The sequence below is a fragment of the Nomascus leucogenys genome, chromosome 10 (genome assembly GCF_006542625.1).
Source record: "Nomascus leucogenys isolate Asia chromosome 10, Asia_NLE_v1, whole genome shotgun sequence".
NCBI classification, from domain to species: Eukaryota; Metazoa; Chordata; class Mammalia; order Primates; family Hylobatidae; genus Nomascus; species Nomascus leucogenys.
In genome coordinates this window covers 33,550,253-33,672,148 of record NC_044390.1, presented here as the reverse complement: position 1 = coordinate 33,672,148, position 121,896 = coordinate 33,550,253, and the positions used below count along the sequence as shown (strand labels likewise).

Here is a 121,896-nt window from a genome sequence, read left to right as displayed (position 1 = left end):
ATGGATCAACACCACAGGAAAGGTTAAAAAAAAGTAATGGAAAACCATGTAGACTGGAATTGAAATAGTGCTCTGCAAGTTGTAGATAATAAATGTTGAAAGTAACATTTTATTCATGCATTACCCAAGAAGTTAGAGAAAGAGAGAGAAAAAAGTGAAAGCTAGCAGCAGCAGCTGCAATTACAATCAGACTTTGGATATCAAGGCTGTTTAAACTGGGTCTTCTAATAGGATTACTCCTAGTCAGTCATGCTCATGTGGATTTTGAAGTACAGGGTGCCCCCAAAGGCACTGTCTTCTAAACAGTTAGGCTGCTATGGAGTTTTACGTATCTGTTACCATGTTTAATGAATTTTCAGTCATGAATGAATTTGGAAAGTTAAAGCTTTTCAGAACGTTTTTTAAAAATGCACAGGTTTCCAAATGTACAGATAGAAGCGACACAATTTTTGAAAGTATTATTGATCTCAACTTTTCTTCCATTTTATCCCTTAGCCCAATGATTCACTTCCATTCAGGAAGCCTTTCCCAACTTCTAACTCAAGTTAGGATAGAGATACCCTTAGGAGATGCTTCCTTGGCATACATTCCTCTTCTGTTAGAATGTAAAAGGGGATCCCTTTACTCTTCTCTGTATTGAGATTGCCTAGCACAGAGCTCAAATGGATTCTGAAATGAAAAAATGCCTGATTCTCTTCATGAGGCCTCTGAAAAACATGTTGTGGGGTCCCTCTTGTGAAGGTCACCAAATGAGAAGTGGAGACAAACTTTATATCCATTTTACCATTTGTGGAAGACAGAGGCAAGTTTCCATTATCTACCTCAAAGATGTCAGAAAAAATTGAAAAATCTTTTCATATTTATCATAATCGAAATCAAGTAGTACTGAAAAAGTAGTGAGGAAGGTTATGTGAATGATGGTGGAAGATGGGAATGAGGACAGGATGGAACAGCATGTAGAAAGATGGAACACCTGTAGAAAGGCAGCATTCTGGTGGCATATGGAATAAACCCCTCTACCCCCCAAAAAGATGAAAGAAAGAAAAAGCTCTTTTTCAGCTTGACTCTACCACCTGCATTAAGAAGCATCACAGCTTGGAAAGATACAGTCCTAATTTTGAACAAAGAAGAAACAATATCAGAAATGTTCATCAGAAGCTTGCCTTTTCTTGACCAGCTCTTGTTCAAAATGTTCTGTATAATAATTACTGTTAATATGCACTGAAGGACAATGATACACCTGCAGGCATAATCCTCAAACCTGAAAGGTCACTAAAATTGTATTTCCCCATTCTTCCCTCATATTAATGTTAACATACAGACATGAAAGCAGACTTGAGGAAATTAGGACTTATCTGTGAACACATGACAGCTTTAACCAAGAATATTGGCCCTGCCTTGTATTCTAGCCACGTTTCTACTTTTTCAACAACCTTGAAAAATAAATATTTGAACTACAATCTTCAATAAAGTCCCTCTACATTTGTTGTCAGTCTTAATCACTTTTTTCTTGTCTGCTTAGTGCCTTTAGCTCTTAGATGTTGCACCTGGAGATTCTTGCTTACTTTATGATGTAGGTTTATACACCCTTTAATTGAAAGCAAACCGCCTTAGATAATCGAGTGAAAAACAATGTTACAAGGTCCACTTTCCGTTAAAAGGCAAATAGAAATATTAGGCTGTTCTCTAAAATGAACAAAAACACATAAAAATACATCATAATCTACCATTCCATTTCCTTTATCAGAGATAAAATCCCACAGCCTAAAAAGGCCTCTTTTGTGTGCATGTTTTGTCCCCCAGCAGGGGTGGCGGATACAAGGTACTGCAGTTCTCAGTGACTAGTCTTTTCTCTGTCCAAAAGAAAGACTTTAGTCACACAGTATGTGAAATCTTTTTATATTCATGTTTCTACAATAATCATAAAAACTTTAACCCAAATTTGTTTAATACTTTAATTATCATGTACTGAAAGCACTTCATTAAAAAAAAAAAGTAGAACTGATAATGGAAGGATGACAGGAACATATATCTCACCTTTAAGCAGTGTGTATGATTTTTTTTTAATGTGAAGGTTAAAGTTGAGTTTATAAACTGACAGGAAAAGATATGAGAATTTATCTTTAAGGCAATATCATTTGTATAAGATACCTTTAAATAGCAATATGACAATGGATCAAAGAGGAAACAGAGCCTATTCCTACATGACTGTGCGGAACATGTGAATGGCCATCCCTAGAGTTGTTAGCGTACAGCCTCCATGGATGGACCCTGTGACTGCATGCACTAAGTGGAGTTCTACATACACCAATGCAAAGAACTCACTAAAAAAAAGAGAGACAAAATAGTTACTGCTGATGGAACTGTTAATGCAACAAAAGTTCAAGCTTAGCACTGTCTCCTAAAAACTACTGAGACATTTCAGTTAACATAAAAACTGTTACACTATGTATGGAGGCACACATTGGAAATATTTTACTAAGTACCTAACAACTGTTTTCAAAAAATCAGAGGAGGAAAAGCTTTCAGTTATATAAAGTTAAATGCATACAGTCGGTAGATATCTATTCCTCTGGGATTACTATCTTCCACCCACATTTTTTTGGTTTTAGGGAAAAACCAGTAAGCCTGCAGCTTTCTTTTTGATTAAATGAAAGACACTAGACAAATGGATTCCATTCTTGACCCCACCAAACAGCACTTACAGCCAAATCGCCCTGTCTGGTAGGCACAGAATAGGGACTCAAAATATGGTTCTATTTTTAGTGAGCATTATACAAATGTAAACATGTACAAGTTTCCTAGTATTTTATGAGGTTGCTGCTCTGCCTCTAACAGTTCAAGCACATGTAGTTGTAAGACCAGATTTGTGGCAGTGTGCGTGTGTCATTAACATTTTTCCTGCCAAGGTTAAAACAACCAAATATAAACTGAAAACAAAATAAAAAGCAAGGTCTCCTTTGCATTCAATCACACTGATATTCAACATAAGATGGCATGTCACTAGGCAAATCATTCAAACTACAGTTGGGAGGCACTTTCTAAACACTGAGAATTTGAGAACAAGGAATTTAATGGTAGTGCAAAACTCTCTGTTCACTGTCCTCACAACAATATCCATCTTCTCCTGAATTAAAAAGTCATTAAATTTTTTTTTTTAATGGGAAAGCAGTTTTAAGATAAAAAAGTATTGCTATAAGTTACGGTGAATATCTGTATCTCCGACTTCAACCCTTTCCCACCAGTGTGAAAAGTGAATAAAGACAGCAAGAGTTTTTAGAAAGTTAACTTATATTAAAAAAGTATATAAACAATTTTAATACTACAAAGTAGTATTTCAGTACAAAGCAGTTCAAATATTAACTGTTCTTTAAACTGTTAAACTTTATTATAAATTAAAATTTCTTTACAAAAAAATTGCACATAATATTTGACCACTCTTAGGTTCTGATGCACTGGCATTTGCAATAGTTTCTTTAATCTTCAAGTTAAACAGTCTCGGCAAGGAGTCCAGAACGTAGAAAGGGTAATAAACAACCCTGATAGAGCATTCAAGTGCAACTAGCAGACTTGTGGCCATGGCAGTTACACTTTCCTTAAGATGGACTGCTATAGTTTTAAATCCTGAAATGAAGAATCTCAAAAAAATTTAAAAAGGAAAAACTAAAAGGGACTGCCTGCTTTTTTACTGTAAACACAGCCCTGGATATTAAATCCCAAACAGGAATCTCTCAGGCATCAGAGAGTGTCAAGTGAATCAGGAATAACACAAAATAAAAGAATGGGGGAGGAAATAAAAAAAAACAAAGCAAAATTAAAATAAATGTCAGTCACTTTGAGGAACTATACTTACGTATATGATGTTATGAGAATCTGGCAGGGCCTAGAAGCAGGCCAAACAGGAAGTTCATTTATCCAACCGAAGAGGATCATGTTCATTGCTTCCGGTTTTGAGGACAGGATATTGTAGGGAACTTGATATAATCAATAATGCTTGTCTGCCTTACACAGACCTTAGCCAGGGATCAGCCTAATCTTGAAGAATCATTCAAATAATTTTGGCAATTATTATAAGGACTTAGAACTGACTGCACCCAGTGTTCAGTGATTCTTGCTTTCTGTTTTGTTACTGTTTAAATTTAAGAGCTCATTTAGGCTGACTCCAATCTCTTGGCACTTGGAAACTAGTTTTCTCAGGTTATCAGTTTTACCTCCTTCTGATGCTTCAAACAAGAGTTGCTGTAAAAGACAGGGAAGCATAGAAGTAAGACTTAGCTAGAGTTTGAGCATTACCACATCAATGGATATGGCACATGCAGAAAATTTACAGGAAAACATCGAGATAAAATAAAAGATAAAAAGCATTACATCTTTCCACAGTGATGCACAAAGAGGTAACTTCTGTAAGGCTCTCTGATATAAACGGTGGACCTGTAAGATAGATATACACACAATTCCATCAGAAAATATAATGAAAAACACCTTCATAATTCCATCTGTTTAAAGAATGGTAATTCACAATAACATGAGACAAAATGGTTATGCTGAGTTTTGGAGTTTCCGAATATTTGGTGCTCTTAAAATGTTAACTACTTTTGTTTCCCCACCTGGTTCTTAGTGTGCATGAAATGTTAACTTCTGTGCTTTAATTCTTTTAAATTGAGAAGTCAACAAAAGGGGCAGAAAAACTTTTTAAAAGTGACCCATCTGAGATTCAACCATGGCTTACCTCTCTTTGTCCCTTTAGAACAATCTCAGCAGCAATGGCTCTAAGAGAAAAAAAAAAAAAAAAGGAATATAGAAAAAAGAAAAGAAAAATTTATATATCTTTGAACAAAATGAAACACCACCACTGGCAGAACACTGACTGTGGGAACCTGAGTACAAAACTTCCTGAAAGTTAACAGGCTAAACTTCCAAGGAAAACCTATAGTGAAAAGAAAAATTCAACAATTTTTATCAACTTTACAAGAAAAAAGCAGACCAGTGTTTTGAACATAAATAACGTTCACGGGAGAAAACAACAACAACAACAACAACAAAAAAAACACCTCATAATTACTAGTCAAAAATACCTAGCACTAACACCTTTAAAAGAAAGAAGAAATCAGACTACAACAGGGTAGACACACCACCATTTCAAAAGAGGCGGTCTTAAAATGTCTGTAGCAGATTTGTTTGATAACAGTACTGTTACCTAAATGTTCTCCTTCAAAGAAAATTAAAAGTCTACGCTTTTTGCTTTTAGAGGCAATTCTTAATGAGTACTCACTCTCATTAAACCTCAGTAAATGCTAAAAACAAATCTAAATTAAGAGTAGCAATCTGTCCAGGAAAAAAAGAAAAAAAAAAAAATATATATATATATAGATGTCATTTCAGATTTACCTGTCTGGAGCAAACCTTATAAATAAAAGCAATGGCTATAAAAACATGTACATGATTGTTGCATTACATTTTCCAGGTGGCCAGGCATGTTGGGATATTATATGTAAACATCTTGGCTTGAAGTTTCAGAATCTGAACATTGCTTTCTTCCCATTCATGTTGAAGTAACCTGTAAAGTACATTCAGGAAAATGAACAAAGCATTGCAAGGGTAGCGAACCCCAAATGTGCTCTATGAGCACAATGATGAAGTATAAATTTTGATTAGTTAAATTCCATCAAGACTACCCAGCAAATATTTTAGAATGCCTCTTACAAAAATTACCCTGGGACAGGAATGTGCAAACTACGAAGAGGTCAAGTCAAGATCTATGCTCATCTTACCAAACTACACTAAGGTCCATGTGTTTCTATAGGACATGAAAGCATTCCCTCCAAATAACGGCCCCTGTTTCCCACCCCAATTTTTTTTTAAAGTAATGGCTTGATACTAATGCAATTTCCTGGTATTTTTCTTTCTTAGAGTATGATCAATCTTGAATGTTTCTTGAACTAAAATGCATGTATAGTAACTATTAAAGTTCTCTATTCTCCTGGAAAAAAAGAACAGGGATGACCAGAGGAAATAAGTATCAAAACACAGAGGTAGGGATTTACCAACAAAATAAACAAGTAAACTACCTATATTCTAAAATGCCTATCACAATAGAAAATTATGTCAAAATATGACCACATTTTCTATTTCACGTTTTATCAAAGGTGTTTCATAATTAACATTTCTGCAATGAGCTTCTACAGATTGGCAGGCTTGCTAAGAAAACTGTAAAATACTACCATTATGTTTGTCTCAACTTTAGTTTTTAAACTTTTATACGATTTTCCCCACATACATGCTAAATGAAATGTAAATCCTTTAAAACATAAAGGAACATTTCATAAATATTTTAGGCATCTTATGATCCATAAAACGTTAAGATACAACTGATGCAGTGGGAATGACTGCACAAGTGGAAGCCAATGCATTAGCATGCAGGGTACCTTTTTGAATTAAAAAGCATAATTCTTGTGGATGAAAGTGGGTTTGCTGTATCAGAGCAGAGAAACTACAAAGAAAGGCTGAGAAATCTCGTTCTGATTGAATATATGAAATCCCTAATCAGTGCTTCAAATATGTGGTGTGAGGGCTCAAGGTCAGGAATCTACATTTTAAATGAGCATCCCAGGAGATTCTAATGTTTGCCAATATTTGAGAGCAACTGACCTAGATGAAAATATGAAAACCGGCGGGGCGCGGTGGCTCACGCTGTAATCCCAGCACTTTGGGAGGCCGAGGCGGGTGGATCACGAGGTCAGGAGATCGAGACACGGTGAACCCGTCTCTACTAAAAATACAAAAATTAGCCGGGCGTGGTGGCGGGCGCCTGTAGTCCAGCTACTCGGAGAGGCTGAGGCAGGAGAATGGCGTGAACCGGGAGGCGGAGCTTGCAGTGAGCCGAGATCGCGCCACTGCACTCCAGCCTGGTGAGAGAGCGAGACTCTGTCTCAAAAAAAAAAAAAAAAAAAAAAAGATATGAAAACCTCTTAAATAATATTCCCTTCCCACGGAAAACAACCTTATTGCTTATAATGCACATGCTAAGGACAGATGGTGTGTATTTAGGGAACACAGATGAACTTTACCTGAATGGAATTATTTGCCCCTTTGTAACCTGAAGTTTTTTGAAGCAACCAGAATTTTTACACTGACTTTTGAATGAATAGCTAAATATTGGCTTAACAACTCTGAAATTAAGTAGTATATATTCATGAGACATAGTGGAACAAGAGACTATTTTTATCAAGTTTTCAAGAATAATCTTATATAAAGAGCCTATTCCATTAGGTAGAGGACCAAAACAATGTTACTTTTTCTTACCTCAATGCAAGTCCAGAATTAGCTGGCATAATTGAACAAAACCGTTCCAAGGTTTTGGAATGCTGGGTCTTTGGAACACAGCTCAAATAAAAGAAAATAACCTGTAAAGGTTGAGGGGGGTGAAAAATGAATGCAACCAAAACGTGAAATCCAATTACCTATGTGTTTTAACATGAAAACCAAAATGGTCTTTAAGATATGAATGTATAAATTATAATAATGTATGATGTTGTGAGTTACAGTTCCTACCATTAATTTTATTAGTGACTTTCCAAATATGAATTAGGAAATATGGTCTAGTGATGAGAGCCATGGGCAGAACACTGACAAGAAGCCAGGAGTCCGGGTTTTCATTCCTGAGTCTACCTTTACTTGCTGTATAGCTCGGCAAGTCATAGGGCTAATAATACCTGCCACATCTTGCTCATGGAATGCCCGTGTGTAAATGACTTAATGTCCATAAAGTGGTTTGAGATCCTGGGATAAAGAATGGCATAGAAGTACAAAGCATAATAATTGGTTATCCTGATTAGCAACAAAACCACCCCACCAAAAATAAATAAAACATATATATGTTTTAGTCTACAATGAGCTTTAGCAAGGAGCTTTTTAGCCTATAATGCACTGAATAAAAGTGGTGTCTGAAATAAATTTTTTAAAATGATAATCACATATCATTAGATTCTTTTAGAATTAGAAGCAGCTCCTAATTTTAAGCTTTCTTATGCCTTGTGTATAGCTATATTTGCTTGACAAAATATTAACGAAAAGAGCAGCTACAATGTATAAGTCCATTCTTATTTATTTTGAAGTTACTAAATTTTTCATTCAGTAGAATTTTCAACTACTCAAGCAAAACATTACAGGTATTACAATAGAATCTTTCATTTGATGTGTTTTTTCATTAATATGTATTATACGTTAATATCCCTTCAATTTTGCTTCAAATGTTAAATTTTCATAACCATAACATAATAATTAATGCACATTTTAGTTGAGCCTTAAAGGGCTCTATTGCTAGACTCTGAATAGATAAATAAGAAACATAGTCAAGAATAATAGTGAATGTTAAGAAAGTAGTCCTAGGAAAAGCTCTCTTGATATAAAACAGGAGTTTTGCTATCATTATTAAAGTCTCTTTGTTTTACACAAACAACTGAAGAAAAAAGTTTTGAGTTCTTACCCTATTATGAAATTCATAGTTGGACCAGTAATCAGCACTGCTAAAAGGAATGGGGTATCGGGCAGGGACTGTAACCAAACATCTATTCACTAAATCAGTAAAAAATTTGAATTCTTGAACTTTGTTTCTGGATCCAGCAGCTCTATTATTCGCAAAGACAAGATAACTGCCAAAAGACAAATATTATAATTTAGAATAACTAAGACAGTAGTTCTCTCACCAAGAAAGCTGGCCACCCCTTTCCCAATCATACCCCTTTATCCCCAAATCCCATTCTTATCAAGAAAAACTAAACTTACTCCATCCATATCTTCTGTACTATATCACATCTCATGGCCACCCCTAATGCTGCCTCATATGCCTCCACTGTCTCTTTAATACTTGATTGAAGAGGATGACAAAGGCTGTTTAAAAAATGAAGGAAAACATATGTCTATCATTCAATTCCATCAGGTCAAGGAACAACAAAGTATTTTAAACATTACGGATGTTATTACAACAGAATCCTTTCTTCTCTAGTATATATCAAATCTTAGCATCTCTTCAATTGTGCTTCAATGACTTTAACATCAAGTTAATTATAACAAACACAGTGTAATTCAGTAATAAATAGCAAATGCAGGCCTAGTATGCAATATCTTTCCACAGTGGATGTCTCACCAGTAAATCAGCCACAAATAAGGAACTTGGTGGTTAAACACATCATCATCAAAATTTCCTTTACATAAACGAGATGGAATGTCAATTGGTCCTGGAATATTTAAGAGATACCTGAAAAAAAAAAAATTCAAATATTGGTTTAAATTATACTTACTACACACACATGAATTACACACATTTTTTAAAATCGTTAGTTTCACTTAAATTTCATGGAAATATTTTTTAGAAAGCAATGAGACTTTCTTTTTATATGCATACCACACCTCTTTGGTCACATCTCTAGGATTACACATTACTCAAAACGCTTTGTTTGTTTTTGAGACAGAGTCTCGCTCTGTCATCCAGGATGGAGTGCAGTGGCATGATCTCAGCTCATTGCAACCTCCACCTCCCAGGTTCAAGTGATTCTCATGTCTCAGCTTCCCGAGTAGCTGGAACTACAGGCATGCACCACCACGCCCAGCTAATTTTTGTATTTGTAATAGAGATGGTGTTTCACCATGTTGGCCAGGCTGGTCTTGAACTCCTGGACTCAAGTAATTCTCCTTCCTCAACCTCCCAAAGTGCTGGGATTACAGGCATGAGCCGCTGCGCCTGGCCACAATTTTATTATTTTATACCTATGTGAAAAACTCTCCTCCTAAAATGAATTTTTTATTCTATCCCCAAGATTAAACAAAACACCATAATCCTCTAATTAAACCCAGTTTAAAAAGAACAAATGAGTCTACCAAGTATCTGAAATTTTCCAATGAAATCTGTACTTTCTTGTTAAAAAAAGATTTACAAGGCCTGGGGCTGTGGCTCACACCTGTAATCCCAGCACTTTGGGAGGCTGAGGCAGGTGGTTCACTTAAGGTCAGGAGTTCAAGATCAGCCTGGCTAACAACTTGGGTGAAACCCCACGATCTCTACAAAAAAATACAAAAATTAGTCAGGCATGGTGATGCACACCTGTAGTCCCAGCTACTCCTGGGCTGAGGTGGGAGAATAGCTTGAACTCAGGAGGCAGAGGTTGCAGTGAGCTGATATCACACTACTGTGCTCCAGCCCATGTTATAAAGTGAGATCCTTTCTTAAAAAAAAGATTTACTAAACCTTATATCTGAAAGTAATCTCTCTCACATACAGCCATACACACATACAGCCCATTTAAGTTTAATTTTAGACATGATATCAAAGTGTATTCTATAACACATTAGCCCGTAAGGTACCTGTCAAAAGATCTATGATCAAATAAGGTTGGGAAATACTACAAATTATAGCCCCTTCTTGAAAAGCCACAATACTTACTAGGATTGTAAGTCAATCCCAGTGACTCTAAGAAGTCAATCAGTAAAGAATTCTACTTGACTAAGTCCATTTTCCTTCTAATGTATTTTAATCTGTATGATACTTACCACCATCTTTAAGAACAATGTTTTTAAAGGAAATACATTGATCGCAAAAATGACAATCTAGTATAACTATTTGTCTTAAATTTTTAAATAATTGCAAGGGAACAAGTCTTAATGAATTAGATGGGCTGTATGGGGGGCAAACACAAGAAAAAGAAATAGAACATCTAGAAGTTAAGTTATCATCCTGACTTTGCCAAGACAAGCTACAATGCCATGAGTTAATCCCTTAACTTCCTCACTGAAAACTGAGATGGTCAGAAGAGATGACTTCATATCTAATCTACTTAAGACTATAATCCCTAGTTTAACTTTAGTAAAGTAAATGAAATCCCCAAATTAATTTTTCTGGCTATCTACTTAATCTTCAAATTCACTTGAAACATATGAAAATTATCCTATCTAGTTCTTTCTGCCTGCCATCTTTATACTAAATGTCACATACAGAGTTGACAGAATTCAACTCCAGGTAAAAATTATAGTGCTAAGTATTTTGCTTAACAATTTCTACTCATGAAATTTTAAAAGTATTTTGAACCAATTAAGAGCAGATTTCTCCTATTAATAAACATTGACAATTTATGAATTTAAAAAACTTATTATCAATATACAATAAGTATGGCAATGCCAAAAATTGTCTCATCTATCGTCATTCTCCTAATATCTGATGAAAAAGACTTTCTAAATTAACAGAAATGCACAATCTTTGTGTAACCAAGGGTTTCACTATAGTCTAAATAAGCTATAAACAGGATACCTTTTTCTCTTAATTCTCAGTGAATTATGACTATTTCCACAAAAGAATTTAATAAAGATGACTTAGTAATAAGAATATATTTGGAGACAACTCATTTTCAAATTTTTACTGATGCTTATTTATTCTGCCTAATTAAGCTGGCATCAAGAAGATCTGAAGATCTTTGATTAGTTACCAAGGCAGAAATTGGTAGCATTTTCTTTTAAACTAAACCAATTATCTCTGTGCCCAAGGGAAGACCAGAACCAGAAGTCTCTAAAGAGTTTGGTTCAGTCTTGAATTAGTCTTTTGCCTGAGCTTGAGATGTTAAAGCAAACTAATTTAAATGAGGAAGAAACTGAGTATGGAGAAGCTGAAAAATCTCTAAATCCCTTATGGAAGTTTAATTATTTTCTATTAATTTGCATTTAAAATTATTTCATTTGTAATTATTTGCAAATATTAATCTGGATGTAACAGAGCAGAAAGAAGGGCCCTTTGGGAAGGGCACTAAAATTGCTATGGCAATAAACTGGCTACCATAAGAGGACATATATAAAGACTCAAGTCTGGGAGGGAATAGTGTCCCCAGATCTTAAATAAAACTGCCACGTTCACAACAAGTTCTAGGGTGGGCCGGGCGCAGTGGCTCACATCTGTAATCCTAGCACTTTGGGAGGCCAAGGCAGGCAGATTGCCTGAGCTCAGGAGTTTGAGACCATCCTGGGTAACACGGTGAAACCTGTCTCTACTAAAATATAAAAAATTAGCCGGGCGTGGGGGTGTGCGCCTGTAATCCCAGCTACTCGGGAGGCTGAGGCAGGAGAATTGCTTGAACCTGGGAGACAGAGGTTGCAATGAGGCAAGACCGCACCACCGCACTCCAGCCTGGGAGACAGAGCGAGATTCCGTCTCTTAAAATAAAATTTAAAAAAACAAAACAAAACAAAAAACAAATTCTAGGTTGGATAGATCACTTACTTAACAAAATTTGGGCTTTAAGATTCTATTTTCACTCTGTATTTTCTACAAGAAATTTTTTGGGGAGATATTCAGCTTAGGTCTTTCTTCTCTTGTTCTTCCTAATACAAAATAATAGAGTATGTCATGATAAAATATTTTCTTTTTGATGCTGTTTTACTTAGGATCGGCAAACCATGCCTATTTTTGTAAACAGTTGTACTGGAACACAGTCATAACCATTCATTTACATTTCATCTATGGCTGGTTTCTCAATAAAGCAACATAGTAGAGTAGTGGTAATAGACTACATGGCCTGCTAACCTAAAATATTTACTTTCTGGCTCTTAAGAAAAAAGTTTGCTAACCCCATAAAGAGATGAGGAGGACAAAGGAAAGATAATTTTAAGAGCCTCCCCCCAGAAAATCATTATTCAAAATCTGCCATGAACTCTTATTGTTGGAACAGGAACTCTCAGGAAAGACAGTAACCACAGCTCTATATGAGCTATTAAGAAATTAATGGTTGAGAAAAGAATCCTCTGAAACTTCTTACTCCATAACATTTCAGAGGCTAGAGCAGTTCTCTTCAGAATTAAAAAAAGAAAAAGGCGTATTATTTATATTCACTTTGATGACCTATCAAATAAATGAAAATATATTTTGTAAAAAATCACTGAGATTGCCTTGGGATAATTAAGTGCTATAATATTAAGTACTAAAATTAACAACAATAACGATAAAGTAAAAGAATGAGTTACTATGGTGTTAATATATGCCTTACTTTGTATAGTGTGTTTAATCCAAAGAGTGTTAAAGAATTTTCCATTTTGCCTCCATTTTTATTGTTCTATTTATTCTGTTTCGAGTATTCTGTTAAGTGGGTATTCAAGTACTAAAAAGTCAGTCTAAAATGTAATCATATAAGGAAAAAACTGTAATCTTTCTACTGAACTGTGCTATCTTTCATTCCTCTACAAACTTAAGAATTCTACAACTTACCGAAACAGATCCAAGTTATTATACTTCTCAAACCCCGGTTTAAAGAAGGATGCAATAAATTTCCGCAAAAATGGAAGAAGATTATCGCCTCGATTCTATTTTAAAAAGAGGGAGGGGGATATACATCAGGCTTACAATGTTTAATTAAAATGCCACAAGGGAGAAAAAAAAGCCTTAAAAAAGTACTCATTAGATTAAGTTTCTTGGGTGGGTAAGGGGCGGAGGGGATAAGTCTGAGACATACTCAGAAAACTTTTATTATATTTTACTCTCTGAATTAAGTTCAACTAACGATTAAACAGCTTAACATCTAGTATTACCACAGGCTCACATTTCATCCACCAATTATGTATTAGCCATCTAGCACTGTGGTAGGCGTTGGGCTGCAAATATGAGTAAACATGTTCCTTGACTTCAAGAAGTTTAGTATAGTATATATTAAAGCAGCTAGGAATAAAATTACAAAGCACTGTAGTAAGTGCTATGGCAGAGAGAGAAGGAACACCTAACACAGCTTGCAAAGGGTAAAAGGACCAGAAACACTTCCTGGTGAGGCCAATAGCGAAATTTGAAACATAAAAGCATCATATTTAAGAATTATGCATCATTTTTTTACCTGTAAGATGAAGAATTTGCACATATGATAAAAAACCTCTGCATTCTGAGGATTTTTTTCAAATGCAGTAAGCCACACTGCTTTGGCTTTGTCATGCTGATTTGTTTGCAAATATAATGCAACGAGGGCTTCCAGCAACTGGCAGTTAATGGGACATGACTCCAATAAAGATTTACAAAGCTCCATTGCAGCCTCATACCTTAACAAAAAAGAAAAAAAAAAGGCTAAAGACATGAAAAGATCACTTTTTAATATAAGGTTAGCTGCTTGGCAATTAAGTTGTACCTCTCCAGGAGTTGGTGCAGAGCAATCATGTTTGTGTAAAGTGGAAGGCAGGCCTCTATTCTTTCCTCAACAGTAAGGCTCTCATCTGTGCAAGCTTTCACCGCATCTACCCAAAAACATCACAACAACACGAATCACGTCAATCAAAAAATGAAATATTTGACTGCGTTACTTGAATTCTGAGAGACCAATGGGAAAAGACGACCCCTCCCTTTGATTACCCATCCATCATCTTATTCACCTTTACTGAGCTTCTGGCTTTTACTCAAAGGAAGTAATTCAAGTAATCTCCAAAATCCTAAAATTCAATTCCTTACCCTCAACTTTCCTGGTAAGAACAAAGCCATCCCATATGAGCTTTTGCATCTATCAGTGTTTTCATTTAAACAAGTATCTCTGCAATTATCCTAAATTCTTTAAAACCCATCTCAAAAAAAAAAAAAAATTACAGAATAAATTATCTTTTCATCTTTCCCTGACCACTGCAAAGGAGGTCTTGCTCTGCTGCCCCACAGCCATTTGAATGTCTCTCCAAATTAGATCCTTTCCTTACTCCATCAAAACACACTTTTACCCTTGTAAAGAGTTCTTTCTTGATCTTCTTGCTACTTATTTTTTTTTTTTTGAGACGGAGTCTCGCTCTTTCACCCAGGCTGGAGTGCAGTGGCGCGATCTCGGCTCACTGCAGGCTCTGCCCCCCGGGGTTCACGCTGTTCTCCTGCCTCAGCCTCCTGCGTAGCTGGGACTACAGGCGCCCGCCACCTCGCCCGGCTAATTTTTTTTGTGTGTGTTTTTAGTAGAGACGGGGTTTCACCGTGTTAGCCAGGATGGTCTCGATCTCCTGACCTCGTGATCCGTCCGCCTCGGCCTCCCAAAGTGCTGGGATTACAGGCGTGAGCCACCGCGCCCGGCTTGTTGCTACTTATTAAATGGTACAATGTTTTACTTTGCACAGCTGTGACCATTTCCTCCTTACCCAATGGTACCACAACTTCCCAGATCTGTGGAGTTTAAAAGTGAATGCAATCACTTTGAAACTGTGCTCTTGAAGTTCACTCATAAGGACTCAAATCTTACCAAACATAAAAGCTCATCTCTACCTTCATTTTAACATTTGACAGTGTTCTTCCCCTTCTTTTTAATTTCTTCTTGCCTCTGCTTCCAATAGATTGTTTAAATTTCCTCTTAGTCCCATTTTAATGACTCTACTCTCCCTTTTACTCCTTACTGTTATGCTCTTAAATCTCATTTCCTCAGAAAAAATATCTCATAGCCTCAACTACTGCATAATTTACTTCAAAAACACATTAGAAAAACTGTAAAGCACCCTGTAACACAGTAACTTCTATGTGAATAACTGAATAACACTCAAATCCACTTATGTATTGATTGATAATTGTCCAATTAAGGTCCACTTCCTTTTTTTTTTTTTTGAAACGGAGTCTTGCTCTGTTGCCCAGGCTGGAGTACGGTGGCACGATCTCGGCTCACTGCAAACCTCTACCTCCTGGGTTCAGGCAATTATCCTGCCTCAGCCTCCTGACTAGTTGGGATTACAGGCACACACCACCATGCCCAACTAGTTTTTGTATTTTTAGTAGGGACGGGGTTTCACCATGTTGGCCAGGCTGGTCTCAAACTCCTGACCTCAAGTGATCCACCTGCCTCAGCAGATTATCGAGTGCTGGGATTACAGATGTGAGGCACCGTGCACGGCCAAGGTCCACTTTCTTATTTCCTACCGCCAACAATCATTTCCACTTGAATGACCAATTACAATCACAAATACTACTCCTACCATCGAAATCAGTCTTCCCAACTTACCAGTTTTCTATTAATGACACTTTCCTTTTCCCAGTCTCAAAACCCTGAAATCTTTGTTTACTCCTTCTCCTCTTCCCTGACATTTAATCTGCAACCCCCCGCCTCACCCCCACGTATTTCTATGTGATAACTTAAAATATCTCTAATACCCTGCTTCTCAGAATACTTTTCTTGTACTTCAGTTACTGCCATCAGCTTCTGGTTGGTTTTCCTACCATTGGTATAACTTCTCTTCAAGCACATTCTCTTTCTTAAAGAACCTCTACTGCCATCAAGTCTACCACATTTTCAAGATTCTTGAAAATCAAGTATCATTCTACTTATCAAGCTTAATCACTACTATTGTCCAGCACAGAATTCTCAGTCTGGTAAGACCTAACCCTTTTCCCAATCACTTCAAATCCATTGCATAAATTCCCTTCTACCTGTTGCTTTTTGTTTATTCAACTCCCCTAACAGTAATGTCCTTTCTTTTCTTTCCTTCCTTCACTGGATATATAATAAGCACTTAATAATTTGCCAGACATCCTTACAGGCCCTTAGGAGTAAAATGATAAATAAGACAAGGGTCCACCCCCATCTCTGACGAGACCCACTTTGTCATATTGACAGCCATGCTTCAACATCTAGCTCCAGGTCCCCATTCTTCTATGAAGACTTCCTTGATCATGCCAATCTATAATAATCTCTTCCCTTTGGGTTCATGGCCTGTATCAAGTAATTCTATAAATCACAGATCCCAGTCTCTTTTTTTCTTTTTTTGAGACTGAGTCTCACTCTGTTATCCAGGCTGGAGTACAATGGCGTGATCTCAGCTCACTGCAACCTTCGCCTCCCGGGTTCAAGCGATTCTCAAGCCTCAGCCTCCCGAGTAGCTGGGAATACAGGCGTGAATCACCACGCCCGGCTAAATTTTGTATTTTTAGTAGAGATGGGGATTCATCATGTTGGCCAGACTGGTCTTGAACTCCTGACCTCAGGTGATACGCCCACCTTGGCCTCCTTGGCTGGGATTACAGGGGTGAGCCACTGTGCCCGGCCCTAGTCTCTTTTACGTAGCATACAATTTAGACTATATACTAACACACAGTTATATGGCCTTGTATGTTTAATAATTATGACAAAGGTATAGATTTTACCTTCTGACTAGGCTATATACTTCTTTTAGGAAGAGGCTTTATATCTTGTAATGTGTTCCACAATAGTCGTATCATTTAATATAGAGAAGCAACCAAACTCATTGACTGATGGAGAAAATATTAATTGGTTGAAAAGATATAAATCTTTAAATTTCCACCTTAATGGATGCTAAAAAGAAAAAGTACCTAGTTCTCTGATTTAATCAATTCATCAAACTTACATAATTTATTTTCTCTACGCATTTAACAGATATCCTTTGCCACAATCAGAAAGATAAACAATGTAATATCGTGCAGCTATTGGTTTTCAAAGATGTCAGTGTCCATCTTCTCTGATTCAATACTTAATTTGCCTAATAAATTGTGAAACTAAAACTTGCAATATAGAGATATAAATTTGTTCCACTTAATTATGGAGAATCACAATAATGGGCAGTTAATGTTCTAAACACTGATGTTATAACAGTTGATATTACAATTTATAAACTTTATACTTACCTTCAAAAACTGCTAACAACATGTCAGGATTAGTCTTTACATCTTGAACTGCTTGCCATGGCATTACAAATGATTCAGTGTTAACAATTCTTGAAGGATTATCATTAGATGGATCATAAAATTTTGAAGGGAGAATGTTGAATTCAATAAGATGTATGTAGGCCAACCATGCCAAACATCGATCACTGGTTTTAAGGTATTCAGCTACTATTCCATCATTAGCAGACTTCAATGCATTCTAGGTAAAATTTAAAATTTTTTGATAAAAAAATTATCCAGAGATGTCAATACCAGATTAACATAATTTTTACTATGCTAAAGTTTATGAAATAATAAAAAGGTCACATTTATTTGTACATTTTAAGTGTCCTGATACTTAAAATCTAATAAGACAAAGACGAAACAGTAAAAAGAAAAAATTTTTTAAACCACACCCATATAGATTATTTTCATCAGACTATTTTCCCTTATGGCTTCAATCTTGAAGTTTATCTGTGGATACTTAACATAAAATATTTTCATTGAAACCTTATAAAAACTCTAAAGATGTTACACCCATCAGGCAAATGAGGAAATAAAGTCATAAACTTACCCAATGTCACATGACTTACTAGTAAGTGTAAAAACAAGGATTCAAATCCAAATCTTGTGCTTTCAACCATTAAATAATGCTATGGATAACGGTGTAGACCTTTTAAACTCTTTCTACAAAATGCAATTAAATGCTGTAATAAGTGCTTACCTGTAAAATTGCCAGTGCACTTTGGCATCTTCCAGTAAATATGTGCAGCTGAACTCTAAACAAAAGAGCCTCTAAAAGCTGAAAGGACAAAATATTGGATGTTTCCTGCTTGGCTGCTCCCATCAGGAACTCCAACATTCTCCCACATACGTAATCCTTTTCTTCAAAGGTGCTTTCTAGGTGTAGAAACTGCCCAAAGGGCCTTTATATTATTAATCTTGCCTTTCAGGAATAAACCAAAACTACAGACTTTTCACATTTCATTAAGAAACCATCTCATAGTAAATCTTCAACTTCTGCAAAAAGGATAATTGTAAAAATGTATAAATCCATCTTCTAGTACTACAACCTAGACTCCCTCTTTTATCACATATCGAAAAGTGGAATCAGATGAAAACTAAAACAATACAGATATACTCTTAGAGACATCACTGAAGCAATTATATTTCTCTTTTCCCTGATTTAAAAGGTAAATCGCAGCCAGATCATGATAAATATCCAAAAGTACACATTTATTATTACACACAATTTGTGTTGCTTAGGTGTGTGACTGTATAAAAGTTTTGAGAATAGATTTATATTAGAAATGTGCTGGACGCGGTGGCTCATGCCTGTAATCCCAGCACTTAGGGAGGCCAAGGTGGGTGGATCACGTGAGTTTGAGACCAGCCTGGCCAATATGGTGAAACCCCATCTGTACTAAAAATACAAAACTTAGCCGGGCACAGTGGTGCATGCCTATAGTCCCAGCTACTTGGGAGGCTGAGGCAGTAGGACCACTTCAACCCGGGAGACGGAGGTTGCAGTGAGCCAACATCGCACCATTGCACTCCAGCCTGGGTGACAGAGCGAGACTCCGTCTCAAAAAAGATTAAAAAAAAAAAAGAAAGGAAATGCATGACAAAACACATTAAAGACCAAACAACTTCAAAGAAAAATATTACATCTTTTGAATATTCCACACCCTATAAAATCTTGTAGTGATAACTGCATTCACTTTGGTACAATGCTCTAGGTTAAAAAAAAAAAAAAATCAAGCATCCTTTACTATGCAAATCTGTTCAACTACCTGAGTTCAAATATTAAGAAATAGAGTAGCAAGTTTATCAAGGGGTATCATGTTATCCAAATCTATTTGGTTCACAAATAGATTCACAACTCCAGTTGGTAAGTAAATGACAGATCCGACAGCAATAGATTTATATAAAAATGTATCTGAAACTAATGGCTCCCAAGTTCAGGTGATAAAAGTTTAGGTGAATATTTATTTTATTTCTCAAGTGGATCAATTGTAATTTTAAGTCTGGGTAAAAAACATCCCATTCTTGGCTGGGCATGGTGGCTCACATCTACAGTTTCAGCACTTTGGGAGGCCCAGGCAGGAGGATTGCATGAGCCCAAGAGTTCAAGACCAGCCTGGGCAACAGAGCAAAAACCCATCTCTATAAAAAATCTAAAAACTATCCAGGCATGGTAGCACACATGTGTGGCCCCAGCTATTCAGGAGGCTGAGTCCAGGAGGACTTGGGTCCAGGAGGTGGAGGCTGCAGTGAGTCATGACTGCACTACTGCACTCCAGCCTGGGTGACATAGTGAGATCCTGTCTCAAAAACTGACAGCCAAAAAAACCATCTCATTCTCTTGGAGAAAGAGGAAGAGGCCATTTTTTCTCAAACAAATGTTTTTAGCTTAGCAAGTTTAGATATTAGTGTGAATTACAGATTGGGATTATTTATATAAGCAATGGAAACAGATAATAAAAAGACAAAAATTTTCCTGGCAGTCATTATAATTTTATAGAGGCAATTTAAGATAAATTTAAAAGAAACAATTTTTTCAGGTGTTTTGCAAAAGCTACACTTAACTTTGCCCAAACTAAAACTGTGTAGAAACAGGTTAAGTGTGAAATGTTTAACAATTTTACATTTTTTCTTTACCAATAAAGTTAACAACAACAACAACAACAACAAAATCACCTCCTCACTAAATATTTTCTTCTTGCTTAGTCTAAATTCTGATCCAGAAGTGGCCTTGTGGTTACTAGAAACTGAAAGTAAGGTTATTATGTCTATATTCAGATAAGGCATATGCTCTATTAAGCTACATATCAATATTTAAGATGATCCAAATGATTATACACACACACACACACACACACACACGTACGTTATCTTTTCTACTCACAGTCCAAAAGCTTTGATAATCTGGAGCATATTCAACAGCTGTTTCACACATTTCCTGCACTTCGTCCTTGGTTCCTCTTTTTGAGAACAATCTCAGGTAATGGCACCAAATTTCTGGATTGTCTTTGTTATTTTCCAATGCTCGCGCCAGAACATTTAAAGCAGAATCCAAGGATTCTGAGCACTCCCTGTGTATATAAAAGAAAAGGTGGAAGTGCTTTTTAGAACCTGCTTGAAAATTTAAACAGGGCTAATCCAATGAGTCAATTTTAAAATTCCATTTTCTATTAGAATTTACCAAGAAGTCAGGATCACTTATGAAAAGGGGTACTAGATTAAGATTTTAAATCACATACCTAAAAGTTTCTGATTTTCCACAGACCCAACAATTTTTTTAAGTGAAATGTTCAGTAAGCATTTACCACAGATAAAAGTACAGTGTTATAAAACCACTAAGATTATCAACTTCAAATGTGCTTTATGTCCATATTCAACAATACCTTTTATGATTTACACTGTTCGGGAATGCGAAAAGTTAAACAACTCTCTCTCAAGGCCAGCTACTGCAAGTACAAAATATCAAAGCTTTCAGTATAATAGTTCTTTTCAACGGTCAAGGGCTTGCTATCTCTTGGAGAAGATAATTCTTTCTCATGATCCTATTCATAAAATAATGTACGGTTCTTTTGGCCTTCACTCAGTAAATGAGTCAGAAAAGAAAACACTGTAACTTATCCCATTAACATGGAAATGACACACAGGAAAGTTAAATAAGCAACACATCCAGGCATGTGTGGGTTTATTAGCACTCTGCAGCACTGCCTTATTTAAAAGCTTTTAAGATAGTCAAATATTTCAAAGAAATGTGTAAAAAAAAAAAAAAAAAAACCCTTGAATTATTGTAACTATAAAGTTATAATTATGAAAAGATTATTCTTGGCTTATTTCTACTACCAAGAAGTTAGAAGATGCCATTTGCAATACAAACTATTGGTTGTATAAGTTATTACTATTTACCTTATTTAAATACATATAATTTAATATGACACAGAGACAAAAAGAAAATTCACCATTAATTTGGAGGTTCTCAGATAAGCTTTAAATATCCATTACAAATTAACAAAATTTAACCTATTCCACCATTATTTTATTATAATTTTATTAACAAACTATGACTACTATGATTTTTTAAAAAAACAATAATTAGTCATTCCACTAGCCAGAATTTACTGTTTTAACTAATCCTACTTTGAAATAAGAGCCTGCTGGAGTAAAAAACTTTAGTATAATTTATTACCCATACACTGAGCCATGCACACAAACTCAAGAGCTAATCTTAAACTTGTCTAATAGCTTTTAAACAATAAAATGCTTTTGGCTTTGTCAAAAAACAAAGACTCCATTGATACTAGGAAAGAAACCTGACTGATTACCATAGGTAAAAAAAACCTCAAACATAAAAACATAAATGTGCAACTGTTTACACAAAGATTTGAAGCTGACCTACCCCTCATTTTGATTCAAGTACTTGTATGCAAGCTTGAGCCAAAGTTGTACATGAGAAGGATTTTCAAGCACACTTGCTTCTAAATTAGCGATGTCATCAGTCTCATTTGTAAAGTATCTGACATCATCTGGAGTGACAACTGTATCCAGAGCTGGAACATTTATTTGGTTCTCTGGCTGGAAAGCTATTTGAAAAAAAGTATTATTAGCTTCACATTTTCTTTAGTCCACAGATGCAAGAAAAAGAAAACAATTGGTCTCATCTTTAAAATAACTTAAAAACCTAAAGATTCTAATGATATGTACTAGCTCATAGCTTTAAGGTAGAGCTATGACATAATTTATCACCCAAACCAGGACCCTTCTGAGTGGAAAGAGGTGCTACTAAAAATTACACCAGAAGACAAGGAGTAATTAGGACTCTGCTATTTTAAGGCTAAGTGACATTACCTTTTCAGTCCACTTATCAGTAACTATGATTCAACTGCTTTTTCATTATTATCAAATGAATTCACATTTGTTAAACTGCAATTTATAATTAAGAAATTAAAAGTCATAATTTATAAAAATTATTCTACTATATCTAAACTAGAAAAACAGTGTTACATTGGTGTAAATAAGTACATAATAGTATACATCTCTTGGATACTTGCTAATTCACAAATAATGCAAACTTGAAATTAGAAAGTAAACTGTGCCTTACAGGCACTCATTCATACATTATTTTGTTCATTAGTTCATTCATCATTTGTTCATTCTCATTTTTTGAGCCTTCTGCATGTCAGAAAACATATTCAAAGATGAAGTAAAACAGAACACCTGCCCTTAAGGAGGACACAGGCTAGGCAGTGGTTCTCAAACGGGAACTACCTTCCCCGCCAACTAACGTATGTTTGGAAATATCTGAAGCAGTCATAATTATTAACTAAGCAGTGCTCCTTGCATTTACTGGAGGGGAGCCATGAACACAAATATCCCGCAATTTCAGAGGCAATCCTGCACAGTGAATTAACTGTATTGTCTAAAAACCCAATGGCATAGGTTTAAAAAAAAAATTTTTTTTTAACCAGGCAGGCTGATACACCAAAGGATTAGCAAAGTGTTAAATAAAGATGGAACACCATTCTGGATCTTAAATTACATAACTTCTTACCATACTTAATTGGTCCTGTAGACTGTTCCTCATCACTACTGAAGCTATTATCTGAAATAGGTTTTCTCCAAAACTTTGGCTTCCACTTTCTTTTATCTTTGTAGGTTGTAAATGGAGGAGCTAAAGTAGATAGGAGAAGATTGTTAATTGATATAATCAGTGTTTTTTTTTTAACATTTTGAAGGATACTCAAACAATATTTGAAAAGAACTACATTCACTCCATCTTAGAAATGATATGTATTTTTTTTTTTTTTTTTGAGACGGAAGTCTCACTCTGTCACCCAGGCTGGAGTGCAGTGGCACGATCTCAGCTCACTGCAACCTCCGCCTCTCGGGTTCAAGTGATTCTCCTGCCTCAGCCTCCGAGTAGCTGAGGCTGCAGGCACACGCCACCACCACCTGGCTAATTTTTGTATTTTTAGTAGAGACGGGGTTTCGCCATGCTGGCCAGGCTGGTCTCGACCTCCCAACCTCAAGTGATCAGCCCACCTCAGCCTCCCAAAGTGCTGGGATTACAGGTGTGAGCCACCACACCCAGCCTGAAATGATATGTATTTTATATTAAGAACATAATACCAACAAAATTTCTGTCATACAGAAACTAAAAAGTCCTTTTCAGAAAGAGATACAGTACATGTACATACACACACACACACACACACACACACACACATATATGTACTTACTATGACCTTTACTTTCATTGACATTGCTAACAAGGAGAACAGCCATCTGGTCCATTGACATTCGATCTTTGTTTACTCCAAAAAGTTTCTCAACATATTTTTCTGAAATAAGAGCAATGCAATCTTCATGATAAATATCAATTACAGAGACTAGGATAATTAAAATGTATGACGCGAACTAGTTTAAGAATTAAAGGCGATTATATGGTACTAGTCAATAACACCTATGGCATTTGAAAGGGCAAAGCCTGTATTATCTTAACTACTATGGCAAATCCTACCACATCATATACCCGATTTGGGATTAAAAAAAAAAAAAAAAAAAAGTAGTTCCTAAAATGAACTAAGTAATTAAGTTAAAGTCCCAAATTGGGAGCGATAAAATAGATTCAGTGACATTACGGTCACTCTGGGCTGTGATAACACCAAATTTAGTAATTATTATTTTCTTTACTTCCAAAAGATTTGTAGCTTAAGGTTTATCACTTGGCACCAAATCTAAGAAAAAGCTTAATAATATTTGCTCACAAGTGTATGAAGTCTTATTTCATTATAGAATTGGAAACAACAGCCATCGTAATTTCCAGCCTTCCTCTATTTTTTGAAAACAATAAGTAACAATAGAGTCCTATGTTAAAAGCAATAGTAAAGTTTCTATACAAATAGCTTAATATTTTCTTTTAAATAAATGGAACTATATATTTAAATGAGCTCTGTCCAAAGAACTTTCTGAAATGTTGGAAATGTCTTAAATCTGTGCTGTCCTACTGGCACGCACTTGCCATATGTGGCCATTGGGTACTTGAAATGTGGCTAGTGTAACAGAGGAAGTAAATTTTTACCTTAATTATACTGGATACAGCAAATCTAGATAAAGTATTATGGGTAAATATACTGAATTATAGTAAGTATTTTACAATGTCAACAACTAATATAGAATTTTTAAGTTGCCTAAATTCAATTTTCATTTTGGAGAGAATGAGAAGTCTTTAAAAACCTGCTGAAGCAGTAATTTCTTCATTAGTACTTGTCTCTGCACAACCAATCAAAGACAGATTATATGACAGAATGTCCTGGAATAATTGTTTTCGGCTAAGCGTATAGTCTTGTATATGCTGCCTAAGATAAAAAAAAAAAACACAGAAAAGATAAGCATGTGCATATCAAAGTTAAGCAAACAAGACCATTTTTCAAATTACAAAATGTTCACAAAAACTACTCACCATTGACAATCATCATCATTACATGTTCCTGTTAAATCAAAACGGCAGAAACACTGATCCGGTTCAATCATATTACTGTATGATACTGAGCTCAGGGGAAGTTTTTCCTTGGTTCGATAGTATGGACTAAATCTAAGGCGAAAGAGTGAACAGGCATATTATGCCCAACAAACATCCCTCAGAAAACTAAGAAAACTTTAGTTTTTCTTTCTCAAGTTAAAATTTCCATACTTACTATTTATGAGCTATTTATCTAATTAAATTAATGCCAAAATTAATTTGAGAAAACACCCAGAATATCAAGTGATAGAAACAAGCCACTTTTATACCAAGAACATAAAATAGTTGAAATTAGAAAAAAAACCTTGTATTCTAAAAGTAGTTTCTCACCACGTGATAAAATACTATATAATACTGTTATTTCTTACACACATTACCAGCCAAGACAAGAAAATCTGGAAAAAAGTCTATACTACCTGGAAGGCGCTTTACAATTTTAAGAGAAAAACATGCAACCCTTTAACATTCTCACAACTTTTAAAAGTCTAAAAACTTTGGGGGACCCACAAAGTTAATCATATGAAAATGTCTAAATAAATTTTATGAAGGCTGGCCAATGCACTTCTTAGACTGAATAATAGTAAAAACCAAAAATTAAAAAAAACCTCTAAGATTCCAATTATTTTTCCTAAAATCCCTAACAAACAGAAATCCAAAATTCTCCACATTTCTACCAATAGCCAGAAACTAGAATTTGATATGAACTGATAAATCCAAGAGTGTGGTTTGAGCCCAATGGCAGGACACTTAATTTTTATGTTCTTTAAAAGGGTAAGTCTAGTTATCGATAGCAATGATTCAATTGCTTTTTCATTATCATCAAATATTCAAGATAAAATATTAAAAACCAAACAGAAATCCTGAAATTCAAGCTTATTGAATCTTTCTTTTATACCTGTAGGACTTAAAAACTAGAAGAGGACTATGGTAGGGTCTAAAAGGACATGGCTTCACTTCCATTGTTTTACTTTGTGCTGTGACAAAATCCACATCTACAGAAATCTCCTGCAAAAGAAAATAATAATTCTGTAAGGCAAATAAGGCTGGGGTGAATTCCAGATTTTAGAGAAAATATGAAATGTTCAACTACCTGACCATGCAAAACCTTCTCTGAAATGCCTGTGGTGGTTTTTAAAATCAGCTGTTTTAGGCTGTCAGCTTTTGAATATAATTTTTGCAATTCACCAATTTTTAACCCTAGAAAAAGTTCTGGTTTTTCTACAGCATTTTTATTAAGTTTGTTTATGCATTCTTTGTTAGCGGTATCAGTGTGCTTAAGGTTAGGTTTAGTAAAATAATTGGATTCTAAAAAAGATCTTCTTCGCTCTCTGCTTGAACCAGACAAAATTTCATCATCAACATCATTTTCTTCAGTGTCCAGGGTTAATTTATCTTGTGTCAGATCATGAAGTGAGGGTTGAGGTAAAGAAAATTCGGGTTCCTCTTCCACAACTGGAGAGATATTTTGTTGTTCCTTTGCTTTAAGGGCACGGGCTTCTTTTAATTTTTGAATTTTCAGGGCATATTCATATTCCAGCTTTTGTAACCGTCTTTTCTCCATAGCAATTAGTTCTGCTGAATGCTTTCTTGGACTTGATACTGGAGAACTGTCCAGTCTCATCATTTTGTTTGGCTAAGGGAGAAAAACAATACACATATTTTACATTACTGTGATTTTATAAACAATTTTTGGTAAGATAATTGTGCTATCCCCACCATACAATGCCAACATTATAAAACTAAATCAATATGGAGAATAAAACAGAGTTCAATGTAAGTAGCCAAAAGTTTTGCTAGTTAATCTATGACTTACGAAAAGAACAAAGTCAAGACAAAATAATAAGTAGGCATCCAAAAATGTGGATGTCATTTAAAAACAAAGCTTTAATCTTAATCTCTTGGAATTTACAGCAAAGAGTTACTTTATATATACATCTTACCCTTAAAACTATCATAAAAACTTTCTGCTTTCCAAAAGTAAAATATTTCTATAAAAACCTCACCCCAAAGCGATCTTGTTCCAGTTTACGTTTTCCTATTTCTTTACTAGCCACTGCCTTTGCCCGAGCAAGCTCTTCTCCATATTTTAGAGTCAAAGCTTTCTTAATTGTAACACGCTGTTGAACTCTGTGAATCTGAAAAATATAGAATAATCCTGAAAATGTAAATGAAAACCTTAAAACAGGAAATTTCTTCTTCTCAAACACTGAAGCTTTAGAGCATTCAACTGAAAATAAAAATATTCCAATATTATTTCTCAACGAGAAACTATAGGTTACGCATATTTTGCTGGCTTTAGTATACGGTGGTTTGTCTTACAGAAAATTTGGCCTATAAAAATGTGTAGGAACGGGAGACTACAGTATTTCAAAATAATTACTTGTTCCTGAAGCTTCTTCAAAAACATTCTGTTAACATTAAGAATTTTTTCAGTTGCTTGAAGCTGTTCTGTAAGTTTTGTAACCTTTGCTTCAGCATTTCTAACAGATTCTTTCTTCTTAGCTTCTTGCTGCACTAAATTCTTTAAAACAGATTCATCTTTCATCAAGAGAATCCTAAATGAGAAATAACAAAATTCTTGTTAATGTTTCCCTACGAGAGCAGACTGCCAGAATAAAAAAATTTTCAAAGTAGTAACACAATTTTTAAAAATGCATCTACGAGACACAGATAAAAATTTAAACGGATGAATATTTTTATATTCATCACACAGGTATTTAAATTAACAATGCTACACTGATAATAGTAACTATGAGACTGATCTTTAAAAAAAAAAAATTTAAGCCTGAGGTAATGTGAATTACTGTTGAAAACTTATAGTAAATATTCAATGTTGGGCCAGGCGCAGTGGGAATGCATTTCCTCAGTTCAAGCAATTCTCCCGCCTCAGCCTCCCAAGTAGCTGGGATTACAGGCATGCACCACCATGCCCAGCTAATATTTTTGTATTTTTAGTAGAGACAGGGTTTCACCATGTTGGCCAGGCTGGTCTCAAACTCCTGATCTCAAGTGATCCACCCGCCTCGGCCTCCCAAAGTGCTATGATTATAGGCGTGAGCCACCGCACCTGTGCGGTATTTTTATTTAAACATTAATTTCATTACTTTATGTAAATGTAGTATCATTCAACAAAATGATAGACTTCTACATTCTACAAAGTTTAAGTGAGAAAATGTATAATCCTACAGTATGCTTATTAATAACATACACCACAAAAATGTATTTCTCTACCACAGGAACAATTACATATATGAAGGTAACAAGGCTCACCTATGTTTTTTCAGTTTTGATTCTGCATCTGTAACCTGCTTAGTAACCATTGCTATCCTGCCAATACCATCAATTTCCACATCAGAGTTTGCTGGGGATGATGAACTTGTCTTCAGCTGATCTGATTTAATCAAACGCTGTTTCTCACGGCTAAAATTATCAAAAAGGATATATGCATTACACCCAAGAATAAACTTAAACTATTTTTAAAATGTATTCTATTTCATGCAGTAACAATATTAATCACACCGACTAACAATAAAGATGATGACCAATATGCATGACCCAAGTTAGCATTCAAAGTTGATAGTGGAGTCCTTCTCTTTGAGTGTTTTCATCTTTTTTCTAAGCTGGTTATGTCTTAGCACATCACTCTATTCAAGTGTATGTATGACCATCCAGCACCCTCTTCTGTGTGAGTTATAAAACATTAACTCTGTATCTTGAATAAAACTATCATCACTCATTTCCCAGTGCCAATAAACTCTGTAAGAGAAGTTTTGAAAACATCATATACTTTTAATGTTAATTACATAAAATTATACTTACTTGGCAATCTCTTCCTTTAACAATCTATATTCAATCTTCTTTTCTTCAGGCAAAGCCTCCGGTGTTCGCAAAGGATCATTTTCTTTTTCAGATTTTGGAGGTACTTTCGGTTTTGAAGCTTGCTAAAAAAAAAAAAAATTTGAAGTCAACTAGATCATCAGCTTTCCAAAATTCCATACTAAGATTTATATTTTACATTGCAACCCAGTGTACACTGAATTTATTTAGAAATACCTGAATGTCTTCACCATTTTCTATTTTTTTTCTAAAACAATGTTGGTTGACAACTACTAAATTGTATACGCCACCAAGTAGTGAAGATCTACAGTCTGAAAATCACTGAATTAAATCACAGCTAAACAACTACTGAAATAGGGAAAAAAGGATAAAAGTTGTACTTAAAGAATACATTTTAATAAAAACTGTTTTCTGGTAACACAACACAACTCTAAAACAACAGTCTCCTTACTACACAGAACAATTATCCAACCAATTTTACTATTTTGAAAAAGGAAATACTTAATAGGAAACACAAATAATGGAAACTTTTAATAGTAAAATCAATCTACATTGATACATGCTTCATTATATAAAGTCCTAATAGCACAAATACTTAAAATATTTACACAAATCAATGTTATTAAAAATCTATAACTTTATGGTTTAATTTTCAGGAAAAAATAAACTTTACTGATTGTCAAAAGGTCATCTTTCTTTCCACCTTTAATTATTGCACTTACCTCAGCAGTTCGTCTTGCTTCTTTAATCATGGACTCTAATCCACCAAAAACACTATTTGTTGACTTGGAAGCTTCTCCATCAGATTCACTATCATCTGAATCATTTAGTGTTACAACCACTGATTTATGCTTTGGAAGCTGCAAAGACAATATATTTATTACTCGTGATAACAAAAGGATGTCATTTAACCTCGTTCAATTTCAATCCACAAAAATAATGGGCTCCAAGTAGACAGTCTATGGCTGCTTCCAGGGTTGTATTACATAATCCACTGTGTCAACCAATACTGGTTATATGCCTGAGACATAAAATGCTGTATATTCTTTAAGTCTTTCTATACTATAATTACTCTCATTAAAATTTTATTTTTGCTAACTTTCTATTATAAAGAACCACAATGCAATTTAAATTAACTCTTTTAAAACCAAAGAAAAATTATTTTGTTAATTTTACATAATAATTATCAAAATTCTGTACTTTGTGGTTACATATAGACACTTACCTAACAGAGGCAAGATTTCAACCTGTCTTTGTTCTATTTATTTTACTTTGAAGCCATTAGAAAACAAGGTAGAAACAAACTATCATTTCAACCTCCTTAATAAACATCATAAATAATTTCTTCCATCATAGTGTAGTCATTGGTTGGAAAACATACGCAAAGTATACAAAGAGATGGGAGAAATAAAAAACATGCAATTTGTTAAAATTTAGACTCCAAAAAGATAGAAAATCTGAACGAGCCAATTTCTATAGACAAAAAGCTGAAGAAACGACAGAGGAAAGTACACCACTCTGATGAAAACAATACCTCCCCCAACACACTATCACCAAGCTCTACCAGTTTTCAAGCGAAGGTGTTGCTCTCATTTTATCACTAATAAATTAAAAATAAATTTTAAAAATTTGTATTTATATGTGAATATATGTGTGTATATAAATAAACCAAGGGGCAGAAAACAGGATAGCTAAACTTCATAGAAATTTCTCACAACTGTTTGAATAAAAGTAGCATTAAATTTTTGTTTTTACCGAGATCACAGTTCGTGGAAGACGGGGTCCTCTGTGAAACTTTGGATTCTGTATCCTAGGCTGAGACACTGTGTTAATACTGACTATTGATAGATTGCTTCTTGGCACAGGATGTGAATTGTTCAGAACTGGAGGTGAAGGTGGGTCACTATTACTGGATGTTTCCTATATAAGGAAGAGAAAAATATGAGACATTCCTAAATAAAAATAAATTTCTGCCACCTTTAAAAATCTTGAGCATGTTAGAATTATCCCCACTTTGCTGAAAAGCCCAATGAAGCCCAAGTAACCAGAAAAAAGTAGGACTACCGTAAAGCTAAGCTCAAGAGCACCACCTAGAGGTTCAGGTACCTAAATTACCTCTGTCTTAAAAGCTCTTTTATTTGCTAGAGATTTAAGTAGTTCTTCTCGAAGCAGCATTTCTTCCTCCTCTTCCTCATCTGCAAAAGGTGGTTTTGGAGGCTGTTCTGGATCTTCAGGTGGGAGAGGTGGTAATGGTGGTAGAGGAGGTAGAGGTTCAAGAGAAACACACAAGCCTTCCACATAAGGCTGGCTCAAAGGTGGCAGAGACTATTTTTTAAAAAAAGAAAGAATTACAATGCAAATTTTATCAACTCAAATGCTTATCTCTGCAGCAATATTAAACTAGAAAAAAATAAACTTTATATTATTATTTTAGCTGTAAATATAGTAAGCTAAGTATATGTTAACCTCAAAACAAACCCAGAAATCAATAGCCAACCACGAAAGAGTTATTTTTACAATTTTAAAAAAAATCAACAATATTTGAAACATTTATTAACTTCAAGGAAAATTATAGAAACTTCTCTGTTCCCATTCTTATATCCATTTAGCATTCTAGAAGATATAGATATCAAACTATACAGGTTCCTTTCTTCTAGATGACTACCTGAAAGCAAGTAGAGATACTGAAACCCAAGACATAATATTTCAGTAAAAAATAAAAATTAGAAACCAAGGGATTCTGTGAATAATAGTCCAGAGTACTTTAATCATTAATTATCAAGAATCACCACTACTCTCTTAAAATGGCTTCTTAGAGAATATCTATAAAGGAAACTAATTTTACACAAATCCCTGAATTTGGGTATGTATTTGCATCAAAGATCTCCCAGTATTTCTCTCGGCATTTAGTTCATTTATTCATTCCCAAAAAGAAAACATTACAACGAAGAAACTGCTGTTTTCTCTCTCACTATTGGCTCTAATATTCCCCTCACCATATATCTTCTAGAAAGACACTAGATGTCTTTCCTGAAACGGAAAGGTTCCCTCTTACACCTACTGAGAGATACTCAATTTGATCTCTAGGCCCTCTCAATCTAAAAATAATGTCAAAACTTTTAATGTGTGATTCCTCTAATTCCTTTTTTTCCTTTTCCTTTTATTGTTTTAGTTTTTTTATTTTTAGTGGGAGGACTGGAGATGGGGGGAAAAGAAATTAACTTCACAGAAAATGCTTTTCTTTTGCTGGATTTTCAAGTTAAAAATAACCATTTTTATGAAAAGAGGAGAAAGGAGAGAATTTTTAGAAGCATCCTAATGCACTAAATTCCAATTCCCTAAAAAAGAGACAGTCCAAAACAGTAGATAACTTCTGTTTTTGAATAAATTTTCTGAGTAGCTACTATCTGAGAGTTAAGAGAAGAAGGAAATATGATAGGTACCGAAAAGTCAACATGAAATTAAAAATTAGCTATGAAAAAAATCTACCAAATGGATAGCTTGCTGGTATAATCAACTGTTTATTCTACATATTTCATTGCTATTAATTCTGGTAAGCATGATTTTTTAAGCCCTTTTCAAACCTAACCATTCATTTGTTTTTAAAAACAAATTAGAAAAGACAAGACAAAATAATTTTCTTAGAAATCAATTCTGACTTACAGAAACCTGAGGTGGTGGAGGCAAAGAAAGAGATGGTGCTGGAGAAAAATACCCCAATGAACATTCAGAGAAAAATGGCGGTTGCACTGGTGAAGGAGCTGTAAAAAAATTTTTTGTTAAGAGTTTAGTAACAGAAATACTTCATCAGGAATATATTAAGTTTATGTTATGTTTGAAGAAATACATCTAGGTGGAGTGTAAATTAGATTTTATCAACATCTGATAAAATCTTTAACCCCCTCATGAGTCCATCTCCAGCCATTTAAAATTGTCATATCATCATAAAGTCAGCCATTCTCTTCAAACTAATAATTAGTCCCTCAAAACTCTCACTTTGTTCCACTTTTAACCTAATGAGAGCAGGGAATAGAGCAGGAAAGGATAGAAACATACTTTAAAAAAACAAATAAACAAAAAAAACACAAGCATACCTTTTAAGAAATAATGAAACAAAAAATTCCCTTGAATCCTGCCAAAGTGCCCTAGCCAAAGGAAAACAATGATGTGGTGACTTCATTATTCCCTTCTTGTGGAACAAAAGAAAGTTGAGGACATGGACTATATAAGCTGTGCTGAAAGCAAATAAAACTAGGAATGAGAAGAATTACTTAGTGTATTTAGTCAATAAGGTGCACATTTTTTCACATTTTAATTTTGAAATAATTACAATTGATGCATCTCAGCATTTTTCTTCCTTGGTAGCAGATAAAAATAATTGTGTATTTTATCTTCAATGATTTGTTAGGCTCACTGAAATATAGCAGTTTCAAAGACTACTACTCTTACTATCCTACCCACTAACTATATAATCAGAGAAAATCTAACATTTCTTCTTTATCCCAGTTGTCTCACAAGTCAATATATTATTATCCACATGCCTTATATGGGGTTGACTTGAGTCCCAAATGAGATAATCTGAACATACACTAATCTTTGGAACATATTACATAGCACTGCAGATGTGGCTGCTGTGTCACATTTGTGTTACTAGGTGGCAGAGAGAAGAAAGGCTATGTCTATGCTCAGTGTTCTGCCCCATGAACATTTGAATGTTTAATAGTCTGACACTTGATGGTGCTCGTTTTATGGACTTGGCACGTTTTCCCTTCCTAGTATCTGGGAGAGAGGGTGGACCTAGTGAATGCAGTCATCTCCGAGGAAAGCCCTCCAGGCTGCACTGTCCTCATCCAGATTTAACCAGCCCTGACTCACTGCCAGGTGCCAGGAGAGGCTTCTGAGGACTTTCTGACCTTTGTATTGGGCCGGCCACTAGGGGGTCTGAAAGGACAGTGGGAAGGTAGAGGGTGCCCTCAGCAAGGGTAGCCTTCATTCATGAATTTTAGAAACTAGTGGTAGGAAAGATGAAGTCCATTATGTGCTGGTTCATGCTACCCACCATGTCAGGATCATCCAGGACGACAAAGAACTAGGAAAGTGTTTGCTGGTGTTTGATTCAGTTAATAGTATTAACAGTAGCCACTTTTACTACGCTCTTGATTCTGTGTCAAGCTTTCTTGTTATTTGAGACAGAGTCTTACTCAGTGCCCAGGCTAGAGTGCAGTTTTATTGTGCTCTTGATTCTGTGTCGAGCTTTCTTGTTATTTACATATTTATTTTTGAGACAGAGTATCGCTCAGTGCCCAGGCTAGAGTGCAGTGGCACGATCTCAGCTCACTACAACCTCCACCTCCCAGGTTCCAGTGACTCTCCTGCCTCAGGCTCCTGAGCAGCTGGGACTACAGGGGCAAGCCACCACTACTGGCTAATTTTTGTATTTTTAGTAGAGGCGAGGTTTCACCATGTTGGCCAGGCTGGTTTCGAACTGTTGACCTCAGGTGATCCTCCCGCCTCGGCCTCCCAAAAGTTCTGGGATTACAGGTGTGAGCCACTGTGCCCAGCCATTCTTGTTTTTTAACACAGGAAAGAAGTTGACATAACTTGTGATTGGCTTACAGTGTGAGCACTGGCCAGAAAGACCAGGTGGACCAGCCCCAGCCCGGATCAAGATGCAGAGGCCAGGATGTGGGCCTTGCCCTGTGCCAGGAGGCTGGTTGGAACACAGGTGCAGATACAGGCTCCACCTGCTCTGGGACCACCAGTGTTGCTCAAGGTATTTGCAGCCTCAGAGCTTGGCTGTCCACAAGTCCACCCACCCCCAAGGCCATGCAGCTGCAGTTCCTGCTCCACTTTCATTACAGGGAATGGACAGGCTGGCATTGGGATGCCCACTGCCTCTGGCCCTGGCCTCTCTACCTTGGTGGCACTGTGTGCTCCAGCTGGCCAGGGGCAGCTGCCAGGACCACCCCATCATTTTGGTATTCTGATTTCTAAGTTGTTCTGCCATTGTGGTATCCTAGTAAAAAAATAATAATAATAATAACCTTCTGGCAATTTTTGAACTGCCTGAAACCTCAGATCCTAAACTAGTTTTTTACTGTATTTGAATTATCTTGGTTTTTTTCCCCCCGCCAAGGGAAAAACTCTATATGGAAAACATTCTTTTTTAATACAAGATAAAGTGAATCAAAAGATGTTTTTAATGCACATTTCTTCAAATATACTATGTCTGTGTTGGCAAAATTTGAGAAAAAATTTGATCTTGAATGGAAGAAAATACATATATATAAATATCCGCAGTTAATGTGGCAAAAAATTAAAATTTGACAAAGCTGCGTAGAGAGTATGTTCTGTATATGTTTCACAAAATCATTTAAAAAGCATAGATCATAAAGTTATTTTATAGAAATAAAGTATTAATAATATTGTCAATACTTGGGAATTATAATGAATCATCTCCAAGAATCTGAAAATAAGAAAATTAAAGATTGACCAAAGCAAGTTAAATTATGTTATCAAAACATAATATAATGTAAGACTATCAAACACCAGCTTAAAATAACAACCTGAAAAATGAGCATTTTGGTAAACACTAGCCAAATAATACATATTTTGTTTTGTCTCTAGTCTAGATACACCAAAGTAGGATTCCAGTTTTGATTTGGTCTCACCATGTGACTACAGGGAGAAATACACTGATCGTGTGTTCTTCCAAATTCTCCAGTTCCTGGAATGCCAACTGCATTCTGTTATCTGCCTCAGTCTTATGTGTTTTAAATTATTTGTGAAGGAATAGGTCTCTCACAGCCAATCACCCCTGAACATCAACCAAATCAAGTCTCTGGCCCTCAAAGATAAGTCAGATTCTAGACTATGCAACCTAAAGGAGAGTCACAGCCCTGACCAGTTCTAACCAGCCTTTCCTGAGATGCCACTAGTATCACTTTCCGTCTCAAAATTTCTACAAATTATCATACTAGAAAGAGACAGGAAGCCAAATAGCAAAAAAGGAATTTTGTTCTTTAACTAAAGCAGAAAGAATCTTGGATATAAAGATCAAGAGTTTGTTTTTTTAAAGAGTAGTGTTCTCATCTTTCCCATTCTTCACTTTTTATTTTTTGAGACAGAATCTTGCTCTGTCACTCAGGCGGGAGTGCAGTTGTATGACGTCAGCTCACCGCAACCTCCACCTTCCAGGTTCAAGCAATTCTCATGCCTTAGCCTCCCAAGAAGCTGGGATTAAAGGCACATGCCACCACACCCAGCAAATTTTTGTATTTTTAGTAGAGATGGGGTTTCGCCACGTCAGCCAGGCTGGTCTCCAACTCCTGGCCTCAAGCAATCTGCCCGCCTCGTTACCCAAAGTACTGGGATTACAGGCGTGAGCCACTGCACCCGGACCAATCTTCACTTTCTAGAGCAAACAGTTAACAGAGTTTAAACAATGCCTTATTTATTTATTTTTTAATTTAAAGGCTATCCAGAAACACTCGGAAATAAAGGTTAATATTACTTATTTGAGGTTTGCTCTCTAAGTATTTACAACAACAAATAATGTCTATCGTCATACAGTTCATCAGCAAATCTCACTTTCATTACACATTTCTTTCAAGGTTTTGAGTACCATAATGACTATTCTCTATTTAACACATGTAAATACACAAAGGTTTCAAGTTTTGGCTCATACCTGGAGAACTGGTTTCACTATCTGTATCCATAGCAACTTCTTCATAGTTATCATACTGATAAATGCCTCCTCCACTATCGGTAGGTTGCTTATCTAAGGATCGCCTCAGGTCAGGATCTGAAGACTAAGTATACAACACTTTTTTTAGTTTCAAAGCATTTTGTCTTGGGTTACAAATCACAAAAGAACTGATAGTTATCTTCTAGGGAAGAGTATCAAAAATCATGGTGATTCAGTTAGATGTGCCTATCACATCTTTCGGAAATTCAATTTAAATGATAGCTACACTGGTTGACATTTTATAACTGTATAATCAGATAGCAAATGGAATTTCCAAAGTACTAGCCATACAGACAAAATCCCCCATTGTTAGCTGAGCCACTAAATAATTAGCTCTTCCTGTATAAAATGACACCGAACTCTTGTACACTTATGACTTCTGTATGATTAAGAAACTAGAGGAATACAAGCAAGTTTTATGTCATCATGACTACATAGAGAATATTTCCCCAAAAATTCAAAAACATTTTAATTATGAATAAATTAATGATACCTAAAAGCTATAAATTCTGGGTAAATGTGTTTATCTATTGTATGTTGTTTTCTTGTCTACTTCTTACAATGTTTCACTCAGAGACAGTTTATAATAAACTAAAAACTCGCAAAACCTCTCGAGAAGGAGGTAAAGAATAATGTGCAAATAATACCATATTTATCTCTAGAAAAAGATTCTATTGGCCTGGCGCAGTGGCTCATGCGGTTGGGAGTTCAAGACCAGCCTGGCCAACATGGTGAAACCCTGTCTCTACTAAAAATACAAAAAAATTAGCCAGGCATGGTGGCGGGCGCCTGTAATCCCAGCTACTTGGGAGGCTGGGGCAGGAGAATTGCTTGAACCTGGGAGGTGGAGGTTGCAGTGAGCCGAAACATGCCATTGCACTCCAGCCTGGGCAACAAGAGTAAGACTCGGTCTCAAAAAAAAAAAAAAAAAAAAGTTCAAAGTATAAATATTTACAATATTCCTTGCTTAAGCAAACCTAACTCCAATAAATGAATTTACTCTTTAATATCCCTCTACTCATCATTAATACATTCTCAAGTGTACTCTTTTTGGGCTTTTTTCTTCTTTTTGGGTGGAGAGGGTAAAAGAAGGGAAGGAGAGAGAAAAAGAGAACACGACAAGTATATTCATATACATAGTAAATGTTCAACAAATGTTTGACCACTAAATACAAAATAGCCACATGCACTAAGATTATTACTATATCATGATTTAACATTTATTAAAATAGTCCATACTAGTCATGACACACTTTTCAAACTACATTACTACACAATGAAAAACTAATGAAATTCTACCCCTGTACTTAAGAAACAGCCATTTGCAGAATAAGTTTTCACCACAATTTAGTAATCCTACTTTCATCTAAACAGAAAATCGTAAAAAACCTAAAAGCAGTCTCTGCTAATAATAATTTTAGCCTTCATTTCTTCTTCCCATACCTACAACTATAAAAGATGCTTTCCCAATTATAACCTACCTTCTTTTTTCCAGGAGTTATTTATAAAATAAATTTTTTTATTTGACAGAATCTATGAAATAAGACTTTAAGGAAACTTAGAGTAACGTTTTGATTTTATATTTTTGCATTTCTTACTTTACTTCTCGATCTCCTCTTGCCACCAACCAATTTCATGAATCGATTGTACTGTTCTTCCTGATTTGAGAGATCTCGAATTTTTCTGATTTCTTCCTCTCTTTTCCTTCTCTCTTCTTCTTCAGCTTGTTTCCGCTGATCCTCTTCTTTCTGTCTTTCCTGTTCTTTTTGTTGTTGTAGTTTCTTCCATGCCTTTGTTTGCTGCTTCCTCAATGCTTGTTTAGCTTTAAATAAAAAATACATAAACATTAGCATCTGTTAGGAGATAAAAGAAAAATAAGAGTCTTAAAAAATATTTTCATTATTGATTAATCAATGATGATGCTCCTCTTAAGTTGTTTATATAAGATTGTCTTCCATTTTAGGGCCCTATAATTCCCCAAACTCAAAACTCTGAATTAAAATCTCAAAACTATACTTATACATGAATTCAACTAAAAGAATTTAACAGGCAGTGGCTCACGCCTGCAATCCCAGCATTTTGGGAGGCTGAGGCGAGTGGATCACCTGAGGTCAGGAGTTTGAGACCAGCTTGCCCAACATGGCGAAACCCCATTTCTACTAAAAACACAAAAAATTAGCCGGGTGTGGTGGTGGGCACCTGTAATCCCAGCTACTTGGGAGGCTGAGGCAGGAGAATCGCCTGAACCTGGGAGGTGGAGGTTGCAGTGAGCAGAGATCATGCCACTGTACTCCAGTGGCGTGACAAGAGCAAAATTCCATCTCAAAAAACAAAAGAAAAGAAAACAAAACAAAAACACAAGAATTTAATAAAAATGATCACCTGTAGTGCTAACTTTTTTGGCCGAATGTGTTTTTGTACTTGTTTTAACTTTTTGCTGTACAGTTTTCGTCTTAGTCAACTTTTCTTTGCTTTCTTTCATCACCTGTTGTTCTTTTTGTTGCCATTTTTTACTGGCTGACTGAAGAGCCAAAAGGCGAAGCTGTAATTCAGATAGTTCCTCTTCATCTTCACCAAGTTTCTTTAAAGCAAAAAAAAAGAGCTGAAATTTTTTAATTCTATTATTTAGCTTCTACATTTCATCAAGTCAAATCCTTTATAAGATAAAAATTTAAAGTTTGAAGGCAAATATGACAAGGCAAATACAGATAAAATAAGTAAACTAATTTACTTCCCACAGCCTGAGACTCTAATGTAATTCCTAAAATACGAATAGAAGATGAGTCTGCAGAAGGTATGTGTATATATGTAATGTAGGGTTGGTGAGGCGGTACAACTGATAGAACAGGATAATGCAAAAAAGAAAAGAGTTAGTAGCTAACATTTAAAAGGGCTTCCCAAACTGGAAAGAGTAAAAGTCTGATGGCAGCAAATGCAATGAAGAAATCAAGACTCAGGAGAGGTAAGGAAAGAAGAAGGAAGTGGTTCCCTGATCACATGATTTGCTGGCCTCACCAGTAATAGAGAACAACAGACACACTGAATGTCAAGATTCAAACTTAGAAATTTTCTTTTATGTGTATACTTTTTAATTCTTTAAATTACTATTGAAGGGAAAAATCTATAGAGATTTGCTTACAGCTGACTGTTATGTGTTCTAAGGCTGAACACATAACACATAACGAAACATTATCTGAATATTTTATATATTTTGAACCCACAAGACTTTTCTTCAGGAAAGCTAAAACAGGACAATAATGTTCAAAGCAGATGTCTGAGAACTTTTTTCCAATTGAAATAACTTTTGCATTTCACTTTCGAAATAGTTTAAAAAATTAATCTACTCTCCCCATTATAGCAAAAATAGAACTGAAAAATGTCAGGCTCCCTAGAGGTTCTTAATTAGAGTCCATGGATTTTAATAAGGGGTGGGAGGATAGGTTTGGCTTCCCCACCCCTGAAGTTAAACACAAACTCTGTTTTATTATGTATGTGCATGGAAGGGAAAGGAAGAGTCAAAAAAGATTCCATAATATTAAGGCCCACTTATCTAATAACTTTTTCTTATAGGTAAATTGTAATTATATTTTCTCCTAAAATCCAATTAAATTCTTTCTATTGTTAAAGAAAATAGTGGATACTAACTAATGATTTCACCTGAATATGAACTACTATAAGTCCTAAACTACTGTCATATACTTCAGTACTTCAGTTTAACCAAACCAGGACAGTTACCCTTTCCACTGTTGGTAAGTACATGTAAGCAATAATTTTTAAATTATTATGGTTCTTTTTTAAATTCTACGTCACTTAAATGTGTCAAATTCTGTTGCCTAGTACTGAAATTCTAGAGCTGTGCTGTTCAATATGGTAGCAATGAGCCACATGTGGCTGACTTTAAATCAACCAAAACTGAATTTAAAAATTTGTACCTAAGCCACACTAATCACTTTTCAAGTTCTTCATAGCCACATGTAGCTAACAGCTACCATATTGGAGAATTCAGCTATAAAACATTTCCATTATTGTAGAAAATTCTATTAAAGAGTACTCATGTAGAAAGTTTAATTAAAATAAAGCTATCCTCACTGTTCCATTGAGACAAAGTCTTTTTGTTTTCTTCTGTTTTAAATTATTTAATTTTTTTCAAGTTGGGATCTCACTATGTTGCCCAGGCTGGTCTCAAACTCCTGAGCTAAAGTGATCAATCCACCACCTCAGCCTTCCAGAGTGCTGGGATTACAGGCATAAGCCACCATGCCCAGTGAGACTTTTGATTACTTTTTGCAACTACTCTCTTTGGAATTAAAGAAACCACTGATTCTGTCACCCACCTATATGCTACATGAGGTAGCTACTTGAACAGCAAGAGCACAGAGCTAAGCTCGTTAGTTCCCATTAGTCAGACAAGCTCATTAAATTACTTGCTCTGACACTTAATTCCTATGTAACTTTAGGCAAGTCACTTAATCTACTCAAATGACTCTTACTTCATCTACGAAATGTATATAATGTCAACTTGATTCATAGGGTTACTGTGAGGGTATTAAAAAATGTGTATGTGTACGTTATATTATCATTTCTAAATTCAGGGCCATCTTTTTCCTAAAGCTCCTAGACTATTTAAATCATTTTAATTTATGCAAAAAAACAAACTGAAATCTCAAAAGAAAAAAACTACAGATATTTCAGATCTCTAATTCAACAAATTGAAAAGTCTTGGGTTATTGAGTGCCTGTTATACATCAAACACAGTGCTTGATGCTTCTGTATTTCATTCTACTGAAGCCTCACAACAATCCAGATAACAGAATACATTAAGTTCAGTTTGTAGAAAAGAATATAGAAGCAAGCAAGGGCTAAATAGTTTATACAAAGTCACTCAGCTAACAAGAAGTGGAGGTAGAATTTGATACCAGGTGAAGGTCTACCCTACTCCAAAAGCTTACCCACACAAGATAACCCACAAAAAATGGGGAAAATATCTGGATCAAAATTAAAGGTTTCAAAAAACAAATGATTAAAAAAAGATTCTGTAAGAATATATATAACACTTTAATTAAACATAATTTGCAGAACCCAGGGAAAAGAGACTGCAAGATGTTGTTCCAGAATTTCTTTAAGGCTTATGTCCAAATGGAGTTATAGGAATGATGAAAGAAAATGAGTGAAAGTAAGACAGAATTTCCCTTACAAAAGAACAAAATAAAGCAATGCAAAAATGGGTCTTACAGAGATGATACAGTCTCACAAAGCAGTATCTTACCTTTTCAGACAGAATATCTGAGGTACTAATTCTTCTTGTTAAATTTTGTTCTTTATCTTGTAATCCTTTAAAATAAAATAATATCTTTTGAATAATCCAAAAGATAGCCACAATCTAAAATAAAATAATCCTATATAATATCTGGTAATTATTTTAAAAGATATCATTAAAGGGTCTCATTTTCTCAATCTCTCAACCAAAAGGAAATATCATTAAAGAGAATGAAAATCTGAACAAACTCTTATCAGCCTCATTCCCGAAAGTTATAAGGCAAAATGATTCAAAATATTAAAATAAAACCACACTTTTAATAAAATGACTTCTGAACTAGAAATAGTCATTTCAAATAAGAACAGAATTTATAAAGCATAGAAACAAGCAGCAACACTTAATTACCAAGTGGATTATCTACACTGATAGAATATAATGATGACTAAATCCAGTCCTCTAAATTGGAATGAATGCAATGTTTACAGACTGTATTGGATTTGTGCATTAGAGAATTGGTCTTTTATTTACCTAGAAAAGCATCAGTAGAGGCAGCTTAAGTATCAATAAAATTAAGTCCATCCATACATTTTTTCCAGATATCTAGCCTTGGGCCCAGACGACTGATGAAACAATGTATAAAATCTTACATTTATATATTACCTAATCTGCAACAGCTTTAAACATTACATAATAAAGTTACAGAATATCTACAATCCTGTTGAGATACTTTTGTAGCTAAAACAGATTATGTTAAAAATTCAGAAATCTTTCCTTAAGATGACAAAACTGAAGTTGCAAAGCTAGGATTTAAACTAGATCTTAATTTTAGGCCTAGTGTTTTCACCATAACACCACACCTGTCAATGTTCCAAACATCCTAATTTGACTGCTCAAGTGAACCAAAGAATGTGCGACTTATTCAATAAATAAAGAAATGACTAATCTAGCACCTCAATCAATGTAAATAGAAGGCAATGACCAAATTTCAAGACAAATGAGTTCTGTTGAAAGGCTTAGTCTATAAATGTGAATTTGTTGCAACATGACTGATACATTTGAAAATAATTTGAGCAGCCAGGCACAGTGGCTTATGCCTGTAATCCCAGTGCTTTGGGACGCAGAGGCGGGTGGATCACCTGAGGTCAGGAGTTCAACACCACCCTGGGCAACACGGCAAAACTCCGTCTCTACTGAAAATAGAAAAAATTAGCCAGGCATGGTGGTGCACGCCTGTAGTCCCAGCTACTCGGAAGGCTGAGGCAGGAGAATCGCTTGGACCCGGGAGGTGGAGGTTGCAGTGAGCCGAGATAGTACCACTGTACTCCATCCTGGGCAACAGAGCAAGACTCTGTCTCAAAAAAAAAAAGAAAAGAAAAGAAAAGAAAAGAAAAGAAAAGAAAAAGAATTTGAGCATAACACAAATTTATATTTACTTATGTGTGATTTGTCTCAGAGAAACACTAAGAATGCAGAAAACTGCACCCAAGTGATCTGAGCCATGTAGGAATACACAAACAACATATACTTCAAACATCTATCAAATACCCAAGTTCATTGCGTGTGTTATAAGCCACATCCATCCACATCTGGTGTTACAATTTACTGTCTGATTTCAGGTAACACTCCTTGTTTTACTTCATAATAACTCATAAGTAGCAAATATTCCACTTCCACAGGTGTACTTCAGGTCTATTTTATGGAATGCTGACATGTTTACTTTAATATTTCACACTTTTTTTCTCCATTTCACATGCAAAGCTGTACTATCATTTTTCATTTATTGCTATTTTTTTTTTATATGCCACGGACAGTTTTTGAGTGTTGTTCCTCTAACCCCATTTTCTCCACACACTCTATTGTTTTTATTGCATAATTTTGCAGTGTGGTAATTTAGTAATAACTATTAGACAAAAATAAACAGGGAAACATTAAACGCTAAATTATTCTCCTACATGAGAAACTTATGAGTTTCATTAGGTCATGAGAAATCTACTGGTTGATTAGGATCTCACTTGTCTATACAAAATGGCAGCACCTCCCTTTAATGGAGCATAGAGGCAAGTATCTATTAACATAGCAGGTACCTTATGACTACATTGCTACCTTAAAAATAAATACAATAGGCTAGGTGTGGTGGTTCATGCCTGTAATCCTAGCACTTTGGGAGGCCAAGGCGGGCAGATCACGAGGTCAGGAGATCAAAGACCATCCTGGCTAACATGGTGAAATCCCATCTCTACTAAAAATACAAAAAATTAGCTGGGCGTGGTGGCAGGCACCTGTAGTCCCAGCTACTCGGGAGGCTGAGGCAGGAGAATGGTGTGAACCTGGGAGGTGGAGCCTGCCATGAGCCGAGATCAGGCCACTGCACTCCAGCCTGGGCAACAGAGCGAGAGTCAGGAGAATGGTGTGAACCTGGGAGGTGGAGCTTGCAGTGAGCTGAGATCACACCACTGCACTCCAGCCTGGGCAACAGAGCGAGTCTGTCTCAAAAAAAAAAATTAATAAATACAATAAATTCAATAAATACAAATTTTAGACAATAAATATAACTTTACACAAAGATTATAAATGCAGGTTTAAACTGATCAAATCAGTAGCTAGACATTGTTCTACCACTGTCATAGGTCTGTACAATAAAATTATCTCAAGTTTTACTCAAAACCTCTAAAATGGACACTGTTCTTGTCACACAGTATTTAAAATATTACCAACTGAAAGTCTAATGTGAGCTAAAGTCACCAGCACATAGGCAGTAGTTAAAACCATAATAATGAGAATATCCCTAGAAAATGGGACACTGAGGACATGACAAATTAAGAAATTACACAGGAAAAGTAATTATTTAAAACAAACAAAAGACAGAAAATGAAAATCAGAAAGTTATTTTTAAAATCCATTGCAGAAATCCCAAAATTTCAAGGGAAGAAAAATATCACTGAATATAGTAGAGATGTCTACCCCCAATAGAATATTCTCAGCAATGCAGCCAGAGTGATACCTTAAAAATATAAAACAGATTATGTAAGTCCTTTGCTCAAAACCCTGTAAGAGCTCCCCATTTCATTAGGAATAAAAAAACAAAGTTCTTACAAGGCTCTATGAGATCTGCCCCCTCCTGCCATCTCCAATCCCTTCTCTCCCATTATGCATTCCCCTCACTCTCTCTTCTGTATTAGCACAGGACTCCTTGTTCTTCCCCAAACATGTCAGGCATCCTTCTGTATTATGGTCATTTCTCTAGTTCAGCGATGCCCAAACTTCAGCATGTAGCAGAATCAACAGAAGGGCTGGTTAAATACAGATTGCTAGGCCCCATCTGCAGAGCTCCCAGTTCAATAGATCTAAGGTAGAGACTGAGAATTTGTGTTCTATCAAGCTCCCAGATAATGCAGTCCCCAGGAACCACACTTTGAAAATCACTGCTCTAGTTATTCCTTTTGCATAGAAGCCTCTTCCACCAGATATCCATTTGGCTATTCCTTTACTGTCTTCAAAGTCTTTCTTTAAATCTCACCTTCAAATAGACACCATGCTGACCACTCTATTAGTGCTGCAACCTGTGTCCTCAATATCCCTTTCCTACTTACCCTGATATACTTTTTCTCTTTCACAACAGTTAATTTACTCATCATGTTTACTGTTTCACCTTCTAAAATGCAAGCCCATGAAAACATAAGTGACTATTTTGTTCACCAATTTATTTCCAAGAGCCTGGAATAAAGTGCTCAACTAATTTTTGAATGAATGGAAGAATGAAATAAAAAACATCCACTAAAATTTACAATTAGGTCACAGAAAACTACCATGAGTAGTTTCAGTATTGTGATGGGGGTAGAAAAGCAAACTGTATTGGGCTAATAAGGAAATGAGAAGTAAAGTGAAAAGCTGGTACAGACTAGACGTCTCAGAAGTCTTATTGAAAAGAGGAAGAATACTTGACATAATTTAAGAGAGAATGTAGGATGAGATGGAAGAGGATTTCCATTTTTGGATGGAAAAGTCAAATATATTAAGAACACCCTAAGGAGACAATGGTTCAAGATAAAGCAGAATAAAGCAAGGTCCCAGAGAAGGCAGAAGAAGTTAGAGCCAGGAAAACAAGTTAAAACAAAATGGCCATGAACAAGACAGTCATTACTCTCAGGGTGAAAGAACTGAAGCGAAAATTGATATGGATTACAAACAAGTTTATGGTCAGGAAGTGAAAAGCTGGAATTGAGTGTGATCACCTCCAATAAGAGGCAAGCTTGTATACTGACAATAACAAAGGTTGAGTAAAAGGCCTGAAAAAATTATGAAGGTATAGAAGAGTTGTCAAGAGATATGGAAAAAAGGCTCACCGATAAGGTAAGTTTGATAGTAGAGTCTTGCTGAGGATTGGTGGGGAAATATACATATAGAAATATATATATCATTTACTGATTCAGATGACATTTTAGCTTCTTTGATTTTCCTCCAATCACTCTTCCATACTGATGCCAGTTATTTTTCTAAAACACACATCTGATCACATCATTTTCTTGCTTAAAAATATTTAACAGCCCCCCCTCAATGTTTAAAGGACAAAATTCAAATTCTTTAGCAAAATATTAAAGGCCTTCCCAATCCAACACTAACCTGTCCTTTTATAATTTTATGTCCAACCACTCACCAAAAAAATACCGTTATCTCTCACACTGCATACATATTTGATTAATCTCAATGCCCTTAAAAAGCCCTCTGTGCCTGTCTACTCATTTGGTTCCTTCTGACTTCCCCAGTGGAAAAGATTCATTTTTCCAGATGTATATCAAACATTTACATCTCTATGAAACCTTTCTAAATCCAGGTGAGGATATTTAATCCTTCCTGTGTTACTCCAGGCTTTCACACATAACTCATATTATACTCCATGATAGAAATTTGTGTCTTTTCTATCCCTCTGTGTTATACTTCTCAAAACTGCTTGTGTAGAATCATAGTACTAAATTGAAGAGGGGAAAGAAAGGCATCTCCCTGAGAATGTGCAACCCAAAATAATCGTCACTTAGGTTTGCAACCAAATTCACACCATATGGACAGCCAGTGAGGGTTGAACTGATTCCAAGGCTGAAGTCTAGCAAATTCTCTCTGGGGAATGCATCTTTGTCCCAGGTCTCAAAAACTTCCCACAACTAAAATTCAAAAAAAAATGACCACCTCATATTAAAACACAACAAAACAAAACAAAATGACTAAATGTTCAAGAAAAGAAAGTACCAAAAATGAGTAATAACAAAACAAACATCAGAAATCAAACCCCCAAAGACCTGAGATACTGAAAATTAGCAGGGATAGGAGATAAAACAAAACAGACCTATGGTTAATTTGTTTAAAGAAACAAAGATAAAGCTGAAAACATAAGCAGGGAGAAGAAAAGTGGAAAGAATGATCAAAGTGATTTGAAAACAAAACAAAAATGAAATAGTAAAATAAAAACTGTAATTGAAATTTAGAACTCAGTAAGTGGGCTTAAGGCAAATCGAATACAGCTGAAGAGAGAATCAGTAAAATGAAAGATGTAGCAGAGGAAATTTTCCAGAATTTGTCAATTATAAAGTGACAGAAACATGAGAGACATGAAAGATAAAGTATGATGACTTAACATAACATACATCTATACAGAGTTCCAAAAAAGAGAGGGAATGGGATAATATTCTAAGAGATAATGATCATTTTTTCAGAACCAATGCAAGATCCAATCCAGATTCAAGAAACAACAAATTCCAAGCTGGATACATAAAAAGAAATCTACAATCAGCACATCACGCAGTTCAACTACAGAATATCAAAGACAAAAAGGATCTTTAAAACAACCAAAGAAAAAAGATTATCTTCAAATTGGAAACCATTAAGACGGATAGATGAGTTTTGAAAATCAACAATGGAAGCCAGAAAATATTGTCAGTAAGAATATAATTAGGGGCTGGGCGTGGTGGCTCATGCCTGTAATCCCAGCACTTTGGAAGGCCAAGGCCGGCGGATCACTTCAGGCCAGGAGTTTGAGACCAGACCGGCCAACATGGCAAAACCCCATCTCTACTAAATACAAAAATTAGCCAGGCACAATGGCATGTACCATAGTCCCAGCTACTCAGGAAGCTGAGGCATGAGAATCACTTGAACCCAGGAGGCGGAGGTTGCAGTGAGCCAAGATAGTGCTACTGCACTCCAGCCTGGATGATAGGGCAAGACTTTGTCTCAAAAACAAACAAACAAACAAACAAAAAGCATATAATTAAACAACCTAGAATTCTAAACCCGGGAAAATATCTTTTAAAAAGAATAAACAGAAATCGTTTTCCACCCAGCAAAAACACATTAAAAAAAAAAAAAGTCTAAAGAATGTATTTAAGCACAGACCATGGTGGCTCACACCTGTAATCCCAGCATTTTAGGAGGCCAAGGCAAGAGGATCACTTGAGCCCAGGAGTTTGAGACCAGCCTAGACAACATACTGAGACCCCGTCTCTACAGAAATTTTTAAAACATAGCCAAGCATGGTAGTACATGCCTGTGGTCCCAGCAACTCAGGAGGCTGAGGTGGGAGGATCACCTGAGCCCAGGAGGTCAAGGCTGCACTGAGTCATGATCACACTCCTGCACTCCAGCCTGGGCAACACAGTGAGATCTTATCTAAAACACACACACACAGAGAACATAGTTATACATAAATAATTCCAGACATGATACAAAGAGTGAGCCAAGAAAGTGCTAAATATATAGGCAAGGCTAAGCAAACATCATTCTTTGTATTTCGGGGAAAGAGTAAGGTTCTTGATTAACTTTAAACACTGGTAGGAATATAAGACCAGAAATTTAGTATTCAACTTCCAAACTAGCAAATAAAAAAAAATTGTGTGAAGAAAAATAAGAGCCTGAAAAGAAACAAAAAAAGAAGAAATAAAACCAAATGTCAATAATCATAAAAAATGTGAGTAGACTATATGTTCAAGCTAAAGGACAAATATTGTCATAGTGAATTATAAATTAAAACCAGCTCTATACTATGTACAAGTAATATCTGAGACATGAGGATACAGAAAGACTGAAAGAGTGGGAAATTATATAAAGAGAAAGGTGATGTGGCTATTAATATAAGACAAAATCGTCTTTTAGGCAAAAACATCAGAGATAAAGTCGCTACATAATGACTCAATTACTCAGCTTCAAAGTATTTAAAGCACAAATTAAAAATCACAAATCCATCATCATACTGGCAAATTTTAACAAACTCCTCTTAGTAACTGATCAAGCATATCAAAAACCAAAAAAGTAAACAACACAAAAAGCTCAAGTAATCTATAAATTCATTTCAAACATACGTAGAACTCTTACAAAAAATTGATTACATACTAGACAATAAAGAAGTCTCCAAGTATTTCAAAAGATTGGTTATCATAGCAATCTTATTTTCTGACAGTATGATTGACTTAGATATCAATAAAAAATACTGCTAGACAACCTACATGTTTAGAAGAAACATACTTCCAAGCAGCCTACAAGTCAATGAAAAATAAAAATTAGAAAATATTCAGAATGAATGAAAAAAGTTAAATAACCCAACTTGAGACAGAACTGAAGTCAAATTTTATGGCCTAAAATGATCTTAATAGGAGAGAGGCTGAAAACTGAGTTTAAAAACCTATGTACTTATTTCAGGGGAAATTAAAGAAGAGAGCAGGGAAAAAAAAGATACAACTTATAAATACTACAGATAAAAAAGTAAAGGATTCTTAAGAACAATTTTTATAACTTCTATAACTTATAAGAAATAGACACATTATGAAAAATATATGGTTTACATAAACTGCCTTAACAGAAATAGAAAACACAAAGTCAGATTAAAACTTTCTCAGAAAAAAACTCCACTCAGGCCCAGACACTTTTATCAGCAAGATCTACCAAGTATCTCAGAATGTTTCCAATCTTAAACTATTACAGAGAATAAAGATGAAAACAGCCCCAACTAATTTGAGTATCATAACGTTACACTAAAAACTGTCAAGGAAAAACAGAGGGGGAAAATTACAGGCTCTGAACACATTAAAAATTCTAAACAAAACACTAGCAAACCTTCATTTGTAATTGCCGAAAGTTGGAAAAACCCAAACATAATTGGGAAATGGATAAACTACAGTATGATGGGATACAAACAACTGACATATACAATTACATAAATGAATTTCAAACATATTATGCTCAATGAAAGAAGCTATAATCAAAGGCAATATACTATATGATTCCATTAGTGTGACATTCTGGAAAAGGCAAAACTATAGGGACAGATCAGTGGTTACCAAGTGAATTAAGGGCTGAGGGAGGGGATAACTACAAAGACACTTAGAGAAACTGAGGTTGATGAAAGAATTCTGTATCTTAATGGTGGCTGGTGATGGTTACCCACTGTCTACATTTGTCAAAACCTGAAGAACTACACACTTATACATTTATAATGCTAAAAGGTAAATTTTACTGTATATAAATTATATCTTAAAGAGGAAAAGAAAAAACAAGCCAAATCCATGATTTAAAAATGGTATATCATAAACTGTATTAAACGCAAGCATACAAGTGGTTTAATACTAGAAATAAATTATATAATTCATTACACTAACAAATTAAAATAAATTAGATGCTCATCCCAATAATGAAGAAAAAAGATTTTGTAAACTTCAACATCCATTCACGCTGAAAATTTCAAACCAGGAATAGGAGTAAAACCCTCCTTTACTCAATAAGGGATACCTACAAAAAAATTAACATCATATTTAATGGTAAATGTCAAAACCATTTTCTTTAAATTAGGAAACAAAGGTGTCAACTATTATCACTTATGTATAACATTCTATTATAGAGGCCAGCATGTCAGGCAAAAAAAAAAAAAAAAAAAATCAAGAAATAAAGACTAAAAGTAAACAAAATTAATAATTATTCAATGATATGAATGTCTACATACAAAATACAAAAGAATTTACAGATAATTACAATCATTTCAATGAAGTACACTGCCAAAACATGTAGTTACTCCTTTAGAGGAAGAAGAGTCATTACTAACTGAAATATTTAATTCCATTACCTTGACTAGAATCAGTAGTGTCGGATTTCAGGGAAAGTGGTTTTGCTCCATCTTTAACTTTTTTCAAACGGTTCTTATCTCCTGGTAAAGTCAATTTTTGCCTGAGTGGTTTTAATTCAAACGCCTGAAAAGTTTTGACTTGTGTTTTCTCCTCAGGAGCTACTTCTTTACTTGAATCCTTTGTAATACTGACATTATCAGTGCTAGTTTGGTCCTCAAAGTTCAATGTTTTAGGATCTTCCTGCACATTCTCTTCTTTGCTACTCAATGCTAGTTTTTCATCCTTATTGATGCATTCTAGTTCCAACTGTATTTGCTTATACTTTAAAAGCAAATCTTCAAAAGTTTCTTCCACACAGTTTTCATTTTTTGATGAATAATTTTGTTTTCTTGATGGAGACCTTCCAAAACTTTTGGCTGAACAGCATATTAAGGAAACTAGTTTCCAAAAATTTTCCACAGTTAAATTTAACAAAAAAACATAGATTATAGATGAATTTTCTCCCTTTTTAATTTTTCAAGAAAATGAATTGATATTTTTAAATTACTAAATTCCATTTAATGTATGTGCAGCTAATGCCCACTTTCATTATGTGCCCATATTTGAATTTAATAAGTACCATATAAATAGTCCACTTAAAAATCACTAGTGTCATAATTACCAGTAGTATCCACAGACAGTCCACCTAGTTAGGTTATAGCATCCTTCCTTCTGTAAGTGCCAGGAAAGTCCATAATTAGCTTCACGTTAGAGATTATTTTCTGAAGGAAGAGGGGAGTAACTGAATGCTTTGTCACAGATGTGGATAATTTACATTTCAGGGGGCCAGGCGCGGTGGCTCACACCTGTAATCCCAGCACTTTGGGAGGCTGAGGCAGGAGCATCACTTGAGGTCAGAAGTTCAAGACGAGCCTGGCCAACATGGTGAAACCCCATCTCTACTAAAAATAAAAAAATTAGCCAGGCATGGTGGTGCAGGCCTGTAGTCCCAGGTACTTGAGACGCTGAGGCAAGAGAATTGCTTGAACTCAGGAGGCGGAGGTCGCAGGGAGCCGAGATCACACCACTGCACTCCAGCCTGGGCAACAGAGGGAGACTTCATCTCAAAAAAAAAGAAAAAAAAAACACACTTTAAAATAGTACTCAAAATATATCTATTTTTGTCCTACAGACAAGGAAAAATGTTATGAAAATAATCTGAAGCAACTGTTCTTACTTTCTTCTCTAAAACAGTGATACACGAAAGGTAACTTCTTCCTTAGAAACAGCTACAAAATTTCAAACTACAATTTTTATTCTAAACAATTCATACACGAGAATTGTTATACCTCATTTTTCCAGACCAGATATTAGCAAGAGAAAAGATAGTACCTACTGTGGTTTTAATATATCATTTATAAATTTTTTTTTTTTTTTTTGAGACAGAGTCTCGCTCTGTCAGCCAGGCTGGAGTGCAGTGGTGCGATCTCGGCTCACTGCAACCTCCGTCTCCCAGGCTCAAGCAATTCGCCTGTCTCAGCCTCCTGAGTAGCTTGGATTACAGGTGCGTGCCACCATGCCTGGCTAATTTTTGTATTTTTAGTAGAGACGGAGTTTCACCATGTCGGCAAGGCTGGTCTCAAACTCCTGACCTCAGGTGATCCGCCCACCTTGGCCTCCCAAAGTGCCGGGATTACAGGTGTGAGCCACTGCACCCAGCCTATAGGTTATTTTCAGTTGGCTAGGATGTAAAATACAGTACCCCAAATATGGTTCTTCTGTTTAAATTCCTCACAGGACAAGCAGCAGAAAAGGTTTTTAAACTCTCCTGATGACCAGTTCTAAAAATGAGAATTACCATCATCTGAGGAACAAAAATAAGCAATAAGTACATCTGATAATCTTAACAGTTCTACAGCAAAACTGTTCTAGTAAATCTCTGGTTCTCTGATCTCTTCAAAGCCAAGTTTCTTGAAAGAAAACTAGTTTCTCTGTACCCTTCTTACCAAATGGAATCTGGTTTCTCTCCCATTAATCTAGAGAGACTGCTGTGGCTAAGTTTCCCTATCAATGTTTTCAAACCTTATTTTTTTTTACCTGACCCCTCTGAGAATCCGACACCATAAACCACTTCTCTCTTGGCTTCCATAACTCCGCATCTCCCTGTTTCCCTATTTGTGTTTTTCTTTTAAGTCTCCATTGAGTCTTTTCTCTCCAACTTGTGAAATAATGGTGCTCTTCAGGGAGCACTACTTAGCCTCTTTCTCTTTTTATTTTGAGCATTCTAATGCACCTCCACAGTTTTACCTACCACAGGAGAGTTTACCCTGGTGATAAGATATTTCTCTATCTCCTACAAGCCATCCTTCATACTGCTGCTGCCACAGTAATCTTTCTAGAATACAAATATAAGATCATTCCCCTTGTTTAAATTTCCTTAATAAAAAAGTCCAAAATCCTGAGAATAAATATAATCTGACCTGTGCTTTCCTTTCCAAACTTACTTTTTCCTTGTTCATCACAATTTTTGCATAGCTTTGTGTCTAAGTTTGTCTGTTCTTCAACTTAACCCCAATTCAAGTGTCACCTCTGTGAAGCCCGAGTTTCTCACTCCCTCTTCCCCTCTTATGCACTCTTTGTATGTAAGTTCTGTAATTATCTGCATTTACATCTTACTTTTCACTGAAGCCATTTAAAGGCACAACTGCAGTTAAAAAAAAAAAAAGAGGGAAATGATTAAATATACTAACAAAAATGCTAAATAGAAAAATAAGGAAAAGCAATTGAGTTACAACTATAACTGACTAATCTCCTTTGAGGCTGAAGAAAATCTATCCCTATCTATACAGAATAGCTAAGATCAAACCAACACATATCACACTTAATTTTAAGCTTGTCAAGATACAATTTCTAACTGAACCTTGGTTTAAACAAAAAGAAGTGCTATTCAACCTTCTCAGCTGCAGCTGAAAATGGAATGACTTTTTAATGATGAGAGACACTGGCCTAATTATGTTAGCTCTCCTCAGATTTGAAAGTTTAAAAGAGTAGTCATTCAAGGGAGACATGCTAAGATGTACTGACAAAATGTCTATCATTAAGAAAAATTAAGGGTGAAAATAAGAACTGCGATTGAATCTAGTTTATTCTATTTCTTTAAAGTTGCAACTAGCATACCTTAGTTATTACAGTGAAAGGAGTTACAGCAAAAATAGAAATAAATAAACCCTATACTCAGGCTACTTTACTTCTAAATTGCAGAAATATGCCGCAGAGTAACCTGCATTCTTTCTTTATACAGTATTTGTAAAGTAAAAAAGGTATTATAATCACACAGTGGAAATATGAATTAAACTGAGTACAACCTTGATGTTAAATAAATATGAATGACGTGTTGTAACAAATATTTTGTTTGCTCACATTATATAAAAGTAGCTGGGAACTACGTTTTCCTTCTCAAATTCTTAAAAAGAACACCACCTCTAGGATGGATTACTGATACTTCATGAGGAAAACAATGAGCAGAGGATCAAAACAAGCATCCTTTTAAGTGCAGCATCTGTGAAAACAAAAACAGCAAGATAACTTATTTATGACAAGTTACTACGGAAATCAAAGTCACACAAGCAGACTGGATATTTTCTGGTACTTTTTTTTTTGCAACATCATATGCCAGTTTACTAATAAAAACATACAAGCTTACCAATTAATAAAGGTCTATGGTAGAGGCCCAAAAGAGTATTGAATAAACATGCAGAAAGAGGACAAAAGCAGAAAGCCCACTCACCTCCCCCTTTTCTAATACAGAATACAAAGGTTTTCTAATACAAAGTTTTTAAGAAAAACCTTTGAGCTCCCATAGTACTTTTTTATATACATACTTCAGTTTCAACTTTTTATACTAAACTGCAACTACTTATTTTCATTTGTTTCCCTAATACAAACTACAGGTTTCATCTTTGTACCTTTAAAAAACACATATAAACTGGTGGCTCTCGCCTATAAATCCCAGCACTTTGGGAGTCTAAGGAAGGAGGATCTCTTGAAGCTACAAGTTCAAGATCAGCCTGGGCAACATAGCAAGACCTCGTCTCTCCAGAAAAAAAAATTTTAAAATAAATTTAATAAAAATTTTATTTAATTAAAAAAATTTAAAAACCATCCACATTGGCCGGGCACGGTGACTCATGCCTGTAATCCCAGCACTTTGGGAGGCCGAGGCGGGTGGATCACAGAGTCAGGAGATCCAGACCATTGTGGCTAACATGATGAAACCCTGTCTCTACTAAAAATACAAAAAATTAGCCGGGCATGGTGGCGGGCGCCTGTAGTCCCAGCTACTCAGGAGGCTGAGGCAGGAGAATGGCGTGAACCCAGGAGGCGGAGCTTGCAGTGAGCCGAGATCAACCCAAGAGGCAGAGCTTGCAGTGAGCCGATATCACACCACTGCACTCCAGCCTGGGCGACACAGCGAGACTCCGACTCAAAAATAAATAAATAAATAAATAAATAAATAAATACCATACATATATGTATGCTTAAATAGCCTTTCTGGCTTTTGGATTCAAAATAGACCACAAATCCATGGATTAAGAAACACCGTGGGCAGAGGTTTTCTAACCTTCTTGGAAGAACCATTTGCTGGCTTTTAAAAAGTTAAATATCTATATAATTTTCCTTTTTTTTTTTTTTGAAATGGAGTCTCGCTTTACCGCCCAGGATGGAGTGCAGTGGTGCAATCTCTGCTCACTACAACTCTGCCTCCCGAGCTCAAGCGATTCTCCTGCCTCAGCCTCCCGGGTAGCTGGAAATACAGGCACCCAACACCACGCCTGGCTAACTTTTTTATTTTTAGTAGAGACAAAGGTTTCACCATGTTGGCCAGGCTGGTCTGGAACTCCTGATCTCAAGTGATCCGCCGCCTCGGCCTCTCAAAGTGTTGGGATTACAGGCGTGAGCCACCACGCCCAGCGCCTACATGATTTTCTCCGAAACAATCCTGAAATGCTCCTAACCCAACTTTTGGTTGCAGAAGTTTTTTCAGGGGATTAGCATCAGAAGCTGCTGTTTCTCACCTACATATACATTCCTTGCCCCTTTTACATCATGACGTTTGAGAAAGACCTATTCTAGACCTAAGTGTTCTATAAAAGTAATTGATTGTCTTCCAAATAACTGTCATTACTTTTAAGTTTCATATATAATGACGAAATTAAAAATCATCACACTATGGGAATTACAACCAGTAATGAAAGTCTTCAAACAATTTTTGCAATGATCACAGAATAAGTCAAGATAGTGTTTTACAAACCCATTATAAAACAGGAAACCTTCGGATGATTGATTCCTCTGTATAAATGCTGAGTAAACTCAGTAATGTTTAAAACTGAGAATAAGGTTAGAAGTAGCAAAAATCTGGAATGTTACTATTTCCTTTCTCAATTTATCCGTAATCTCCACCCTCGCATACACATTCCTCCACTTTAACGTATTAAAATAAAAATGCTGATAAGTTTATCTTTCTCTCTCTGGCCCTCATTTAGTCAGCACGAAGTTACACAATGTGCAAAAGTGAACACAGAAACGTAAAAGAGGTAAAGTGTTCCAAAAAGATCAAATGAATCAAAAAGCTCTGAAACAGACTTGGTAAAGACACCAGAGGTTTTTTTTACCCACCCACCCCCCCACTTTAAAAGGCAGCAACCGGAATAAATCAAGATAAAAACAGAATCACAAAAATAGTGCAGGACTGTGCAGACTGAAACTTTACAATTTCAATGTCAAACTGCAATATGATAAAGCAACAGTATTACCTAAACTGTTTATGAATATTTTTTCTCTAACAATCTAAGTCAACTTCACATAAAATACAAAGTTTCTGTACCAGCAAAAATACAAATGCTAATGAAACTTGGGCTTCTAAGGTATTATTACAAATCAGACTTAACTGTCTTAGATTTCATAAGTTTAACCCAATCCATAGCACGTTAATATACCCAATAAAGCAGTCTTAAGAATAACGCTATATTGTGACACATGGGGAATTACTAAAGAACAACTTACTTTAAGTATACTGACACAGGGAGAAATAAGCGGTTCTGATGGTTCAAAGTTACACACGTCTCACAGACCTAGTAATGACGCTAAATGGAACTTTAGTGACACACCCAGCGCCGACTGCCACGTTAAGGATACAGCTCTTCCGAGGTGGAGAGGGCTCTCGCCAGCTCTGACTGCTGCTGAACCCGGATCCTGCTCCTCCTCCCAGAGGAGGTCTGCACCCCGGCTTGCCTCCTCGCTCACCCACTCCTCGCCCCCGACTCCAGCGACTCCCACCCCGGTAAGGCCTGCCCCGAAAGCGGAAACGGTCCAAGGCGAGGTGGCTCCGCTCCCAGAAAGACGGCCGGGGACTGCTTTCTGACAGTGAGCTCGAAGGCATCCGTACAGAGGGCGGATGAGACCGGAACGGTTCTTTAGGTCGGTAGCTGCTGGGTCCCCTGAGGTGGCCCCTTTCAGACGCGTGCCGCGAGCGTGAGAAATTCCTCAGCTGCTGCTGTGAAGAGGAAGATGACGAGGAAGAGCCACCGCCTCCGCCAGATCCACCGCCCCGGGCCGAGTGAGGAGGCCGTCGCCGCGGATAGGGTAACAGCCCGCCGCCGCTGCTGCTGCTGCTGCTCCGGCTCCGTATCTGGCTGTTATTATCGTCGTCACTGATTTCCCCATCTTCAAGCTCCCCTTCTTCCTTCGGCGAGAGGCCACTGGAGGCCGGGGCCGGAGTATCTGCGGTCGCCATCCGGGGAGCAGCGCCTTCCACACAACCTTAGCCCTCCGTCCGGGGATCCGCCCGACAATTGCCTCGTTTCCCTTCTTTCCTAACGGACCGGGTCGGTGCGGTCTTACCCTACTCGGACACCTAGCGGCCTCTGCTCCCCAACTTCCCCGCACCCCAGCTCTCTCTCGCCGGACCGTCGCAACCCAGTTCCCTTTCCTAGCGCCCCCTTGCTCCTCAGCGATCGGGGTTCTTCCGCCTCGCGAGAAAGGGACTCTGGTAGCGGCTGTACCTGAGACGTCACTTCCTGCGACACGCAGGAAACAAAGGCTCCTAGTTCACGCGATAATAAGACCAACTCGATACTCACTAGGATTTGTAGTCTTTCGTCTTTCTTCGGGTTTACTCTTCCGGTCTAGGGTCACACCCACCGCAGGATCTGGCTTGGCACAGCTGGGTGCATGCAAAAGTAGGCGGAGCTGCTGTTAGTTGCAGCTTTGAGAGAGTTTTATTGTAAAACTCTTGTAATTTACAGTAATCGGAGGGAAAACACCTCTTCCTTTTAATTGCTCTGAGGACTGCTGCCAAAGAAACGCAGTAGATCCGCTCCCTCTTGGGGGCGGGGAGAAAGAACGGGTTGTGTCCGCCATGTTGGTGAAGTCAAGCGAAGGCGACTAGAGCTCCAGGAGGGCCAGTTCTGTGGGCTCTAGTCGGCCATATTAATAAAGAGAAAGGGAAGGCTGACCGTCCCTCGCCTCCGCCCCCACATACACACCCCTTCTTCCCACTCCGCTCTCACGACTAAGCTCTCACGATTAAGGCACGCCTGCCTCGATTGTCCAGCCTCTGCCAGAAGAAAGCTTAGCAGCCAGCGCCTCAGTAGAGACCTAAGGGCGCTGAATGAGTGGGAAAGGGAAATGCCGACCAATTGCGCCGCTGCGGGCTGTGCCACTACCTACAACAAGCACATTAACATCAGCTTCCACAGGTAACCTGGGCAGGGAGTGGGGGTGACGGAAACTGGAGTTCCTATTCTGGCTATCGCTTGTGTGGAAGGAACAGGAGGATTCTGCTAATTCTAATAACTTTCCCAGCTGGTAGCAGGGAAGCATCATATGTCCATTGTGTTTCTCAAATCTGCCCAATTTTACCCTGCTTTCGGGGAAGCTTTACTCATTTTCTAAAAGAAATCCAAGTACTGTTTGGTCATTACCCTTTAGTAAAAAAAGTAACAGGAGGATATCTTAATTTTCTACTGTTTTATTCCTCTGTTAGACCGGGTCTTGACATGAATGACGCCGTAAGGGAGAAAGAGATCTTCCCATTCAATCAGCAATCACCGTAAAAGCCTGCTGTGTTCCCGTTAAAATTAGGAAATTCTCACTAGATGAATTGACATGGGAGGCATTTAGATTTCTAATAGTCACATAGTAATTCTGCGGAGGAATTGAGTCATCTTTGATAGCCATGGAATTAAGCGATGTTAATTAAAGTGCAAAAGATAACCTTTCTGTTCTTACTAGAATAGAGTAATAAAAAGAACCTAGGTTTTCTTTTGTTTGCTGGAAGAAAAATCAAAATTCTTTAGTTCTGTCAAACCAGAACTCTTGAAAGCACTTTGAACAATGCCTGGAAAATAACAGGTACTCTGTAAATGTTTACCTTCTCTGCAAGTGCCTGCCACGTGCCCGAAGAAAAGACACATTAAAAAGTTAAGTGACACCAGTCCTGATTTTATATATTTTACATACCTAACAACGTATGTGATGTTAGTATGTGGAAATTATATCCTTGACCTTTCTCCCTACCTCACTATTATGAACTGTACTTTTATTAAAAGCTGCCACTTAAAAAAAATCTTGTGATGTTTCTGTTTTTAAACTAGTTCATGCATATGTAGTGCTTTGTTCATTCATCCATCAAATATGTACGGAGTTCCTAATTACCTGATATTGCGCTAAGGATCCAGAAAGTTCTAACCCTCCTGGAGTTTAGAATTTAATGGTGGAGAAAGACATAAATAATTAAGTGCCACAGAAGAAACATTCAGAGACCTAACTTAGTCTTGGAAAGTCAAAGAACACTTTTTCAAAGGATGTGACATTTCCAATGAGACCAAAGGATGACAGATTGGGTCCTGTATGCTACTTAAGTATTTTCTATTTTATCCTAAGAGTACTTGAGAAGCCATGGAGGGTTTAAAAAAGATTGGCACGATTAGATTTGCATATTAAAAAGTCCTCTGGCTGCAGTGTAGAGAATCGTAGTGTTACTGAAAGTGCTGGTCAAGCATCATCGGGAATGAACTTGATGAGAAAGGAACTTATTACAGAATATTAATTTACCTATTTTTTTCCTTCACAGGGAAATCTTGCTACAATGTCAACTAAACTAAACCCTTTACTCAGTTGCTGGCACAATCAGCACTGGATTAGGGAATGTGTGAGCTGACAGAGAAAAACTAGTTAGGAAGCTGTAGTAAATAAAACAAGGAAAGTCCACCCAATTTTCTAGACTAGGGTGATATTAGAGTAGAAATGAGAGGAGGGGACAGATTTGAGAAATGTTCAAGGAGAAACTACTGAATTTAGTAATTTGATTGGATAGATGAGAGAGGGGAGTCCAGACACCAATAACAATGTTTAACCCAGTGTGGTGGCTCACACCTGTAATCCCAGCACTTCAAGAGGCCAGGGCAGGCTGATCACTTGAGCCCTGGAGTTTGAGACCAGCCTAGGCAACATGGTGAAACCTCGTCTCTACAAAAAAATACAAAAAATTAGCTGGCCGTGGTGATGCATGCCTGTAGTCCCAGCTACTCCGGAGGCTGAGGTGGGAGGACTACCTGAACTGGGAAAGTTAAGGCTGCACTGAGCCGTGATCATGCCACTGTACTCCAGCCTGGGCAATACAGTGAGACCCTGTCTCAAGAAAAAACAAAACAAAACAAAAGAGATAGATGGTGGTACAATAACATGCATAAAATTTGCCTACTGTGAATTTAACATTTTCATGTGTAACCTCAGAAATTTAGGTCTTAAAATAGTATTCATTATAATAAAAATACATTCCTATTTTGTAAATACAAACCAGGTTTGTAAGTACAAATCAATTAAGCCAGGTTTAATTGATTCACTCCTTTTCTACTGGGACATTAGTAGACTTTTTTTTTCTTTTTCTTTTTCTTTTTGAGACAGAGTCTCATTCTGTCACCCAGGCTGGAGTGCAATGGTGCGATCTTGGCTCACTGCAACCTCCACCTCGCGGGTTCCAGCAATTCTCCTGCCTCAGCCTCCCAATAGCTGGGACTACAGGCATGCCCACATGCCTGGCTAATTTTTATATTTTTTAGAAGAGATGGGGTTTCACCATATTGGCCAGGCTGGTCTTGAACTCCTGACCTTGTGATCCACCTGCCTCGGCCTCCCAAAGTGTTGGGATTACAGGCGTAAGCCACCGCGCCTGGCCATTAGTAGATTTCTGTATCTCTGTGTGCAAGTTATTTTGCCTAAATTTACTGTCTCTTTCTTACCTCTTAGCCAACTCTAGTCTTAAGTCTCCCCAGTAATCTTCTGAAATTGCTCTTGCTAACATGACCTTTATGTCCGTCTACATTCATTTTTCATGGTGTGTGATCATTTCCTCCTTGAAATACTACTTTTGAATTGACACTAATTTTATGATTATCTTCTGACTTTTTTGGCCTGTCTTCAATCTGTTGCTACTTTTCTCTCTACTCCTTAAGCCAGGTCTTCACATTCATATCAGAATAATTTCAGCTGTTCTGTGGTCTCAGCATCTACTTGTTGATGCCTCCCAAATCAGTATCTCCAGTCCATCTCTGTCTAATGAGTTCCAGACCTATAGGCCAAGTGTCTACTCAGTATTTCTCTGGTCTCCTTTTAGTTACCCAGATTCATTATCTATATTGACAAACTGCCCTTCCCCAAACTTACCCCCACTTCTTGTACTCTGTTTCTCAGTAAATGAAGATACTACCCATCTGGAAACTTGGAAGTCTTCCTCCCTTGACTTCTCACTATTACCCCTTGATTAGATTATTACAGTAGGCTCTTAACTGGCTCACTGCTTCCATCCATGCACTCCTAGCCACTCTTCTATAATCAATAGTATGTTGCTAAATATTTAATAAATGTTCTCTAGGGAGGGGGAAAAGCCCTGATTTGTAGTGTTTCCCCATCTTCTATGATGTAAATAATACTACCAAGTCTAGTTTCAAGCTATCAATATGACATCACTGATCATGGAGGTGGGAAGAGATGTGCAGTCTCACACTATTCTATAGTATTTCCACAATACAGACACAACAGACAACCTTAAAAGTAAAGGTAACAGTAAAATCAGGAAATTTGGGGGTTTTGGTATTTATTACCTTTCATTTTAATTTATTGCAACTTTATATTAATTTAATTTTAATAATGGCTGTGTTTAACTACTAGCTCACAGATTTTCTGTTAACAATCAGCTCTCACAATTCAGCCTTTTAATGGCTTACCATTGCCATTTTGGATAAGGTGGATAAGGTTCAAAATTACTCTTTGACTTAGAAGGCCCTCCAGCATTGTTTCATAGCACTATTCTCTGTCCCCAAGATATTCTTAACACTCTACTGTCCCACCCTAACTTCTCTAGCTGATTCCTGTAATTTTTAAGGCCTCCTGACTAGACTAGCTCTTCCTGTTTTATGATTCCATACAACCCTATACTTACCCTTTTATAAGATTCATCGACACTTGTAGTTACTTTTATTATAATAATAAATAGCATTTATGTAGTATTTAGCATGTACTGTGCACTGGGCTAAGCATTTACTGACATTTTTTCATTTAATCCTTATGACCACACTAGGTGCCATTCTTATCCCCACTTTATATATGATAAAAAGGAGACCGAAAAAGGTTAACTTGCCTAAAGTCACCCAGATATTATGCAAAGGAGCCAGGATTGGTGCCCTGGTTTGAGTCCAGAGACAGTGGCCACTCTATTCTATTGCATCCAGCTATTTGATTCCCTACATTCCCCATTACAGTATACACTCATGGAGGAGAAGTCCTATGTCTATTTTGTTTCCTACTGTGTCTTCAGTGCCTAGGACAGTGCTTGGAATGTATGAGGCATTCAACTAATTATTGAAGATGCACACAGAATAGCACTGTTTAAACTACTGAGTGATTTTCCAAAACATCAAATATTTATAACAGCCTGGTTCTATTACTGTCTAGATAAGAATATATCCTGTTACCATCGTATTAATTTTATTGTATTTATGTGAAGATTTATTATTAAATTAAGGTGAACTTAAATTTAGCTTATGGGCTATATCTCCCACCCTTTGTGCTGAGAAAAATCCAAACAACACATCCAAAATATGATCAAGGTTAGTGCTGTACAAAAACATTACACCAAAATTAAATATAAAATCATTGATTATTCATATTCTGTTTCAGCACAGAAAATCTAAAGACTAGTAGTGCCAAATTAACCCCATTAGTTCATTCATTCATTGATTCAGAAAAGTTCATTGAGTGCTTAACAGGTACTATGCTAGATACTATGCCAGACCCGGGGACAAAGCAGTGAAAAATATAGCTCCTACCCTACAGAAACTTACAGTCCAGTGGGAAAGATAGAAAAGTAAACAAAAAACTGTGATATCAGTGCTATAGCAACATCTAACCCAGTCCTCTGATCATGGAAAACTTCCTTAATAAGATAGGATTCCTAAACAGTCTTAAGTAGAATTTGGTCAACTTAAGATTTGATTCAAGACATTGATTTCCTAATTAAGGAGCTAGTTTTAAAAAGAGCTTTAAAAGAGAATTAAGGAACTGAAAAATAATATCTGAAAGACAGTCTTATAGTGGAAGAGTCTTATACAAATAATAATACAATGATAGTACTTATTTATTCTGAGTCTATTATCGAGGCCCTGACAAGAAGAAATGTGTTTAAAGCCTGATTTTTAGCTTAGCCTTTAGTAAATATTTCCAAACCGTCAAATACTGGGACAGAGATCTTTGAAATGAGACTAGATTGTCATTAAGAGGTGAGGCTAGGCAGAGTAAATAAGTTATCAGAAAATTATTCAGCCAGGTGCAGTGGCTCATGCCTGTAATCCTAGCACTTCGGGAGGCCGAGGCAGGTGGATCACCTGAGGTCAAGAGTTCGAGACCAGCCTGGCCAACATGGGAAACACCATCTCTACTAAAAATACAGAAAAAAAATTAGTTAGGTGTGGCGGGTGCCTGTAATCCTAGCTACTTGGGAGGCTGAGGCAGGAGAATCGCTTGAACCTGGGAGGCAGAGGTCGCAGTGAGCCGAGATCCTGCCACTGCACTCCAGCCTCAGCAACAAGAGCAAAACTCCATCTCAAAAAACAAAAACAAACAAAAAAACCCACAAAACTCTATTTTCTTGTAAAATAGAAAAAATGCATATGTGAATTGTGGAGTGATATACAGATGTTAGTATCTTCAGATCAGGGTACGTATAGGGTTGAGGGGGATGGGGACAGACAAAAGATGGGAGAGTGTTGACTGTAAATCCAGACATTCATTTCTTTGTGCCCCTCATTGCTGGTAGTGTTAGCAAACCTAGTATATGCGACATACCCAAAGCTGTTACCTAATGAGGCTGCATTTGGGGCTTCTGAACCACATGATCTTCTAACTTGGATTTCCTGGTTCTTTTTAAACACTAGTCATTTCATAATTAATATTTAAAGGATAATGTAGTCAAAGAGTTTTACACATACTTACTACATGTGAATGTTGATTCTTACATTTCCAAGTTACCAGTAGAATTTTTAGAGACAGCTCCTTATATTTGTCTTTTCCTTAATAGGTACACACTGGATGCATATCAGTCTACAGTTGACCCTTGAACAAGGCAGGGTTTAGGGGTGCAGAAGCTCCCTCACCACACAGTCGAAAATCGGTGTATGACTTTTGATTCCCCAAAAATTGAACTAATAGCCTTAACCAATAACATAAACAATCAACACATATTTTTTATGTTGTATGTGTTCTATACAGTATTCTTACAATAAAGTAAGCCAGAGAAAATAAAATGTTATTAAGAAAATCCTGCCGGGCATGGTGGCTCATCCCTGTAATCCCAACATTTTGGGAGGCCGAAGCAGGTGGGTCACCTGAGGTCAGGAGTTCAAGACCAGCCTGGCCAACATGGTGAAACCCCATCTCTATTAAAAATACAAAAATTAAGCGGGCATGGTGGCAGGCGCCTGTAATCCCAGCTACTCAAGAGGCCGAGGCAGGAGAATCACTTGAACCTGGGAGGTGGAGGTTGCAGGGAGCCGAGATGGCACCATTCACTCCAGCCTGGGCAACAGGAGCAAAACTGTCTCAAAAAAAAAAAAAATTAAGAGAAAATATATATATTATTGATTAAGTGGATCACTATAAAAGTCTTCATCCTTGTCATCTTCACATTGAGTAGGCTGAGGAGGAGGAAGAAGGGGGTTGGTTTTGCTGCCTCAGGCATGGCAAAGGCGAAAGAGGTGGAAGGGGAGGCAGGAAAGGCAGGCACGTTCGGTCTAACTTTATGGAAACACATCATAATTTCTGTCTTACCCTTTTTCATTTCTCTAAAAATGGTTCTATATTGTACCAATCCTTCCTCCCTGTTTGCTTTAGTTTCAGTGACCCTATTATAGAAGGGTCCATGTCATAAAAGAAGTCAAAAGCAGTCTTGAATAATCAGAACCCTTCTGCCAGATTTTCTAATGTCAATTTTTCTGGCATTGCTGCTTCTACAACTTCCTCATCATCTGGCAGTGGTTCAGAAGCACTCAACTCCATCAAGCTGTCTTCTGTTAATTCCTCTGGTGTGGTGTCTTAAATCAGCTCTTGAATTTCTTTAAGATCCGTATCTTGAAACCTGTCACTGCCCACCTTTTTTGCCATATCAACAATCTCTTTCATGATTTCCCTTATCAGCTCTGTCATAAAGACTGTGAGGTCAAGCACAACATACACACACACTTTTCTTTAGAAGGAATTTATTGTTTTGGGCTTGGTGTCTTTCACCACTTTTTCTGTAACAATTTTCAATGATGCAGTCCTTGTATACTTTCATGATGTTTTCTATCTTTGTTGGGGTTTTCTTCCATAGCATTGGCAATCCTTTCTATAGAGTACCATGTGTAATGATCCTTAAAACTTGTGACCCTCTGATCTAGAAGTTGAATTAAAGACATTGAGGACAAATAGACCACTTTGACACCTTCTGTGTTGGACTGGATCTAGGTGGCCAGGGGCATTGTCCAAAATGGAAAGAACTTTGAAAGGCAGTACCTTACTGGCAGCGTACTTCCTAAATTCAATGGAACCAATCCAGAAAAAGGGTTCTCATTGTCCCAGCCTTCTCATTTTACAACAAAAAGACTGGCAGCTGGTGTTTATCTTTCCTTTTCAATGTTCAGGGTTTAGCAGGTTTGTAGATAAGGGCAGAACTGATAGAAACCCAACTGCATTTGTACAAAACAGTGTTAGCCTATCCCTTCTTGCCTTAAGTCCTGATGTTTGCTTCTCTTCCTTACTAATACATATCCTTTGTGGCATTTTTTTCAAGAAAGGGCACTTTTGCCTGCATCAAAAACCTATTCAGACAGATAGCCTTTCTCTTGAATGATCTTAATGGCATCTGGGAACATCTGCAGCCTCTTGGTCAGCAGAAGCTGTTTCTCTGTTATCTTGACATTTTTTAAGCCAAACCTCTTTCTAAAATTATCAAACATCCTCTGATGGCATTAAATTTGCAGCTTCAGATCATTCACCTTCCTTTTGTTTTATCATATAACAACCTCACTTTTTCTCCAGAGTTTTATATAAACTCTAATATGATTTTTCTAAAAAAAATTTCTTTCTAAAAAAAAACTACCTCTAGTCCTGGAATATAGGTATGGCTTTCTTACAGCAATTGTGTACTCACATAAAAGCTGCATTTCCAATACAGAATAGAAAGGTATTTCACAAAAAGTGCAAGGTTTTTGTACCTGCTGGCACAGCTGTAGCAACAGCTTGATGATTTTTTTTGTTTTTTTTTTTACAATGGTCCTGGATTTATTTATTTTGAAATGGCAGGCAACAACAGCTGCAGACCTAAATCTATGGGGCATATATATATATATCTCAAACAATTCAACTTTTTCTTGTATTGTCATGACTGCTTCTTAGAGCACATCCATCATCACTAATGGCACTTCATATGGGTATCATGGTATTATTTAAGGTTTATGGTATTGCACTAAATACAATGAAAAATATGCAAGAACTGCAAGAGATCACTTTCTGCCATGATACACAACTTACTGGAGAGACAAATTGCTTAGACAGAGATAATTAGCATCACATGGCACTGTAGGTGGGTACTCACAGCACTTACTGAGCTCACCACAATAGAAGATGGCTATGAAATCATTACAGTAGTACAGTATGTACTATAGTTGGTTTTATGCAGTTATTATTTTATACTGCATCTTTGCATTTGTTTACATTTTTCTGGACTGAATGATGCCATGTACAGTCTCTGTAAATTTTGATAATTTTAACTTTTAAAAATCTGTGTAAATTTCACAGTAGTAAATGACAAAATAGACTAGTATGTGTATATTTCATGGTAGTACCTACATATATTTTATGTATTAATGACATACCTTTTTCTTAATTTTTTCAATGTTTCCAGGCTACATGGTTTGTCTGCAAGTTTTTTCCAATTGTTTCAAATTCAAATATATTTATTGAAAAAAAATACACATATAATTGGACCTGTGTAGTTCAAACCTATGTTGTTAAAGAGTCAACTGTATTTTATATTTGAAATATGAAAGGAAAAACATTGCTACAAAGCATTTTACCTTTTTGTAAGTTTACTTTCTGCTGCACTACCTAATTAAAGAGTTGACTTTTTAAAAATATTTGCTGTTTAACTACATACAGTATATTATTACTCTGTATTTGTATTAATTTAGCAAATTTTGTTGAATCTCTACTGTTTGCAAAGCATTGTGCTAAGTGTCAAAGATAAATACATCACAAGATATAATGATCCCTGTCCTCAAGAAATTTATAACCTTTATGTCACTGGAAATTAAAATGGAAAAATTACAAAACAATGTGGTAAGTGTCATAATGATGGGACATAGAGGAAGGAGTACCAGAATCTGCCTAGGCTTTCCTTGACAAAATTTAATCTTTAGATATCTGATTTTTCTTGACTACATATATCAGCAGCAGATTAAAAGCGTGGTGAAATTACTCTCGCTTATAATGCTTCTACTTAAACTTGATCTAAATCAGTTTAGTCATGTTTTATTTATGCCCAGATTAAGGGCTAATTGGGAAGAAATGTCTCTTTCTAAAAGCCTTGAAAAATAAAACGACTCAAGTCAGTTTTTTACTAAGTTTTTCAAACTTATAAAACATTACCATGAATTGGTTGCTGTTCCAGTGTCTGGATATTGTGAGTTTAAAATTTTTTATGTAAATGGGACACACTTTTAATCATCTTCGAAATTTCTTTTAATCATTTAGGTGCAGCCAGAATTATGATAGTTGGAATTTGAGTTGCATTTTTTTTTTTTTTAAGGTTTCCTTTGGATCCTAAAAGAAGAAAAGAATGGGTTCGCCTGGTTAGGCGCAAAAATTTTGTGCCAGGAAAACACACTTTTCTTTGTTCAAAGCACTTTGAAGCCTCCTGTTTTGACCTAACAGGACAAACTCGACGACTTAAAATGGATGCTGTTCCAACCATTTTTGATTTTTGTACCCATATAAAGTCTGTGGTAGGTAATGTTACTCTCTTTTTGTTAAAACCATTTTTAGAACCCATTCCTTTTTGTTTATGCAGTTATTAACTGAAATTCATTTATAGTGATATGCCTCAAAAAAGTTGCATACCTTTCTCTTGTACAGTAAAGGTACACGCTAGAATCAGAGTTTGGGTCTCCTGACTCCAATATTCTTTCCCCAATCCAAACTGTTTTACTATATTGGAATTTTACATTATTACCAATTATTATTAATAATTGCACCATTAGTAAAACTGAAAAATCATATGAGTAATGAAACCTCCAGCATCACTGTGCTCTGATTTTAAAATGACATACAAATAACATGTGCAAAGTACTTTAAGAGCACACAGCCAGAATTACACCAAAGAATGTAAGTTCAGAGGGAGGCAGGCATGACAGAAATCTTCAGAGAGCTTGGGCATTCAGGGTGGGCTTTTGAAGCCTTGGGAGTTTAAAATAGAGGAAAGGGATCTTGGCTTTGCACAGAATAATTACAGTTGCATAATGAGAACAAAAACAAGTGGGTTGAGGGGTGAGTAGGAAATGTTAGCAAGTGATATTTGAAAGGAAAGAATGAAGAAAAAATGAAGCAAAAAAAGTAAAATAAAAAAAAAAACGAAAGAAGTAAGGTATAACATGAATGATTTAAAACAATGTTTTATCTAGTTAGGGAAGATCTGACCAGAGAGGAAAACCTAGCTGGGAAAGACAGGGTCACCAAGAGTAAGAAAGGGCAAAATGAACACAAATAGTTTAGCTTTGAAAGGGAGGACAAACATGTTTTCCTCTGAGGAAAAACTGTTTCCCTTGTTTGTAACAGTTAACCTTTTAAATGTATATGAGTTATTATCTGAATGGGAGACAAGGTTGTGGTAAGCTAATTACCACTGATGTTAGGAAAGCTCCAGGAGGACAAGAAGGTAGTCTTTTTCACATGTGAATCCTCAGCACCTCAAACAGTGCCTGGGACACAGTATATACTCAAATAGTTACAGAATTTGAAATGTAACTTATTTTTGACATTTTGATAATTTATTTATTTATTTAATAAATACAACTAAACTTTCCATTATGCCAGAATCTAAGCTCAGTGCTAGAGATACAAAGATCAAAAAAGAGTGCCTGTCAATTCCCTAGGCAGAGGGACTAACTGTAGGTTTCGTGAGGATAGGAACCATATTGTCTTATTTGTTCAGTGTTGTGTCCCCAGGAATGCACAGTATGTGTTTCAATAAATGTTTAATGAATTAAGGACACAGACTTATGAGGATATTGTATAATCTGGAAATTCTCAGTGGCTTAGTATCGCTGGAGTATAAATCAAGGTGGTAAACTGCAGAATGGGATGAGATCCTAAATTGTATAGTATGCCATGTAAAGGTTTATTTTTCCTTTAGATAATAGATAGGCAAAGAATAATTTGGCCAGAATAGAAAAGTCAAATATTCTAGAAAAATTATTCTCATGGCAGAATGTGGATTAATGAGGATCAAAATGAAGTGGAGAGATCAATAAAGAATAATATAGTCAGAACAGATATGATACGGGCCCAGTGTAAGTAGTGACATTAAGAATGACAGTGTTCAGCCTTATTGTGGAACAGAGAAAGGAAAAAAAAAGAAATGATGGAGAGGAGAGGATTCATGGTAGGAATATTTAGTGGGTAGAATTAATAGGACTTGATGACCATTTGAATGAAAGAGATAAAAGCAAAAAAAGTCTCCTGATTTTGACAAATGTTCCTAGCCAGATTTTAAATCCTTGAAGATGTAACCATCAAAAATTAATACGTAAATCTGTTTAGAAGCTTGGTACTTAAGAATATATTTCTACAGATCCTTCAGTTTTCATTTAGTAGGACCCTGGGTCTAAAATATTCATCAAATTGAGAAAAGGGTATTTAATTAAAAGGGGATCAAATTAATATCATAAATAATATCTACATATATTCTAAATTGACCTTAGTAAATTGCAAAGGATCTTTAAAGTCTCTATAGAATGATAGTCAATAATTTGGAAGAAACCTTGGACATCCATTGTCTATTTCCAAATCAGTGTTTGAATCTCTCTGGGTATGGGACAAAAAGAAATAGATGACTAGAGTTAATTCAACCAGTTAAAAAACTTAATCTTGGATTACATGAGATGGCTGCTGCTGTTTCCTATTAAAGTTTTAAAATTGACTTTTAAAAGAGCAGTTTAAATACTCTGTTATCCAAAACTGGACACCATGTGCTTATTTGTGATATTTCATAATTTATGTTCAACCCTCTAATTTTATTTGGCTCAGAAACTCAAGTCAAGGAATCTTTTGAAGAAAAACAACAGTTGTTCCCCAGCTGGACCATCTAATTTAAAATCAAACATTAGTAGTCAGCAAGTACTACTTGAACACAGCTATGCCTTTAGGAATCCTATGGAGGCAAAAAAGAGGATCATTAAACTGGAAAAAGAAATAGCAAGCTTAAGAAGAAAAATGAAAACTTGCCTACAAAAGGAACGCAGAGCAACTCGAAGATGGATCAAAGCCACGTGTTTGGTAAAGAATTTAGAAGCGAATAGTGTGTTACCTAAAGGTACATCAGAACACATGTTACCAACTGCCTTAAGCAGTCTTCCTTTGGAAGATTTTAAGATCCTTGAACAAGATCAACAAGATAAAACAATGCCAAGTCTAAATCTAAAACAGACCAACAGTACCTTCATTTAAATTTAGCTTGCGCAGAGCTTGATGCCTATCCTTCATTCTTTTCAGAAGTAAAGATAATTATGGCACTTATGCCAAAATTCATTATTTAATAAAGTTTTACTTGAAGTAACATTACTGCATAACTTGTGAAGACTTGATTACAAAAGAATAAAAAACTTTCTATGGAAATTTTATTTGAAAATGAGGAAGTGCCTTACATTAGAATTATGGACTTAAAAATTTTGCTAATAAATTGTATGTTTGAAAGGTGTTTTTTGTTTTTGTCTTTTTAAACTACTGTTAAAAGAACAGCTTATGATAAGTAATATGTTTAACTTACATTAGAGAAGAATTTTTTCCTGTACCAAAGTTGGCATATTGCATTCTAAATAAGATGCTAAATAAGAGTTAACCAACATTTAACATGACCTTAAAACTGCTGGGTTTTGTATTAATTAGATTATAATTGGCACTGTGATTTGAAAAATTTATAGAAAAAAAGGTACAGGGCAAGTTTTTAAATTAAAACTTTCTATATTTTGTTTTACCAGTAAAAGTGAGCTTATCATGGCCTCTCTCATAAGAATATTAGATTTTAAAATAGGTTGTAAAATATTTTGAAAATATTTGAATGTGAAGTACCATTGAGTCATCCAAACTAGGTAAGGCCTCAAGTACTTTAAACTAGTAAAATCTAGTAGCTGATAATATTCACCTAAGTAAGTGTTGCAAAATAATTCAGAGTTCAGGACCTAGCTTAGATAAATGTATACTACTCTTTTTCTCATAATAAAAATCTTACATTTCCAACTTCAAAATTGGTGCTTCCATATTTGTTGATAACCAAAACTCCTAAGGTTTTTTGTTTTCTTTTTAACTACTTTCCAAATGCATGCTATACCTCAGAAATAGTCTATCAATATAGTGGGCTTTTTTTTTTCCTCTTCATAAACCCACAGTACAATTTAATCACAGGAAACTACTTATATCTTCACACTTTGTATTAATAACTTAAAATGGCATCAGTTTATCTTAGACATCAGCTTGCTTTTTATCTCCTTTTTTAGTGAGTGAAATAGAGCAACCAGCATGCCTGTGTTCCCAGCTACTTGGGAGGCTAAGGTGGGAAGATCAATTGAACTTAGGAGGTTGAGGCTACAGTGAGCTGTGATTGCACCACTGCACTCCAGCCTGGGCGATGGAGTGAGACTCCTGTCTCTAAAACAGCAACAACAAGAACAAATAAAGCAACCATAGTGCATAAGGGAAATTAAATGTTCCCTATAGAAATATGTGTATGTCTGTGATAGTGGTATGCAAATGCTAATTATTTTACAAAATAAAAGTTCAGAACTATTCTTATCATTGCCACTTGAACAATTAAAGGGTTTGCTTTATTTCACTAATGTTTAATAGGAACCCTTTGCTTCAAACAGCTTTGTTGAAATCATGTAAAAATTTGTTAAGAGAATCAAGTTATTTAACTCAACTTATTTAATTCAAGCTTGTGATACTAACATACAAAGGTAGCATAAACCAAATCATAAATTGCTGTAAATCTTTCCTGTAAAGTAATAGCTACTTTATGATTTTTTTAAAAATTCCATTTTTTTGCTAGCTATTTAGGATTGCATTTGCTTGGCTCCCAGTAACAATTCTTTTACAGTATTAGCACTCTCTTTACTAAAGAATGCCTCCCAAGGAAATGCAAAGGTAGGAAAAGTCTCTTCGAATGCCCATGAGGTATTTAAAACAGGTATTTATGAAAATCTTTTTGTGAATGTTATAAATCTTGCTAGTTATTTTATCTTTATCTTAAGTATTAGATGTAGTTCCTTGGAATTGTCATTACATATTTATTTTTTTCTAGTATGGTTTCAAATAACTTTTCGCCAACATATAATCATCATCAAACATTCACTGACCATATCTACTTTATAACTCAAAATAAGTTGGACAAATAATCATTTTAATAAAAACTATTTTTTCCAAGTATAACCACTCTCATGTGGTTCACCCTTCACCCCAGATACAAAACACTTATTTATGTAGCCCAGTTCCCATCTACAATAATACCTTGAAACCTTAATAAATTTTAAAAATCATAAAAATAAAATATTGTAAAATACAACAACTTTTTGACAAGGTTACTTCATCTTCATTCATTATTACTTGACAGTATTAAACTACTACTCAATAATTTTAGAGTAAACTTTTCTGTGTTTTCTCTGTCATTTTCATTTTACTGTCCTGACAACATGCTCCAAACTCTTTGCATCAAATTGTTTTATTAACATACATTTGTCTACCTTAAAACTAGCTTTATTCACAGAGAAAAACCTAAAAGGAGTCTATTAAAATGCTGCGTTCAGTTTGATAGGTTTTTTTTTTTATCACTCTGACCATAAAACTAACTGAAATTATAATAGTTTTTTTTTTCCTCTCCTGGTCCAACACAGATCTTCTGTTCATTTGTTCTCTGTCTACTGGGCACCAACCTCTACAAAGAACCAGCCCAAAGGCTAGGTACTTGATATAAAAAGGAATATGATTATTTTCTGCCCTCAAGTTGCTCTATCTCCTGAGAGAAACAAGTAATATTTATAATATAACATGATAAATGCTACAAAAGAAATAGCTGTAAAGTCCTTTGGTAAATGCGGTTGAATTGGAATTCAGTAAGAACTATAAACTGTAGACCTTTTTATAATCAAATGCTTTTGTTTTGAAACAAAACAGATTCCTCCTTATACTGACTTAGCAAAGGAGGTACAAGGACATTGGCATTTGACCTGAATTATGGTGTTTTATTGAATGAGCTATAAGACAACATTTTTACCCTTTAAAATGAACACTGAACAAATGTGTTGTTAATGGTATCTTTGTTAAAAGGAAAACATAGCTATAAATAAAATACTACATTGAAATCCAGTACTGGAGTTCATTTGAAATTTGATATTTTGTGTAAAATAACAAACCTATTAACACAGATTTTTAACTCAGAATCGTATAAAGCACTTTGGTACTTATTTGTTCTCTTTTCCCTTACATTCTGTGTGGTAGGTGGTGTTATGTCTGATTTACACATGAAGACATCTTTGTTAATGCAATTTATTTATTCATTTGGGCATTTACTATGTGCCAACCTGCACAAGGAATAGAAATGTCTGTGATCTAGATAATTCTAGATTGAACATACATCTTCCGCCAACAAATCCTCTCTGCTGTTCACATTATCCTTTGTTTAACATATGAACCAGGTTGCTAAAATAGGATAAATCATGTGTCTTAAAATATGAAAATAGTAAAGTCTTTGGGGTCACTTGATCTTTTCTAAGTAGACTTCATAATATTGTGTTTTATCTCATTTCTCAATATTAGAATACGGGTAGATTTTAATTTTGCTATAATATAGGAAATGGTTCATCTTTGTACCAAAATATTGGATTCTTCTGATATTTAGACAGTTGGAAACTTTCTAAAACTGAGGATTTTGTAGTGTATACTAAATAATTGCATATTCAAAAAAGTGTATTCTGAGTATGGTGATATTAAACATTTTTCCCCAAGGAAATTACTGTCATGCCTGTTATTTCTAAAAAATGTACATAAATATTTCTGTGAAAGTTCTTTTACATTGACCCCCTGAAAGACTTCTGTGAAGTCCTTCTCCCTAAACTGAAGCAAATGGTAGAACAAAGATAATGTAAAGCCTTGAAGAGAAATTATTTTCATTTTTGTTGCTCACGTTATATCTAAATATACATTATAGTTTATTTGCACTGTTTCAGATAATAGGCAATCTAGACAAGATATATGAAGGGCCATGAAAATGGTAACAGTCTATCTCTATCCTGACCATAATTTGAGGCTCACACAAAAATTTATTTGCAGGCTAGGTACAGGGGTTCATGCCTGTAATCCCAGCATGTTGTGGGGCTAAGGTGGGTGGATCACTTAAGGCCAGGAGTTTAAGACCAGCCTCGGCAACTTAGCGAGACACCCATCTCTACAAAAATAATGAAATAAAAATTAGCCAGGCACAGAGGCATGTGACTGTAGTCCCCTAGCTACTGAGGAGGCTGAGGCAGAAAGACTGCTTGAGCCCAGGAGTTTAAGGCTGCAGTGAACTATGATCGCACCACTGCACTTCATCCTGGGCAACAGAGTGCAACCTTGTCTCTTTAAAAAAAAAAAAAAGCAGACATTATCAAAGCACTATCTTACTAACAAAAGGGAAAGATTGTGATATTTTATTAATTTTTTCTGATTAAAATATTGTTTTGGGCCGGGCGTGGTGGCTCACACCTGTAATCCCAGCACTTTGGGAGGTCGAGGTGGGCAGATCACAAGGTCAAGAGTTCCAGACCAGCCTGGCCAACATAGTGAAACTCCGTCTCTGCTAAAAAAAAAATAATTAAATAAGCCAGGCGTGGTGGTGGGTGCCTGTAATCCCAACTACTCAGGAGGCTGAGGCAGGAGAATCGCTTGAACCAGGGAGGCAGAGGTTGCAGTGAGCCAAGATTGTGCCATTGCACTCCAGCCCAGGCAATAGTGTGAGACTGTCCAAAAAAACAACAACAAAAAAATTGTTTCGAATACTGTAATTCAAAAAATGCTATCTTTTTTTTTTTTTTTTTTGAGATAGATTTTCACTCTGGTTGCCCAGGCTGGGGTGCAATGGTGCAATCTCGGCTCACCATAACCTCCACCTCCTGGGTTCAAGTGATTCTCCTGCCTCAGCCTCCCGAGTAGCTGGGATCACAGGCATGTGCTACTATGCCCAGCTAATTTTGTATTTTTAGTAGAGACATGGTTTCTCCATGTTGGTCAGGCTGGTCTGGAACTCCCAACCTCAGGTGATCTGCCTGCCTTGCCCTCCCAAAGTGCTGGGATTACAGGTGTGAGCCACCGTACCCGGCCCCAAAAATACTATCTTAACACTCACTAAGAGACACTGATCAAACTAGGATGTGCCAGACAGACATGGTGCCCGTCCTCAAGGTTACTGGAAAACAATATTCCATTTGTTTATTCCTGCCCTCATTGCTCCCCACTCTCTCCCTAAGGCCCTTTTAGAATGAGCTCAATCTAATACAACACATCTATCTTTAAATTGCTCCCTAGTCTTTTAAAATCTATACTACATTTAAAAAACAAAATATTCGGGTTTAATGTCAAGAAGGCACATATTGGTTGGATGCAGTGGCTCACACCTGTAATCCCAACACTTTGGGAGGTCAAGGCAAGAGGATCACTTATAGCCAGGAGTTTGGGACCAGTCTGGACAACACAGTGAGACCTCACCTCTATTTTTATATTAAAAAATTTTTTAAAGAGGTGTCTATTTCTCAGATGAATTTTCAGTTTAATAAATTATTTAGCAAACACTCCAAAATGTGTTATTTCTAACTCTTCTCCATTCTCTTGAACTTCCCGTTTTCATGTTCTTTTTAACCACCAAACAAACCTTTACAAATTGCCCTTGTTTAGCTTAGTCACTGAGCAAACTCTGTCATCTTTCAATTCTTACCTTGGATGCTCCCCTCTCTTGTGTGACACCATCCCTAAACATACCAAAGTGACATAAGTGCTTTTCTCCTTGAGTCCTGTTTATATATGACTTGGATAAAGTCATCATCTTTTTATAATGTAATTGTCTACATGTCCATTTTCATCTATTATGCTCCTTCACCACACATACATATGTGGTGTATGTGTTTTGGCACTCAAATCACTGAAATATTCACACATTTCAGAAAATCTAAACCAATCCCTTTGAATCTAATTCAAAGGGATTGTAAATAAAATCTGATAATTTCCTATCACACAGTAAGTGCTTTTTGACATTAGGATAATTTTTGTGATTGGTATTGAATATAAATGTCTACCACAGAAAAATCCAAACTTTATATCAAAGAGCACTTAACCACAAATGGGTATTTATATTGTGAAATTTAAAGATCAGCGCAACAATGAACTTTCAGTTTATTCTATGATTGCTATAGTAAGTCTCAAACTGCATGTTTTCTACAGGAAATAAATCTGATGAAGACAATTAACTGTTGGAACCATTTAAACAAATGTGTTTTTTTCTTAACTTCTTAGAGTCATTAATAATGCACTCTAACTATCCCATGTAGAGACAACATTTCTCAACCTTAAATTTGATCACAGGTATCTTTTGAGTGGCAGAGATGCCTACTAATAACAAAGAATAACTACTATTAAGTTAAAAAATATAGTTTAGGAAATGCCTAACCAGAAATTTTCCATTGCCAGAAAATGGCATCTAAAGTAAATAGAAAAACAAAGACTTTGTTGAAATTTTTAAGATTGATAGTCTATAAAAATTGTTAACAGTAAAATCGTGATTTTTTAAAAGTATACAAGAGCCCCCCCCACTCCCTTTATCCTTGGAGATACATTCCAACACCCTCAGTGGATGCTTGAAACCCTGGAAAATACCAAATCCTATATATACTATTATTTTCCAATTCCTATATACCTATGATAAAGCTTAATTTATAAATTAGGCACAGTAAGAGATTAGGAGGAATACCTAATAATAAAATAGAACAATTATAACAATATATTCTAATAGAACTAAAATAAGGGCACTGTGATACTGCAACAGTCCATCTGATAACTGTGATGGCTCCTAAGTGACTAACAAGAGAGTAATGTCTATTGCATGGATATGCTAGATAAATGGAGGAGTCACGTCCCAGGTGGGATGGAGCTGGATGGCATGAGATTTCATCATGCTACTTTGGCATGCCATTTAAAACTTATGAATATTTCTGGAATTTTCTTTTTAATATTTTCAGATTGTTACCAGTGGAAGGTATCCAGGTTCTTGGTGTTTTGAACAAAGAACTGGACAAAACACACAAACAAAGCAAGGAAAGAATGAAGCAACAAAAGCAGAGATTTACTGAAAACAAAAGTACATGCCACAGGGTGGGAACCACCTTAGCATAGGGGCTCAAGAGCCTCCTTACAGAATTTTCTAGGGTTTAAATACCCTCTAGAGGTTTCCCATTGGTTACTTGGTATACACCTTATGTAAATGAAGTACTAGCCCACAATCAGTCTGATTGGTTGTGAAAAACAACCAATTAGAGGCTGAAGCGAAGTTACAAAGTTACACTCCTACACAAATGTCTGATTGGTTGCAGAAAGCTACCAAGCAGAGATACTTTCAATTTTCTATCTGCCACGCAGAAAAAAAAGAGGGGTTTGCAAAGGGAGTAGCTTTGGGTCCTTTTGTTACTTAGGTGTGGGAAGTTGGGGTTTTCCTTTTGATTTAGCTCTAGGAAGCCAGCATGAATCGGCCTTAGGTTCCCTGCCTCCAGACCCTATTCTCCTGCCTCAAGATCATGTTTAACTCTTGGTAACTGAAACTGCCTATTGCATATAAGGAAGAACTACTGTATTTTAATTATATTAACTCCTCTAAATTATTTTGGTCTTAAGCTAGAATAACTTTTATGGAGAAAAACATCAATAATTGGTCACTGAAAAAAATAGAAGGGAAAATATTCATCTGAAGGGTCAGTTCACTGACACTACTATTTAATATGCATTTTTAGCCAGATTTAATAGTCATGAGAAAATCATCCCTGACATCCAGGGACTGACCTGACACAGCTACACCCCAGTGTTGGGAGATAGCTTGACATTCACAACTAGGCTATGATTTTCCTATCGAACACCAACTAATCAGACAGGGTCACTCTGTGACTGTGGTGAAGCACGGCAAAAAAAAAAAAAAAAAGGCCAGTTTATAATTTTGTCTAAGCAGAGACAAAAACAATGCGACTGTGCAAACCACAAAACATTAGCTTTTATTATTAATAATTTTACCCAGTAGTCTGGTAACATTGATATTGGCCAGTCAGGTTGGTAAGATAATCCAAACATTTACTTACCTATGCAGAACAGACTAAGACAAAAATAAAGTAGGCACATAATAAATTTCAGCATAAAGACCATATATGTATATTATCTAGTACAGGAAGCCCACTACTATTTAGTCCTACTTCACAGATTTGATTCTTAGTTAACTACTTAATTAGATGCCTTACCAAAGAAAATTACAAGCTGTCTTGGCATGTATTTTGAAATTTAAAATAATGTGAGCTTTTTTTAAGTAACTACTCTTGGGGCTTAAAACACAATTGCATACGGTGTCTGAAATGGATTTGGTTCCTCTTCTTACACTGTCAGTAATTAACTGAAAAAATTGATAAATATTATGTAATTATCAGTTAATTACTGTTAACCCAGGCAAACAAGTTAATTTCACATAAAACATGAAATCAGGCCGGGCGCGGTAGCTCACGCCATTAAACCCAGCACTTTGGGAGGCCGAGGTGGGTGGATCCCCTGAGGTCAGGAGTTCGAGACCAGCCGGGCCAACATGGCAAAACCCCGTCTCTACTAAAAATATAAAAATTAGCCGGGCGTGGTTGTGGCGCCTGTAATCCCAGCTACTCCGGAGGCTGGAGCAGGAGAATCGCTTAGAACCTGGGAGGCGGTGGTTGCAGTGAGCAGAGATCGTGCCACTGCACTCCAGCCTAGGCAACAGAGAGAGGCACTGCCACAAAAAAAAAAAAAAAGGAAAAGAAATCCGCCACGATTCAGATTTTTAATGCTAACAAGGCTTTATAAATGCACACACTTTAAATATAAGGAGTGTGAGGACAGACATTTCCACAATCGAGAGCTCAGTAATAGAAACTATGTTTAACTTTACCTCGCTAGCAGCCAGGAGTCTAGCACATTATAGGTACTAAACAACATTGTTTAGTACCTATAATGTGGTTTCCGAGAAGCAGTGCAAACACAGCCGGCCACGATGCCAGCAGTGCCTGCCCACGTGAGCTAGGCGACGTCCTCTTAAGCGGCTGCGGCGCATGCCCACAGCAGGGGAGGCGTTAGAGGCGCGCGCGGGCGCCGTGAGGCGCGGGCGCCCGGCGTTGGCCAGCTGGACCTGACCCTAGGGCGGCTTGCGCAGCTGTCGGGACGTGACTACGTTCAGCCGCGTCGGGCGTGCTTCCCAGACTTGCCCAAGTTCGGGTGGCCTAGCTGCCCCTTTGCAGCCGCTGGCCTACCCCGCCCGCGCGTGAGAAGGTTGCGACGGGAGGTGGGTGGAGCTCGCCAGCGCCGGGACCGCGGATTGGCTGCCTCGGCTTCTTCTTTTCCATGTGAGCTCCGGCGTGAGGCGCTGAAGCTGCCGGCAGCCGGGAGGCCGCCCTCACCGTCGGCCGGGTTGCGCTTTGCTTTTGCGGTGAGGCGTTGACCACGCCCATGTGAATTGGAGCTCTCCGCCAGCAGGAATTTCCGGAAGGAGTTTGAATTTTTGTGATTTTTTTGCTTGTTTGGTCGGTGGAATATGTTGGGATTTATGTTTGCCTCTGAACAAGTGTTTTGCTCACATCGTAAATGACTTTCTCTCCGAAACGCTAAATATTCTCTCCCGCAGGAGCTCATATCCTTATTTTCCATGATAGATCTTAACGACAGTATATGCAAAAGATATATAAAGATGATAACTAATATAGTTATATTGAGCCTGATCATTTGCATTTCGTTAGCTTTCTGGATTATGTCAATGACTGCAAGCACCTATTATGGTAAGTCTGAGTGTTCTAAGTTGTTTCTCTGTAATCTAGTCAGTGGAATTTAAAACCATACCATTGTGAAATCCAAAACTCATATCCTCTGAATGGTTATGAATGGTTGTGTTTACTTAACTTCCATAGCCTGATTTAACTTACTAACATGATAGTATAAACAGTGCCTTTAATAAATGCTTGTTGTGATAATTCGAGTTATACCTATTTCTTTTTTTTTTAATTTTTATTTTTTATAAGATAGGGGTCCCTCTGTGTTGCTAGGCTGGTCTCAAACCCCTAGGCTCAAGTGACCCTCCCACCTGTGTCTCCCAAAGTGCTGACAATACAGGCCACCACTTCTGGCCTAGTTATACCTATTTCAAAATGTCTTTATATTTTATGTAACTATTCCGTCTGTCTTGGTGAAAGATAAGTGAGGTGAATATAGCTTTGTGAAGCAATTACAGTGATGCTTTCAATTTTGAATAAGAATATTAGTAATGGGCCAGGCACGGTGGCTCATGCCTGTTATCCCAGCACTTTGGGAGGCTGAGGCGGGCAAATCACCTGAGGTTGGGAGTTCAAGACCAGCCTGGCCAACATGGTGAAACCCCAGCTCTACTAAAACTAGAAAAAAGCTGTAATCCCAGCTACTCAGGAGATTGAGGCAGGAGAATCACTTGAACCCTGGAGGCAGAGGTTGCAGTGAACCAAGATCGAGCCACTGCATTCCAGCCTGGGCCACAGAGCGAGAATCCGTCTCAAAAAAAAAAAAAAAAAAAACAAATAGTAATGTAGTTTATCAGTTTCACATGTTCTGTAAAAATAATAAGAATTAAAGACGGCATACTATTTACATTTGGAGAGCTGAAGGACTTATCTGCCATTTGGTTGCTTCAAAAGAATAGACTCGTTTTAAAGCCTAAAGCTACATTGCTTAAATATAAGGTACTCTAGACTCAGATCTTTAGAGTTTTAAAGGTGCTTTAGAGCATAAGCCTCCATTTACCAAACTTCCTTCTCCTATGAAAACAAAGTACTGGTCAGTTTATAACAAGGGAAAAAATGAAAAGGAGAATGAGAATGGTTATATCGTAAGGGATTGCCATTTCAGACTGTAGGCTTTTTGCAAAGAGACATGTGAATAGTTGGAAAGGGTTCTCCAGGGTACAGAAGCTCTCAGTGCTGTTCATTCATAATGATTCACAGTGGGGCATCATAGTTTTAGGGGAGGGGTATAAGAGAAGATTCTTGTTAGTGACAGTATTTACTATGACTTGAACTAAATAGAATAAATCAGGATTTGTAAACTGAAATATCCCTCTGGGGCCAGTCACCTAATGCAAATGAATCTGTGTAAGTTTTTGTGTATTAGACCTGTGGTAATAGTTTTCACTTCCAGAAATAGGATATTTCTCATCTTTTGTTCAATGCTTGGGGCCTCTTTGTCTTTCATTTCCCCTTTATTTTTCTGAGACGGAGTTTCGCTCTTTTTGCCCAGGCTAGAGTACTGTGGCACGATCTCAGCTCACTGCAACCTCTGCCTTCTGGTTTCTCCTGCCTCAGCCTCCCAAGTAGCTGGGATTACAGGTGCCTGCCACCATGCCTGGCTAATTTTTGTATTTGTAGTAGAGACAGGGTTTCATCATGTTGGCCAGGCTGGTCTCGAACTCCTGATCTCGGGATCCTCCTGCCTTGGCCTCCCAAAGTGCTGGGATTACAGGCATGAGCCACCGCGCCTGGCCCATTTTCTCATTTTTGATAGAAACATAGATACAAGCAGTGGTTCACAGTTTTCTTTACCATAAGGAAATCACTTCTCCTTGGCGTTTGGGAGCCTATCAGGAGTGCTGGGAACTTTAAAGGGGAAAGCTATGGCCTGTTTAAAGGAGAGCACCTCTCTTTACCTTCAGTCAATTCTGCCATGTTGGCCAGAACTTCCCAATTTTAAAACAGAAGCCAAGAATCTGGATTTTTATATGATATCTCCTAATCTTTAAATATTGACTAAAATTACTTGAAAACATTCTGCTAGCCAAACATCTGTGAGCTGGATGCAGCCTCTGGAATAATCAATTTCTAACCATTGAATGAGGTGTCCCCTGAAAGGCAGAGAGGAGTAAGAACCTGTTACAAAAAGAGTTCGTTCTAGGTAGTCCTTGAAATTTAATATGTGCCCCCCTTAAAAAAAATGTATCAGAGATTCATTTTAAATATCTAGATATCCATTATTATCATAAATAGCAGTAAAAGGTTTTCAAAACTTGGACATAACCTATTTGGCCATTCTCCAGTAAGACTGCTTCTCTGAAAATATGCATGCATGTCTCAACATAAATACAGTTGTGCTCCACCTAACATTGTTTTGGTCAGTGACAGACCACACATACAATGTGTTCCCATAAGATTATAATACCATATTTTTACTCTACTTTTTCTATGTTTAGATACACAAATACATTGTTATAATTGCCTGTAGTATTCAGTACAGTAACATGTTGTACAGGTTTGTAGCCTAGGACCAATAGGCTATAGCATATAGTTTAAGTGTGTAGTAGGCTCTACCATCTAGGTGTATGTAAGTACAGTCTGACGTTTGCATAACCGTGAAATCACCTAAGGATGCATTTCTCAGAACATATCCCTATCTTTAAGTGATGCATGACTATATATTTCTTTGGTGACTTCATCTTGGTGTTTGTACTTATGACAGTATTTTAGTCCAAAAGCAGTAACAGAAGTTTACTGCCAAAACTAACCTGTGCAGACTTCACACAATTTGTGCTCCACCTTTATAATTTTTCAGGTAACTTACGGCCTATTTCTCCTTGGCGTTGGCTGTTTTCTGTTGTTGTTCCTGTTCTGATCGTCTCTAATGGCCTTAAAAAGAAAAGCCTAGATCACAGTGGGGCTCTAGGAGGTATGTTTTTATTTTGAATGTTTACAGTAACTAATAAGTGCTTGCTTATATAATTTAAATTTATGTTTTCTAAATTCTGAATATATGAGACTGACTACAAATCATAGTTATATATTTTAGACAATGATAAAGTTACATCTTGCTCAGCATTCCTATTGTCAAAATTTCAGAAACTGATGTACACTTTTAGTGTAGCATACAAATTAAACTCTGTGATTGATACAAAGTAGATTAATAGGATAGATGAACCTTGACTATTCTGCTCCTTTAGTTTGATTAATTAGTCTTCTACCAGCAGAAACACTGGAGCACTCCTCCTAGATGTAAAATAGAACATTTGGAGAGAATAACTTTTGGAAATTGCTGTTAGTAATCTCAAACAGAACAGTCCAAACTTAGTGTTCTGGATTAATTTTCCAAAACTGAGTTGAGAACAGGCTATGTATTCATTCTTTAGCAATTTTTTTTTTTTTTCCCGAGACAGTCTTGCTCTGTTTCCCAGGCTGGAGTGCAGTGGCATGATGGGCTCACTGCAACCTCCTCCTCCTGGATTCAAGCAATTCTTGTGCCTCAGCCTCTGAGTAGTTGAGACTACAGACGTGTGCCACCATGCCCGGCTAATTTTTTCTGGTATTTTTATTAGATATAGGGTTTCGCCATGTTGACCAGGCTGGTCTCAAGCTCCTGGCCTCAAGTGATCACCTGCCTGGGCCTCCCAGAGTGCTGGGATTACAGGTGTGAGCCACCATACCTGACCCCTCTTTTAGCAAATTTTTATTGAACACTTACTAGTATGTACTACTGTTCTAAAAACTTGGGATATATTTGTAAACAAAAAGAACATGGTGTCAGTTCTCATGGAACTTACATTCTTCAGGGCAGATAGATAAGAAAATATATAAAACTGTTCAGGTAATGATGAAGTTTATGAGAAAAATGAAAAGATAATTAAGTGTTAAGTGTGTATGTTGGAAGATGTGGTGCATTCTTCTGTAAATGGTGTCAGGTGCTTTTCTCTAAGGAGGTCATTTTGCACTGGTATCTGAAGAAGCCAGCAATGAGATCTGACAGAATCATGTTCCAGGCTGACAGAATAACAAGTGCAAAAGTCCAGATATTTTAGAGGCTTATTTGAGAGTAAGAATAATAAGGTTCATTTGACTAGAAAATAGTAACGATAGGAAAAGAAGTGAGACATAAAATTGAATAAATAAACTCTAGCAATGGGCTCTCATGGTCCTATGGTTTTGTCAATTTTGCAAAGGTCAAAACTTTTGTACTCGTTTTCTTAAAGAGGGAACCCCAAATTATATAAGCTTTGGGCTCCACAAGGCCTGGATCTCCCCCTTATTTCATTTTTAGGGCATAGAGAGAATTAAATGCGATAATTTAAAGTCCTTACCTCATTGCCTGGACACATAGCCAACATTTATTCAGTGCTTATAACTATTATTATTAGGCAGAGTTCTTCAAAATCATGCCAATTCTCTTCATAATTAAGAAATATTGTTTAAGTTATATTGTGAGATTTCTTTTCCTTTTGTGGGGTAATTGAGAATTAAAGTTAACTAGACATACTGATATTTTTATATGAATTTTATTTTACCATATAATCAATAAGTATTAGGAATGGTTATGTTTTATCTATTTAACAAATGCTTATGTTACACTTTCTATGTACCAGGCACTGCTGTTAGCACTTTGGTAGTATTAACTCATTTATAACATAATTTGAACAATCCCTGCTTAAATATAATAACATGGAGTTATGCTTTGCTAAAAAAAAGTTCTTTCTGGGCTGGTCGCGGTGGCTCACACCTGTAATCCCAGCACTTTGGGAAGCCAAGGCGGAAGGATCACTTGAGTCCAGGAGTTTGAGACCAGCCTGGACAATATAATGAGACTTCACCTCTACAAAAAAAAAAAAAAAAATCAAAAAATTAGCCTGGTGTGGTGGTGCACACCTGTAGTCCCAACTACACAGGAGGCTGATCATGCCACTTCAGTCAGCGTGGGCAACACAGTGAGACCCTGTGTCAAAAAGAAAAAAAAAAAAAGCTCTCAGACATTCTTGCCTTGGAATTTATTATTTTTATAGAAAAAAAGGTCAAGTCCTTCTTGAAATTCTGTCTTCCTTGGGCTTCTGTGCTGTATATTGTCCTGCTTCTCTGACTTTTATGATCTCTACTGTTGTTTCCTTCCTGCTGCTAGAAGGGCTGCCTTGTAGCCCTTGGGCATCTACTCCTCTCCTATGTTGATTAGAATTAAAAGATATGAAACCTAACACTGCCACCTGTTATCAGTGCAAACTTGGGCACGCTGCATAACTCCTAGGAGACTCACTTTCTTAATCTCTTATGAAATACCTCCAATAGTAATATCTTACGGGCTTATTGGTAAAGCTCAAACAGGGTATCATGGTGAGGCAACACATCTTTGTAAACTATACAAAAATGTTCATTGTTAGTGATTGTGTGCTTTCAACCGTATTTTTATACGTGAATGACTATTAAATTGGCATTGCCACAAACATTTCTTTCTTTCTCCATACCTCTGCTCACGTTACTTCTCCCCCTCTGACCTCTCTCCTACCTCATTATATATGCTGATTATTATTATCATCTGCATTAATAGAGAAGTATATAGAGAGGTTTGAAGTATGAAGAGACAGTTCTGGGCAGAAAACAATGAAAACTGCAGAAAACTGAAACTTAACACTTGCAGAGTAAAATTAAATGAAGTATTCCCACTTAGAAAGTTTCTGGTTGTAGGCTTCTTAGTGCTTAATGAAGTATTCTTATTGAATAGGATTCAAATCTAATAAAGTCATTTGCTGCCAGCCCTTAGAGTTGGAAATGATCAAATGTAGTAGTAGATGGAAGCATGTCGTTAACTTACTTTCAGTAGTAACTGATAGTTCTAAAGTCAGGTAGCAAAAATATAATATGCATGTTTCTAAAAATTATCCCGGTGCTATCACATGCCACTTCATCTGCTCGAGCATAAAGGAAATCTGCTAGATTATAAACTCCTTGAGGACAAAGAGTATCTTATGCTTCTGTGTCCCATGTTTCTTTGAATAGTGCTAGATACATAATAGATGATTAGGAATAGATGTAGTCAGATTTTTAAAAACCTTTGCTTTTTTCCTAATTATTTCATTCTATGAAATGTTAATCTTTTCTTTTTTTTTAGTTAAAAAAAAAAAATTATGGCCAGGTATGGTGGCTCACACCTGTAATCGCAGCACTTAGGGAGGCCAAGGCAGGCAGATCACTTGAGCCCAGGAGTTTGAGACCAGCCTAGGCAACATGGTGAAACCTCGTCTCTACTAAAAATACAAAAATTAGCCAGGCATGGTGGCAGGTGCCTGTAATCCCAGGTACTTGGGAGGCTGAAGCAGGAGAATCGCTTGAACCCAGGAGGCAGAGACTGCAGTGAGCCGAGATCATGCTGCTGCACTCAAGCCTGGGTGACAGAGTGAGACCTTGTCCCCCAAAAAAATTGTTTTTAGAGGCAGGGTCTTGCTGTATCACCCCGGCTGTAGTGCAGTGATGCTACTGTAGCTTAGTGCAGCCTTGAATTCCTGGGCTCAAGCAGTCTGCCTGCCTCAGCCTCCTGGGTAGTAGCAACTACAGGCACACACTGCCACACCCAGCTTTTCTTACTGTTTGGAACTTTTTGTTTCCTTAAGGATAAAAAAAAATCTAATGCTGATTTAAAGTATATCATAGTAGTTGGGAATATTATCCTAGAGTATGACTGCAAGTCACTTAAACTCTGTGTTGTACTTGTCCTGTCTATAAAATGTGAAGGAATAATGGTATCTATAGCAATGAATTACCATGAAGTGTTATCCATGTAAAATGCTTAGCACAGTACTTGGCATACAAATATTTTATAGATGTTAGTTATTATTACTGTTTTCCTTCCACTACTGCTATTCACAGTGATATAGTTTGACCATGCCTCTACCCAAATCTCATCTTGAATTGTAGCTCCCATAATTCCCACATGTCAAGGGAGGGACCTGGTAGAAGGTAATTGAATCATGGGACAGGTCTTTCCCGTGCTGTTCTCATGATAGTGAATAAGTCTCATGAGAGCTGATGATTTTGTAAAGGGGAGTTCCTCTACACAAGCCCCCTTGCCTGCCGCTATGTAAGATGTGACTTTGCTCCTCATTTGCCTTCGGCCATGATTGTGAGGCCTCCCCAGCCATGTGGAACTGTGAGTCAGTTGAACCTCTTTTCTTTATAAATTACCCGGTTTCAGGTTTGTCTTTATTAGCAGTGTGACAACAGACTAATACACACAGTTATAAGAAATTTTACTTCGCTACATCATGACTTTAGTGTATCTAGGATTTAGAAGTAAGAGTTACAGAACTTCCTCAGGATCTGGGTATTTAGAACCATTCATGACAGAAACATATACCTCAGTGTTGAGAGGATTGGGCAGGAGTTCAGTCACACTCAGTCTCTAAGCTGCACACTGAAGTGGAGGGCTCTGGTCTTTTGGAGAGAGAGAGAGCATTGCCAGAATAAGGAGAGGGTCACATGAGGGGGATTTGTGGCAAAGTGTTTGTGGAAGGGCACAGCAAGAGGGGGTGTTGTCAGGAAAGGCCACTGGTGGTGCTCTGTGTGGTTTCACAAGGGTGGCCTGACCTCTTTTTGGTCACTATACTTTGGGTCTGGTTTCAGTCTTTCTGAAGTAGAAACCTCACTCTGTCATGTACCCAGAGTTGATTAGAGCCTAGAAAACTGGTTGAATGTTGCTCATTGTTATAAAGGATTGCTATATGAGCCAGAATGCCACTTTATTAATCAGATAGAAGAACTACCAGGCAGAAGAACACAAACGTCACTGTTCAGGCATGCCCTATTCTTATAGTCAGGCCACTTGAGAAGTCAGATTATAATGAGAAGGCTGCTTTGGTGAGTACAAAGTCTGAGAAACAGTTATGCAAATCCACAAATCAAAGGTTCCCCTCCCTTGGACATGGTTCAAGAAGTCCGCCAACCTCTGGTTCTTTTGGCCTTCACTTTCTACATTCTGGACTAGCCAAGTAAATTATTATAGAATATGTATGAAGCAATAGGTGAGCTTTGAGTTTATTAAATTACTATGAAATTCCAGTCCTGCCTTTCTCTTTTATGCCTCCTGGAGATTACCCAGGTCACCCTGGTTGGAATTTGGGGTATAACTCTACTCCCATTGTCAGAAATTTGTAGACAGTGTCATTGTACTCCCCTGATGCTATCTGTTAGGTACAGAATTTACCTGTTTTAGGCTCAGAAGGCAACCTCAGTCCTCAAGTCTTCAAATTATTTGGGAGTACCCTATTGTCATATATATGAACCCCTTATCAATGATATTTAGAGATCTGCAGGATGGAGAGGTGGAAGAGATATGAACAGGAGATAGCAGTTACTAATCTAAAATGTAGACATAGGTGGGAGTTGCCAGAAGTTCCAAGCTATCTTTAGACTACATGAAAGAAACCATTCCCTCAAAGCTTGTCTTGTTCATTTCCTCAATCTGAAGCTGTCACCAACATGAACATGATTGCTTCATGTGGTATTTTAAGGTGGTTGAAGTAAAAAGGATATAGATGCCATTTATAACATCTCAGTGTAGGTTGTGTAGGGCTCTTCTACTTTGGGTTTGTTTAGAGACGGTGGAACAAATTGTTAACATTTGTATACTTCCATGTGTTTTGACTTACCCCTTCAGTAGTTGCATACAACTTTTGTAATGCTTTAAAAATCAGTTGAAAAAACTTAAAGGTTGGATACCAATATTAAAATATTTATCATTATTAATGTTGAGCTTTAACCACTGGAACTGTTGCTGTTATTAGTATCCATGACATTAGGTAACACTTATTAAGGACCTTTTACATCCTGGATAATATAATAAGCATATTACAAAAATTATCCCTGACTTTTTACAGCAAGCCGATGAAGTCAGAATTCTGATTATTGTCATTTCACAAATGCAAAATTGAGACTTAAGGAGGTTAGGTAACTTATCCTAATCTTGAAGAGGTAAGTGAAGGAGCCAAAGTTTGAACTCTAGACTGTTCAACTCCAGAGCTGAAGCACTTTATTATTATTAATACTTTATATCAAGTTACCCTGTTTCTTGTACTCTCGATTAAAAGGTACCAAAGTTAAATACCAGTAATTGAGTATCTCTGGAAGAGTCAATGAGTAACTATCTCATTGGTTATGATATCTGAACTTTGAGCTAAGCAATGGAAAGGGTTATTATAGAAGAAGAAGGCCAGGTGCTGTGGCTCACTCCTGCAATCCCAGAACTTTAGGAGGCCCATGCTGGGCAGATTGCTTGAGCCCAGGAGTTTGAGACCAGCCTGGGCAATATAGTGAGACCCCATCTGTATTTCTAATTTTTTTAAATTAAGATAATTTTTAAAATATTATCTAAAATATTATCTTACATTCATATGGCATTGTTTGAAAGGAGATTAAAATATGGTAAAAAATGTGTACTCAAAATGGCATTCAGTTTACTGCTTGCTAAGAACTTAATTGGTAAAATGCAAATTGTTAGAAATGTACATTTCAGGTTGTAATATAAAAATAATGGAAAAAATCCATTCTTTTTTCACAGCATTGATGTATGAATTGAATATAATTCTGTGTTTATATATGTTTCTTTCAGGGCTAGTGGTTGGATTTATCCTAACCATTGCAAATTTCAGCTTTTTTACCTCTTTGCTGATGTTTTTCTTGTCTTCTTCGAAACTCACTAAATGGAAGGGAGAAATCAAGAAGCGTCTAGATTCAGAATATAAGGAAGGTAAAATTATGTTTGATATTATTCCAAATAGTAAACTTCATTTAATCCTAACATAAGCTTTTTTTTTTTTTTTTTGAGACACAGTCTCGCTCTGTCACCCAGGCTGGAGTGCAGTGGCGCAATCTCGGCTCACTGCAAGCTCCGCCTCCCGGGTTCACGCCATTCTCCCGGCTCAGCCTCCCGAGTAGCTGGGACTACAGGCGCCTGCAACCATGCCTGGCTAATTTTTTTGTATTTTTAGTAGAGACGGGGTTTCACCGTATTAGCCAGGATAGTCTCGATCTCCTGACCTCGTGATCCGCCCACCTCAGCCTCCCAAAGTGCTGGGATTACAAGCATGAGCCACTGCGCCCGGCCAACGTAAGCTTTTAATCAGAATTTGTTTAGACTGTCAAAACACATCAATTTTATATGAGAATTCCTTTAGTAGCCAAATTGAGTTTATAATTTATTTCACAACAATAGGAAATAACAGCAGAATTTTAGAAGCACTACAGTCTATCATAATTTTTCCAGATTTGTTAATAATGGTATAGAATCTGGGCAAATGTACCATAACACTTTTACTGTTTTTAAATATTTTTTCGTCGTTTTTCTTTTCTTAAACTTTAAAACATAAACACCTATAACTGCATGGTTTTTCTTCTAAGGAGGAAGCATTTGTTTGTCCTTTTCATCTGTTTGTTTCCAGGTGGGCAAAGGAATTGGGTTCAGGTGTTCTGTAATGGAGCTGTACCCACAGAACTGGCCCTGCTATACATGATAGAAAATGGCCCCGGGGAAATCCCAGTCGATTTTTCCAAGCAGTACTCCGCTTCCTGGATGTGTTTGTCTCTCTTGGCTGCACTGGCCTGCTCTGCTGGAGATACATGGGCTTCAGAAGTTGGCCCAGTTCTGAGTAAAAGTCCTCCAAGACTGATAACAACCTGGGAGAAAGTTCCAGTTGGTGAGTTTTTTCTTCTTTTTGACCTATTGGTAGACACAGTTGGTGAGTCTTGATTTGAGAGTCTTTAAAAAAACCAAAAAACCTCTTGATTTAATGTATTTTAGAGCCTTTTAAGAACTTTATTTAGTCTCTTTAAATAATAATTGGAAAATTTCTCTGAACTATTAAATTGGTAATAATAAATAATATTTGCAGGAAATGTTAGCAAGACCTAGATAAGCAATACAGGAACATAAAGATTGATTTGCAAACATATCAGTAGGGAAGGAAAAGAAAGGGTACAATAGAATATTTATTGAGGGCCTGTTATGATATCAGTGCTTTAACATATATCTCAATTCTCCATTATCAACATTATCAACAACTACATAGGTTGGGCATCTCAAATCTGAAAATCCAAAATCCAAAATGCTCCAAAATCTTAAACTTTTTGAACACTGACATGATGCTCACAGGAAATGTTCATTGGAACATTTCGGATTTACGATTTTCAGATTTGGGATGTTCAACTGTTAAGTCTATATAATGCAAATATTCCAAACTCTGAAAAAATTTGAATCCAAAACACTTCTGGTCCCAAGCAATTCGGGTAAAGAGAATACTCAACCTATACTGCTTCTTCTTTTTGCCCTCTGATGCTTCTCTTCCTCTTTGTCTACTTCTTTTCTTTCTACCCCATCCTGTCCCCCATCATCACCTTCTCCTCCTTTTTTTCCCCTCTTCTTCATCATCATTATAACAGCTAGCATATGTTAGATACTACTACAGAGCACTATTCTAACTGCTTTACTAGCCACTTAGTACTCCTAATTATCATATAAATTGGTTCTTTTATTATTTCTATCTTATAAAGAAACTAAAGCACAAAGAAGTTAGATAAATTAACTACAGTCACATGGCTTAAGAGTAGCAGAATTGGGCCTGGCAAGGTGGCTCACGCCTGTCATCCCAGCTACTAGAGAGGCTGAGGTGGGAAGATCACTTGAGCCTGGAGTTGGAGGCTGCAGTAGGCTGTGATCACACCATTGTACTCTAGCCTGGTTGATAGAGCAAAACCTTGTCTCTGAAAAGAGAGAGAGAGAAGGAGAACCAAGCTGAAACCAGGCAGTCTGGCTTCATTGAACCATTCTGCTTCATTGCTTAAAATGTCAAGAGTTACTGAGGAGAAAATACTATTTTCTAAATAGCTACAGTCTTTAGATTGCATTAAAGAGAATACTTTCTTTAAATTAGTCTTGATTAGACAGATACCTTGCTGTCCTTGCCTTTATGTATTTGCTGATTATTAACCAGATGATTTTCTGCATGTTTCTTCTTCAGGTACCAATGGAGGAGTTACAGTGGTGGGCCTTGTCTCCAGTCTCCTTGGTGGTAGCTTTGTGGGCATTGCATACTTCCTCACACAGCTGATTTTTGTGAATGATTTAGACATTTCTGCCCCCCAGTGGCCAATTATTGCATTTGGTGGTTTAGCTGGATTACTAGGATCAATTGTGGACTCATACTTAGGGGCTACAATGCAGTATACTGGTAAGAACATTCCTTCATTCTTGCAACTTATTGGTGTGTTAAAGAAATAGGGAAAAGAAAGAAAAAATGTCAACAATGAAAACAAATCCAAAGACACAGGGTGTTGACGGACTAGAAATGACAGGGCAAAGTCTCTTTCACAATTTTGGTTTTCTTATTCTTTTGTATTAAATTAATTGAAAGAGAATTAGTCCCGCACAGCAATGATTAGAAGCTGTGTGGGGAAGATACAATAGTGCAGAGAACAGACGTTTTTGTGTGGGCCATTACCCAGAAAAGCAAGACATTTGGGATCAGATCATTTTAATACAATTCCTTCCATTCATTTTCCTATTCCATTTGAGGAGTAATTGTACTAATCTGACTATACACGCGACCTACTTTCTTACTGTGGTATCATGCTTGCTATTCTTGCCCCTGAGTTTTTTGCTTCACTCAAGATATATGGTAGATGTCTGGGCACGGTGGCTCATATCTATAATCCCAGCACTTTGGGAGGCCAAGGGGTGCGGATCACTTGAGGTCAGGAGTTCGAGACTAGCCTGGCCAACAAGGGGAAACCCCATCTCTACTAAAAATACAAAAATTGTCTGGTGTAGTGGCACCTGCCTGTAATCCCAGCTACTTGGGAGGCTGAGGCAGGAGAATTGCATGAACCTGGGAGGCGGAGATTGCAGTGAGCCGAGATCATGCCACTGCACTATAGCCTGGGCAACAGAGCAAGACTCCATCTCAAAAAAAAAAAAAAAAAAAAAGATATATGATAGAGTGGTAGAGTATATTTTTCTCAAAATTTTCTGTGCTTTGTTTCTAGGACTCTCCCATCCTATCAGTGTACTCACATATTCCGTTAGGTGTGTATTTGCTCCACACTCTCATCAACCATGTTTCTCCTTTGACTGACATCAGGAAGAGGTTGGAAGGCTAGAGAAGGGTTCTCTCAGTACAGTCCTCCCAGCACTCTTCATGCCTCAGAAAATCTATGTGCCCTTCCTCCCCTCTCCCCATCAGTCAGAATATTTGTTCTCCATTTTGTTAGTCTCATTTAGATTTTAAGGACGAAGCTATCCGATCTTACTTCTCACTAAAGGGTCAATAACTCTACACACACACAGACAGTAAACATGTTTTTTAAAGAGTGTAGGTTTTATTCTAAATTGGGTTCTAACTGGGGAAGTTTCTGATTGCATTGAGTGGATTGAAAAGAAATGCATGCAGTAGGGGAGATTTTGTAAATCTTCATTTGCCTCATTTGTGCCAGCCCCATGCTCAACCCTGCGTTTACAGTACTGTGGCCACAGACATGATGCCTACTCCCAAGGACCTCATAGATCAGTCTTGGAGGGGAACCACTAGGAAGGCAGGCCCAACCTGCCAGTTTCATGCCCTCTCTGCTTTTCATGTTCTCTCTTCCGCTTCTGAAGCAATTCCAGAGGTATTGACAGAAAATTACTGAGAACCCATTTATTCAGAGAGGCCATTTGTAATCAAGGGTCCCATGTCTCTCATCATATAAATGATCCATTAAAGTCATTTAGCAAGTCACTTAGAACCTTTCAAAGATTGTCTCCTTTGGAGGAAAAAGCCTATTTTATTCTTTTTTTAAAATCAAGTACATGTACCCTAGAACTTAAAGTATAATAAAAAAAAAAAAAGAAAAGAAAAGAAAAAAATCAAGTCATTTGGGTTTTCTATCTCACTTGCTGCTTTTTCCATTCCAGGGTTGGATGAAAGCACTGGCATGGTGGTCAACAGCCCAACAAATGAGGCAAAGCACATAGCAGGGAAACCCATTCTTGATAACAACGCAGTGAATCTGTTTTCTTCTGTTCTTATTGCCCTCTTGCTCCCAACTGCTGCTTGGGGTTTTTGGCCCAGGGGGTGAACTTTATTTCATTTCCACAGGTTGAAACTGGTGAGTCCAGCTAAATTTGCAATTCCAACTTTCATCCTAAGAATAATAACTGTAATGGCAAAGCAGAAATGCCAGTTCCTCCTATATTCCATTGTAATGGGATTTCACATTTTCCTCTCATCAACTCCCTTGTAACAGCTAGCATCTTTCTAGTGAAAGAGAAGAATTCCTAGAACTTATGCATTTTTTTTCCTGCTGAATGGAAGTCTTGAGCAATGAAGCTATATTGTCCCTACATATTACTATATATTGAACTGAAAGTTCTTACATAATCAATGTCACGTTTTGTCTTATTTTGTTTTGTTTGTTTAAACCAATGTGAGAAATAAAAGTGATGATATTTAAAATAGTTCTCAGCTGAAGCAGAGAAATGCCACTGTGCTAGTTGCCCAAATGTTGTGTCTATTTTAAATAGTTTAAGCTGATGTGTATGGGAGCCTAACTAAGTGTAGTATCCTGAACTTCTCCCATTAATTGCTATTCACAATTGGGAAAAGTGAGGAGATTGCTTCCTAGTGAGTTTTGTGGCCTACTCCACATTTGTTCTTCCTTCCTCAGGGTTAGTGATGAAAAAAAGTAAATATCTTTTTCATATGTCCATTAGAATGTATGAAAAAAATCATTTTAACTAAAAGCAAAAGAACTTTGTCTTATATCTAAAAAATGTATACCTTACTATATGTTTTCGTTGCTCTCTGAACAAAAATCATCTTCAATTTAATATGTGGAATGTGTTTTCTAGCTTTCTTTGAATTATGTATGGCAACCTGGTTTAGCATTGGCATCCTGAACAGTTAAGAGTCACTGGGAAATTATTGTATTTCTTTATAAATTTACTATCCTGTCAATTGCTGGAAAATGCTATGATTTTCTATTATTACCTTCTAAGTTGTATTCTCTCTTACACTGTAGCCTCAACTAAGGCAAATTCTGCTATGTTTGTTCTTCACTATGATTTACTGTGTGCCAAAGGAGTTTTGACATGGTACAGAGTATTTTACTAAAAGTATGTTTTGTTTTGTTTTGTTTTTTGAGACGGAGTCTCGCTCTCTTACCCAGGCTGGAGTGCAGTGGCGCGATCTCGGCTCGCTGCAAGCTCCGCCTCCCGAGTTCATGCCATTCTCCTGCCTCAGCCTCTCCGAGTAGCTGGGACTACAGGCGCCCGCCACCACGCCCGGCTAATTTTTTGTGTTTTTAGTAGAGACGGGGTTTCACCGTGGTCTCGATCTCCTGACCTTGTGATCCGCCCGCCTCGGCCTCCCAAAGTGCTGGGATTACAAGCGTGAGCCACCGTGCCCAGCCTAAAGTATTTTTAAATGTTTCTCATGTGATTTCTGTACCTTCTTCCTCCTGCCCCTTTTGCTTTTTTAAAGAAATTGGGGAAGGATTTATGAATACACCACCACAAGAGTGGATAATGCTTAGAATTCTTCATTGGTGGCCCTACTATGGTGATGTTCTAGAACTGACTTACTTCAGGACAGAAGAAAAAACAATCACACCCTTAATCTTTAAGCTAGTCAGATCAGGGGGTTGCAACAACTGGGTTAAACTTTGGGTATGCATTGGAAGCACCAGGGCATGTTTCCTTTTTTTGTTTATGTGTTTGTTTTTTGAGACAGAGTCTCACACTGTAGCCCAGGCTGGACTCCAGCACAGTGGCATGATGTCGGCTCCGCCTCCCGGGTTCACGTGATTCTCATGCCTCAGCCTCCCAAGTAGCTGGGATCACAGGCATGCACCATCACACCCAGCTAATTTTTGTATTTTTAGTAGAGACAGAGTTTCGCCTCATTGGCCAGGCTGGTCTCCAACTTCTGACCTCAAGTGATCTGCCCACCTCAGCCTCCCAAAGAGCTATTACAGATGTGAGCCACTGTGCCCAGCCACCAGGGCATGTTTTTAAAAAAGTACTGATGTCTGGATTTCACACTGCAAAATTCTGATTTATCTGATCTAAGGTACAGCCTGGATATTGAGACTTTTTAAAGCTCTGACTGTACATTGAATCATCATGTAAGGAGTTTTTAAAACATTGTTGCCAGGGCCCCTTTCTAGACCAAGTCAGTCAGAATGTTGGACAATGAGGCCCATGCATGGGTATTTTTAGAAAGCTCTCTGGGAGATTCTAATAATTAACCAAGTTGAGAAGCACTGAATAAGAATATCCTGGGCCGGGCGCAGTGGCTCATGCCTGTAATCCCAGCACTTTGGAAGGCTGAGGCGGGCGGATCACTTGAGGTCAGGAGTTCGAGACCAGCCTGGCCAACATGGTGAAACACCATCTCTACTAAAAATACAAAAAATTAGTCAGGCGTGGTGGTGCATGCCTGTATTCCCAGCCACTCAGGAGGCTGAGGCGGGAGAATCGCTGGAACCTGGGAGGTGGAGGTTGCAGTGAGTCAAGATTACACCACTGTACTCCAGCCTGAGCAACAGAGCGAGACTCCATCTCAAAAAAAAAAGAATATTCTAAGCACTAGAACTACATAGTAAGAATATCCTAAAGCACTGTATCTAAGCACTTGAAAAGAATGGGACTTTTCAGTTTTAGGGAGATAACTATTAGCAACCACACTATGTTATTTTTATGGGTGAATAACTTCTGGTAATGACACAGTGTCTTACAGCTACATCACTTATAAAATCACGTGTCAGTTTTCACACAGCCTGCACATCGTTCTGACATGCCCTTTTTTTTCCCTGGAGATTTATCCTCATGACATACGAGGGGACAAAAATATTTATTGGGACTATCTTTGAATTTAGTAGAATCACTGTATCATTAACAGTTTGGGGAAATACTGCTTTGCAATCCTTTATTTGAAAACTTAGATCTAGTTGTGTTTTGCAATCAAAATTTTTGAGATATTCAAGAACTAATAGGATCTGTATAAAATATTTCACTCAAAACTACTAAAAAAAAGTCTGGGATGGCAGCTCATTATCAAATATACTCCTATTTTTGTGGTGATTTATGAACAGCCCCACTAAGTATAACTAAAGATCATAAAGAGCCTCAGATCAAGTTTGGTCAGGTTTTGTCACCAAACTTTGTAAATAAACTTACATAGTTTTTCATAGCTTTTTGGAGATGAGAATTGAGGATAAGAAATAGTATCTGTCCTTTTTGTTGTTGTTGTTAAGTCTTACGTGTATTTTACTGTAACATCTTTTGAATTGGATATTCAACTAATTCAACATATTTTTCCTCTTTGCAGAATGGGCAGTTCATGTTAAAAACACTTTTCATGGAAAGAGCTCTATGTAACAATATGATAAAACTGCCTACCTAGCAGCATAAAGGTGTGCTATTTCTTATCTTATCATACTGTTCCATGATAGAAGAGAGCAGATGTATGTGGCTTGGGGCAGCTCCTGAAGAAGACTTCCAGGAGTAGCATGTTGAAAACTCATTAAATGGAGCCACCAAGAAACCAAAGAATTGATACAGCAGGTCATTCTATTATTAGCTTTTCTCATTACTTGAGTTATCTGTTTCTCATATATATCTTTCCTGTTTCTAGCTGCTGTACACATAGGATGCTGCCTGCAGAAATACCAGCCCCACCCCAATTAGATAAAGGACTAGTATAGAGAAAAAGCATGTGAAATGATGTTTTAAACTTTGCCGCATACCTGTGATATGAACAGCTGCTGCCTGTTAGGCACAGTGGGTATACTAGGGCCCAATCATCTGATCTTCCTGATGTTTTATCTAATGTTTCCTGTGCTATCACAATGAGAATGATCTATACTAGCCACCAGATCTCAGGTGAATTGTGGTGTGCTTTAAAAATGAAAACACAGCCGGACGAGGGGGCTCATGCCTGTAATCCTAACACTTTGGGAGGCCAAGGCGGGCAGATCATGAGGTCAGGAGTTCAAGACCAGCCTGGCCAACATAGTGAAACCCCGTCTCTTAGCCGGGCATGGTGGCGCATGCCTGTAGTCCCAGCTATTCAGGAGGCTGAGGCATGAGAATCACTTGAACCCAGGAGGCAGAGGTTGCAGTGAGCAGAGAGCATGCCACCACACTCCAGCCTGGGTGACAGAGCGACACTCCATCTCAAAAAAAAAAGGAAAACACAATTATGTGGCTTAATTATTTATCTCCTTTATGGAGTATCTGTTTTTATAACTCCAAGTGGTTCTTGATATTTTTAAAATACTTAAGCATTCAATATGTATTCATTGAATTAAGTTGTTTGACTCTAATCATTGTTTCTTTTAAGAATGACTGGAAGGTGATAATCAGCACCATATTCCTGGAGGAAAATACAAAATGAAAAACCAGTTTGGCTACCTGAATTTCTGAGAACTGGAATGTTTCCAGCATTTTTCAATCATGCAAAACAATATTAATGGTTTTGAAACTAATGAGTCAGGAAATTATTGAAGAAGTGAAGGAGTGGCAGGGCGAGGCTTGAAATTATTTTCCCTGACAAGACTTAACTCTCCGTTTATCATAACTACCCTCTTCAAAAAAAAAAATTTTTTTTTGTATATCTAATCGTGAATCCAGACAAGATTTATTTTTATTTATTTTTTATTTTTTTGAGACAGGGTCTTACCCTATTGCCCAGGCTGGAGTGCAGTGGCACGATCATAGCTCACTGCAGCTTCAACTTCCTCAGCTCAAGTCATCCTCCCGCCTCAGCCCCCAAATAGCTGGAACTACAGACTTGCACTACTACACCCGGCTACTTTTTTTTGTTTGTTTAATTTTTTGCAGAGATGAATCCAGACTATGTCCTATGTTGTCCATAATGGGTTTGAACTCCTGAGCTCAAGTGGTCTTCTCACGTCAGCCTCCCAAAGTGTGGGATTACAGGTGCAAGCCACCACACCCAGCCAAAAATTTATTTTATAAATATGGCAACTCTTTTTAAGTTTGGATTTTTAAATTTTTATTAATATTAAATAATACACTGACTATTCCTTTTTAAAAATTACAACATTAGGCCAGATGTGGTAGCTCATGCTTATGATCCCAGCACTTTGGGAAGCCAAGGTGGGAGAATCACCTAAGGCCAGGAGTTTGAGACCAGCCTGGGCAACATAGCAAGACCCCGTCTCTACAAAAAATAAAAAATTCGCCAAATATGGTGGTGTACACCTGTAGTCCCAGCCACTCAGGAAGCTAAGGTGGGAGGATTGTTTGAGCATGGGAGTTGGAGGCTACAGGGAGCCATAATTGTGCCACTGCACTCCAACCTGGGTGACAGAAATTCTCTCAATTTAAAAAGTAATAATAAAAATAAATAAAAATTACAACATTAGACATAAAGCTAAAAATTTTTTTTTTTTTTAGAAGGAATCTCGCTCTGTGGCCTGGCTGGGGTGCAGTGGTACAACTTCAGCTCACCGCAACCTCTGCCTCCTGGATTCAAGTGATTCCCCTGCCTCAGCCTCCTGAGTAGCTGGGACTACAGGCGCACACCACCACGCCCAGTATTCTTTTGCCCCCACTATCCCCTCAGCAACTCTGAGCTCCTCCTATCTTCCCCAAGCGAATTACTGATATAAATTTGGGATATGGGCCAGGCACAGTGGCTCATGCCTATAATTCCAGCACTTTAGGTGGTTGAAGCAGGAGGATTGCATGAGGCCAGTAGTTTGAGACCAGCCTGGTCAACATAGTAAGACCCCCATCGCTACAAAAAAATTTAAAAATTAGCCACGTGTAGTGGTGTGCGCCTGTAGTCCCAGCTACCCGGGAGGCTAAGGCAAGAGGATTGCTTAAGCCCAGGAGTTCAAGGCAGCAGTGAGCTACGATTGTACCCCTGCACTCCAATCTGGGCATCAGAGTGAGACCCTATTTTTAAAAAATAAAAATAAATAAATTTGCAATATTTTGTACGTAATTTGTTTAAGTGTGTTTTAACACATTTTAAACTCAATGAAATTGTTATAATTAGTATCGTCTTCTTGCTGCTTCAAGTCAGGTGCTTACATCCTAGAAAAATCTAGGAAGAAGGCCGGGCATGGTAGTTCATGCCTGTAATCCTAGCACTTTGGAAGGCCAGGGCGGGCAGATCACTTGAGGTCAAGAGTTCGAGACCAGCCTGGCCAACATGGTGAAACCCCTTCTCTACTAAAAAAATACAAAAATTAGCCAAGTGTAGTGGTACATGCCTGTAGTCCCAGCTACTCAGGTGGCTGAGGCACGAGAATCACTTGAACCCCGGAGGCAAAGTTTGCAGTGAGTTGAGATTGCACCACTATACTCCAGTCTGGGCAACAGAGAGACTCTGTCTCAGAAATAAAATAAAAATCTAGGAAGAAAGATTAGAAGGATGTACACCAAAATATTCTTGTTATCTGAGATAATTACAGATGTATTTAATGCTATTACAAATACACATACAAAACTAATTTTAAGTACTTTTTTATAAAGTCTATAATCAAATTTTTTTTTCTATGAATCAAAAACGTGCTCGAAGTAAACAAAATAATCTCTGGGAATTACCCTTCTTTCCTTTCCACCCCCTCCTCATTATTTCAAATAGTATTTCTTCTCTTTATAAACTATTAACAGTGAACTGAAAGAGTAAAATAGAATTTTAGTGTAACATAAAAGTAACAGTGGATACTCAAGGGAATTTTTTGATACCTTTAAGATGGGATATTTCCCTTGACCTCTTCACAGTACTTGTGAAGGGGTAGCTCGTTTACTCAGCCCAAAGCTCTGAACCCCTCAAGAAGGGGGAGCACACAGGTGAGCAGGTGCAGGAGCCGGGGCGAACAAATGCTGGAACCATCTCATCACTCCTCTCCGGTAGGATCAAGCTTTGAGCAGGTCCCGCGGCAGCGTCCAAGCGTGTTACAATGCTCTTTTAGCTCTGCCTTCCGGGAGGGGGTGTCTGTGACCCCCAGAGCCCCAGAGGGCATGTGTTACAATCAGTGCTCTTTTAACGTTTGCTGTCCGCAGATGGCTAAGTGTTCACCACCTCAGTGGAGGGTGAGGGTCACAGCCTTTTATACTCTTCCCTCTTAGTACTCAAGTTCTTGTCTGGCATCCAGGAAGAATCAGGTCACACAAACCAGTTGAAGGGTGGTGTATGCGGATAATTTTATTGAGCGATGGAAGTGGCTTTCAGTGGGAAGGGGAGCTGGAGAGGGATGGAGTGAGCAGATAATCTTCCCCTGGAGTTTGGCCATGCCTGGCCAAACTCTTCTCTGAAGTCCTGCCATCAAGCCATCCCTCTGAAGTCAAGCTGCTTTTCTCCAACTGCTTCTTCTCTTCTCTCCTCCTCTGCCGCTCCGCTCTGCTCTCCTGCCGGTGGAGCTTGGGGGTTTTATGGGTACAGGGTAGGGGGTGGGGCGGGCCAGGGTGGTTTTGGAAAAGTCAACATTTGGGTGGGAAAACGGGGATGTGCAGTTTTCATTTAGGGCCGTGGGTCCAGGCTTGAAGTTGGAGCCCTCACCAGGGACCACACCCTTTTCTACCTAGTATTTCCCTGCTTCCTGTTTGTATCACCTTCACTTTCAGATTCTTGTAGAAATTAATGTAAGTATCTCATATCTTCTTGCCCATGTAGCGAATCTGGTATGAGACTGGGGTTTTGGCAGATTTTTCAAATTCTTCTGATCTTGCTTAGCTATTTGCATTTGGAATAATACTTGGCTATTGCATGACAAGATTCTCAACACATTGTCATAGAATTCTAGAATAAAGAACCTTAAGGAACCTTTTTACCTCATTGCCCAGACTTGAAGCTAAAAAATACATATACTGTCTCATATGGGTGAGTATAATCTTATCCAACTCTTGAATGCTTCCTGTCCTTTATATACCCATCCATTATGGCTGGAATTCTTTTCTACTCCCTTATTGATCCTTCAAAAACCAGCTCAATAACACATCCTCTGAGAAGCTTTTTCAGAGTGTAAGAATTTTCTCTTTCCATTAAAAATTATTTGAACATATTTCTAATGGCTGGGCAATCCAGCTTAGAGATCACCATACTTTTGTTATTTGAAGGCATTTAGTTTTTTATTCTATATGTGTTATAATAAATAGCATAGTGATGACTGGTTTATGGAAAAGTCTTGGACTACCTTGTGGAATTATTGCATCAAAGGCTATTGTTAAGCATTACTTAATTGCTCTTTGGAAAGATTTCAGCAGTTTCTGATAACTCAGTGTATGAGCATACTGCAGCTTCAGCAGCACTGAATATTATTGCTTCCTTAATCTTTGCCATTTAGATTAAAAAATGGTGTCCTGTTTTTAATTTATAAGCAATGAATCTTGAAGGAGGACGTAGAAAACTACACAGTCTATGTAGTCTTCCAAAGGAAAAGCATTTTGGAATAATAATAGTAGTAGTTTACTCTGTGCCGGGTACTGTTTTAAACACTTTTCGTACATTAACTTACTTAATTCTCTCTCACAACAACCATATGAGGTAGGTACATTATTCATTTTTGTACCAATAACAAAACTGAGCTCAAAAAGGTTAAGTAAGAAAGCATGGGTGATAGACACTCAGATTAACTAAAGATAGAAGAAAATACTGAGCAGTTAGGGAATTATTATTTGTGTTGTAATAGCAAAGCTATAGCTTGTTCAACCAGCACTGAGTTTTACAAAGGAAGAAAAAAAATCCAGTAGGTAATTGTGCTAATGGAACAGGAGAATTGAGATAATTGAACTATTCCCATTCAGCAACCCCTCTAATTGCCCTCTGACTGAAGTTGTTGTTTTTTCTTTTTTTTTTTTTTTTTTTTTTTTGAGACAGAGTCTTGCTCTGTCACCCAGGCTGGAGTGCTGGAGTGCAGTGGCGCGATCTCAGCTCACTGCAAGCTCCGCCTCCCGAGTTCACGCCATTCTCCTGCCTCAGCCTCTCCGAGTAGCTGGGATTACAGGCACCCGCCACCACGCCTGGCTAATTTTTTATATTTTTAGTAGAGATGGGGTTTCACCGTGGTCTCGATCTCCTGACCTCGTGATCCGCCCGCCTGGGCCTCCCAAAGTGCTGGGATTACAAGTGTGAGCCACTACGCCCAGCCAGTTTTTGTTTTTCTAAAGCAAGGCTCTATTAAGAGTGAAAAAGTTACTTCCAGAGTAGTAGAAGATATCTGCAGCATATATGTCCAACAAGGGATTCATATGCAGAGTATAAAACAAACACCTGCAAATTAGTAAGAAAAGACCCATCAACTCAATAGAAAAATGAGCAAAACACTTAAACAGTCATTCCGTAAAAGAGGATGTCCAAATGGCCAATAAACATCTGAAAAGGTGCTTAACATCTTTAGTCATCAGGGAAATGCAAATTAAAACCACACTGGATACCCACCTACCAGAATAGCTAAGGTGAAAAACAATAGAAAATACTAAATTGTTGGAGGAGATGCAGTTCAAATAGAACTCTTGTACTGCTACAAGGAATATGTTTAGTACAACCACTTTGTAAAAGTGTTTAGCAGTATCTGCTAAAGTTGAACACATACACTTTGACCCACTGATCTCATGCCAAGGGCATATTCTCAAAAGAAATACCCATACCAGTTCTCTTCCTCAGTTTTCACAATGTCATTTTTGCTGCAGTTATTGATCATAAAAGCCACAAGGCCAGTAAGACTCAAGGTATAAGAAAATATATTCCATCTCTTGATGGAAGCAGTAGCAAATTTAGATGCAGAGGGGAAATGTGGCAGAGAGGTGTGATGCATTGGGGGTTGTTATTCTAACACTATATCACGTTGTTGCTTTCTCAGCCCCTGGGTATCTACCCTCTTTCTGCTAGGCAGTCTCACCTCTCCAGCAGTGATCTTGGCCAAGATTTAAGACAATCTCATGATAGGGTTTCACCAGGTCATCCACATGCTCCATGGGAAAAATCCCTTGCTTTGACAGTCCCTGAGAGTGCTAGTCAATCTCAGTGTAGCAGCACCTTTCTGGTTCACCATCAGACAGGCAGGCATTTTTGTGTTTTCTGGAATCTCTGGCCATGAGTCAGCCCCCAGGGAAACAGTCCGTTTAATTTTCTCAGGCATGAGTCAGGCACCAGTCATCTCTCTCTCCAACTAAAGGAAACACTCTTCAAAGGTACGCTTAATGCCCCCTCACTAGGCCTGATGTTGGAAGACGGCAATCTCCCACTCCTCCCCAGGTTGGAGATTTACAGCCTGACTACCACTCCCTCTAAAGAAACTCTTCCCTACTCTTACAAAAGCTTTTTCCTCTCAGATTCCATTTTATGATCTTTACCTGGCTAAGGAGTCTGTAAGTCTGTAAGTCTGCAACGTCTTGTAGACTTGTGTCTAAACCATTCTTTTTATAAGTTCTACATAGAGAGATGTATATCTCACCCTCAGTTCAGTTTCCTGTTGTCTATTATACCACTTCTCAAGCAAAACTAGGCAATTAGAGTCATTTCTATCCTGAAACCCCATTTGTTAGCAGTGTACACATATGATGTGTGGCTAATGTGTAGCAAAACACTATACACTAGTGTATATGTATGATAATAGAGGATATGACAAAGTTCAGTGAGACCTCTCTGACTGCTTGGTGACTGAATTGTGAAGGGGCATGACATGTGTGAGGGGTGACTGTGACTAGAAATTAGGTGGAGGGAGTTGTGTGAAATGAAGCTAGAGAGGTATGATGAGATCCATTTGTAAAGGCCCTAATACTAGTATAACCCTGGGGCAAAAAACAAATCTATTAGTCTTCCTGTATGGAAAAGTACTGTAATTTCTGTTCCACCACATTGTTGATATTAAATGAATTAATATATGTGAAAATCCTTTGGAGAAACCATGTATAGTAGACAGTAAGTGTCCCCCAAAAATGTCCATGTTCCAATCCTCAGAAATGGTAAATATTTGCCTTCCGTGGCAAAGAGGACTTGCAGACATGATTAAGGTTAAGAACTTTTGAGTGGGGAGATTAACCTGGATTATCCAAGTGGACCCAACCTAATCATGAGTCCTTCAAAGCAGAGGACCAGTCAGCAAGATAGTGGACTAAGAAGCTACAGGCCCTCCTTCTCCCACAGAGTCACCAAGTTAATAGCAGTATACCGACCAGAATACCTCTGTGGGGATGCTAAAAGTCAGTTGAGAAGCTACAGCACCAAAGTTACTGTAAAACTAAGAAGGAGGCTGGGTGCAGTGTCTCACACCTATAACCCCAGCACATTGGGAGAACAAGGTGGGCGGATCACCTGAAGTCAGGAATTCGAGACCAGCCTGGCCAACATGGCAAAACCCGGTCTTTACTAAAAATACAAAAAAATTAGCCAAGCATGGTGGCAGGTACCTGTAGTCCCAGCTACTTGGGAGGCTGAGGCATGAGAATTGCTTGAACCCGGGAGGCAGAGGTTGCAGTGAGCCAAGATCGTGCCACTGCACCCCAGCCTAGGCAACAGGGCGAGACTCCATCTCAAAACAAAACAAAACAAAAACCAAAAAGGGAGTACCAGCAAAAGGGATAGGAAAAGAAGGACATTATATAGTGATGGAAAAGTCAATGCTGTAAGAAAATATAACAATTATTAATATTTATGCACCAAGCCTCAGAGCACGTAAATATAAGAAGTAAACTTTGACAGAATTGGAGATGGAATTAGCCACGTAATAGTAGGAGACTTCAATACCTCACTTTAAAAAAAAATGGAGAAAACAACCAGCAGAAGATCAATAAGGAAATAAAGAAATTAACACGATAGATCAGTTGGACCTAAAAGATATATACAAAGCACCCCACCCTAACAACAGTAGAATATACATTTTTTTCTAGGGCGCATAAAACATTCTCCAGATAAACCACGTGTTAGACCACAAAACAAGTCTTAACAAATTCAAGAAAATTGACATCACAACGGATTAAACTGGAAAGCAATAGCACAAAGAATACTGAAAAATCTACAAATATGTAGAAATTAAACAACATACTACTCTTGACCAAAGAAGAAGTCAAAGAAGTCACAAAGAAAATTGGAAAATACCTTGAGACAAATTAGAAGGGAAACAATATTTCAAAACTTATGAGATGCAACAAAAGCAGTACTAAGAGAAGTTTATAGCTATAAATGTGTACATTAAAAAAGATCTCAAATCAACAACCTAACTTTACATCTTAAGAAACTAGAAAAAGATGAACAAAGTAAATCCAAAGCTAGCAGAAGAAAATAATAAATATTAAAGCAGAGAGAAACTAAATAGAGAACAGAAAAACAGTAGAAAAAAATCAACAAAACTAAGAGTAGCTTTTTGAAAGGATCAATAAAATTGATAACCTTAAGCTAGATTAACTTAAAAAAAGAGAGAAGACTGAAATAACTAAATTCATAAATGAAAGAAGAGACAGTACAATTAATGCCAAAGAGATAAAAAGAGAATAGTATAAGTGAATACTATGAACAATTGTACAGCAACAAATTGGATAATCTAGAAGGAATGGATGAATTCCTAGAAATATACAACCCACCAAAATTGAATCATGAAGAAATAGAAAATCTGAGCAGACCAATAACAAATAAGAAGATTGAGGCAATAATCAAAAACTTCCCAACAAAGAAAAGTCCAGGACCAGATGACTTCACTGGAGAATTCTACCAAACATTTAAAGACTAATTAACATTTATTTTCCTCAAACTCTTCTAAAAAATTGAAGAGGAGGAAACACTTCTAAGCTTAATCTATGAGGCTGTCATTACCCTGATACCACAGTGAAAGACCCTACAAGAAAAGAAAACTACACACCAATATCCCTGATGAATAGTAATGCAAAAATCTTCCACAAAATACTAGCAAACAGAATTCAATAGCACATGAAACAGATTATACAGCACGACCAAATAAGATATATTCCTGGACTGCAAGGATGGTTCAGCTGGTGAAAATCAGTCAGTGTAGTATGCCACATTTACAAAATGAAGAGCAAAAGCCACAGGATCGTTTCAATGGATGTAGAAAACACATTTGACAAGATTCAACACCTTTTTATAATAAAACACTCAACAAACCAGGGATAGAAGTAAACTACTTCAACATATTAAAGGCAATTTATGCAAAGTCTACCGCTAACATTATACCCAATGGTGAAAGACTGAAAGCTTTTCCTCTAAAATCAGGAAGAAAGCCAAGATGCCCACTCTGGCCACTTCTATTCAACATAGTATTAGAATTTCTAGCCAGAGCCATTAGACAAGAAAAAGAAATAAAGGTATCCAGATTGGAAAGAAAGAAGTAAAACTACCTCTGTTGGCAATTAACTTGATCTTATATGTAGAAAACTATAAAGATTTCACAAAAAAAACTATTAGAATTAATAAATGAAGTCACCAAGTTGCAAGATACAAAATCAACACAAAAATTAGTTGCATTTCTGTACACTATCAATAAACAATCTGAAAAGGAAATTAAGAAAAATGCAATTTACAATAGCATCAAAAAGAATAAAATACTTAGGAATAAACCTAACCAAGGAGGTAAAACACTTGTATGCTAAAAATTATAAAACATTGCTGAAAGAAATGAGAGAAGACACAAATAAATTAAAAGACATCTTGTGTTCATGGATTGGAAGACAATATTGTTAAGATGTTCATACTGCCCAAAGCAATCTGCAGATTCAATACAATCCCTATCAGAATTCCAGTGGGGGCCAGAAACAGTGCCTCATGCCTGTAACCCCAGCTCTTTGGAAGGCCAAAGTGGGCGGATCACTTGAGCCCGGGAGTTTGAGACCAACATGGGCAACATGGCGAAACTCATTTCTACAAAAAAATACAAAAATTAGCTGGGTGTGGTGGCATGCTCCTGTAGCCCCAGCTACTCAAGAGACTAAGCTGGGAGGATCTATTGAGCCTGGGAGGTTGAGGCTGCAGTGAGCCATGATTCCACCACTACACTCAAGCTGGGGCAACACATCAAGATCCTATCTCAAAAAAAAGAAAAAAATTCCAATGACATTTGTTGCAAAATAGAAAAATTCATCCTAAAATTCATATGGAATGTCAAGGGACCCTAAATGGCTAAAACAATTTTGAAAAAGAGTAACAAAATTGGATGACTCACATTTTCTTATTTCAAAAATTATTACAATGAGACAGTAATCAAACTGATGTGTTCTGTCATAAAGAGACAAAAAGACCAGTGGAATAGAACAGAGAGCCCAGAAATAAATTATCTTACATATGGGCAAATGACGTTCAACAAAGTTACCAATAATAGACAATGCCAAAGGCTAGTTTCTTCAACAAATGATACTGGAATACTGGGTATCTGCATGTAAAAGAATGAAATTGAATCCTTACCTTATGCTATATACAAAAATTAACTCAAAGTGGGTTAAAGACATTAACATAAGATCTTGGCTGGGTGCAGTGGCTCACTCCTGTAATCCCAGCACTTTGGGAGACCAAGAAGGGTGGATTGCTTGAGTCCAGGAGTTTGAGAACTGGGAAACATTACAAAACCCTGTCTTTACAAAAAGTACAAAAAATTAGCTGGACATGATGGCGTGCACCTGTGGTCCCAGCTCCTCAGGAGACTGAGGTGGAAGGATCTCTTGAGTCCGGGAACAGAGGTTGCAGTGAGCCAAGATTGTGCCACTGGCTGCACTCCAGCATGGGCGACACAGCAAGACCCCATCTGAAAAAAAAAAAAAAGAAAAAACCCATTAACATAAGATCTAAAACTTTAGAACTCCTAGAAGAAAACACAGGAGAAAGCTTCATGACATTTGACTTTGCAGTGATGTTTTGGATATGACAATAAAAGCACAGGCAAGAAAAGCAAAAATAGACAAATGAGACTACATTAAATTTAAAAATTGTTGTGCATCAAAGAATACAATCAGAGTGAAAGACACCCTATAGAAAGGGGAAAATAATTGCAAATCATATCTCTGATAAGGAGCTAATATTTAGAATATAAAGAACTACAACTCAACAACTGAAAAATTAAAAAATCCAATTAAAATACAGGCACAGAACTTGAATAGATGTTTCTCCAAAGATGATATACAAATAAGCATATGAAAAGACACTCAACATCACTAATTATTAGAGAAATGCAAATCAAAACCACAGAAAGATGTCACCCACACCCATTAGGATGACAACTCAAAAAAAAAAACAAAAAACAAAATAACAAGTGTGGTCAAGTATGTGGAGAAATGAAATCTGTGCACTGTGTTGGGATGTGGAACAGTGTGACCACTATAGAAAACAGTTTAGAGGTTCCTCAAAAAATTAAAAATAGAACTACCATATGATCTAGTGATTCCACTTCTGGATATATATCCAAAAGAATTGAAAGCAGGGTCCCAAAGAGATAGCAGGGTCTCAATCCCATGCTCATGGTATTGCTATTCACTACCCTCAAGAGATGGAAGCAACCCAAATGTCCCTCCATGGATGAATGAATAAGTAAAATGTGTTATATACATATAGTGAAATATTATTCAGCCTTAAAAAGGAAGGAAATTCTGTCACATTCTACAACATGGATGAAGCTTCATTGAGGACATTATGCTTAATGAAATAAGCCAGTCACAAAAAGATAAATGCTATATGATTCTGCTTATATGAGGTATCTAAAATTCATAGAAACAGAAAGTACAATGGTGGTTACCAGGAGATTAAGGGGAAGGGGAAAACAGATGTTTAATGGGTACAAAGTTTCAGATTGAGGGGTGAAAAAGTTCTAGAGATCCATTTCACAGGAATGTGAATATACTTAACACTATTGAACTTTACAATTAAAAATGGTTCAGATTGTAAATTTTATGTTTTTTGCCACAATTCAAATAAAATAGGTAAATACAAAAGAGAACTCTTCCTAACTATGATCAAAGAAAGTGATGCAACAACAGAGGAGTCAGAGAGTTGCTGGTTTTGAAGACTGAGGCAGGAGGTTATGAACCAAGGTACATGGGTAGGCTCTAGAAGCTGGAAAAGGCCAAGAAATGTGTTCTTCCTCATAGCTTCCAGAAAAGATCACAGTGCTGCTAACACCTTGATTTTAGGAATTCTGACCTACAACACTAAGATAATAAATTTGTGTTGTTTTCAGCCACTAAATTTGTGATAATTTGTTACAGCAGCCACAGAAAACTAATACACCATGTCAGCTTTGAGTGGCAGAGTAATGAAGCACAGGCTCTGGAGCTCAACTGCTTGGGTTCAAATGCTAGCTCTGCCACTCTCTAGCTTTGTGAACCTGTTTACTTAACCTCTCTGTGTCTCAGTTTCCTCATCCATAAATTGTTTTGTTTTTTTTTGGGGGGGGGGGCGGGGCGGTGATGGAGTCTCACTCTGTCACCAGGCTGGAGTGCAGTGGTGCCATCTCGGCTCACTGCAATCTCCACCTCATGGATTCAAGCCATTCTCCTGCCTTAGCCTCCTGAGTAGCTGGGATTACAGGTGCAAGCCACCACACCCAGCTAATTTTTGTATTTTTAGAAGAGATGGGGTTTCACTGTGTTGGCCAGGATGCTCTCGATCTCCTGACCTTGTGATCCGCCCACCTTGGCCTCCCAAAGTGCTGGGATTACAGGCATGAGCCACCGCGTTCGGCCTGTTTTTCGTTGTTGTTGTTTTATGAGACGGAGTCTCACTCTGTCATCCAGGCTGGAGTACAGTGGCTCAATCTCGGCTCACTGCAACCTCTGCCTCCCAGGTTCAAGCAATTCTCCTGCCTCAGCCTCCCGAGTAGCTGGGATTATAGGAGCCTGCCAGCATGCCCAGCTAATTTTTGTATTTTTAGCAGAGACAGGGTTTCACCATGTTGGTCAGGCTGGTCTTGAACTCCTGACCTCAGGTGATCCACCCACCTTGGCCTCCCAAAGTGCTGGGATTACAGGCGTGAGACCATGATAATTGGGGTTATTAATAGTACTTCATGAAAGTAGTTGGGAGGGTCAAGGGAGTTAAGTCACCTGAGGTACCTAGTACGGTTTCTAGTAGACATTAAGTAGCCAATATGTTTTACCATTACTATACTATTCAACATGACTAAAGTGTCATACAACTGCAAGGTACTTCTGTTCCGTTTATATTTATTGTTGTTACTATTCTGTGAAAAAAGATGAGTCCCAATCTGATATGCATAAAGTGTTTGTGTAATTCATTTTGCAAAAAGTAAGAAGGATAATTTTTTTACACCAAGCTTTATTAACCAAACCTCATTCTTAAACTTTTGGGGTCATTTTTCTGCTAATGAGATTAGGCATACTAATAGGCACAAGGCCCACTGTGCTTCTTTAGCCTTTTCAATGTTTATTCTCCTAACGTGCCTCATGTATTCAGGCCATCTGGACTATTACCAGTTCCAGGATATACTCTGTGCTTTCTAATATCACCACAATGTTCTGCACATTCCTTTTAGAGGGCTCTTGGTTCTGTACTGGCAGAAAGTTCACTGGCGTCTGTGAGAATGTATATGTACTTCTGCATTTAGAATTAGATCCTGGAGTGATTCAGGAATGGTAAACTAACCTCTGAGCCAATTATTTACAAATTCCTTTCCTCTCATTTAATTTTCACCTCCACCCCGACCTCCAAATGCCCCTAGAGCGCTTAAGGGAAGAAACAGGAGGTATTACAAAAAAGTAGGACATCCTCTCTGAATGTCTAGATCACTGTGTTTCCTGCTCAGCTTCCCTCTGGTAGAAAGGGGGAAAAGTCAACTGACTTGAGAGGACACATGGTCTCTGAGCCATCTTTGTGCCATGATTGCTGTCCCATTTTCCCTAAGAGCTGAATGGATTTCACCAGTTTTTACATAAGTAATATGACATTTTGGAGGGTTGGGCTTTTGGAGGGTTTTTTCACTACCCACCTATCAGAAGTGGGTTGAGAAGCCACTTTTGGCTTCTCAATTATAATTAAGATTGTTAAGGTGACTTGACCCTGTTGGTGTGTAATTAATAATGCAGCCTTCACAAGGTATAAATGCTCTTTTAATTAGCATGGTAAAACAAAAGGGAAGATACACTCTTACACAAAGGAATAAGAAGCTTATTACACAAAACAGTTTAGGTTTTGTTTTGGGTTTTTTTTTACTTTTCATTTGGAATGTTTAAACACATACAAACAGATTAATATAATATATCTTGATATATTCCATGACCCAACTTCAACCATTATGGACATGCTGCCGTTCTTGTTTATCTAGACCACCACTCATTCCCAGTCCCAGCTAGATTTTTTTTATGGCCCTATTTTTCTGAGGTGAATGTTTCTACATTGAAATACACACGTATTTTTAACTGTACAACTTTGACAAATGATATGCCTATGTGAAGCACTCCCTTGTCAAGATATAGAACATTTCCATCATCCCAGAAATTTCCTTGTGTCATTTCCTATCAATCCCTCCTCTTTTCAGAGGCAAGACCATAGTTTTGCCTGTTCTAGAACAACACACAAATGGAATTATGTAGGATGTACTCTGTTGTGTCTGGCTTTTATCACTATAATATCAAAGCTTTCTGTGCATGGTGGCATGTATAAGTAATTTATGGCTCCCCATTGCTGAAACATATTCTACTGTATGATGTCATCCACAACCTCCAGGATGCCTCCTTTTTAGTCCCCTCCCATAATGAATAGGGGACTAAATATGGGTCTGTGTTACCAATAGGACATAGATGAAATGACGGTGTGTGACCTCTGAGGCTAGGCCGTAAAAGACATTGCTGCTTCCACCTGCTTTCCCTGGGATCACTCATTTTGGGGAAGGCCAATCACCGTGTCATGAGGACACTAAAGCAATCAGCAGAGAGGACCAGATGGGGAGAAACTGAGGTCCTTTGCCAACAACCAGCACCGTGGATCTCCAGTCATTGTCAAGCTTCCAGCCTGGCCAAAATGTTAACTGCATCCTCATGAGGGACTTCAAGCCAGAACCACCCAACAAAGCTGCTCCTGAATTCATGACCTACAGAAACTATGTTCATGAGAGATATGGGTCTGCAGTTTTTCTTTCTTACAATTAGGCATTAGGGAAATGCTGACCTTATAAAGTAGTGAGTTAGAAAGTGTTCCCTCTGCTTCTGTTTTCTGTAAGTTTGTAAAGAACTGGTATCTTTTGTTCCTTAAATCTTTGGTAGACTTCACCAATGAAACCATCTAGGCCTAGTAATTTCTGTTTGGAAGGTTATTAATTATTGATTCAATTTTTAAAATAGAAAGCCCTGTTCAGACTATCTCTTTTTGTGTGAGTTTTAGTAGATTGTGTCTATGTAATAATGGGCAATGGCCAGGTCAAGGGTGGAACAGGACACAACCAGCAGAAAAGCCCTGAGGCAGGAAAGAGCTTGGCATGTTAAAGTAAGGGAAAAGTGGCTCTTTTGTCTGGACCCTGGTGAGCCATAGTGGGAGTGAGACAAAGAGGTGGGAGCATCAGGCAGAAAGAGACTAGACCAATGAGCATTGCCTTGTCAAAATTTAGGACTCTATCTTACGGCAATGGGAAATCACTGACAGCTTTTACAAATCTCCTTGAATCTGAGATGTAGCCACATTCTGAAGTCCTCATTCTCTTTAAGATCTGCATTCTGCAAAGCCAAAAAATCTGTCTGGGGAAATTCTGCAATGACTAATATGTGAGTAGATCAACAGGCAAACATTGATTTCTTTTTTTTTTTTTTTTTTGGCACAGGTATTAAAGCAGTTGTTCTCAATGTTGGCCTCAAAGTGGAATCACCTGGGGAGTTTTGAAAATTCCTACTTCCTTGAAACCCCAATTTTAGAGACTTGATCTAACTTGTCTAAGATAAGGTAGGAGGATTTCTAAATGCTTCTCAGTGATTCATATGTGGAGCCACGGTTGAGAACCATTAGCAGGGAAGCTAGAATGCTCACAGTTTTAATAATTTGTATTCTACCATGTATGCATTCATTTTCAGAAACAAGTTTTAACAATAGGCAATATGTTAATTGCCTAATTTTAAGAAAGAAAAACTGCAGACCCATATCTCTCATGAACATAGTTTCTGTAGGTCATGAATTCAGGAGCAGCTTTGTTGGGTGGTTCTGGCTTGAAGTCCCTCATGAGGATGCAGTTAACATTTTGGCCAGGCTGGAAGCTTGACAATGACTGGAGATCTATTTTACACAGTGCTGGCAAATAGTGCTTCAAAAAGGTAGACTTTTTAAATTGTCATGACAACCCCTCAAGAATTTTCTTACATACAATTAAATTTTTTAAATCTTATTCTCCCCCATTGGATAGATAAGGAAACTGAGATACAGAATTTGAATAATTTGCCCAAGGCTTCATCACTAATAAACAGAAGAGCTGGCATTTGAACGCAGGAAGTATGGCTCCTAAGTCCTCTTTTTCATCTACTGTTCCCAAACCTCTATTTATGGAGTCAAAGTGAAGATGACAACCTGCCTGCTTTCTACATTGCCAGCACAGAGAAAGAGAACTGCTTCTTGTAATTCAGGTCCTCCAAAAACCAGACCCAAGCCCAACGGGAAAAAGTCGTAAAATAATAATCTCCACCAAAAGGGAAGAAATTTTATATTTATATATTTTTAAACCACATAATGAAATTCAAGTGTTATAAAGAAAAATTACTAGAAATATAAAAAATATTAATCCCCAATTAAATATATTTGTAGGTAAATTGAAAAAGAAGTAGGTCACTGTAGTGGCCTAGAAGGTAAAGTAGAAGAACTCTCCCAAGGCATACAGCAAAAAAAAAATGATATGGAAATAAGGAGAGAAAAGATAAGCAACTGGAGGAAAAAGTCGAGAGGTCTAATATATAAAATATAGCATTCTAGATACACAAAAGAAACATTGCAGGAGGGCTAAATACCTAATTTTTAAATTAAAAGAGCTTCCAGAAATCCAAGGTAGACTAAACTGATGAAAAATGATACATATAAAATCAGGTAACATTCCTGAACTTTGAAAAGCAAATATTATTTGCTACCATTTAGAAAGAAAAAGTTGTCAAAAAAGAAAAAGAATCAGACTTGCATTGTACTTTGTTGGAAACTTGAAAGCAGTGGAATATCATCTTTAGAGAAAAGGCAAGATTCTCTACCTAGCTATGCTATGTGAAGTAAATCCTAAGCCCCCTGACTGACTGAATGGACCCCTCTTGACCAAGGAGAACCCAGAAAAACTAAAAATTAAATTTCTAGGCCATGACAAGACAGGAAGTCAGTCACACCTCAGTATACCCCTTTGTTCATTAACTGTTACCAGATCTTTTCTTTCTTTCTTTTTTTTTTTTTTTTTTTTGAGATGGAGTCTCACTTTGTCGCCATGCTGGAGTACAGTGGTGCGATCTCAGCTCACTGCAACCTCCGCCTCCCGGGTTCAAGTGATTCTTCTGCCTCAGCCTCCCAAGTAGCTGGGATTACAGATGTGCGCCACCATGCCCAGCTAATTTTTTTTTTTTTTTGTATTTTTAGTAAAGATGGGGTTTCACCATGTTGGCCAGGATGGTCTTGATCTCTTGACCTCATGATCCACCCATCTTGGCGTTCCAAAGTGCTGGGATTATAGGCGTAAGCCACCACGCCCGGCCCTGGATCTTTTCTTAAGAGTTAAACAGAAAGCAGCCTTGGCAAACAAAGAATGGAAAACCCTTCCACTGACTTCAGCTTCAACCACCACCTGACACTATGGCCAGACTCCCCTCCCTTTTGCAGTTGAGACATGGCAGCTTACCAGTTTCACGAAGTGTTCCTTCCTGATAAATAACCACTGACCATGGGCTGTTTCTGGCCAGTTTACAGAGGCTATCCACACAGCACCTCTGTGTCCTAAGTTTCACATTTTGATGTATAGAGCCTAATTTTACTGCATTTTAACATTGTCTCCACCCCATAGTGAACATGAAACATATGTAACATGTATGTTTGCTTACCATGCATGACCGCAACCCCCCTTCATGAATATTTGTAGTTTCTCCTTTAGCCTGTTAAATATGTGTTTAGCCAACCCATTTAGCATAAAACTCCTGTCCCACTCTACCTCCCTCAAAGTGTCTGCTTTTGGTCTTAGCTGGAGGCTCTGCTTCCCAGCCTACAGGTTGCAGCCTTACTCAAGAAATAAAGTTCTCCTTTCCAGATTTACAGATCTCATGGTTTTTATGTTGACAGATGTAATTAATCTGTCAAAGGAAAAAAAGGTCTTTGAGAATGTGCAATAATTCAGAGGGTCACTCACATGACTCATCTGAGAAAGATATTAAGGAAAAGACAACAATTTATTTTGAGGTGTACAAGCACCTCAAAATAGTGAGAAGAGAGAAAAAACAGAATGAGCAAAAATACACCCTGCCATGTATGTGCATAGTTATATGTAAATGAATAAGAATATACTGGGTGTGTTAGTCTATTCTCACACTGCTATAAAGAACTATCTGAGGCCGGACTCAGTGGCTCACACCTGTAATCCTAGCACTTTGGGAGGCCAAGGCAGGCAGATCACCTGAGGTCAGGAGTTCAAAACTAGCCTGGCCAACTTGCCGAAATCCTGTCTTTACTAAAAAATACAAAAAAAATTAGCCAGGCGTGGTGACGGGCACCTATAATCCCAGCTACTTGGGAGGCAGGAGAATCGCTTGAATCCAGGAGGCGGAGGTTGCAGTGAGCCGAGATGGTGCCATTGCACTCTGGTCTGGGCGACAAGGCGAGATTCTGTCTCAAAAAAAAAAAAAAAAAAGTAAGTATAAAAGCTGTTCAAAAGATTAAAATGATAAAGTTAACAAGATAATAGGCAAAATAAGCAAATGCAAACAAGAAAGCAGAAATGACACCAATAAGAGTAAGTGGAATTTAAGATCAAAAGCACTAAACAGGATTAAGATTGACATTATGTACTTTTTAAAAGGCACAATATGGCCAGGCGCGGTGGCTCATGCCTGTAATCCCAGCACTTTGGGAGGCCAACGCAGGCAGATCACTTGAGGTTGGGAGTTCGAGACCAGCCTGGCCAACATAGTGAAATCCCGTCTCTACTAAAAATCCAAAAATTAGCCAGGCATTGTGGCATGTGCTTTTAATCCCAGATACTCAGGATCTTGAGGCAGGAGAATTGCTTGAACCCAGGAGGTAGAGGTTACAGTGAGCCGAGATTGCACCAATGCACTCCAGCCTGGATGACAGAGGGAGACTCTGTCTCAAAAATAAATAAATAAAATAAAAAATAAAAGGTACAATTTATGAAAAAGGTATCATTTTATTGTACTTATTTTATTTATTTTATTTTATTTATTTATTTTTTTAGAGACTCACTCTGTCACCCATGCTGGTGTGCACTGGCATCATCATAGCTCTTGCAACCTTGAACTCTTAAACCCGTGATCCTCCTGCCCCAGCCTCCCAAGTAGCTAAGACTACAGGCATGTGACACCATGCCCAGCTAATTTTTAATTTTTTTTTTTTCTTTGTAGAGACAGAAGCTTGCTATGTTGACCAGGTTGGTCTTGAACTCCTGGCCTCAATCAATCCTCCTGGCTTGGCCTCCTGAAGTGTTGGCATTACAGACATAAGCCACCATACCTGGCCTGAAAAAGGTAGAATTTTTAAATTCTATACACCAAACATCATGCTGATAAATTATGTAAAGCAAAAACATTAGAAATGCATAATATAGAGAAGTATTTAGTGGAAGACATAAATATATTTCTCTTAGAATTGATCAATTCTAGGGGAACTACACAATTACCTTGCTTTAATAGCTACATTTAGAATCTTATATTACTCTAACAGACAATATTCTCTTTTTTTTGTATGTCCTTAGAACATTTACATATACCATGTATTTTCTCATGAAGAATATTTTTTAAAAAAATAACAAATTTTAAAAAGCAGAGATACTAGTGACTACCTTCTCAGATAATAACACAATAAAAATTAGGGGAAAACCAAAGATAAGTTATAAGCTATTTTGGAAGCAGTGAAAAGAAGACTGCATACCAAAACTTATAGGACATTTGAAAGCTGAATCCAGAATGAAATGTTTGCCATTAAATAAATTTATTATTAAATAAGAAAAACAAAAAGGAACTAATTTTTTATCTTAAAAATTAAAAATTAACAAAGTATACTGAGACATGAGGATTTTAAAAAATAATCTAGTAGCCAAGATCAGTGAAACAGAGAACAAACAAAAAGAATAGAAAGTGTGCATAATTAAATAAGCTGGTTCTTTGAAAACAAAATAAACTCGAGTCTGATAAAGTAAAATGGATACAGCAAAAATAGACATAATTAGGCATGAAAAAGAAGACATACTACATATTCAGCAAAGAGGAAAATAATTATGAGGCTACAAGGGGACTTCAAAAAGTTTATGGAAAAAAATGGATTAAAAGATAAAAATAAGCAGGAGGCTCACTTGAGGCCAGGAGTTTGAGATCAGCTTGGGCAACAAAGAGAAACCTTGTCTCTACAAAAAGAAGAAAGATAAAAATAAAAATTACAAGCTTTATTTCTCAACATGAGTTCCATCAAGTCCAAGACAGTTTTGTAAGCAATAATACCAGCTATTTAGTCCATCCCTAAAGAACTCTGAGGGTCCTGGGAATTTAACCATGTTGATGCAGTCTTTTTTACATTATTTACTTAAGGAAAATGAGTGTCCTTTATAGACTTTTTAAGATAAAGATACAAAAATAAGTAAGAAGGAGCCACATCAGGACTGTAAGGTGGATGCCTAATGATTTCCCATCAAAACTTTCACAAAAATTGCCCTTATTTGATGAAAGGAATGAGCAGGAGCATTATTGTGGTGGAGAAGGACTTCGGTAAAGCTTTTCCAGATGTTTTTTCTGCCAAAACTTTAGCTAACTTTCTCAAAACACTATCGTTATAAGCAGATGTTATTGTTCTTTGGCACTCCGGAAAGCCAACAAGCAAAATTCCATGAGTATTTCAAAAAACTGATGCCATGACCTCTGCTCTTGACTAGTCCAGTTTTGCATTGACTGGACCACTTCCACCTCTTGGTAGCCATTGCTTTGATTGTGCTTTGTCTTCAGGAGTGTACTGGTAGAGCCATGTTTCATCTCTAGTTACAATTCCTTGAAGAAGGAATCTTTTTTTTTTTTTTTCAAGGAAAAACGTGCCCATTTAATCAGCATTTGTTGTACTTTTAAAAAATGGCTTATTTAAAACAGGTTTTTTAGGTTAGCTCAAAAAAATGTTTTTAAGTATAAAAAAAGTTACATATTTCTTCCTCTATCTTCCTCTTTCCCATCTCACACTCTGTTCACCCACTCCTGCTGGTAACCACTGCTATACATTTCTTATATGTTCTTGCTGTGGCAGATTGTGTTTCCAAAGATGGCCATCCCACCTGCTCTTTTGCAATGTGACTTTGCCACTTCCCCCATTAAGAGATAGAATCTATTTTCCCTCCTCTTGAATCTGGGCTGCTCAGTGTTCTAAGCTCTGTATAGGAATTAACTCATTCGAGTCTTACAAGAGCCATATGAGGAGATACCATTATTATCCCTGTTCTATAAGTGAGGAAACAATAAATGTAATAAGCCAAAGGTTACTTAAGAACAACATTCAGAGAGTAGAAATTATAGTATATACAAGAAGAAATAGAAACATTAATTCATCCACAGAAAGCACTCAAGAAACGTTGGTTATTATTAACAGCATTTCAAATATGTTATTTCTATGTTAATTTTGTATAATTTCTTTTTTATTTCACATTTTTCTAATTTTCTAACATATTATTTTCATTGTTTCAAAATAATCTTCCATTCCCTTTTTTATTGTTTTACTATTATTCACTTTTCAAGTCCTTAATTCTGTTTCTAAACCTTAATCCCATATAATTTTCCATTTTTAAACTCAAATTTAAAAAAATTCATTACCTCTTTTGCATTCCTGTTTTTAGTTTTAAAAATTCTATTTTTTTTTCAAAGCAACACAATAGTTTTTATTCAGGACAAAATCACATGACATATAATTGACTATTTTTATTAAAGGGTGCAATTCAGTGATATCCAACACATTCTTAATGTTGTATAATCACCATTTCCATCTACTTCAAAAGCATTTCATTACCACAAAAGAAAACTCTTCACCCATTAAACAGTCAAAGCAAAATAATTATTAATGAACAAAAATATCTCACATTTCCATCAAATTTGGAATGGGTAAATTAGATGTGGTCATAAAACCATTAGTGGTGGTCACGCAATGTGAGAGTGCATAAAATGAAAATGATCAAATGGCTACTACATGGAACAATGGTACTAAATCTTTTAAATAGAATATTCTGCAAATGAAATTAGACATAAAACATAGTGTGCTATTACATCTATAAAAATTTCAAAAACAGATTTAGTTATTTTATGGTAACAGAAGTGAGAAGAGTCATTACCACAGAGTGGTTGGGTACAGTGAAAATTGGTAGGGCCTACAAGGCAGGCTTTTGCGATCTTTGAAATACTCTATAATTTGATTTGCTAAATGGCTGTCTCAATGAATGTGTTAGCTTCCTGAAGATACATCAAGCTATACAATTAAGAGTTGTGCACATTACCTTATGGGTCAGAATCTTGATCCCACTTGTTTAAAATTTTCATTGAAAGCTCTGCTCTTTTTTGCACCTCTGCTCTTTTTTGCACCTCTGCTCTTTTTTGCAACTGATCTGGTGCGACAGTTTTGGCACCCATGAAATGGGAAGTTTGCTCAACTTTTCAGTCAGAACTGCGTAAACTGAACCAATTGAGATGTCTATGGTAATGGCTATTGTTTGTGCTGTTATTCATCAGTACTGTTCAGTTAGGGCACAAACATGATTA

At 37.2% G+C, this 121,896-nt stretch overlaps 3 protein-coding genes and 1 non-coding gene across 4 annotated transcripts; 3 read left to right on the top strand and 1 right to left on the bottom strand.

The window, feature by feature from the left end:
• Positions 1-3,273: 3,273 nt before the first annotated feature.
• Positions 3,274-58,216, bottom strand: ZFC3H1 (zinc finger C3H1-type containing). Its single transcript, XM_030819983.1, has 35 exons — positions 57,274-58,216; positions 51,099-51,515; positions 42,008-42,072; positions 39,124-39,322; positions 38,340-38,563; positions 36,682-36,805; positions 32,658-32,755; positions 31,110-31,319; positions 30,750-30,914; positions 29,717-29,854; positions 28,977-29,098; positions 28,428-28,577; positions 27,538-27,712; positions 27,161-27,292; positions 26,248-26,790; positions 26,053-26,162; positions 25,098-25,229; positions 24,872-24,993; positions 23,875-23,976; positions 23,187-23,306; positions 22,035-22,218; positions 20,529-20,715; positions 18,345-18,533; positions 17,603-17,840; positions 14,142-14,247; positions 13,857-14,055; positions 13,241-13,335; positions 9,146-9,256; positions 8,785-8,889; positions 8,486-8,651; positions 7,303-7,403; positions 5,456-5,557; positions 4,730-4,769; positions 4,369-4,431; positions 3,274-4,239 (listed from the first exon to the last, which is right to left on the bottom strand). The coding sequence occupies exons 1-35, from the start codon at positions 57,869-57,871 to the stop codon at positions 4,102-4,104; spliced, it is 5,970 nt and encodes a 1,989-aa protein (XP_030675843.1). The 5' UTR covers positions 57,872-58,216; the 3' UTR covers positions 3,274-4,101.
• On the top strand, positions 33,600-33,726 carry LOC115837140. The gene has a single exon (XR_004032172.1). It is a non-coding gene; the product is annotated as a small nucleolar RNA SNORA17 (small nucleolar RNA).
• Positions 58,217-58,256: 40 nt separating the features above from the next.
• On the top strand, positions 58,257-74,944 carry THAP2 (THAP domain containing 2). The gene is made up of 3 exons (XM_003259547.3): positions 58,257-58,835; positions 68,477-68,672; positions 70,972-74,944. The coding sequence occupies exons 1-3, from the start codon at positions 58,765-58,767 to the stop codon at positions 71,389-71,391; spliced, it is 687 nt and encodes a 228-aa protein (XP_003259595.1). The 5' UTR covers positions 58,257-58,764; the 3' UTR covers positions 71,392-74,944.
• A 5,353-nt stretch (positions 74,945-80,297) lies between these two features.
• Positions 80,298-95,977, top strand: TMEM19 (transmembrane protein 19). The gene is made up of 6 exons (XM_030819982.1): positions 80,298-81,011; positions 83,800-83,913; positions 90,601-90,738; positions 91,430-91,684; positions 93,005-93,214; positions 94,936-95,977. Exons 1-6 carry the CDS (start codon positions 80,882-80,884, stop codon positions 95,097-95,099), a joined length of 1,011 nt encoding a protein of 336 aa, XP_030675842.1. The 5' UTR covers positions 80,298-80,881; the 3' UTR covers positions 95,100-95,977.
• The last annotated feature ends 25,919 nt before the right edge of the window (positions 95,978-121,896 follow it).

Excerpts from the sequence above, each read along its gene's own strand:
- ZFC3H1 (XM_030819983.1), bottom strand. The coding sequence starts at position 57,871 with ATGGCGACCGCAGATACTCCGGCCCCGGCCTCCAGTGGCCTCTCGCCG. Across the intron at positions 28,578-28,976 it reads TTAAAGGAAGAGATTGCCAA|CCGTGAGAAACAGCGTTTGA; the intron begins GTAAGTATAATT and ends TGATAATTTTAG. Across the intron at positions 24,994-25,097 it reads AATGATGATGATTGTCAATG|GCAGCATATACAAGACTATA; the intron begins GTGAGTAGTTTT and ends TTTTTATCTTAG.
- THAP2 (XM_003259547.3), top strand. The coding sequence starts at position 58,765 with ATGCCGACCAATTGCGCCGCTGCGGGCTGTGCCACTACCTACAACAAG. Across the intron at positions 58,836-68,476 it reads ATTAACATCAGCTTCCACAG|GTTTCCTTTGGATCCTAAAA; the intron begins GTAACCTGGGCA and ends TTTTTTTTTAAG. Across the intron at positions 68,673-70,971 it reads GTACCCATATAAAGTCTGTG|AAACTCAAGTCAAGGAATCT; the intron begins GTAGGTAATGTT and ends TATTTGGCTCAG.
- TMEM19 (XM_030819982.1), top strand. The coding sequence starts at position 80,882 with ATGATAGATCTTAACGACAGTATATGCAAAAGATATATAAAGATGATA. Across the intron at positions 90,739-91,429 it reads AGATTCAGAATATAAGGAAG|GTGGGCAAAGGAATTGGGTT; the intron begins GTAAAATTATGT and ends GTTTGTTTCCAG. Across the intron at positions 91,685-93,004 it reads CTGGGAGAAAGTTCCAGTTG|GTACCAATGGAGGAGTTACA; the intron begins GTGAGTTTTTTC and ends TTTCTTCTTCAG.